Source organism: Mustela lutreola, chromosome 12, assembly GCF_030435805.1.
Source record: "Mustela lutreola isolate mMusLut2 chromosome 12, mMusLut2.pri, whole genome shotgun sequence".
In the NCBI taxonomy this organism is placed as follows: Eukaryota; Metazoa; Chordata; class Mammalia; order Carnivora; family Mustelidae; genus Mustela; species Mustela lutreola.
The window spans coordinates 6,854,007-6,962,599 of record NC_081301.1 but is presented as its reverse complement, the minus strand read 5'-3'; the positions used below and the strand labels follow the sequence as shown (position 1 = coordinate 6,962,599).

Genomic DNA, 108,593 nt, shown 5'->3' with positions numbered 1-108,593 from the left:
TAGAAAAAGCTTGGAATTCAGCCCTACCCCCTGCTGTTCAGGAGGATACTAGGAGCCGGGAGCTGATTGCTATACTGTCCTGTGCTTTTTTTTTTTTTTTTTTCTCCTGAGTTTTTCTCCAAAACGAAGAGAGCCATTATCTGCTTTGTCATCTCTCCCTACACCTAGCAGAGCATTTGTTTGTTGGGCATAGAGTGAAATTGGTGGGAGGTGAGGTAGGCACACCACAGAACAAGTGAAGAAGGGTTTTCTCAGTGTCTCATTTCTAGTGCCAAGTGCAGGATGGGGTGGGTGAGTGAGTGGGGAGGTGTAGAGGGCCAGAGGTAATAGGTTTTGGCCTTGTCTCAGATCAGACAGATCAACGGGTAAGACTCAGTTTCTGTACCAATACCAAAGCTCTCATATCTGTTTTGCTTCTGGTAAAAGCGACAAAACCCCCCCATTTCACCAGGAGGCCGGCCGTAGTGATTTAAAAGAAAGATCTCCCTTTTGACAGCCCCTGCCCAGGCCCTTGAGAGCCATTCCTTGCTGGAGCAGAAGGTCTTGGAAATTTTGGAGAGCTATGATTGTGTAAGCCATTTTGTACGCAGAGCTGAATATATGATTAAACATTTTGCTGCTCCCCGGTGCAGAAGAGGCTGTCGATGCCATCAACTGTTCGAGAAACGCACACCCCAGGGAGGAGTTACTCGGTCCTGTTTTCTCTATATAGAAGATTGCAGGAAATGCCTCTTAGCTCCTACGTTTTTCCTCCAGATTCTACAAAGCTGCTTCTGGGGTGTGGCCATTTCTTTTCTTTTCTCTGCACTGTGATGGGTTGAGGGAATAAGAGAATTTTTCCTTGGAAAGGGCAGCTTAGAAACCAGATTGCAGATCCCAGGCATAGGGAAAGAAGGCCAAACTGCAGAGAACCAGGAAGCTCAGGGCTGGGCCTGGGCCCAAGTTCTGGTGCAGTGCCCAGGGCTGCTTGGTAACCAGGAGGTTGAGGCCTTCCGAGCTGCGGAGATCCTGGTCTGCCTGACTGCACAGGAATGATTTGGGTGTTACTCCCAATGGCTGCGGCCCAGCTGTCGCAGAAGTGGGGGTGGGGAGAAAGGGCTTTGGGCTACACTACCGAGTTCAGAGCCAGACCCTTAAACTGCTAAGACTGTAAGGAACAGAAACTCCAGAAATCCTCACCCCCACCCCAGCACCCACCATTGCAGTGCCTCCCTTTCCTAGGGGAAGGCAGCACAACATGACTGTTTAAGAGAAGGTTCTGATTGCTTAGATCTAAATCCTAGCTTTTCTTCTTCTTCTTTTTTAATCCTAGCTTTTCTTCTTGCTAACTGCCTAACCTAGGGCGAGAGACCTATCTTCCATGTCAGAGTGCTCATTTCTAAAATGGGGAACTAATACCTACCTTGTAAAATGATTACCCAGATTAAAAAAGAAAGAAAGAAAAAGAAAAAGTAACACATGAAATGCTTAGCACAGCGCCTGGTACATAAGGAAAGTTCAATTAATTGTGGGCTGAAGAACTTTAATGTCTTGTTTATAAAATAAGATTAATGCATCCTATTCCACCGGCGACCTGTCAGAAAGCTTTTGCTATAAGAATTAAGAAATTATTAACTCCCCAAATCCCAAATGACAGACTTTAACTCCAAATTAGTCTTTATTTTCGGGGATCGGATTTGGCCTTTTCTTATCACCACCTCAAACCCGGAGCTCCAAATCATTCTCGGTTTCTACACCTCAGCCCCCACCAGAGTAGGCTGACTTTGGGTCCTGGCCGCAGCCATCTCCTAGGGAAAGAGGAAGGAGGAAGAAAAGTCTGGGGGTGATCTCACCCTTTGGGACTGGGCGTTTTACAGACAAGGGTGCGAAGCATCCCCGGCCAGACTGCGGCGACGGCCCCTGCCCCGCCCTTCGCTGCAGTCCTGGCAGGACTCCCAGGGGCGGAGGGGAGGGGTGGGGTGCAGAAGATTCTCTGCAGGGCGGGGTGGGGCAGGATTGGAGGATCCGAGGTGCGGGGAGGGCGGGGCGGCTGCCGCATCTCCCGCCGCCCGGGCGGAGGCAGTGACTCCACTGCACCATCGCCCCCCGCCCCTGGAGCGCGCCCTCCTTTCCCATCCTCCCGCCGCGCTCCCGGGACTCGGCTTTTCCCCCGCAGCGGCGCTTCGGCTCCTTCCGGAAGCCCTCGGCCCTTTCCGTCGTGCCATCGGGAAGCGAGCCGGCGGGAGCTCCGCCCCCTTAGCTCTGCCAGCGCTCGCCCCCGCCCCTCGCGCCGCGCCCCGGCGCTTCCCCCGCGCTCGTGCCCGCCCGCCGCCGGAACGCGCGTGGCCGCCTATAAAAGAGGCGAGACGCGCGCGTCGCCGCCACTACCCGCTGCGGAGCGAACGGCGAGGCGGGAGGTCGCGGAGGCGCGTCGGTTCCCTCAGCAACCCCCATCCCGGCGCACCCACCGCTTTCACCCCGCAGGAGCCGGTGAGACGGGGAACTGGGGGGAAGGAGCAGGGCCCGAGGGCCGCCGACCCCTGGGCGGGGAGCCGGGCAGCCCCTGGGGCGGGGCGGGCGCGCGGACAGGTGAGCCCCGCCGGCCTCGCAGCTGCCTCCGACGGGCGGGGACCTGGCAGGCGGGCCGCGACCGGCCGGGGGGAGCGTGGGCTGGCGAGGAGCCGCCCGGCCCAGCCTGGGCGCCGGCCGCTGGAATGTCATTGACTGGGCGGAGGTGGAGGGGGGAGGCGAGGCCAGCGGGTCGGTCCCCTCTCCCCCACCCCCAAGCCTGGCTGCGACCCCGCCCTGCCCCATCCGGCTGCGGCAGGTGGGGCGGGGGCCCCTGGCGGGATCCTCACCATCCCCCTTCCTGCGGAGCGCTCCCCCAGCGCCCCCCGATCGCCTGCCTCGGCGGGGAGCGACTTCTGCAGCTCCTCTTCCCCAGTCCCCACAGCAGTGCCGCCCCAACCCTTGAGGGAGGAAGAGCCGAGAGCATAGAGGAAAAGGGCTCTTTGACCTTAATTTCATCCACTGTGGCGATTCTTGGCCTTCTCTCTAGACGCAGAAAGGTCCGAGACCGGCCATCTCCTTTTCCTTCCTCGTAATAAACATTTCTTTCCTACCCAGTTGTGATTTGCTTGTAAATAACAGGTAGATGCGGCGTTTCTTTGTATTGAGACTCAAATCCAATAACTTAATAGCTTACGAGTTATTCCCCTCCCCCTCCCCCCCGCCCCACCCGAGACGGGGGTCCTTCGATTCGAGGACATTATATTATTGGTCAAAAATTCTACAGCCACGCCAGTGTTGACTGATAGAGCAGCCTTTTGTTTGTAAGCTAGTCCTGCAAATTTGACAAGATGCTTCCTAAAGAAAATTGCCTTTAAGAGTCTCTTTGATGCATTGGGACAGAATATTTTAAATAAGGGGCTTGTTAAGGTTAAGGGTTGCATATGTTTTAAATGAAAAGCCTGAATAGCCCAGAATGCTGGCTTGAGATGATTGAATCGCCCCCAACACTTTTGTCAAATCTCTTTTATATAATAGATTCTAAAATACGTAAGCCCTTTGTTCTGTCTTCATCACGGCATTTTAGAAAAACTTAACCATCGTGGCTGTTAGGGAAGAATAGAAAAGAGACCATCTGAAGTATTTTAATAATATGTGGAGAAATTGCGGAGTCATAGCAATTGGACCTAAGTAAAATAATGTATCAAAGATGGAAGGGTTGGGGGTGTCTTGCAGCCAGGAAACAGAAAATCTTAAGAAGAGCAGTAGGAATACTGAGCTGTCTGAAGCTATTGAGCCAAGGTTTCACCTCCTAAACTCCTTAACCTTTTGTTGCCGCTAATGTCTTAGATTTTCAAAGGTCGAATTGAAGTCAAACGTTTAAAAATGTGCTGTAGGGGGAAAAAAAATGTGCTGCAGTAAGGGCCTCTGCAGGAAATTAACAGAAAGCCTTTTTTAGTAACTGGGCCAATAATGACTCACTGGGACCCTCAAAGTGTGTTAGCTGTTATCTAGGGACCTCCACGGAGAGACGAGCCTTCAAAGGAGGATTTGCCCTGTGCTGGACAGGTGTGAAGCCGTTCTTAGAGTAATCCATCAATTGGTAACATCTTGGGGTATGCTTTTGGTCTTGGCCATGGGTTTTGTAGCAAACTAGCGTTTGGAGAAATAGGATATGTCTCGGGTTCTAATATGAACTTGTCAAATAATCTGATGGATGGGTTTAGGTGAGGAGAGCAGGGTTTTTTTTTTTTTTTTTTTAAGATTTTATTTATTTATTGGAGAGAGAGAAAGCATGAAAGGAGTGAGGTCAGCGGGAGAAGCAGACTCCCTGGCAAGCAGGGAGCCTATGTGGGACTCATCTGTTCCACGGGGACTCCAGGATCAGGACCTGAGCCCAAGGCAGTCGCTCAACCACCTGAGCCACCCAGGCGCCCCAAGATCAGGTTTTTAAATTCCATCTTTCTTTTGGTTCCCTGGGTCAGTATTTGCTCTATTTTCCCTTACCTGCCTTCATCCCAAAGGGAGGGGCTGACTGCAGACCCTGAGCAGCGAGTCCCATGCGGTCCACAGCCCTGTCACTGCTGAAGCTGCACGAAGGCTAGTGGGCAGGAGGCCGGCCTCGTAATCAATCCTCCATGGGCTATGCAAGGACTCCGCTAGCTATGCGGTCTGGGCTGCCGCAGCTGTGGTCAGACTAGGTAGCAGACTGCACTGCCCTCATGGCAAGTGCTGACTCCAGGAATGCCGGAATGCCGAGAAGGGAATGCGAGGAGGAGTACAGAGCTGATCGCTTTTGGGGCCGAGGCCCTGGCGGGAGAGCAGCTGTGTTATTAATTCCCTTCCACCTTTTTTTTTTTTTTTTTTTTTAAGATTTTATTTATTTACTTGACAGAGATCACAAGTAGGCAGAGAGGCAGGCAGAGAGAGAGAGAGAGAGGAGGAAGCAGGCTCCCTGCAGAGCAGAGAGCCCGAATCAGGACTCAATCCCAGGACCCTGGGATCAAGACCGGAAGGCAGAGGCTTTAACCCACCGAGCCACCCAGGCACCCCCTCTTCCACCTTTTTTGCATATTCCTCTTGTATGGGTTTTGAATAGGAAGTAGTATTTTAGTAAGGACGCGTACCTGTAAAGGAGGCCCAAGTCAGATCTCTATAGCTTGAGTTCGTTCTTGCTTCTCATGGGTCTCTCTCTGTTATTTTATGACTGAAATGGAAGGGGATTTAGAAATTGGCTAGTCCTGGGAGTCTCAGTTTATTGGGCGGTGGCTCTGGGGAGGGCGTATTTAGTGTTAGAAAGCATATTCAGTATTCTTTATCTGGAAAGTGGGGAAACTGAGGCCCAGAGGGGGTGTAACTTGGCTGAGGCAGCACATCTAGATCACCAGGAACTGCTAAGGGGCCAGACAGAGAACTTGGGTTCTCTTTCCACATTTTAAATCCCTGGTGGGGTTCAGAAGGAAAAAAAAAAAAAGAACAAGAAAGGCACAGGGAGAACACCAGGAATGTGGTTTTTTATTTGTATTTCGTATATCCTAATGGTCTGTTTTCTTCATTTTGACATTATTTTGTTCAGTTTGCCCTTAGAAGCTTGTTATCTCGCTCTTCCCCCTCCCTCTTTAGACTCCACATTCCTCCATCATGTTGTCATCGTTTCGTAAACGCAGAGTCCAGGTATTTGACCAGCATGCAGGAAGCGGGTTGCCTTTTTGGTTTTGCCTGGCTTGCCGTGAAGACACATTTGTGGCAGAGGTTGAATGATCTAAAGAGAGGGGGAGAAAGCTCTGCCTGCATGACCTTTCTGTTAAGCCAATTGGTTTGGGTTGGGGTTTTTCCTCCATTGTTTTTTTTTTTTTTTTGGTGCTACGTGAACAGAAGTCTTAGTACATTGATTGTAAAATTTCCAAAGCCTCCTGCTTTTTGCCTTCCTCTCTTTCAGGCATGAATACATTAATTTCTTCTCACCCTACTGGTGTTTGCATGTAATGTTTGCTGATTTTTTAATTGATGGTTACTTGGTTCTTAAGAACCAAGGGACTAAACAGATTATCTTAGCTATTTGGAAAAAAATAATCTGAAAATGTGTCGTAAAAGTAGTATTTTAAAATTTGACAAATATCATAAACTTGGGTTTGTTTCCTGTTCCCACCGGCTTATATTTCCTGCCACAGGCCTTGTAATGAAATGGAGCTTGCGTTTTCTTGGCTAAAAAAAGCTCCCTGTATATATTTCATTTTGTAGTTTTTGAATGTTTGCTGAATTGGACCTTTTTGAAAAAGAAAAATGCTTAAAATTAATGTCTCAATATCCCATAAGGAGAAATACAAACTTTGCGAATTTCTAGTGATTATGGGTGATAAATCCAAGGCAAGCCCTTTTATAAATCAGAGTGGTGAATTGGCTGAAATGAGGTTTATAAAAATGGGCCACATTTTAACCTTTCCCTGTTTTGATTGTCAGAAACAATATTTTGCACTTAAATACCTCTCATCTGAATTTTACAGGTTAAGAGGTAAGTCGCAGCAAGATAGTATTTGGGAAGCATTCAGAAGTAAGTTTTCTCAACGTTGCTCTGCGTTTCTGGATTTTGATGCAATGCAGTATGAACCTTTTGCTTTCTTAAAGCTAAGTCCCTGCTCACCTCTGCGGAAACGGGCCCATGAGGTGAAGTGAGTTAATCAGTCTGAAGGCTGACATGCAGATCCACAGAAGCAAAACTAGTTTTTATTCATGGTTGAAACTCTTCATTTTTGTACTATTTACCTCGCTACTTCCCATCCGCTCTGCCGCTGAAATCTGCAGCAAGGCTGGTTAGCGGCTCATTAGCTTGGTGTGGGACTCCGCTGCCCGAACATGTTAATGGGTGCTAAAGGGTTCTTCCGTGGATTGTTCTCCAGAGAAGCCCGTCCACATGGGCGGCTGTAGTTCCGCTTGGCACCTGTAAAATTCGAGAATGGGTTGGCTTTCGGAGCCAGGGGGAAAAACGTGCGTTGTCAGTCCTGCATCTTTGAGCTCTGACAAAGCAACCACGGTAAATCCGAGGGATGGTTTTTCTGACCTTTTGCTTTGGGCGATGTGTATGAATTTTCCGATAGAGCCCAGTGATCTGTTCATCCCCTTAGTCCCCCCAAATCCCTTTGCTTGCAAAGGAGTGTATCTGGTGAAATTGGAGTTCATTGTGTAGTTTTCCAGATGCCTCTTACATCCAGCACGTTCCGTGGCGGAACGGGGGCTTTGTCTCCGTGACTCCTGCCTGCTCACCACCAGTGGCTTCTCTGCTGGGGTTCCACGGGGAAGTTGTGCTGAATTCCTCCGTCCTCCCAAGATCTGCGGGACGGTGCCCTAAACTACTCACTGCAGGTGCCAGGTTCGCTGTGTGGGAGGCATCTGACCTTTGGTCTGAGAATGACTTCCCTCAGCAGTCTTTTCTGTTGCCTAACTCGGAGTCCATCTGTCTGGGTCTCACCTGCCCTCCAGAGACGGACGGATGCCCATGCATAGCAGGGCGGATAGCTTCTGTAGGTGAGGCCCAAGCATTTAAAAATTCCGTCAGTGCCAGGAACTAGCTCAGACTGCTGTCTCTTGGCATTGACAAGAAGACAATTTTTATTTAGTGGCTAGGCTTTTCTGTAGGAATCCATTTTCAGATGATAATATGTGTGAATTTGCGTCAGATATGAGGAATCATTCTCGGGTGTGTTACATCTTTGGATTAAGCTAGAACTTTCTACCCAAGGTCCATATCTTTAGACCCCTCTCTTTCTTCCCACAGATCTGGCAGTATCGTAAGAATGCTGACAAGGTCTTTTTATTTATTACAATAGAGGACATAGTTGTAATTCCTGTTTTATCCCCTGAGATCAATTCATACTCCTTGCTGAATGATGCGGCTAACATTTTGACTGCTGCATTGCAGCATTTATAAATAGCCTGCATCTTCGGTCTTTGCGAAAAATATTAGCAAAAATACGACTTTTTTCTTCAGGATCTTCCATGGGAAGCTGCCCTTGAACATACAGAGAATATATTCAGTGCTTCATTTGCCCTCTGTTTTCCGTGGACAGGGACCTGATTGGCAAAATCAGAGTTGAGGGACTCCTTCGAGATAAGCAGTCGTCTGCCATCCTAGGAAGTTGGTCCCTCTGTGGGTTTTTAGGCAGTTAGTAAAATAGATAGGCTAGTGTGGTTGGAGATTTTTTTTTTTTTTTAAGATTTTATTTATTTCTTAGATCACAAGTAGACAGAGAGGCAGGCAGAGAGCCCGATTCGGGGCTTAATCCCAGGACCCTGGGATCATGACCCAAGCCGAAGGCAGAGGCTTTAACCCACAGAGCCACCCAGGTGCCCCTGGAGATTGTTTTTTAATGGCACATTTCCCAAAGTCTTCCTTTCTAGCTCTCAAAAGGTGTTAATCCCATTAAGGTTGGGAACCGGCCTGGAACATTCTCAGTGGAGCCCGCCTTATCAGTCAGCTGCATATTTCAGGCCAGGGGTGGAGTTCTTGCAGCCTACAGCCTGGGTCCTGGGGGGGACGTGTTGCTCACACAAGCCGAGGCCAGGAGATTCCACTGACTCCCTCACAGAGTTTTGGGTGAAAGGCTAACACGTCTTCCGGTGGCAGCATTTCTTGGTGATAGGAATATTTTTCCTATTTTTAATATAATCAATGGAAATGACCCATTTCGGAGCAAGGAAACTAGAGTGTCTAAAGATGAACTTGGAGACAGCTCCCTCTCAGGTTAAGGGGTGGGGAACTCTTATTAATGCATCATTTCAGGCTCCTGTAACCATGCAAATGAGGATCCTGCAGGCCCACAGCAGTGGGAGAGCTTTGATGACTTTCAGATGCCCAGCTCCCCAGGGACAGCCAGTGGTGGCTTGGCAGAGCTCCCACCTACTGACGTCAGCTGATCTGCAGGAAAGAAAAGTCCATTATTGCCTGACCAAAGCACTTGGTATAGAATTGACTCGTTCTACTTCACTGGGGTGACAAAGAGGGCCTTTTAGGTTGGTTAATTTCAGCAGGGCCTCGCTGGACTGTCTCCCTGGATTGGTAGAGTCAAATCCACAGGCAGGACCCATGCAGGGGGACTTGCTAAGGTGGTGCCCTTGCCACATTATGTTAGAGATTCTTGGCTTCATCACAAAGGGCCTGCTCCCCAATGTGATTTCTTTGAAATTTCCGTGGCAGCTAAAGGATTTTAGAAATGCAGTGAATCTTGTGTGTGAAGAAGCAGGACAGATGCCCTAAGCATTAATCTAAGGACTCAAACTTTTTTTTTTTTTAATATTTTATTTATTTATTTGACAGACAGAGGTCACAAGTAGGCAGAGAGAGAGTTAGGGAAGCAGGCTCCCAGAGCCCTGGGATCATGACCTGAGCCAAAGGCAGAGGCTTTAACTCACTGAGCCACCCAAGCGTCCCAGGACTCAGACATCTTGCAGGAGCTTATGTGCACTGTGCAGGTTTCGTACATACCTGCACCTTCCATGGCACATTTTGTTGCCAGAAAATTCTGTGAGGGAGCAAATTAGGCACAATTTTCTGCTGTTTCTTCATCTGAAACCGTTTCCCAAGAGATTAGAACGAAGGAAGTATGTAACTTCTTAATCCTGATTGTTTGCTACCTTAAGACTCATTCTTACAAAAGCAAAATCAATTTTTATTTCTTGATTTAAAAAAAAATTTTTTTTAAGTTTTTATTCACGTCCTCTCTATACCCAGTGTGGGACTCAAACTCACATGCGAGTCACATGCGGCACCGGCTGAGCCAGCCGGGTGCCCAATTTTTATTTTTTGAATAATTAATATATCTGCATTCTTCCTTCTCCATCCAAAGTGGTGATGGGAAAAATAACAGTGAAAGGAAGGAATAAGCAAACAGCCACCAATAAAGGGTATGCTGGGGGGACGCCTGGGTGGCTCAGTTGGTTGGACGACTGCCTTCGGCTCAGGTCATGATCCTGGATTCCTGGGATCGAGTCCCGCATCAGGCTCCCAGCTCCATGGGGAGTCTGCTTCTCTCTCTGACCTTCTCCTCGCTCATGCTCTCTCTCACTGTCTCTCTCTCAAATAAATAAATAAAATATTAAAAAAAAAAAAAAAAAATAAAGGGTATGCTGGGGCACCTGGGCGTCTGCCTTCGGCTCGGGTCATGACCCTGGGGTCTGGGTTTGAGTCCTACATCGGGCTCCCTGCTCTGGGGTGAAAAGCCTGCTTCTCCCTCTCCCACTCCCCCTGCTTGTGTTCCCTTTCTTGCTGTCTCTATCAAATAAATAAATACGATCTCTAAAAAATAAAAATAGAGTATGGCAGCTGCAGTCATGGGCAGAATCAATGGTTCTGGGAACCAGAGGGTCCCGGCTCACCCCAGGTAGGCTCTGTGACTTGGTTATTGGATGACCTTGTGTCCCCTGCCTACTTAATAATGAAGTGGCAGCAATTTCTCTGTTTCCAAGTTCCGAATGTAACTGACTAATGTGTGCCGAGTGCTGTGGTCAGAGAGGAAGAGGAAGATAAGGTCTTTTTTATATAGTCCCTTAGGAACTCTAAATTTACTAAAGAACCACAAAGACGGCAGGGAGAAAACCTGGCAGAATGTGACGGTCCTCTGAAGAGCATGGGGACAGTGAAGACTGCTGACTGAGGACCGCAGAGAGGACAGGGACAAGGTAGTTGCTCTAGACTTGCAGGGCTTTGTGTGGTGTTCGCTGCTGGAGCTGTGAGTGGGAGAGAACAGTCCTGCCTAAGGGGGACTTCCTGAGCTGGGAAATGGGCCCTGCCAGGGCCTGTAACTTGGAGTTGGCGTGGGAGTTTGATAAGAGATCCGGCTGGAGCAGACCGTGTAGGCGAGTCCGTGAAGTCACGTTTACATTCTAGACCGTGTGGCTGGTGGTGCTCGTGATCCTTGTCAAGAGCCTGGCCGGCAGTCAGCCTGCAGGCACGCTCAGATTCTGCCCCGTTGTGACGAAGTATTGTTAACAGAAATTCCGCTCCGCCGCAAACAGATGTTTACTTTTTTTTTTTTAAGATTTTATTTATTTGACAGGCAGAGATTACAAGTAGGCGGAGAGGCAGGCAGAGAGAGGGAGAGGAGGAAGCAGGCTCCTTGCCGAGCGGAGAGCCCGATGTGGGGCTCGATCCCAGGACCCCGAGATCATGACCTGAGCTGAAGGCAGAGGCTTTAACCCACTGAGCCACCCAGGTGCCCCAGATGTTTACTGAAAAAATAATAATAATATATTTATCAATTAATTAATTTATTTACCTGAGGGAGGGAGCAGGGGGAGGGGCAGAGGGTGCGTGGAGAGAAAATCTCAAGCAGATTCCGTGCCAAGGATGAAGCCAGACTCGGGGACTCAGTCCCAGGACCCTGAGATCACTGACCGACCAGGAGTTGGACGCTTAACCGACGGAGCCACCCAGGCGCCCCAGACATTTAATTCAGATTTTGGTTTCAAGGATAGAAGATATTTTTTCCAGACATAGCGGTCTGTTGATAACGGAACGGCCTTCTTGAGCTCTGTTTCATCAAGTCCCCCCCACCCCACCCCCGCCTCCCTCGCCAAGTAAAGAGGCCACCTCATTTCTCAAAACTGCCATGTGCTCAGGCCCAGATTAGTAATTCCTTCTGCTCAGCAGGCTGACACCTGGTTGCAGACACTCGTTCTCCATTTGCTGTTCTTGTCACAAATCTGGCTTTTCCCCAGGTGGAATCCCAGTTTGACAGTATGGAGAGGGTGACTCGGGCGGACGATGGGGCTCTGGCCTCACCTTTTACAAGTGAATTCCCGTGTCCTGCATAGCAGCACCAGCACTCAGCATATCCTTGGTTGTTTGTCAACACTTTTCTTAATGGCCGTATATGCCAGAAATCGCAGATACAAAGATTAGGGTGCTCCGTCTAATTATACCATGGGAAGTATATACAAGTGCTTCATAAATCTGCACAAAAGTATGATTAAATCTGAGGAGGAGGGAAGGAGGGAGCATGGAGCCCAGCGTGGGGAGGAGGCAAGAACGTAAAGCTTACTCCTCTCGGCTGGGCGTTGAGGTATAAATAGGAGTTATCCAGGCAGAGGAGAGGCCGAGGAGGCCTAGGCAAATAGCAAATAGCTGGGAGTCTGCCTCTTTTTTTTTTTTTTTTTTTTTTAAGATTTTATTTACTTGTCAAAGGGGAGAAAGAGCAAGCTCATACACAAGCCAGGGGAGCGGCAGGCAGGGGGAGAAGCAGGCTTCGGCTGAGCAAGGAGCCTGAAATGGGACTTGATCCCAGGACCCCAGGATTGTGACCTGAGCTGAAGGCAAATGCTTCACTGACAAAGCCACACAGCGTCTCTAGCTTAAGGTCTTTTTTCTTCTTCTTCTTCTTCTTTTTTTTCTCTTTTTTTCGGGTTTTATTTATTTATTTGAGAGAGAACCTGAGCTTAGGGTGTGGGAGAGGGGGAAGCAGACTCCCTGAGCAGGGAGCCCAATTCAGGGCTCAGTCCCGGGACAGTGGGATCATGGCCTGAGCCAAAGGGAGACGCTTAATGACTGAGCCACTCAGGCGCCCCGCTAGCGTGGAGTCTTTCAAGGGAATCCTGTATTTGGAGAAGAAAGTATATTTCAGCATGCCTAGAGGGTAGGGAATGTGGAAGAGAGCTGATACCAGCCTCATTTGCTGGGCCAGATCACCATGCCCTGCTAAAGAGCTGGATCCTTTCCTCCCTCAGAACAGAGCCGTGAAAGATCTTAAAGCATGGGAGCGATGTGGCCAAGAACATGTTTCTTTTTTCTTTTTAAAATTTTTATTTTTTTTAGATTTTATTTATTTGGCAGAGATCACAAGTAGGCAGAGAGGCAGGCAGAGGGAAAGGGGGGGAAGCAGGCTCCCTGCCGAGCAGAGAGCCCGATGCGGGGCTTGACCCCAGGACCCTGAGATCATGACCTGAGCCAAAGGCAGAAGCTTAACCCACTGAGCCACCCAGGCACCCCAATCAACCAGACTTTGTGGAGAAACAATAATACAACCAAAAGAAGGGGTCAGTATGTGGAGAATAGTTTGGAAACGATGGTGGTTGGCCAGAATCCCCTTATGTCCTCTTGGTAAGGAATCTGGTAGCTTTCTAGGAAGGTAGTCCGAGAGTGGATCAGGTCTGAAGGATGCTTTGTTGCCACCTCTTGAAGCTGATTTAATCCCTAAAGAGTTAAAAACAGTGACCTCACCGGATCCCACCCATGCTGGTTCTGTCCCAGCTGGATGCTGGGATCCGTCTTCCCTGTGGTCCCGGTCCCTCGCCTGCTTCCTGTCTCCTGTTAGCCCAGCCCGGTGAACCAGAAGAGCTCTCAAATGTCTCCTGGCCAGCACGGTTTTTATACCGTATATAAATTACGGGCAGCAGCCGGAAGGGCTAGAAAGTTTATCTGCTCTGCTTTCCCACCAAATCTCTGAATCTTCTGTAGAATGGAATTTGACCTCCGACAGGTTCTGAGATGCCCCATTTTCACCTGCCATTTTTAGTCATCGTAGGGAACCGAGGCACAGGAAAGTGCCTCGCACAAGGTCATGTGGTACTGACACATTTAGAAGCTCTTTTTTCTTTCTTTCTTTTTTCTTTTTTTAAAGATTTTATTTATTTATTTGACAGAGACATCACAGTAGGCGGGGGCGGGGGGGCAGGCTTCCTAAGGAGCAGTGAAGCCGGATGCGGGGCTCCATCCCTGGCCCTTGGATCATGACCTGAGCCGAAGGCGGTCGCTTAACCGAATGAGCCACACAGGTGCCCGATTTAGAAGCTCTTCGTCAACAGTCTGTACCTCTGTCCTGCTGTGATCTGTAGGTTAGAGGAATCACGCTTAATCCTGAAGAGCGTGGGGTGCCTCTTCTGGGTTTTGCCCACCTATAGGTCAGGTTTTCTTTTTGACGTGAGAATTTGGTGAAAGTGTCCAGAAATCTGGGGTTTTAAGTTAGGGCCAACTGAGCACTGTGGGGAGTGCTGCTTCCTCCATCAGCCTGCCCTTGTAGCGAACTTGAAACTGATGCTGAACGCCAGTGTGCCGTCCATGGGAGCAGGCGGGCGGAGGGCAGGGTAAACCTGGCACCACCCCTTCTTCTTGTGTTTAGATTTCTGGTTTTGAGTATCACATCAGATCCAGATTTAGAGGCACAACCTCCTGTTTATTAGTAATCACCATAACTCTTTTTTATGTAAAGCATCCATTGCTTTAAAAATTTATGTAATGCAAGTATTTGTGACATAAACCTGAATTTTTTTTTTTTTTAACTCAAGTGTAGTTGACCTACCATTTTTACTAGGTTTGGGTGTGCAACTCACCACACTTTCTTTTTTTAAGTTGCACTGTGACTTTCCGTTTGTGCACATTCACGGGACACAGGCTGTTCCTGGCACAGACGCTCTGGTGGCCTGAGGAAGACTTGTGGGATTATGGTTCCCGAGAACTAGGACCTCAGGGGCCCTGACTAGGTGAAGTCTCGTTGACGTTAAGGACCAGGTTACTTTGTAATCCTCCCCTTTTCTTCATTGGATAATAGGCTGAGTTCTGGAGAGATAGAAAACCCGATTTAAGTAAGAGTAAATTCTTCCTAAGCTCCACACAGTGGAATGCAGAGACCAGGTTTCAGGACCTTCGAATGGATTTCTCAGTAATTCTTTGAGAACCACTTTGGCATTTCCTTTGAATCCTTCAAGCCTGTGTAGAATTGCTGGGAAACTCTAGTTCTCTCAGTTTCTCTGGGTTTGGCTGTGGTGTTGGTGAGGCGTCCTCTGAGGGACCGTCGTAGCGAGTGGATGGCTGTTTTTCACAAAGGACTAGAATTAATGCTCGTTGTTCTGTCCTGAGAAGGGACTCCCTTCTCCATTCGTTCACCTGCCAGGGCTCTCTGGTAATTCTTTTCCTTCAGAGAGGCTGACTCCGTAAAAGCCACTTTGGTCGTGTGGTGCTTACTTAGTTCAGGGCATTCTGTCTTTTCAGAAAATGGACCCAAGTGGGGTCAAAGTGCTGGAAACAGCAGAGGACATCCAAGAGAGGCGGCAGCAGGTCCTAGACAGATACCACCGCTTCAAGGAGCTCTCAACCCTCCGGCGCCAGAAGCTCGAAGACTCCTATCGATTCCAGTTTTTCCAGAGAGATGCTGAGGAGCTGGAGAAATGGATTCAGGAGAAACTACAAATCGCATCCGATGAGAATTACAAAGACCCAACCAACTTGCAGGTGCGCCTCATCTCCCTGGAGTTTCCTGCCAGGACTCAGGAGCGCAAATGTTTTTGCCCCAAAGTCACACAAAAGTCATTTAATTATGACCTTGAGCAAGAAGAATGTAGATCAGACATAAGGGAGGACTAACTCACTATTCTGAAAAGCCCTTGGTGTGTATGTTATACTGTACACACAAAGATGTATGTGGAATCTTGGGGGCATTCTTTTCTGGATGCTTCTAGCTGATGGTTCTCAAAGCACTGGCTTGCAACTGTTGGTGGTTTCACGGGGAGGGTCTGGGTTGAGCTCTTGGAATTTTAATTTAATTTTATTTTTAGATTTTATTTATATATTTGAGAGACTGTGAGAGAGAGAGCATGAGAGAGGTGAAGGTCAGAGGGAGAAGCAGACTCCCCGTGGAGCCGGGAGCCTGAAGCAGGACTCAATCCCAGGACTCTGGGATCATGACCCAAGTCCAGCCGAAGGCAGTCGCTTAACCAGCTGAGCCACCCAGGTGGCCCGGGTTGAGCTCTTAGAATGAGTTTTCGAGAAAGACACACTAATAGTGTTGCTGATGGAGATTTTATAGTTAGGTATCTCTTTAAGCAACTCACTGGTAAGTCTTATCAGAAGCAAGCCTTTAAAAATCACTAAATTGTAACTGAAGTTAATTTTGTGATATAAATTGTGCCTCAGTAAAGCTGTTTTTTAAGAAAAGGACAGAGCCTTTCTCCTCATTGATTTTGGTGAAGGACTTTTTTTTTTAGCAAGTGGAACACATGGTTCTCTTACTACCCCCAGAGTCCTCCCAGAAGAGAAGAAAGTGTCATATACTGAGTGAATGTGGATGGATTATTATCCAGGAGTAAATCGTACATGCTAATTGTTGGTGTGGCCCTGTATTTCTAGAGGGATTGGATGTCCACATAAAGGCTAATTTCCTGGTAGTAAAGATAGTGCAAAGTTGGTGGCCCTCAGTGCCAAGCTTCCAAAAGCCGTATAGATGAGGTCAGAGTATTTAAGTAATTGTGGGGAAGTGGGGGCGATGCTGAGTATCCCTAATTAGAGGGAACGAGATTCACGAGGAGAGAACTAAGGGGACCTGAGGCGGGGCGGGGCAGAAAGGTGGCTGGCATGTGGTTGCAGCTGTGTCTTACCTCACGGTCCCCCAACAGGGCAAGCTTCAGAAGCACCAGGCCTTTGAAGCTGAAGTCCAGGCCAACTCAGGAGCCATTGTTAAACTGGATGAAACTGGTAACCTGATGATCTCAGAAGGGCACTTTGCATCTGAAACCATAAGGGTGAGTAGGAGTTGTGCCTGCTACTGGAGGCCATCTGGTCTGGTTGGGGGAGGAATGTGGATTAAGTGCCAATTTGGGTTTCTAAAAAAGCCTTTTCTAGCTTTTTTGGTGATTTTTATTTTTAGAGCAAGAGAGGGAGGCAGGGGCAGAGGGAGAGAGAGACCCTCAAGCAGATTCCCCACCGAGTGTGGAGCCCGACACAGGGCTCAATCCCATGAACTATGAGATTGTGATCTGAGCCAAAGTCACTAGCTTTTTCTAGCCTTTTAAGAGAATTTGTGAAGTTTTGCCTTTGTTATGTGATGATTCAGTATGAATATAAACAAGTATGTATCTGCTCAGTGGGGAGTTAATATTCTTTTTGCAAAACATTAGAATGTGATTATACTTTAAAGAAGATTACATAAATGAAACCTAAATGTATAGATGGTAGAGGGGAGAGCATGTTAGTGAAATTGGTGAATTTGGGTATTAGGACACAAAGATCAGTAGGATTAATCACAGACACCATAAAGTTCTCTGTTGAAAACTCGAGGCCTGGATCTTGATGACTTGCCCTAGGAGGTGGTTTGCTGAGGTCTCGTCCCCAAGCCAGTTAAGGGCCCAGCTGTTAGCAGTGACTTGTGGCACCTGTTGGTCGGTGACCTAGTGACTGAAGCAGCCAGCTGTGAAGCAAATGTCCTTACAGTGTGTGATTGGGCCCGTTTGGTTCCAGTTCACAGATAATTGATCTGTCTGGGCCCTAACATTTCCAGTACCAAGGTACTAAGGGAAAGCAGACCTCTTTAGGATGAAGTTTGCACACTTGGTTTCTCATAACAGGATACTCTTTCCTGTTTCTGATTTATCTCCTTCCTGTCTGTGTGTCTTGTTCTTTGTCATCCAAAGGCCCCTTCTCTTGAGGGACTGGCCTTTGCAGTCCCTTAGCAGTCAAGGCAACTGTGGAGAGTTCGATGAAAGCTACATACATAAGCCCCAGTAGAGACGCCCCACCCCCTCCTCCCCAGCACCCTTGTGGAGCTTTCATTTCCGTAGGATCCGGTCTAGTGGTTTTCAACAATAAATACCTATTGTCTCTCTTTTGCACTAATGCACTCCACAGTCTCATATTGAAGACTTGAAGTCAGCCCTGGGCTTATTATTAATAATTAACTATTACTAGTTATGACGTGAGTAGAAGAGTAAATTCTGAATGCCACGTGACCAACTATTTAATTACATTCAACCCATTTGGGTAATTAACATGTATCCCCGCAATTAAATATGTACCATGTGTCTCTGCGATTAAATATAAGTATCTTTCTGCTCGTTTTCCCACTGTTTTGTCCACCGTCTTGAAGTAAATGAAAGCAGCATGCTGTATTATTTGCTCGATAGAAGTTGTTTTCCAGAGTACGCGGTGATGTAGTGTATTACCAGGTGGCAGAAGGGAAACGAGAGAGACAGGTCAGGTGCTTGACTTTAGTGATTAATCTGGAGAGGAGGAGACTCACTCACTCCATTCAGCTGTTAGTGACGACCCTTCTCCTGGAGATCTTACTAAAGCAGTATTTAAAAGTACTATTAGGCACTGTTTGTTGAGTAGCTATTTATGTGCAAACACTTGGCCATTTTGACACAAGTCGTCTTTGATCTCCAGTAGAAGCTCGCTAGGTACCCCCATCCCCACAGTATGGAAGGGAAGACACGGAAGCTCCGAGAAGTTTGAGTAACTTCTCCAAATCCCACAGCTAGTAGATGGCCGTTGCAATTCCAGTCCACGCCTTTGTCTACTGACAATTATTTCCTGTATTTTTCCAAGCTGTATGTCATTTCTGTCCCCTTTCCTTATTTTCTTGGCCAGCTGCTTCTCTGCAAGCTCCTCCTGTTTGCTCATGCCCCAGAACCGGGCCGCCCTGGCCTCTTTCCATGCAATCCCCTAGTGCACCTGCCTGCCCGCCCCCTCCTGCTCCCGGGCAGCAGTGCGCTGGGGAAGCTGGACTCTCTGACCTGCAGTGTTTCCGAGATCAGAGGCACCAGGAGCAGGAGGTGGTTCCAGTACTGGAGCAGGCTTTGCCCTAGTTCCTTACCTGAGGGTGTGAAAGGGAACTTTGTGGGAGACTGACCATGGACTTGAGGGTTAGGTTTTGGGGGGAGCCTTCAGTGGTCTCGTTTTTATTTTTATATGTTTATTTTTTTTTTTCAAAAGATTTTATTTATTTGACAGACAGAGATCAAAAGTAGGCAGAGAGGCAGACAGAGAGAGAGGAGGAAGCAGGTTCCCTGCTGAGCAGAGATCCTGATGCGCGGGGCTCGATCCCAGGACCCTGGGACCATGACCTGAGCCGAAAGCAGAGGCTTTAACCCACTGAGCCACCCAGGTGTCCCAGTGGTCTCGTTTTTAATTGGAGCAAAGGGCTTTCATTCACAGTTCCCCTGGTGATCCTGGCTTGGAGCTTCACCTGGCCCTCTAACTCAGAGCGGTTGGCAGGCTGGTTCACGGGGGTGGGGAGTGGAGGGTGAAGATTGCTTCTGCGTCCTGGATAACCTGTCTGTCGCCGGTTTAGACTTTCACACCGTACCGGACCGCGTGGCGCCCCATAGTCACCGCCACCCACATCGGGTCCCATATCCGAGTAGGTGGAACATTGAGTGGCTGCTGCTTGCCTGTGTCCCCCCCCCCACAACCTTGGAGTGCCTTTCACTTTCTTCCCATTGGCAGGCGGCTTTGCATCCTGCCAGTGGTGGAAGTGAATTGTGTGAGCGTTTATTTCCCACTGCTGTTTCTCCTTTCACGAGAAACCGCACACTCTTGTCTCTAAGAGGATCCACCCATGTTGGCTGTCCCTTGGCTTTCAAGTTTTTAGGCAGCTGGGAGGGGCGTCTCAACCATGGGTGAATCCCAGACTTCTCTTCTGTGAGTGTTTCAGCCTTGCCGTGTGTTTGCCCTTTGGCCTACCAGTGTTAGGTGGAAAATCCCAGTATCTTGGGTAGGCAGAGGCAACACACTGAGATTGGATTAGATACCGGAAAGCATCCCAGAAACTGGAATTGGTGATCACGTGCCCCCAGTTGTGGACGGGTCCTTACTAGGACTTTGCCAATGGGAACCCAAAGATGCTGGGAAGTGAGTATGTTTGGGCCTCGGGCTGCCACTCAGGCGAAGTTGAAAATAAACCCAACCCAAGACATATTGGACCATAAACTATCTTTTTTTTTTTTTTTTAAAGATTTAATTAATTTATTTATTTGACAGACAGAGATTACAGGTAGGCAGAGAGGCAGTCAGAGAGAGGAGGAAGCATGGTCCCTGCTGAGCAGAGAGCCCGATGTGGGGCTCGATCCCAGGACCCTGGGATCATGACCTGAGCCAAGGGCAGAGGCTTTAACCCACTCAGCCACCCAGGCACTCCCATAAACTATTTTCTCACAGAAGTTCCAAAACCTTTTCTGCCAAAAATCCGTCTCAGTCGCTGAGTACGTTTCAGGACACCATCCCGTCTACTTTTATTTTATTTTATTTTTTTAAATTTAAAGATCTTATTTATTTATTTATGAGAGAGAGAGAGAGAGGCAGAGGGAGAAGCAGGCTCTCCGCTGGGCCCCATGTGGGACTCGATCCCAGGACCCTGAGACCATGACCTGAGCTGAGGGCAGACCCTTAATCACCTGAGCCACCCAGGTGCCCTCTTCTCCTTTTATATGAAGGTGTTCCTATTGACTTGGGCTTGTCATTATTTCTTTGCATTCACGGTGCCCATAGGATCTCGTTTCATTCTTTCCCTCCACAAATTCCGAGCACACCCTTCAGGGATTTCTGCTCAGTTTCCACGTCATTTCCTCCTCTCTCCTTCCACAGTAGCCTTCTGACCCAGGAATCCCACTTAATGCCTCATTATTAAGAACATTAATTATAAACAATAGAATATCGATAATAGTTGAATATAATCCCCTGAAGTAAACCACAATCAAAATCCACCTGCGAAGGTCAGTTCTTTTGTTCTTTAAGACCTCCGGAGCCACTGTATGCTGTCTACTGTTTCCTGTTCTCAAGAGTTCTGGTTTCCTCTCCTTTCGAGGAGTATCTTTTTTTTGGGGGGGGGCATTATCTTTAGAAAGACTTGTTCTGAGCTCTGACTTGTGGGGTTTCTGACCTGTGGGTAGTCTGTGGAGGAGCCAGATCCCATAGAAACGATTGTGATCTCTGAGGCTGATTTCTAACCCGCAGACTCGTTTGATGGAGCTGCACCGCCAGTGGGAGCTGCTTTTGGAGAAGATGCGGGAGAAGGGAGTCAAACTGCTGCAGGCCCAGAAGCTCGTGCAGTATTTGCGCGAGTGTGAGGACGTGATGGATTGGATCAATGACAAGGTACATGGGACGCCTGGGTGGCTCAGTTGGTTGGACGACTGCCTTCGGCTCAGGTCATGATCCCGGAGTCCCGGGATCGAGTCCCGCATCAGGCTCCCAACTCCACGGGGAGTCTGCTTCTCCCTCTGACCTTCTCCTCGCTCATGCTCTCTCTCACTGTCTCTCTCTCAAATAAATAAATAAAATACTTAAAAAAAAAAAAAAAAAAAAAAAAAATGACAAGGTACGCGTCCCGGGCGCGGGTTTGCAGAGTGCGAGCTGCGTTTCTGGGCGCTGTTGTTTCCAAGTGTCGGTCGGTGACTCTGGCTCTCTCATGGTCCCCGAATAGGAAGCGATTGTGACCTCTGAGGAGCTGGGCCAGGACCTGGAGCACGTGGAGGTTTTACAGAAGAAATTTGAAGAGTTTCAAACAGATATGGCTGCCCATGAAGAAAGAGTTAATGAAGTGAACCAGTTTGCCGCCAAGCTCATTCAGGTAGGCAGCCGTGCTCTGTACACCTTCCCTGTCCTGATAGAACTCTCCGATGCTTTCAGAAGAAAATTTTATGTTTGTTTTTTTTAAGATTTCATTTATTTATTTGGGGGGGAGGAAGCACAATCAGGGGCCGTGGGAGAGGGAGAAGCAGACTCAGTGCTGAGCAAGGAGGCCGATGTGGGGCTCGATCCCGGGATCATGACCTGAGCTTCACCCACTGAGCCCCCCCCAAGGGGCCCCAGAAGAAAACTTCGATGAGCACTTCCCTGGTTTCTGAGTGAGCGAGGTTTGGTAAGCCTGTGTGAGAGTTTTGCTCAGATCTAAGTAAGGCAGCAGTGCTGATTACTCCTAAGGTAGAAACTGCTTTCTAGCTTGTGGCCACGGGCAGGAAGGGCAGAGTTCATCTGCTGCCTCCACCCACTTTCGGGTAGGGCTTGGTGATGCTTTTATTGGGTTGCTGCAGCTGGTGTCAAGGATTCCCAGAGGAGGGCGTGGCGGTGAGTGCCTCGGGCTTGGCCCGCATCCACGGACGCTGGCCTGCTCTCCTGGGAGCCTGGGGAACCCGGTAATGAATGGGCTCTCCCCTGGCGGCTCAGCCATTAAGAGGGGATAATGGAACCTTTCCCCGTTGCCTGTGTGCCGGCTCCTTAAGCTGCCGCTTTCTCCTCTGTGTCTGCAGCGGGGGTCAGAGCGCTCCACAGATGTCCAGCAGCAGGAACTAGTTTTTGCTTTCAGGGAAACTTGATTTGGGGGCTCTAAATCTTAAATGTATGCATCTGCTTCAGGGCTGGTACTTGTTCCCTCTCTGGCCAGTGATGAAGAGCCAGCATTCCTCAGAAATACCTCACCTTCCAAAGTGAGCCCCCACCCCCTGCCCCAGAACCTCGGGGCACCCTCAGATTGTGCTGAGAAGAGTGGTCAGGCCAAGCCTGAGATCTCACAGATGGATCCCAGAACCCTGAAATGCTTCATTTGTTACTTTACGTGTTAGTTTTATTAAAACAAAAACATTTTTATTAAATTTATTAAATAAATTTATTTATTGAGTTAATTATTTATTAAACAACATTTATTTAAAAAATGTGGTTGGTGGGGAAGGATGCTTTTAAAGAGAGCTCCAGTCTGAAGGGAGGAGCAGACCCTGAAGATCACATCTGTGGGCAGGAACGCGTGATGGGCTCGTGAACATTTGAAATAACAGATTTCCCAGCACTTGGGCAGGCATGGGTACATTGGTGAGGCCACCCCACAGCGGCCGAAGTGTTGTTACAACGTAAAGGTTTTTGGTACTGATGACCTCTGCTGCTTTATGGCCTCACCATCTACTCCAAGGGATAGATAATGACTCTCCCCTTTTTAGGTAAGACGAAATGGAAGCCAGTTGTGTTTACTTATTTATTTATTTACTTGCAAGAGAGAGTGAGAGCCAGCGGGGGAGGGTGGGGGAGAGGAAGAGAGAGACTCTTAAACAGGCTGTGTGGAGCCTGACGTGGGGGCTCGAACTCAAGACCCCCAGGTCATGACCTGAGCCGAAATCAAGAGTCAGACACTTAAGCTACTGAGATGTCCCGGTGCCCCAGGAAGCTAGTTTTATACAAGCTTGGCTTCATTTCACACAAAAACCCAGTATTTCTTCGGAAAGATGAAGGTTTGCCGAAGCAGAGACTGGGAGGAGCTGGGGGCTCAGGACCCAGGCCGGCCTCTGCTCTCCCTCATGTAGGAGCAGCATCCCGAGGAGGAAACCATCAAGACCAAGCAGGACGAAGTGAACGCGGCCTGGCAGCGGCTGAAGGGACTGGCCCTGCAGAGACAGGGGAAGCTCTTCGGGGCGGCTGAGGTTCAGCGATTTAACAGGTACTGAGCCGGGGCGGGCTGCGGGGCATGGGCACGCACCTGGGGGACCAGGTCCCGGATTCGGCACATGCCAAGAAGATGCTGGAGCTGCCTGGGGTCTGGCATCCCCAGCTCTAGACGGTCCCCGTAAATGGCTGCCCTGGTGTCTCCCACAGGGATGTGGATGAGACGATCAGCTGGATTAAGGAAAAGGAGCAGTTAATGGCCTCTGATGATTTTGGCCGCGACCTGGCAAGCGTTCAGGCTCTGCTGCGGAAGCACGAGGGTTTGGAGAGAGATCTTGCTGCTTTGGAGGACAAGGTGGGTTCAGAAAGCAGCCATGCCTGAGTTAGCGTGGGGGGGGCGGGCTGTGAGCACAGTCTGAAGGGGGCCGTTTCCAGGTCAAAGCCCTGTGCGCCGAGGCTGACCGTCTGCAGCAGTCGCACCCGCTGAGCGCCGCGCAGATTCAAGTGAAGCGAGAGGAGCTGATTGCCAACTGGGAGCAGATCCGGACTCTGGCCGCCGAGAGACACGCCCGCCTCAACGACTCCTACAGGTGGGAAACCTCTCCCCGGGCTCAGCGACGGGCCTTTTCCTGCCTATGACCTATGTGTTTGGAGACTGGCCGAGAGAGAGAGAGAGAGTGTGTGTGTGTGTGTGTTGTATTTATGACTTTGTGAATATCTTTCCATTTTATATTGCTGCATTATGACCAGTAGAAGTGGGCATCTCTCCTTAGCGATCAGGGCACCAGTGGAAAGAATATACCATTACAACTGAGTAAATCAAGGACTAGGAAATGAAAGGATGCTAATTCCTCACCAGAGCTGGAGCTGGGGAAGGACAAGGAACTTGGAGAGAGGGGACCAGATTGGGGAATCACAGTAGTGGACACAACCTAGATTTTTTTTTTTTAAAGATTTTATTTATTTATTTGACAGAGAGAGATCACAAGTAGGCAGAGAGGCAGACAGAGAGAGAGGAGGAAGCAGGCTCCTTGCAGAGCAGAGAGCCCGATGCGGGACTCGATCCCAGGACCCCGAGATCATGACCTGAGCCGAAGGCAGCGGCTTAACCCACTGAGCCACCCAGGCGCCCCCACAACCTAGATTTTAAAGCATTGATTTAAAGGATTGATTTCATAACTTCTCTTTCTCTCCTTTATGGTCAGACTGAAGAATCCTCTGTATCCCAGGACTAGAGTTGTCTGAGGACAGAATTCAGAGCTTTATTAGAAAGGCATTTCTCATCTGGGCTCTCCACTGGGAACATCTAACGACTTACCTGGGTTTTCTCTAGGCTTCAGCGATTCCTTGCTGACTTCCGCGACCTGACCAGCTGGGTGACTGAGATGAAAGCCCTCATCAATGCAGATGAGCTCGCCAATGATGTGGCCGGGGCGGAAGCCCTGCTGGACAGGCATCAGGAGCATAAGGTAGCATCTCCAACATCTTCTAGAAGGAAAGGCCTTAGCTTGTAAGGCATCAGGATGGGACTCTCACAGCCAGGTGGCTGAAACTTTGTCCACCGGTGGCTCTCACCAGGGGATTGTTGTTGGTTTTGCCTTTGGAGACTGGCTCTGCCTGCTTCTCACAGATGGCGAAGTGGGCTAAATGTCAGGAGAGTAAGCTGGTCTGGAAAAGTGAGGGCCTCACCCTAGCAGAATGGAGGTGTAACCGTTTTGTGCATCAGTCACGTACCATCTTAAACAGTGTCTTCGTTTAAATGCTGAGTCTCATATTTGGTGTAATTAAATTTCTTACTCTGTTTTTTTCCTAAGCCGTGTTCCAAAGAAAACTGGTTTTATGGGCTCTTAATAGGTTTACCTAGAAAGGTTTTGAATGGCTGAGCAGTTTTGTAAAGCACTATGAAACAGGACTGTAAAAATTATTACTGTAAGCCTTCTGAGAGGCTTTAATGTGGTAGATACAAAAAAGTCAATATATGAATGTCAAATATACCAGCAACAGAAACATAACTTTTTAAAAATGCTACTTATAATTGTATCAGAAAGTATAATGTAGTTGGGAATATGTGTAACAAAAGTTTGGGAAGACATTTGTGGAGAAGGCAGTTAGGCTTTGTTGAAAGACTGAAGAAAGAAAGAGAAAAGGAGAACGTCTTCTCTCGTGTGGCTGGAACAATGTTTTGTAAAGGTAGAAAAACTCTCCCTAGGACCTGTCTGCCCAGTGCTGTTCCACACAGAAACCCGGCAGGTCTTTGTTTCCGGAGTGAGACAAGCTGATTCTAAACTTGATTTAGATGAAAGAAAAAAAAACTCTCAAAAACAGCTGAGGCAATTTTGAAGAACGGGGTGGGACCAGGGGAAGCAGCTCCCTACCAGGTACTATAAAATCCTAAAGCTACTCCTCAGGCAGAGGAGGACGGAGAGACCCCAGCGGAACAGAAGACAGGGCTCAGACCCCTCGAGCATATGGCAGTGTGGTAGGATTGGACAGAGGTGGCCTGAGAAGTCAGTGGCAAAAAACTTCCCAGTAAACGGTGCCCTTGTGGCTGGTAACCCAGACTGATGTTACGGAGCGTGGCCTCCTTGCTGGTCCCGCTCCTCGATGGAGATGGGATATCCTGATTTGTAACGTCTGTGTGAAAGTCAGCGTTGCTGGCATACATCGTGCCTTTTCTCGCTGCAGGGTGAGATCGACGCTCATGAGGACAGCTTTAAATCTGCAGATGAGTCCGGACAGGCCCTGCTGGCCGCTGGGCATTATGCTTCGGATGAAGTGAGAGAGAAGGTAAGCGAGGAGAGGTTCCTCAGCGGAGCGCCTCTGAGAGCTCTTAACCCATCCTGGAGTGCCCAGGCCACGTGGCCATGGTGTGCGGGAAGCTTCCCCAGAGCTTGCGCTGGGAAGTGCAGGGGCAGCTCCTTGAGGGACTGAGAAAGAAGACCTGTGTGATTGGAGGCGGAAAGTCCCAAAGTCCCATCCGTCTGGGGCGATTGTGACCCATCCCCTACTGAAAGAGGACTTTGCAGGAAGTGGAGTCCCATGTTAGCAGTGGAGCCAAAGGAGTTGCCTTCTTTAGTTGACGCCACGGGATTGGAGTATACAGATAGCTGAGGAACACGGAGAGTGATGTTTTAAGATTGTGCACACTAGGAAGAGACATTCCAAAGACACTTGTTGTCAACTCTGGGGCCTAAAAATGCCGTCTGGGGCATTTGCTCGCTGCCCATGTTTTACGGGACACCCACCCAGTCGACGTTTGTCCGCAGAGACCCCTGACTCCGTTCCTGCTGCCCGCCCTTAGAAAGATGCCCTTCCTCTGCCACCTGAAGTTTCCTTAGCATTTTGACCTAATGTCCTTTGATAACGTGGCAGTAAAATAATTCTAGACGAGCTGGAGTTCCCTCTTCTGCTTCGCGTGAGCACGCACGCCGCTCAGGGTCTGCGTGTTTCCCCGTGACGTGGCAGACACAAGGGCCTGTGACTCGCCCCCTTTTGCCAGCTCGAAAACAGGCCTGAAGATGAGCGTGAGGGTTAGACAACTCCACGTGGGGGTGGGCGGCCGCCCTGCCCTGTCCTCACCTCACGGCCCTCCTGTCCCCCCCCACCCAAGCTGAGCATCCTGGCCGAGGAGCGGGCCGCGCTGCTGGAGCTGTGGGAGCTGCGGCGGCAGCAGTACGAGCAGTGCATGGACCTGCAGCTCTTCTACCGCGACACCGAGCAGGTGGACAACTGGATGAGCAAGCAGGAGGTACGGCCCACGTGCCGCGCTGGCCTCCCCTGGCGTCTGCTGCTGGGGCAGCTGGCCTGGTTAGGGCAGGAACTCACCAGCGCTGAGGCTATGAATCGGGAGAGGAGGGCTCGCCGAGGGACCCCCAGCGCCACTGCCTCCCGCCGCCGGGCTCGGGGGTCACCCTCTCATTAGATTAGTGTTGAGGGAGTCAAAAGGGCGTTAGGCTTTCTGGAAGAGATCTTGCAAGTTTAAAAGCTGTAGAATCTCCTGTTTGCGTGTTCTGGCCACCCTCTTCTTTGCGGGCCAAAAGCCTTAAGGGAGAAAGGACAGGGGTATCTCTCTGAGCGCTTCGGTCTCTCTCTCCAGGCCTTCCTGCTGAACGAAGACTTGGGAGACTCCTTGGACAGCGTGGAGGCGCTCCTTAAGAAACACGAGGACTTCGAGAAGTCCCTCAGCGCCCAGGAGGAAAAGATCACAGTAAGACCCTTCTCTTTGTCGCAGCTTTGGGTGATCCTCAGGTTCCGCCCAGAGTCCATTGTCTTCTCGAGGGTTTCTGGGGACACACGTCAGAGGACCCGCGAGACCGGGTTCAGCTGCAGCCCTCACCGTGGTGGCAGAGCTCGGCCTCGCAGGAGGCCTGCCGTCGCTCACAGGACGAGATCTTCTCGTGATGTCAACCTCCACACCGACGTTTCACTTCCACTGCGAGTAGTTAGAGTTCACAGCGCCTGGCTGGCTCAGTCAGTGGACTGTGCAATCTTGGGGTCATGAGTTCGAGTCCCATGTTGAGTGTAGAGATTACTTAAAATCTTCAAAAAATAAAATTAAAGAGTAGAAGTAGTTGGAGCTCATGCGAGAGGTTTTCCTCTGGAAAACAGTTCTTAGATGCAGGAACTGGAAGGCCGTTGACCTGTTGTGCCCCTTGTCTGATCCTGTCAGACGTGTCCTGACATCAGGTATAGCAAACGTCTCCCGTCTGGAAGGGAGCTGGCGGGATAGTGCTGGCTCTGACTGACACCGTCAAGCAGACGCTCAGAAGTGAAGGAGAAACGTTGACCTGTTTTGTGACCGGTCAGTCATTACGAGGCCACGCTGTGCCACTGTGTGGTTACCAGCGAGGGACCCTGATTCTTCCCTCATAGGCGCTGGATGAGTTTGCAACCAAGCTGATTCAGAACAACCACTACGCCATGGACGACGTGGCCACCCGCCGAGATGCGGTGCGTTCCGGGGCTCCCCACGTGCCTTCCCTTCGGTCCCCCGCTCTCCCTTCTGGGACGTGTGTTGCCATGTAGGCTCTTGAGCCAGAAATCCCTGGGGAGTAGGAAGCAGAGGTTCACGTGGCTCCTTGTCTTTCAGCTGCTGAGCCGCCGCAACGCCCTTCACGAGAGAGCCATGTGTCGCCGGGCCCAGCTGGCCGACTCTTTCCACCTGCAGCAGTTTTTCCGCGACTCGGATGAGCTCAAGAGCTGGGTCAACGAGAAGATGAAAACTGCCACAGATGAAGCTTATAAAGTAACGTCTTGCAGCATTGCGGTGTAGCGTCAGGCTAGGAGGTTAAAGGCAGCTCTCAGATAAATTATAGCTAAAGAAAGAAATAGGGAATCCCCAAAACTGCACTATTTAACGTAGATGGTTTTCTACCTCTACCCCCTGCCAATAAGAGAAGTATGAAGGTAACACAGGGTAGCTTGACCATGCTCAGGTTCAAGGTAGAACCCCCTTTTTCCTTTTATTGGCAGGACCCATCCAACCTACAAGGAAAAGTACAGAAGCATCAGGCTTTTGAGGCTGAGCTCTCGGCCAACCAGAGCCGCATTGACGCCCTGGAGAAAGCAGGGCAAAAGCTGATTGATGTCAACCACTACGCCAAGGATGAGGTAGCCGCTCGGATGAATGAGGTCATCAGTTTGTGGAAGAAGTTGCTGGAAGCCACTGAACTGAAGGGTGAGAGGAGGTGTCTCCCTGGGTCGTAACAGGAAGGCTGGGGGTTTCCACGTCCCTTCCCGGTTAAGTGCAGGGACTTACAGCACCGAGGGAAGGGGGGGCCGGAGATGTACGCAGGCTCATGTCCCGGCGGGAGTTACTTGCTATGCGTTTTCGATGCTTTGTGATGGGGCACGTGCGGTAGACGTTGCTGGTGAGTGGGGGAGCCTGAGTCAGAAGGGGGAGATCTGGTCACCCGGCCGTGACTGGACTGGGTCCTCTCACTGAAAATCGAGGCTCAGCTGAGAGCCGAGGACACTCAGTAATTCTCAGACATTCTTCTCCCCCGGAACTTCCAAGTCCGTATCTCACTGCCTGTCCTTTGTGAAGGACACGAAGCGTTAGCTGCGGTCCTGACCCCGAGTCGCTCAGTAAGGTGCCGTCATGGTGGGTGCTGTTGGCAGAACAGCTGTTGCGTGAACAGCTAGGTAATCAGATGTGCTCCTTTGACCAGGGATAAAGCTCCGCGAGGCGAACCAGCAGCAGCAGTTCAACCGCAACGTCGAGGATATCGAGCTGTGGCTGTATGAGGTGGAGGGTCACCTGGCTTCAGACGATTACGGCAAAGATCTTACCAACGTCCAGAACCTCCAGAAGAAGCACGCCCTGCTGGAGGCTGACGTGGCTGCTCACCAGGTAGAGGGTTACTTGGGGGCTCTCGTCAGGCCAGTAGTGTGGAAATGGGAACGAAGACCGGCAGGCGACGTGAGACCACACTTGTTTTTGGAAGGATGAAAGGTGTGGGTTTGCTTCGGTGGCCTTACGTGTTCCGTCTTCTCCGGTTAAACTCCTCCCACAGAGCCTTCTGGGAGCCCCAAATGAGGGGGAGGAGATGGCAGAAAAAATGCTCCCCGGGCTGGGAAGAGTATTTTTGTATGTGATCAAACGACCCTTGAAGTCGGATCGGATCTGTCCAGAACCTAGTTGCCACGCTTTCAAGCCTCTGTCCTCTTCTGTCCCCAGGATCGAATTGATGGCATCACCATTCAGGCCCGCCAGTTTCAGGATGCTGGCCATTTTGACGCCGAAAACATCAAGAAAAAGCAGGAAGCCCTTGTGGCTCGCTATGAGGCGCTCAAAGAACCCATGATCGCCCGAAAGCAGAAGCTGGCTGACTCCCTGCGTTTGCAGCAGCTCTTCCGTGATGTGGAGGACGAGGAGACGTGGATTCGGGAGAAAGAGCCCATTGCCGCGTCCACCAATAGAGGTCAGTCTGCTTCCGCCAGAGGAGAATCAAGTCTGAGAAGGGGCTCTACTCTCCTAGCCTAAGGAGGTGCATGTCAGAACAAGGAAGGTCAAGTTTAAGTTAAACTGGAACCTTGGTGGAACCTGAAGAACGACCGGGCTGACTTTGCCCTTGATGGCTTGGGTGACCAGGGAGCGGTTTCTGCTTTCAGGCAAAGATCTGATTGGCGTCCAGAATCTGCTGAAGAAGCACCAGGCCCTCCAAGCAGAAATTGCTGGCCACGAGCCCCGCATCAAAGCCGTCACGCAGAAGGGGGACGCCATGGTGGAGGAAGGTGAGAGGGTGCCACCCGGGGAGCGCTGTGCCCTTGTCCTTACGTCCTTACGTTAAGTGTGTGGACTCGAGTCAGGTTGAACTGCGGGGTCGAGGATCTTCTCCGTCCTCTCGCTTGTGCCTTTGACTAGACCCTGTCCTCCCGCTCTGAACGTCTTACCTGTGAGATGCGGGTAATAGGGCCTCCTCCTGACCTCGCTGTGAGGGTCGGTTGAGGTCAAGTAGGGGACAGAGTGGAACAGCCTGGTGCGTGTCTCAGTGAGGACCCGGGGGTGGCGCTGTTAAGCTTTCCTTATGTGTCTGCGCTCCAGGCCCCGGTGTCAGTTGGGGTATCTGCTTCGTAGGGTCTGGCTGGAGATCATGGCTCGAGGAGGCAAAAATAGAGCAGATCGCTTAGAAGTTTGGGACCCGAACCTCCTAAAACGGGACTAAGGGGCCTGGCTCGCCACGGCGGCATCAGCGAGGGGCCATGGACGCCTGGAAGGCCTGGCTGTCTGTCTGTCTGTCTGTCTGGCGCCCTGGCAGCCTCCTTTGCACTGTCCTCCCTTCCAGGCCACTTTGCTGCCGAGGACGTGAAAGCCAAGCTCAGTGAACTGAACCAGAAGTGGGAGTCCCTCAAGTCCAAGGCCTCCCAGCGGCGGCAGGACCTGGAAGACTCCCTGCAGGCCCAGCAGTACTTCGCCGACGCCAACGAGGCCGAGTCTTGGATGCGGGAGAAGGAGCCCATCGTGGGCAGCACCGACTACGGGAAGGACGAGGACTCCGCGGAGGTGAGCGAGTGCCAGGAGCCTGCCGGGGCTCGCGGCCGGGCCCTGCTGGAAGTGCCCGTGTGCGGCGGGTGTGGCCTCTGTGTTGTCGGTGTTCAGGGCAGTTTAGAACCTGTTTACTTTCCACCGTGGAAACTCAGCCTGGCCATGAGAGAGCGGAGACTACCTCCTACCTCGAGCGTCTTTCTCTTCTTGTCCCTCTGTTCTCTCCTCATGCACGCGCACACATGTCCATGAGCCCGTGTTTTGCATTTTTGAGTCAAACTCTGACATCTTGCTCACGAAGGGCTGGTGGCGCTCTAATGACCTCTTAGCTTGCGAGTCTGCGTGAGCAGAGTAGCTGAATGTTGATGCAGCAAACCGGATTCTGCCCAGAGACGGGGCGGGGGGACTGAAGAGCCTGGGCAGCGGTGGTGGAAGGCGATGGTGAAGCCCCACGTGGCGAGGGAGAGTAGCAGCCACGGGGAGGGCACGTACCCGGCGCGCTTCGGTTTGCGGATGCTGTTGAGTTCTCATGACGGGTAGTGGGCTCCCCATGTGTACGACACTGTGCCTTGTGTCTCCTTGTCTGTTCCCAGCCCTGCAGAGGCACGAACAGGCAGGGAGAAAAGAGAGTATTGTGAATCACATAGAGTACGCCCTCCACGTTTGACGTTCATTAGAAATGGGGGGAGAGCGTGGAGCAGGAGGTGATGAAATCAGCGTGTAACCAAGTGCGTCTCGGGACGCTGGCGGGTCACTGGGGCAGCGTGGCCAGAGCGTCCCAGCTCCTTGCGCTGGGCTCATCTGTGACTTTGGTTTCAGGCTCTACTGAAGAAACACGAAGCTCTGATGTCAGATCTCAGCGCCTATGGCAGCAGCATCCAGGCTCTGCGGGACCAGGCTCAGTCATGCCGGGTGAGCTGGGGCCCTTCTGGGGCACAGGAAGCTGCAGGGCCCTGGCCCTTCCAGCACGTGTGACAGTCGTAGGCTACGTTCTGGTGGCCTCATTGCGACGTCCTGGGACACAAAGACGTATATACGGGTTAAAATGAGATTCTTGTTGTTGTTTTGTGTTGTTTAAGATTCAGAATAGCTAAAGTTCTGGAATCAGATTTTACTGGTAGCTTAGAGGAGAACTCTCATGAACTTATGTTTGGGACATTTGGTCCAGTTGGAGTTGAAATCGGAGTCTGTCTTGTGCTCTGTGACATACCATGAGCATCCTTTAATCGGGTTTGCCCTTCCTTGGGATTTTTAGCAACAAGTGGCCCCCATGGATGACGAGACTGGGAAGGAGCTGGTCTTGGCTCTCTACGACTATCAGGAGAAGAGCCCTCGAGAGGTCACCATGAAGAAAGGGGATATTCTCACCTTGCTCAACAGCACCAACAAGGCAAGGCGTCAGAAGTGGTCCTGTGTCTGTTTCTATTAGCACCGCCAGTTTTGCTCGATGGGGTTTCTGTGGGTCTTTGTGTCTGGACCAAGCCTGGGTTAGAATTTGAGGAGAGACCAGAGTCACCCCATCAGTCTCCCCCTTGATACAGGTCCATCTCGTGGGAGATCAAGAAGGTAATCTGTGTGTCTGCCCAACACCTGGGGGCAGTGCACTGGCTCCCACTCTAGATGGCGGCTGCTTTTCCTGATTACACACATCTAGGAGGAATTCCTACTCCTTAGACCAGAGTTTGCTTTTCTGGAACTCGTAGCTGCAGGTTCTTAACCTAGACCGTGTGGCTCCAGCAGAGCTGACGGCAGCCGTGATGTCACCCCATAAGCCCTCGACGTTAAATGCTTCCCGGGTCCTCAGCCTCCCTTCCTTGACCTGTGCTGGTTTGATAGTGACTGGGAGTGAGGTGCGTGGCACGCCATAAGTTTTGTCCGATGAATCACAAAAGCTGCCAGTCGAGGCCGGAGAGATGGCTGCTGTCGCCATCAACGACCCTTACTCGTACAGCCCTCCTTTACCCTGACCGTGAGCGTTTGAGGAAATCTGTGATTTGTGTTTCTTTTGATTCTCAGCCTGTCTTGTCCCAAGAAACTTACCGTGATGGTGGACATTGCTGTGTGTGCTGGCTCTGCCGTGGCTGTGCCCGCAAGTGTTGATTAAGCACTAGAAATGTGGTTAATGGAGCTCTTAAATTTAGTTTTATTCTAATTTATTTAAATTTACGCAGCCACGTGTGGCTAGTGGCCACACGATTAGTGCAGTTCCGGAGAGTGACAGGACTGCCTTTCATGCTGGGTGTTGTCGCAGCTTTCTTGTGACGCTGTGCTTGGCAGGTGATAGTCTTTGAGGAACGTGACTTTGACACTGTCATGGGATCCTCCTGACCTGGTCAAGGCTGTGCCTGTGTGTGTGTGTGTGTGTGTGTGTGTGTACGCGCGCGCACGCACACACGCACGCACACACGCACGTGCGTATGCACAGGCCTCCTCGGTCTCGGGAATTCATGCTTCCGGTTGTCCGTCTGTCTCCTTAGGACTGGTGGAAGGTGGAAGTGAATGACCGGCAGGGCTTCGTGCCGGCGGCGTACGTGAAGAAGCTGGACCCCGCGCAGTCGGCCTCCCGCGAGAACCTCCTAGAGGAGCAGGGCAGCATAGCTGTGCGGCAAGAACAGATTGACCACCAGTAAGGGCCCCACGGGCGACTAGCACGGCCCCGCTGTCCCTCGGGGCTTCCTTCACGTCCCACGTAGGCCACGGTTGAGGCAGTGTCCAGAAGTTTCGGAGCGACTGTTCCTGTGCCTGTGTGCACTCAGGACATCCGCTTCCCACTTGCCGCCAAGTCCCTTTTAACCCACAGCGTTCTGTTTGGACCTAAAACCCTTGACCCCTTTATTTTCCATGTTTTATTTCTTCCCCTTAAGTGAGTTTCTCTTCCTCCACAGCATTTTCTAAACCTCAGCCTCTGAATCTTTGTCCTTCAGTTGGGGAGAGCGCTCTGGGACTGAGATCTAGAGGTTCTCTTTTGCAAAGGCTGTTGGGAGAGTGGGTGTCTCCTGCTTTCTGCTCTGGGGCAGAGGTGGTTTTTTACGAAGTAGTTCTGTCCTCTGTCCTCTAGCTAAGCTCCTGTAGTGACCTGAGTCCCTCCCGTAGGGTGTCTCGCTCTGCTAATGAGCTCGGAAGTTTTTGGACACTAGAAAATATCCAGAAGTTACGTTCTCACTAGATTCTATTACAGTAGAACTTCTGTGAGTCTGATGATCCCTGAGAAGATCAGTTACGTGTCCGCTTCCAGACCTTTTCCGTTCCTGCTGAGACAGGAGCGCGCTTGGGGCCGGGGTCGAACCGTGGGAGTAAAGCCGCCGGCCTGACACGTGACTGGAGGGCTGTGTTCACTCTATCCAGTCCCTTCCCTGGAGCAGCCCTTCCCGCCGCTGGCCTTGCTTTGTCAAGTGCCCAGAGCGGCCAGTATAAGGAACATTGTCCGCCTTAAACGTGGCAGACTGTTGTGGAAAAGGAAAGTGAACTAACCCTCTAATTTACTTTGCTGGCTGTTTCTTTCCTGATTTCCTTCGTGGCCTGGTTTCCTTCCTAAGAGCTTTTGAATGGCTCCTCAGTTGCCCCCACTCGAAGCATCCGGCCTCCTGGCGCCCGTCGGAGCGGCCACTGTCCTTTCCCGTGGATTAATCGCACTAATCTGTGCATGCTTTTGCTGTGCCCCCCGTGCAGGACGCGCGTAACTAAGGAGGCCGGCAGCGTGTCTCTGCGTATGAAACAGGTGGAGGAACTGTGAGTAGGCGGCGGCCCTGCCGGTGCCCGTGTCCGTTCTCCCTCTGCCGCTTCTCTCCAAGGCTCTTGTTCATCCGGAAGGACGAGGTGGGGGGGTACTGCGCCGCCCTGCGGCAGCTTCGCTCACCAGGGATGAGGTTTCGGTGGCGCCGTGTCAGTCGATGGCCGCTTGTCTTCTGGGTCGCTTCCGTGTGCAGCTGTGCGCTCGGTGTCGTTGGTCCCCCGCGTCCCCCGCTGGCTTTGGTGGTGGGCCAGCCGCGCTCGGCAGCGAACCTGAAGGCCGGGCCCATAGTGTTTCTTAGTAGGAAGCAGACTCCACTCCTCTAAAGTGCTCTGAGTCTGGGTATCGCGTTGCTTTTTTTTTTTTTTTAAATCTCACTCGGAGAAGCTTAGATTTGATGGTGACGGTGGATTTTCTTTAGCCTCTAACTTCGTTTTTACTACGTTTGTCACGTTCATATCTCCAAAGCTAGTAAGTAGCTCATCCTTTTGTATTTTGGCTCCTAAGAGCTCAAATACTCTTGGATTCCTCTGAAATCTTCCAACACCAAAATGGTGTGGATACTCTGTACTTGACCTGATTTTCCGTCTAGTTGCTAAACCACTGAGAAATCAGCGTATCACTCGCCCACCCTTCAGAGAGGCTAACATCCTGTACGAGGCTGTTGTAAAGCCGGGCATGCCTTCCCCCCGCCACCCCAGCCCCCGGCCCGGGGCGGCTCAGGGAGTTAGGAGAGCAGAGCGGCACCTCGGTCTGCATCGTGCCCGCACACTCCTCTCATCTCCGCGGTGCTCGCATGCCCCCTGTGTTCCTGTGCTCGACGCTTGGTTCCAGTCATTTGTGGTTGTGATGTTCTCGGGGCCACGTGGGCCCAGGGATGAGTGTGCCGGCTGTCCCAGCCACCCAGTGGCGACCAGCACCGTGGGCACTCATCCCCGAGGCTGTGGCGCGGGCCCGTAGGAGCCGCCTCCTCATCTGTGTTCTGACACCTTGTCACCCGGGCACCATCGCAACACACTCATGGCCTTGGACCCGCATCTCAGAGACACTGGTGGTTTGGCCGTAGGCGAGCGTCCGTGGGAAGCTAACGGCCTGCCCGCCCCCTCTGTCACCCTCCCCGCCTCCCGCAGGTACCACTCGCTGCTGGAGCTGGGCGAGAAGCGCAAGGCCATGCTGGAGAAGAGCTGCAAGCGCTTCATGCTGTTCCGGGAGGCGAACGAGCTGCAGCAGTGGATCAACGAGAAGGAGGCGGCCCTGACCAGCGAGGAGGTGGGCGCCGACCTGGAGCAGGTCGAGGTGCTGCAGAAGAAGTTCGATGACTTCCAGAAGGTACGGGCGGTCTGGCCTCTGATGAGCAGCCCGAGGGCGTGCCGGCCTCGTGACTGAAATTCACGGGAACCCACAGGGCCCCGGTGGCGCTGGCCCGCCGGGGAGCCGCGTCACGGGGACATGAGCCGGAATTTTTCTTTGGCTGAATTAGCCTCACGGAAGTCGAGGCGCTTTTCTCTAATTCTCTTAAGAGCTTTTGAACTTAAAAGACAAAAACATGTTAAAGTACTTTTTGTAATTGGGGTAAAGTGGACCCAACACACGGTTACGCGTTTTTCAAGTAGGCGGTTTGAAAGTGCCGCGCGGCGCAGCCACTGACCTCTCTGGTCCCGGGCCATTTCCCGTGTCACGGGGGAGCTGCGCCCTCAGCACAGCATCCTTCCCGGGATCCCTGGCCCTTTGTCCCCAAATTGACATATTCTGGACATTCCGTACATGTGGACTCCTGTATGACGTGACTTTTCACTGCCGGCGGCTGTCACGGAGCAGCGTGTTTTCCTGGTTCATTCTTGCCTCCCTGGTGTCGGGACTCCACAACTTTTTATGGCTGAATGGGTCTCCACTGTGTGCCTAAACCACATCTTATTTCTCGTTCCCACTTCAAGAGTTTCATAACCAGTTCATGTGGGTGAGGGGCTGTCGTTCCCGCCCCCAGGAGCTGTCATTAGAATTTCAGCACATTTTAAAAACATGTTCCTCCGAAGAAAGCGGAACACAAATTCCCATCCTGACAGAATCATGGCGTATGAACCACCGTTGATGAGGCAGATTGCAGACGAGGCATTGTCAGTCAGTGCCCTATTGTTGCCTTGCTTCCTCAATCGCCACAGTCAGGACTTCCTGGTTTAGGTGACTCCCGTGGAATAGAGAAACTGGTTCACAGGATACCTAGTGAACAGAAACCCTGTAGGTTCAAACTGTAGTTTGAACCTCTTTTGCTCGCCTCCTCCTCTGTATTACTCTTAGCGACTTAGCTGTTACGGGTTTTGCTTTACAGGATCTAAAGGCCAATGAGTCGCGGCTAAAGGACATCAACAAGGTGGCTGAAGACCTGGAGTCCGAAGGTCTGATGGCCGAGGAGGTGCAGGCCGTCCAGCAGCAGGCGAGTACCCCGGGCTCGCATGGAGCCGTGTGCCGGCGGGAAGGAACGTGGCTCCTTCCTGTGCCCTTCTGGGCCCAGCACGTGGCGTCCCGTAGCGCACTGTGCTGGCCCACGTGTGGTCAGGTCCTCTCTGGCTCCATTTCGTTTACCTCCTGTCTTCTCCATGTGCCCGTTTCATGTCGTGAAAGTTGTTTACTCTTTATTTTTTATTATTTGTTTTTTTTAAAGATTTTACTTCTTTATCTGACAGAGATCACAAGTAGGCAGAGAGACAGGCAGAGAGAGAGGAGGAAGGAGGCTCCCTGCCGAGCACAGAGCCTGATGCGGGGCTTAAACCCAGGACCCTGGGATCATGACCTGAGCCGAAGACAGAGGCTTTAACCCACTGAGCCACCCAGGCGTCCTTATTTATTATTATTTTTTAAAGATTTTATTATTTGAGAGAGACACCGGCAGAGAGGGAACACAAGCAAGGGAAGTGGGAGAGGGAGAAGCAGGCTTCCTGCTGAGCAGGGAGCCGGATGTGGGGCTCGATCCCAGGACTCCGGGATCATGACCCAAGCTGAAGGCAGACGCTTAACCAGCTGAGCCACCCAGGCGTCCCTTGTTTGCTGTTACATGGCCCTTAGTAGTAACCTTACCCATTTCTTGAAGTCCAATGCGCTATCCATTGCGCCACAGAGCCACCTACCCTACCCATTTCTTAAATGAATAAAAGGTCTTGCATATAAACAGTCTGTCAGACTCTTAAGAAGCTCTTTGGGGCAATTTGTCTGTCTTGTGATTCTGTCCCCGTGTCCGGGTTTGACAGTAACAAGTGTCACAGAAAGTTGCGTGTTTTCTCGAATAATGAAACTCGTTTCCTTCTTTCCTTGTAGGAGGTGTGTGGCATGATGCCCAGGGTAAGTCTGTGTGGAATCTGGAACATGAGGAAGGGTAGGTTTGGGGGAAGAATAGACAGTCATGAACCTCTTACGGATTTCCATCCCCAAACCTCAGAGAGGCCTTTTGTTGGTAAAAATCTGTGGAAGAGAAAGAAGAGCAGAAACAGGTTTTAATTTGCCATTCTCCTGAAGACCATTAAAAAAAAGTTCTCTTCAGTTTTCTAAAGCTTTTTCCACAGCAATTATTTTATGTTTATTTATTATCCTTTTTCCAAGAATCCAGTGAGTAGGACAGAGACAAGAGTTGGTGGTTTTCTTACTAAATTTCTTCATTCTCTTCATTTTTGTCCACTTCATAAAAGACTAGAAATTTTCCTCTCCTGTTTATTGGCTTCCCTTCCCTCAAGCTGCCTTGTGGTGTGCTCTGAGCAGCAGTCAGTTTCTGATCTCAGGGAAATGCTACCCTGGCTGATGGCTCTAGAGACCCCCAACCATGGATGGGAGGTGGGGAGGCTGAGTTGTTCTGCTCTGCATGGCTTCCTAATGTCTGCCTCTCCCCTAAGCAGGATGACACGGATTCCAAGACTGCATCCCCGTGGAAGGTAGGAACTCCCTTGCCAGTTATGTTTTCAGGAATAGACATATTTTATGTTTTTTTCTGGTGTGTCTATTTCTGAGGATTTGGGCATGTTGGGAGTCTCTGGTCATTTCTGGAGTTGTTGGCTGGTTTCCTTTTGACCCTGGCATTCTATCCTTTGATTCTGTCATGTCTTAAAATGTAGCCCTTAGTAAAAAGAAGCAGGTGTTCCGTGCAGGTGCTCAGGACGAGTTCGGTTAGATGGCCTTGTATACTGTCACTGCCAGAGTAAAGCCTGCACGGTGGCCCTGCGTGGTTAGGCGTGGTTGCACCCATGGGATTGCAGTCCCGAAGGACAGAACAGGGACAAGAAACTGACCTCTGCCTAGCCACTTTCCTCAGGGGCCTAAGAAATGCTTCTTAGAAGATACCAGATCCTGCAGAGAGATGTAGAAGGAGGAGTAGAAAGAGATGTATCTTCCATGACAGACACGATTCCAGACAGACACAGGGTGCTTGGCTAGGGCACCCCTCCTGGCCCGGATGTTTCTGTCATTAAAGAGGTTTCACACTGGGGGGGAGCATGACTTTTCTCTTCGATTCAGCTTTTTCTCCTTGTTTTCAATCGTAATTATTTTTAGGTTGCGGGGTATGATCATTGGTGATGTGAGTGGGCAACATCCTCACCCGTCTCCCCTCCTGGTTTTTCTGGTAACGGGCGTGTTTTCGGAAGTGTGCTTCAGGTGGCTTTGTGAACACCAACGCCACCAAACAAATACATACGAGTTTTCTTTTTAATTTTTATTTCTAAAACGGATTGGAGACAAAGGTGTGTACTTTTTGAACCTGTACACACCCACACCGGTTGAAAATGTCACCTGGGCGTGTCACGGCAGCACCGATGAGCCCGACTCCCCCACATCCCAGCTTTTGGCCCCTGATTTTCTTAATATATTTGAAGATTACCGGTATTGTAATGTGGGATTTTTTTTAAAACATAAAACTGGTGGGTTCTGTGATCCCAAGGAATGTCTGATTTGTACCTTGGTGAGAAGAAAGCTAATTCACTGGTCTTTGTGTTTTGTTTTGGGGTTTTTTGCCCCTATCTGGTAAGGCTGTTGCCCTTAGTTCAAGGGGGACACTGTTAAAAAGACGAGCAGCCCGATAGCCAAGAAGAGATATGAGGTTCTTGGCATTTTTAGGCATAAACAGTCTCAACTCCCAGCATTTGTTAAACTGGGTGTTTTCTGGCCTATTCTGCAATATGAACAACACTAATACTTAGACATTGAGCTCTGTTTCCTGTCAGCCAGCTGGGGGGTTTTATGTGTGTGTATTTAAGATTTTATTTTTAAGCAATCTCTACACCCAGTGTGGGGCTTGAACTCAGAACCCTGAAATCAAGAGTTGTGTGCTCCCCGGCCGGAGCCTGCCAGACGCCCCCGCCCCAGCCAGCTGTTTTAATTGTGGTTGTCACCACTCTCTCTTGACTCTTCATCCAGTGAACTTAGTTAAATTGTGCACTTGGGTGCTTTGTGCCTTTCCACTGGTTAATCCTTTATTTGTGGCTCTGCTCAGCATTTTGACCGTGTCCCCTTAAGACAATTTTGGTTGATGACTGAGACCTAATGAATGGCACTTGCTCCTTGGAATTGTGCCGTAATTGGCAGACACGGGATTAGCGTTGCTCTTTTGCTTTCCTCCCTCCATAGTCTGCTCGTCTGATGGTTCACACCGTGGCCACCTTTAATTCCATCAAGGTAAGAAACTGGCCAGCCCCCTCGTCTCCCAGTCTCCCTCCCTGTTCTTCTTCTCCGGACTATGGCAGAGCTCTTGTCCTAAGTCATCACACGAGCTGTTGCACTTGTCGCTGTCCCGGCTGCGAGGTTTTCCTGGGGAAATGCCTGCTCTCCGCCCACAGCAGGGTGGCTGGGTGGCCTTCCCTGGCTCAAGAACTCACCTGCTCTTAGTGGTAAAATTAGCCTTCCCTTCCCTTCTAGTAGGGCCAGGAGCTGCAAGAAGTGTAGGTCCCCCCAGTGTTTGTCTCTTCAAGCACCGGGCCCCACGTGGCCTGCCGTGGCATGGGGTGTGGCTGGGCTCGGGGCTTGGGACTCATCCACACGCTAGTTCCTTTGTTTGTTTGTTTGTTTGTTTGTAAGGATTTTTGTCCATTTATTTGAGAAAGAGCTCATGTATGGGAGGGCGAGAGGGTGAGGCGGCAGCAGATTCCCCACTGAGCAGGGAGCCAGACTCAGGCCAGGCCCAGAACCCTGAGATCAGGACAGGGGTGGAGTGAGACGCCCCCCGCAGGGTAGTTGCTGATGAAGCAACTGCTCCAGGCGGCAGCTTGGAGCTGAGAGGGAGGCTGAGTCGGCTGCATGTCCCTGCGGCCTTCGAGATGATTCCAGGTCAGATGCTCACGGAGCATTCAGGCCATCAGACGTGGCTAACTTTGCTGCAGTCCTCAGCTTCTGGATTTGTGCTGTCGCGTCTGTACTATATCGTGCTGGGAAGGGTGGAGACAGGAAATCGTCCATGCTCTGGCCGTTCCTTGCAAGCCGAGCGCCAGTCCTCTGGTTCTGGGCCGCGTGTTGGAGGCTGGCCTGGGTGCAACCGCGCTGACCGCTGTCCTCCTGCAGGAGCTGAACGAGCGCTGGCGGTCCCTGCAGCAGCTGGCCGAGGAGCGGAGCCAGCTCTTGGGCAGCGCCCACGAGGTGCAGAGGTTCCACAGGTGAGGGGCAGCTCCGGGCTGCAGTGGGTTGCCCTTGGCGGTCCCTGCACGGGCTGCCTCCGCTCACTCCGTGCTCTGGCGTCTGGGACCACACCTGTCCCGGGGTGCACTGCTCAGTAAAGACGGAGGGAGGGAGCGAATGTGGGTTTTTTGCTTCGTGGAGCTTTTGGTGGTAGCTGCTGTGCCCAGCAGTCCGTCACCGTCTGCGCGCCTCCCCACAGAGATGCGGATGAGACCAAAGAGTGGATTGAGGAGAAGAATCAGGCTCTGAACACTGACAACTACGGCCACGACCTGGCCAGTGTCCAAGCCCTGCAGCGCAAGCACGAGGGCTTTGAGCGTGACCTCGCAGCTCTCGGCGACAAGGTGAGAGGTGGCAGGGTGGGGGACGTTTGGGCCCCGGGCAGCGCGACTCTTCCACTCGGCAGAGCGCAGCTCCCTCACGTGCCGCCACCTTGCTCCCGCAGGTCAACTCGCTGGGGGAGACGGCCGAGCGCCTGATCCAGTCCCACCCCGAGTCAGCCGAGGACCTGCAGGAAAAGTGCACGGAGCTGGACCAGGCGTGGAGCAGCCTGGGGAAGCGCGCGGACCAGCGCAAGGCCAAGCTGGGCGACTCCCACGACCTGCAGCGCTTCCTCAGTGACTTCCGGTAGGAGGCGTGAAGCCGGTGGGCGGTCATTCGCTTTGGGCAGGTCCCTCTGGGCGAGGCGGCATCGTCTGGCTCCCCCGTGCCAGAGGAAGTCTCCGCGTCCCTGTCCACATGCGCACCGTTTCCCGCCGGATGGCATTCGGTTTCTGCCTTCGACGTCTCTCTCACTTACTACAGATGTACCGTAGTCTCTTTCGCAAACCTGTTTTAGTGAGAGAAACTTCATAGTCTTCGAAAAATAGAAAGGATGAAACAGGAACCCGGCTGACACCCTTCGCAGGTAGCCCCCAGTTGGCTTTGCCGCCGGACACACGCTTCTGTGTTGCTGACCCGGCTGCCGGTGCTTTGCAGATAACGCGGCCCTTTTCCTCTAAATACCTGGGCCTCTGCCTCCTGCGTGCCCCGCGTTTCCACCCCCCACCCTCACGTCCAAGGCCAGCACAGCAACGGCTTACCTAGTCCCGGTTCGGGTTCTCCCGGTCGTCTCAAATGTGTGTTCACGAGTCCAGGTTTGTGTTTGGGTCCAGGGTCCAGCGGAGAGTTCCCATCGCAGTGGCAGTGGTCGCCTGACCCCTCCGCCCTCTGCATGTTGTCTTTCATGACACTGACGGTTTTGAAGGGTCGAGGCTGGGTGTCTAGCGGGATGTCCCATGACCAGGGCCTCAAGCTTTTTTAAGGCTACGTAGTGCCCCACCGGCGGGTGAGGTAGAATTTGGTCCCTGGCACCCATTCGGGACAGGTGTTTCTCTGTGGCACGCTTCTGTGCTTACAAGGGTTTCACAACGGGTGTGTGCACACGGGGGTATACACGTAGGTGTGTTTTATCCACACGTAGGTGTGCGGGGCTGGGCTGGGCAGGTGATGCGCTTCCCCTTCCCAGGCCTCTGGTAGGAGGTCCTCAGTTGGGTTTTTGGTTTCCGGTTTCTTTTTTTTTTCAAGGTAAAAATCAAATAACAGAACAGTTATGTGTCTTAAAGGATGTCATTCACTGGTAATCTTACTGTGTTATACGAGTACTACCTCTCTGAAGTTATGACACTTTCCACCGCCTCAGAAGAGCACCCCGAGCACCATGAGGAGTCACCCCCCTTTCTCCTCTCCTCATCAAGTCTGTTTTCCGTCTCTGGATTTGCCGATCCTGGGTGTATCTGATCAAAGGAATTCTAGGATAGGACCTGTGACCTCACACGTTGATTTCTGTGCCCTCACGTGCAGACATCGGTCAGAAGCTGGGTTCAGCGCCTGCGTGGGCCCAGGACTGCTGCAAGCTCAGAGAAAAGTGTTTCCTCCGAAGTTGTGGAAAACCCCACCATAGTTGTTGCTTGTGTCAAACCTACTTTACAGCTGGAAGATCTTAGTCACAAGTTTAGTGTGTTGATTTCTGAGGAATGCTCAGTCTTTTGTTGTCGTTTTTAATTTTTTTAACATCTCAATAGGATGAACAAGAGGCTTTGAAATATTTTGCCCAGAGATGCGGATTATAACTAGTTAACCATTCAGTAGATTAGCCGGTTAGTAGATTAACTAGTTGACCCTGAATAATCATTTAGTAGATTAACTACTTGACCCCAAATAATCTTCTGAGACAGGAATTGTGTGGTTCTCTTTTCCTGGGCAGAAAGCCTGCTTGCCAGGTAATGTAATCGCTGTTCCTCTGTGTCTGCTTGCCAGGGACCTCATGTCTTGGATCAATGGAATACGAGGGTTGGTGTCCTCAGACGAGCTCGCCAGGGATGTCACCGGAGCTGAAGCTTTGCTGGAACGACACCAGGTAGGGGGCTCTGCCCACCAAGTGGTGGTGGGGGTGTTGTGCTGCTGGGCTAGGAAGACTGTGCGCCCTCCCCGCCCCCCTGCCGCCAGCAGCACCCTAGCCACGCATCAGTGGTTGACAGGGCGGTGGGCATCTCGTGCCGGTTACCTAACCCCTTCCCTCCTCTTGGCAGGAGCACCGGACAGAAATCGATGCCAGGGCTGGCACTTTCCAGGCCTTTGAGCAGTTTGGGCAGCAGCTGCTGGCTCATGGGCACTACGCCAGCCCAGAGGTCAAGGAGAAACTAGATATTCTAGATCGGGAGCGCGCGGGGCTGGAGAAGGCCTGGGCTCAGCGCAGGATGATGTTGGATCAGTGCCTCGAGCTGCAGGTGCGTACAGGACGTCGCTTCCTGTTTGCCATGGGCTTTCGAACCGGGAGCTTCGTGGCCGACGGCCCCATCTGCCCACCTGCCTCCTTTTCTTTAGCTCTTTCATCGGGACTGCGAGCAAGCTGAGAACTGGATGGCTGCCCGCGAGGCCTTCTTGAATACCGAGGACAAAGGAGACTCGCTGGACAGCGTGGAGGCTCTGATCAAAAAACACGAGGACTTCGACAAAGCCATCAACGTCCAGGTGAGGCCTTTCTCTCCTCGGTGTAGGTTTGTCCAGATGGACGGCTCTCTTCGGGGGCTGCTGCCGCTTTCCGTCTCAACGACTAGAATAAAAACTCGTCCCTGACGTGCCCAACTCAGCCTTGGTGGCTCCCTGAAGCGAAGAGACTTGCTGTTGGCCACACGAAGGAAGAGCGGCCCCCCTTGTGGGAAAGCGCATATGGACCTGGATGCTTTTTAGAACTTCTAAGTTCTGATACTTGTGAGGTTTTAGTAACTGGGATGCCTCGCAGAAAAAACGTATTGTCAAAGCAGAATCACAAATGTGCTGGTGAGGAGAGAGAACGCCTGAGCGCTAACAGCTCGGGAAGATGGGCACCTCTTTGATTTATAGCTCGTTTTGTTGAAAATCTGGCACCCATATGACAAGCAGCTTGATTTTGTGTGTGACAACTCCTGGTGTCCTAGCCCCTGTCCCCAGGGTGACCTGGAGTCATCTTGAGTTAAACTCTGCTAGTGGTCGAAATCAAGCTTCTCCTGGCCTCTGCTCTCTAGCTTCTAAAGTGTCAGCGTAGTCCGATCCCGGCGCCGGCTCGGGCACGGCCACCCAGAACAGCCACTCTCTGTGCAAGACCTGCGGCCCGTGCAAGGCTGGGCCCGCCCGCCCGCCCGTCTTGGCCTCATGCCTCTGTTTGCCCACAGGAGGAGAAGATCGCCGCCCTGCAGTCCTTTGCTGAGCAGCTCGTCGCCGCCGGCCACTATGCCAAGGGCGACATCTGCAGCCGGCGCAACGAGGTTTTGGACAGGTGCGTGTCGGTGGGGGTGGTGCTGCGCGCGCTCACGGGCCCCGGGGGACCCCCCAGCCCGTCTTGCTCTCCGCGAGCTTCACGCTTGGGTTCCATTTCACCATCCCAGGTGGCGCCGCCTAAAAGCCCAGATGATTGAGAAGAGGTCGAAGCTAGGAGAATCGCAGACGCTCCAGCAGTTCAGCCGGGACGTGGATGAGATCGAGGCGTGGATCAGTGAGAAACTACAGACCGCAAGCGATGAGTCCTACAAGGACCCAACTAACATCCAGGTGAGCAGAGCCAAGTGGCCGCTCGTCCCCAAGGCAGCCTTGGTGTCGGGACAGGTTCTGGTAAAGAAGGCAGCTTCAGCTGTGGGGGCTCCACCTAGAGAACCATTTCCTGTGTCCTTGTGGAAGCCAGCCAAGGTTATTCCAAGAAGCTCAGCCCGCGGAGAGGTGTCACTAAATGACCCGATGTGAGACAGTGCCTTCCTCACTTGTCCCCGTGGAGGCTGTGTCCGCTAGAGAAGTGTGCGGCATCCCCTCTAGCAGCTCTGCCCCACGCCGAGCTTCCCAGGGGAAGGACAACAGAGTGAGCCTCTGTTTAGTAGCGGATATGTACTTTTCACCTCCGTGTACTGAACTCTTGTTATTTTAATCTGTTTTTGTAGCTTTCCAAGCTGCTGGTAAGTTTCTAATCTTCTTCAAGAGTTTTTTAGTTAAATGCGCTCCAGTGTTTGTGTCCCTCTGCGTAGATCCTTGTCGTGGCCTCGCGTGGTCGGCTGGCGTCTCCTCACGCGTGCTTCTCATTTCTAATGACCCATCACACTCCATCCAAGTGTCCCTGTGGGATGTGGCTTTCTCTGTCGTAATTAGCCTGCACCCCTGCACCCCCTCCCTTGTCCCCATGTGTCACTTAGGCAAGTTCTGTACGATGTTTTATTTGGGGGCAGTAGTTAACTACTGGCTTTTCAGAGGTGCTTCTTTAAAAAAAAAAAAAAAAAAAAAAAAGGATTAATCAGTTTTTTCTGTATGGAGTTGTGCTCCCGGTTCTCGGTGGCCGAGGACAAGGCGTCTGGCGTGGTACGAGTCTGATGACGCAGCCAGGCTGCCATCAGAGGTGCTGGTCCCTGGAGACAGACAGTTAAGTTGCCTCAGGGAAGCAGATGATCTGCTTCCAAAGCTGACCGGAGCCAGGGGTGAGAGATTAAGGAAAAAGAGGGACGTTGTTGCGCGGGGGGCAGCGTAGGGGACTTTTCGGTGAAAATGTAGTCCAGGTGGTGCTTTAAACGGATCGAAGAAATGAAGAAATGGGATAGGTGGGGTTGGAACCAAAGAGTGATCAGAGCAAGAAAGAGAAGCAGGAACTGGACTCGCATCAGGGTTTGTGGGTATTTGAGACCCTGCTCGGACTCGGGCAGCGGAACGCGGAAGGCGGCCGCCCGATGTGGGCACCGCGCTCCGCCCACCGGGCGGCTCCGTCCTTCGACAGTTGCTGCCCCTGAAATGAAACATTTGATGCAGAATCCTTCCCTGACCGTACTTTTTTTTTTCTTTTAGTTCTTTTCCCCCAAATAACATCCCCCGAGACCCTGCCTTTCTCACCCAGAATTGTGTCACAGCTGTGTCCTTGCATTGTCTTGTAGTGTTTCCCGTGCCTTCTCTTGCTTTGCAGACTCTTGAAAATCCCCTTGAGACCTAGCATCAGGAGCCTTCTCCCAGCCCTCTCTTTCCTTAGCAAAAGTCATTTCCTACCTCCAGTCAAGCTTGGATTTTAACAGTGCTCAGGAGTTTTGGTTAATGACAGCTACAAAAGGCCGCAAAGTCCAGGTCTGGGGCAGCTGTAGATGCTCGCCTGTCGGCAGAGAGTCCGCCTGCCAGCCAGAGTGATCACGGCCTCATGTGTATGACAGGCGAGCCAGGTGTGTGTCACCTGTTAAGATCGTCTGTCCGTGGAGGAGAAGGTTGTGGATGGAAACTGATGTCCAAGTAGTTTAAACACTGCCCTTGGCTGCTGGCGTTTTCTGCAGAATGGTAGAAAGTACTCAATTCTCGGATTTCCCTCCCCGCTGATTGAAGAATTGACTCCATTCCCCTGCTCCTGAGCTGGTCCATCTCCTTTCTCCCAGCCAGGTCCTTCTGCCCTGCTCCCAGCAGGCTGAACCCCACACTGTTTGACAAATGCCATGACTGCCTTCTAGAAGAAATGTTGACACTTGCCCCCAGTTGTCTTAAGTTTCTGAGACTCCCTCTTCCCTAAACGGAGGTAACCTCACAGGACCTGGTTCTGAAAGGTCATCTTTCTGGAATTTTAGAGCAAGCACCAGAAGCACCAGGCCTTCGAAGCAGAACTACACGCCAACGCCGACCGCATCCGCGGGGTCATCGACACGGGCAACTCCCTCATCGAGCGCGGGGCCTGTGCGGGCAGTGAGGATGCTGTCAAGGTACGGGCCGCGTGGTGACGACTTTGAAATATGGCTTTAAGAACTAAGCAGATGGGGGTGCCTGGGTGGCTCAGTCGTTAAGCGTCTGCCTTTGGCTCAGGTCATGATCCCGGGGTCCTGGGATTGAGCCCCACGTTGGGCTCCCTGCTGAGTAAGGAGCCTGCTTCTCCCTCTCTCTCTGCCCTTCCTCCTGCTTGTGCACTCGCTCGCTCTTTCTGTTAAATAATTAAATAAAATCCTAAAAAAAAAAACAAAAAACAAAAGAACAAAAGCAGATAAAGATTTTTGCCTACATGACCGATGGGGAGTTGGTAAGAAGGGCTCCCATGAGGCTGTCTGTTCTCTCCCCACGAATTGTTCAGCTTTCAGAGAAGGGGCTCTTCCTGGACTTCCCCATCTCTAATGGCCCCTTCTCTTCGCCAGGCTCGACTGGCTGCCTTAGCTGACCAGTGGCAGTTCCTGGTGCAGAAGTCAGCGGAGAAGAGCCAGAAGCTGAAAGAAGCCAACAAACAGCAGAACTTCAACACCGGCATCAAGGACTTCGACTTCTGGCTTTCCGAGGTAATGGCAGGTTTCCCCTCTCACCAGCGGAGGGGTTCTGGTCGTTTGGGATAACCGGACAGTCAGTCAGCTCCAAACCATGAAAAAAGGCACCCCTTTCCACAGAATCTTCCTTATCAGAGTCTTGTGCTCTAAGGGGTCAGAGGGAATGAAAGTTTCCAGAAGAAAGCGCTGATAGGAATTAGGCAGCGGCTCGCTTGTCTCCGTGGGAATGCGAACAGGGAGCGACAGTAGGGTCTGTGTGGCGGTAGCTCTAGAGACTCTGCCTGGGTGGAAACCAACGTAGCAGCTAAGTCAGGAAGCCAGAGTCAGGAGAAAATTCGGGAAAAGAAATTTTTGGAGCCTACCGTTAATATTTCTCTCCAGTCTACGCATATTTCCATCAACAGTAGCGTAGTTCTGTTTGTATATGGAGTTGATCTCAGAATATAATTTTTCGTGAGTGTGTTTTGGGAGTGTTATCCTGAATCATTAAGGATTCTTCCTAAAGGGGCGCCTGGGTGGCTCAGTGGGTTAAGGCCTCTGCCTTCAGCTCAGGTCATGATCCCAGAGTCCTGGGATCGAGCCCTGCATCGGGCTCTCTGCTCAGCATGGAGCCTGCTTCCTTCTCTCTCTCTGCCTGCCTCTCTGCCAACTTGCGATCTCTGCCTGTCATATATACAAATAAAATCTTTTAAAAAAAGAATTCTTGCTAAGCATTTGAGGAGTTGTGTTGGGTCCGTCCTAGTCCTGTCATAATTGAACCATTCCTGTTTGGTGGACGTTGACGTGTTCCCTGCATTCTGGTGGGACGTCTACACCAGACCTCCTCGTGCTTTAATCTCAGCCGCTGCTGCTGATTCTGTTCTTCGGCGGGGCTCCCTAAGTGAGATCGCCCCGCAGTTCACCCTTGAACCTCTGCGAGGGCACCGGGACCCTGCCTTGAGCTGTGATATCGCAAGTTCTAGGCTCTCAAGTCTGAATTCGATTAACAGGAAGGGAGAAGCACTCAGGCCACAGGGGCTGATACGGGCTGAGTCACTGTGACAACATAACTTGGGGTTGACAGGCTTGCAGCTGGCCAAAGACCTGGCCAGACAACAGGGCACCGTGGATTTTCCAGAACACCCACTGTGCCTCATACCCACGGGGCACCACACGGTCACATCTCCCCTTCCCTGTTTCCCTTCCAGGTGGAGGCCCTGCTGGCGTCTGAGGATTACGGCAAAGACCTGGCTTCCGTGAACAACTTGCTGAAGAAACACCAGCTGCTGGAGGCGGATATATCTGCCCATGAGGTGATCAGAGGGGGCCGGGCCCGTCTGGGACGCAGTGGTGCCTGACTCCTGGGGAGACCCAGTGCATGTGGGGGAGGAACGTAACGGCCAGCACCTCGAGCCACGTTCCCAGTGTGGCCTTGAGGCTGTTTTATACCCTGTGCTGTTAGCGAAGGCCCCAGCCAGAGTTTGTTTATGTGGGTTTGTCTGTCGATAGTTGCTGTTTATATTAAAAAATTAATTTTAAGAGTTAAATTTTAAAAAGACAGTCTTAGGGGATTTTTTTATCATTCTGAGAATGACAGAATGAGAGATGGAAAGCAGAGCAGTGGTCCCCGGGAGTTAGACGCAGGTGGGTGCAGCAAGGAAGCGACACGGGTTTCCCTTGTGCTCACAGAACAACGGAGCTTGGTTTGGGTTATGGGACTCTGCGCTTGGGGAAGTCATGTGGCACTATGGGCGCACACCCTCACGCACACGGGTGGATGCACGTACAGTTGGTGAAATCTGTGGTTTTGCACCATGGATTGCACCGGGGTCCGTGGCCTGGTCTTGCTGGGGCACCACGGAAGCTGCTGCTGTGGGCAGGGCCTGGGGGAAGGGCACACAGGCGCGGTCCTGGTCTTTGGTTTTTGAAGCTGTCCTGGTTTTGCAGCTTCTTGTGAGTCCATAATTATTTCAAGATGAAAAATCAAGAGTAAGTCTGAGAAAAAGAGTAGCATTTTTTATGAACGATAGCCATGTCCAAAACCAAAACAAGATACATAAGAAGACTGGCATTGGCTGTTTCGCAAATCTCTTCAGTCTGGTTTAGTAGAACACAGCCAGATTCTCGTAGCTACTTCCAAATTCAGTGTGTGGGGTCGGTCAGAGCCGATGGAAACCCAGCCTCGCACAGGGAGTTCGAGAAGGGAGTAGTGTTTCCATTCACATGATTGTGGGTCCTCTCACACCAGAGTCAGTATATGGACGGTGCTTAATGGTTAGTTGCAAAGTGGACTCTGAAACCCGATCCGTCAGTGTTTCATACCATTTAATATTAAAAAGCCACTGGTCCATCATGGACATGGAATGTTTTTCTCATTGCACGTCTAAGTGCATGATGTCACAGAATCATTTGGAAAACCTTCTGACTGAAGCAGAATTACCTCTTGTTCCACGAGCTCCCATGTCACAGTCACGGACTTCACAGCCATTCGACAGGACAACCTTCACTGGTTGAGTGGCTGGTCCCCCTCATGGAGGCCAGTGCACTTCCTCCAGAATTCCCACTTTCACCTGAAAGTTCAGGTTTTATCAGAAGCAGCAGACTCTGCCTTCCTGAGAGTGACAGTTTCACTTCAGTCTTTCCGAAGAAGGTTCTGTCAGACGCTAAAGTCTGGATGGCCGTAGTCTGGTCATCGTTCTTTCCGTGAGGACAAGAACAAGCAGCCAGCTTGGCTCAGGACATGGGCTTCTCCTCAGGACCGTCCTTGAACTTGAGCGTGCTGCTGAGGTGCTTGTGTGCACTTCCCATAGTGTCACACAGATCGCTGACACCGACACGTTCTCTGAGATGGAGATTTAATAAAATCCACATGCGAGCGTCCACTCAGTGAGGAAGGCAGATGGGGTCTTTGTGTCATTAAGAAAATAATTTTGATGTCTTAGAACCCCAGGTATCCACTTAGGCCACGTTGAGAGAACATCCAGCACGCCACAAAGCCAGGCTGTCAGTGAAGAGTTCGAGACTTCTGCTTTTCAGGCAGACAGTCATGGGAGAGCCAGGTTCCTCACCCTTCCCGTTGTGTCCCCCGCCCCAGGATCGCCTGAAGGACCTGAACAGCCAAGCAGACAGCCTGATGACCAGCAGTGCCTTCGACACCTCCCAAGTAAAGGACAAGCGGGACACCATCAACGGTCGTTTCCAGAAGATCAAGAGCATGGCAGCCTCCCGGCGAGCCAAGCTGAATGAATCACATCGCCTGCACCAGTTCTTCCGGGACATGGATGACGAGGAGTCCTGGATCAAGTACGTGTCCTCGGGCCTTCGCAGTCGGGTCCTCTGGGATGTCCGTTGAGCCTCTGCTGGCAGGTGCTCGGAGCCACCCTCCCAGGGGGGTCTGGAGCTCTGGGCCGCCTGGCCGTGAGGTCTGGTTCTCTCCCAGAGTGTAGCAGCACCTGGCCCCCGGGGACACCTTGGCGGCTTCTGTTGCCCAGCTGTGCAGTGACAGGGCCATCGATGGCCTCGGGTGGGAACAGTAGGTGATGATGAAGCCAGACTTTGTGTAGACCCTGCCCGGGGTCCTCAGGGAGATGAGCGAGTCTTTTCCTTTCTGGAAAAGGCAGCCCGATATCCTGGGCGGGGTCAGTCCCCGAAGAGGGGAGAATTGTTTGTTTTTAATTCCTCTCCCATTGCAATCAGAGGGGATTAGCATTTTGTAAACACCATATTTGAAGGACAAAAACCCTGTCTCTTCTTCCTTGCTTCCTTAGAGAATGTTGTTCAGGTTTTTTCTATATTTCTACATGTGGTGTCTGCACGTTTGGAAAAGCGGGGCTCGTGAGGCGACCCCGCTGGCGCCTCCTTGTTCTCCTGCGCACCCTGACCCTGGTGGGGCTCCTACATGCCCATGCCAGTGCCCTTCGTTTGGGAAATAGAGGCTTTTATTTTCCAGAAGACTGGTAAGGGTTTCTGTGGCAAGATCGGCAGGTGTAGGTGAAGGACGTGGGGTCCGGAGACGTCACAGCTCCTGACCAAACTGTCCAGTTGAAAACTTGGGGTGCAGAGCGCCTGCCTGTGCTGTACAGGGAGAAGAAGCTGCTGGTGAGCTCTGAAGACTACGGCCGAGACCTAACGGGCGTGCAGAACCTGAGGAAGAAGCACAAGCGGCTGGAGGCGGAACTGGCGGCCCACGAGCCCGCCATTCAGGTGAGGGGCGGGTGACGGGCAGGGAGACCCTTTGCCCTGGCGCATCCTGCTGTCTGCGGGGTCTCAGAGCCCCCGTTCCGCACCCGGAAGAGAGGACTCCTGGGTTTGATGCTGAGGCCTTTTTCTGGACGCACCTAAGGGCAGGTGATAGCCGTTGTCATTTCTCACCTGTCAGGGTGTCCTGGACACCGGGAAGAAGCTATCTGACGACAACACCATTGGCAAGGAGGAGATCCAGCAGCGTCTGACCCAGTTCGTGGAGCACTGGAAGGAGCTGAAGCAGCTGGCGGCTGCTCGGTGAGCGGCCAGGGAAGGGGTGCCGGCGCTGTGCGTGGGAGGCCAGGCTTGGGGCTGCCGGGCCCTCTGCCGCCTCCCGGACCCTTGTCCTGGGCGTGGGCACCACAGCCGGCTTGTTTCAGAGCCGCCCGGACTGGCCCATGCCGAGTGGGTTCCCTTGCGTGGATCTGAACCCGCATACGGCTCGGGAGCTTCACATGTGAACAGCCCTGTGTCTGTTTCACGTTACACAGAACGGTTGATGGAACCAGTCCTATCCCGTGTTTGGAAAAAAAAAACAACTTTTTTTTTGTAGAGGTTTTTTTGACCTTTTTAAATTTATTTGACAGACATAGCGAGAGAGGGAACACAAGCAGAGGGAGTGGGAGAGGGGGAAGCAGGCTTCCCGCCGAGCAGGGAGTCCCATGTGCGGCTCGATCCCAGGCCGCTGGGATCCTGACCTGAGCCGAAGGCAGACGCTTAACTGAGCCACCAGGAGCCCCAGGAATGTTTTTAAACATGCATTAGCTGTGAGCATTGAAGTCGGATGACATCAGTGGCTGCTGTGGTGTGTCCTGTAATCAGGGGCCAGCGGCTGGAGGAGTCCTTGGAGTATCAGCAGTTTGTGGCCAATGTGGAAGAGGAAGAAGCGTGGATCCACGAGAAGATGACGCTTGTAGCCAGCGAGGACTACGGAGACACGCTTGCCGCTGTCCAGGTCAGAGAAGCTGGCGCGCCGCCCCTCGCTTGGTCCAGTGGCTGCGTTGGTGCCGGGAGAGCCCCCGGCCGGCAGCCTGGGCCTTCCCGCTTGGTCACAGTTCTCCGACCTCATGCTAGAGATGCTGCTCCTCTGTCCAAATGCACCACGGCCGATGGCCCCGAGCCCACAGGCTCCTGATGTCCATGGGGGTCCAGCAGCTGCCACCCCAGCGCGCCCTTGGCCGGGGGTGTCGTACAGCAGGCGTTGCTGTCCTGTAGGCTGGAGGTCTGAGACCAAGGCGTAGACAGGGCCTCGCTCCCCACAACTTCTAGGGGAAGCCCATTCCGGTCTTCTAGCTTCTCGCTGGCACTCTTTGTGTTGTGGCCACATAACCGCAGTCTCTGCCCTTCACGGCTCTCCCCTCCGCGTCTGTCTGCCCTCGGCTCTCTCTCTGGGCCGCTGCGTCCAGAGTTCCCGCTCAGAAGGACGCAGGTCATCCTGGACTGGGCCCCGCCCAGTGGCCTCTGAGTGTCTTCAGTTGGTTTTGTCTGCGTCTTCCACATTCCTAAGTGCCAGGGGTCAGTGCCTCAGCCTCTGCCCTCAGTACACTCTGTGACAGCCCAACAGGCCACAGTAGCTTGTTCCCCAAGGGGGGTCCCTCACCAGCACCAAGGTGCGGCAGCAGGCCGAGAGAGCCGCCAGTATGTCACCAATGGCTGGCACGACTCTGTGTCCCCTGACCCCCACACCTCCCTTCCTTTAGCGGCCCTGCCCCGTGTCCATAGGTAGCCCTCAGAATGGCAGAGAGAGAAGCTTCCAGTTTTAGCTTCACATGTTACATGACATTGGCCATGCTGCGTTCCGTTGGTCCGACTGGTCGCAAACAGCCCAGAGCCATGGGCTAGTTGAACAGCCTCCTCTCTTGCTGGGGGGACCCCCACCCCATAAAGCCCCATGTTCCTACATGTGGGCCATCGGCCGTGGAGACAGAGGTTGCCTTCCCCAGAGTCTGGGTGGTCCCTGAGCCACATTCTCAGAGTGGCTGCCCTGGTCGGCTGGTCCGGATGCTTCCGGTGGCTTAGGGGAGGTCTCTTCCTGTCCCCAGGAAGCCCGCCTAGAGCCGTGGTCTCCAGTCTTTCAGGTCTACTGAGGACGGGGACACTTGGAAGGTCTCTTAGGAGCTGTATTCAGGGAAGCCGTCTGTTGGGTTCTGTCTTAAGCTCCACGGGGTTGTTTCCTATGTGGCCTTCCAGAGAGGACAGAGGGACACTGTAGTGGTTGCTCAGCAAGAGCTTAACCCTTCCGAAGGGCCTTCCCGGACGTCCCTGCTCCAGCTGAGCTCACTGCCAGTTACCCTTGCTGCCTCCAGGTTTTACCACCCTCGTGATTACCCCCCGACGTCAGTCCCCAGCTAGACTGGGCTGCCCCTGAGGGCAGGCGCTGTCCAGCTCTGGTTCCCTCCGACCCGCAGCTGGGCCTGCCCACCAGCCCATGCCAGGCTTTCAGCCACCGGCCTTTCTTCTTCCACTGCAGGGCTTGTTGAAGAAACACGAAGCTTTTGAGACAGACTTCACGGTGCACAAGGACCGTGTGAATGACGTCTGCAGCAACGGACAGGACCTCATCAAGAAGGTGAGCTGGGGAGACGCTCACTTCCCACACCCGACACTCCCGTGCTGGGGCCGGGGCCCGGCAAAACCCATCTGCCCGGAATATCCACCCTGGAAAGGTTTGCATGGAGACCGGGAGCTACAGGCTCTCGACAGAACTGGTTGGAGATGCAGGAAGCGTCATGAGAACAGCCCCTACCCAGGACAGAGCCCATTCCTCGATGTTCGTTGCTCTACAAAGCCTGGCTGCTGTCCAGGCTGGCTTAGAAATGAGTGTGTTTAAGTCACAAGACTTGGGTGTCAAAGAGCCCCCGAGCGAGAGAGCATTTGGGAGGGGCCAGGGGCTTTCTCCCCAGCACTGAAGTCAGGTCTGTGGCACATTGGAATTCCAGGTCCCCATTTAGTCACCACCAATCACTTAGGTGCTGTGACAGGTGTTTGGTACCAGAAGACAAGAACTTTTCACAACTCTAATCTCCTGTTGCAAATGTAACTAGTAGAGAAGATTTCTCATCCCGGGATTTGCTGTAGTCAGCATGGCCTTGAGACTGAAGATTTGGTTCATAGGTAACAGCATGTTCAAATCCGTGTTTGGATTGGAGCTTTTGTTTCCTTTACCCTTATGGGCAAATGAGCTACCATGAAGCTCATGTCCAGTCCAGACCGCGTATGGAGAGGGAGGAGGTCTGTGTCTGACCGTCACCCACACACAGCCCTGCGTCTCGGTCTCTGCGCTTTCTGCGCGCGCGGGGACCAGCCTGTGACTGTCTGCGGCCAGCAAAGGAGCCCAGTGCTTTACCGTCAGCAGCAGTCTGTTTCTTCCACGAGTTTCTCTCTAAATTCTATGCTGGCTTGTGTGTGTTCTCAGACTCAGTTATTCCAAAACCAAATCCGAGTGTTTGGGGTGTAAGAATTTTCAGTGTCTGCTTTCTCTGAGCCATCGTGTTTGTTGCTTGTGTTAGGAGCCGCTGTTTGGATATCTCACATTTTATGTCTTAAGTATTTGCTCTTTTACTAATTTTTGTTACCAGACATACTAACGAGTGCGTCGCCGCGATGTTTCGGCGCATTCCTCGTTTTTTCAGGACTCGTTCTTATCGGTGAAATTGCCAGCAGTCATCCTCTCAAGGCTTTTACTCGTGTTGCCTTTAGAAAAGCTTTAACCTGTTCTCCCCTGGCGGCTGGTGCTGGGCCGGAGGCGCAGGGCCCACCTTGCAGCCCTGGAGGACCTGCCGTGGCAGGGAGGCCGTGGATCATCCGGCCACGGCAGGGCGTGAGGCCGACCCGAGTGTGCCTTCTCTTTGTGGCCTAGAACAATCACCACGAGGAGAACATCTCTTCAAAGATGAAGGGCTTGAACGGGAAGGTGTCAGACTTGGAGAAAGCTGCCGCCCAGAGGAAGACCAAGCTTGAGGAGAACTCGGCCTTCCTTCAGTTCAACTGGAAGGCGGACGTGGTGGAGTCCTGGATCGGTGAGCGCTGTCCCGCCCGGCCGGCTCCCAGTCTCTTCTCTGCGCCCGGCTGGGAAGATTATTCCAGAGCCGTAGCTCATGTATTATCTAAGCAGCTGGTCTTCTGCAGAGAAGAAATGATCTAACTCGGCCATTTCAGTCATGTCCTGTGGCCAAGAGTGGGGGACCCCGTGGTGCCTGGCACTGGGTCAGCACCAGGGTTAACAAAACAAGAATCTTTAAACCCTGGGAGAAGCAGTAAGTGTCACTGCTAAGCAAGATGGCGCACCAGTGGGCCCCCAGCTGCTCTGTCCCCTCGCTGCCTGGGCACAGTTCGGCTCCCGAGCACAGGGCAGCTAGGCTCGGATTTCAGGACCCCTGTGACCCTAGGGATTGTTGTCACATAAGTGGCAGTGGAAACACATCCAGGACGAGCTGGAAGGATCTCTCCCTACAGCTGGCCAGTGGGGCCTGGGCTGTGGGGAGGAAGGGGCAGCCGGCGTGGGGTTAGGAATCCTGGAATTTAACCATCAACAGGGTGATAGGTGCACCTTGGTTTTCTTTTTTCCTTCGTAATTCACTGTACCAAGAAGGCTGACCTGTTTCCCATGCTTGATTTCCTAGGTGAAAAGGAGAACAGCCTGAAGACAGATGATTATGGCCGAGACCTGTCTTCCGTTCAGACTCTGCTCACCAAACAGGTCAGTCGTGGTCCCTGTCGACCAGACTGGGACGTATGCGGTTAGCGCTTCCCGGTGCATGAGTGGCGGTCGGCATATTCCATTGAGAAAGGCCCTAAGGACCCGGCAGGTAGCAAGATCATTCTGGTCCTCGGGGAACTTCCGGACGAAGCTTCTGTGCTAGAGCCGCACGGCGCTCCCGGGGTGCAGAGCGATGGGAAGTGCTGGGGACTTAACCCCCAGAGCTGTCTGGCTCACTTTGCCGCGAGCCGGGGTTGATGGGGAAGGTCTTGCCCAAGGAGAGGCGTCTCGGCTCGCTCTCGAAGGGCAGACCGCAGCTGGTCGTGGGGAGGCAGCCGTTCATTCTGGGGAGAGATGGTGGGGAGAGCGTGGCACATCTAGGGGACCCCGAACCTCAGTCTGCCCAGGGGGCAGGAGGATGTCAGGACAAGGTGGGGACTCGGGGATGACCGGGTGGCCTGGGCGGCTGGCTGAGCAGACTGGTGCCATCGAGCTGAGCCGCTGTGGAAGGGTGGCTTCTAGCATCCCGGGCGACCATGCACATCGGGCCCACCGCTCTTTGTTCCAGGAAACGTTTGACGCTGGCCTGCAGGCCTTCCAGCAGGAGGGCATCGCCAACATCACCGCGCTCAAAGACCAGCTGCTGGCTGCCAAACACATTCAGTCAAAGGCCATCGAGGCCCGGCACGCCGCCCTCATGAAGCGATGGAGCCAGCTTCTGGCCAACTCGGCCACCCGGAAGAAGAAGTTGCTGGAGGCACAGAGTCACTTCCGCAAGGTAGGAGTGGGCCCCTGCAGAGCTCCCCCAGTCGGGCTGCGGGGACCTCTGCCCCCGGCGGAGTCTGCTGGAACCCAGCAGAGGGCCCTTTGCCTCCGAAGCACCCAAGACAGACTGAGGGGAAAGGGTAGCGAGGGAAAAAAGTCAGAGGCCTTTTGAGACATGGAAGTGGGGCACCCTGGCTTGCCCTGGCTGTCCCCAGAACGACCGCCCCCTTTCCTATCCTGCCTCCTGCCCAAGCGTGGTGCATGCGGCCCCGGGGGCCCTGACGCAGGCTGCTCCGCTTCCAGGTGGAAGACCTCTTCCTGACGTTCGCCAAAAAGGCCTCTGCCTTTAACAGCTGGTTTGAAAATGCCGAAGAAGATCTGACCGATCCCGTGCGTTGCAACTCCCTGGAAGAGATCAGAGCTTTGCGCGAGGCCCACGACGCCTTCCGCTCGTCCCTCAGCTCTGCTCAGGCTGACTTCAGCCAGCTGGCCGAGCTGGACCGCCAGATCAAGAGCTTCCGTGTGGCCTCCAACCCCTACACCTGGTTCACCATGGAGGCCCTGGAGGAGACATGGAGGAACCTGCAGAAGATCATCAAGGTGCCCACCGCCCCCACCCAGGGCCACCAGCCAGCAGCCCCCCTGCCAGGCTGTCAATCAGCCACTTCCCCTTATCTTTTGCCAGAGTTCTTAGGGGGCCAGTTGTGAGCGGCGGGGAATGGAGGACTCTGAGCTCCCCAAGTGTCTCCCAGGCTGCTCCTTCGGGTTGATGTCCGCATCTGGTTCTCCCTGCCCCACAAAACCGTGATTTCTGGTCACGTTCAGTGTCCAGAAACTGAAATTAGGCCGCTCGTCCACCCCGAGAGCAGACCAGCAGGAAGGACAGGCTCTGGTGACACGGCCTCTCCTTCCTCTGGGCCCTAGGAACGGGAGCTGGAGCTGCAGAAGGAGCAGCGCCGGCAGGAGGAGAATGACAAGCTGCGCCAGGAGTTCGCCCAGCACGCCAATGCGTTCCACCAGTGGATCCAGGAGACCAGGTGCCCCCCACCCCCCGGTGCACAGGCCCCCAGCGCTCCACTCCTGGGCCCCCCGGCTCTAGCGGGAGGGGAGCTCTGCGGGAAACCAGAAGGCATGCTCACAGTAAGGAAGGAGAGTTCAGGGCGCACCCTGGTGTGGCTCGAACCAGAGGGGTGGACAGAGTCTCGAAGGTCCTTTTTCTGAAGGTCAGGTTGCTAGGTGTCCTGGATTGGGTGGAACCCTGCGTGGCCGGTGGTCAGTCCTAGGCAGCACCACGGTGATACACAGAACAGAGTTGAATGCAATGTGGGTACTGATGTTCTCGGTTTTGTTTTTCTTTTCTTTCCTGTGTCTGTCTGTCCCCCACCTCCCGACCGCTGCTGTCCGGACGCCACTTTGTCTCGCGGCTGCTTGGATCCCATCTGCACAGAACGTATCTCCTCGATGGGTTAATATTGTCTTCTTGTTTCTCTGGGCTCGTGGTGTGGTGGTGTCTCGTGTGCTTGTCCCCCTGCCCTCTGTCCCCCCATGGCCTGGCTTGCGGAGGATCCCAGGATGGGCCTTTCTGCCCCAGGAGGGCTGCACTTCCCCCGCCCACCCTTGCCCCACCCCCGTCCCCACCCCCTACAAGGAGTCTGTGCCTTGCCCCACACTGTCCTGACAGCCTGCGGTCTGGGGAGGGGAGCCACTCGCACCTTCCTGTGCAGATTCCAGGGGTTCTCAGGGAATGTGACCAAGCCAGAGGGCCAGAGCTGGAGTCCAAAGCCTCTGAGAAACCCTGTGCTTGTTTAGCTATTGGGATTTCCCTGGCCTTCTCTTCTGCTTCTCCCCGTGTGTCCAGTGGGACCATACTTAGCTTCCTAGGAGGTCATGGTCATGCATGGAGGAGGAGATCCAGCGGGTGCAGGGAGTGCCCAGCTGTGTACGGACCCTCCCCCAGGACCCCACCCCCCGGTGTTCCCAGAGGAAGGGAAAGAGCATCGTTGCCCCTAATAGGCAGAAGTGCCTGGGCTTTCATGCGATGGAGAGATGAGGCTAGGGAGGAGCCCCCGGGAGGAGCAGGGCGGCCCTGCCCAGTCCAGTCCTGGGAGTGGCCTCTCCTCTAGACTTTGGCCTCTGCCAGGCCCACGTAAAGCCAGGGTAGCGCGGGGGCCAGGGGTGGGGGGGCGGACCTCAGTAGCTGAGGCCAGCGCGGCTGGGGTTCTGCAGATGGTAGTTGGGGCAGCTCAGCCTGGCACCAGGAGAAAGAGGCGCACGTTGACGCGACCACCTGTGCTGAAGGGGGGGTGGGATTTAGGGGTCACAGCTTCTAGCTTGAGTTCATTAGCCCCCTGGCCTCCACTCCCCTCCCCAGCCCTGTGGCTGTGTCTGCCAAGCTGGTCTTGTCTCCGTGGGTGCCATGCTCCCCTTCCCATGTGGCTCCTCCCTAGCCCTGTCCTGTCTTGCTTGGTCCCAGTGTGAGCTGCCCCAAGGCCGCCTGTCCTCCCTGCGGCCGGTGGCCCAGCCCCACCAGGTCCCTGCCTGGGCGCCAGGTTGCCCCGCCTGTGCACTGCCAGCTTGGGCCTTGTGGCGCGTGTCTGTCTCGGTCTGCTCTTGCCTTCGGTGTATTCATTTGGTTTCTTTTCTTTGACTAGCATAGCGTATCGTCGGGTCATTCGTGTCTATCAGTATGAAGTTGGGGATGATCTGTCTGGAAGGTTTTTCTCCTCTTATTTCTCTTCTTCCCTCACTGTGGTTTTCCCAATGCACTCTTGACTTCCCCAGGCGGCTCCGCTTTCCGACTAACCCGCCGCCCTCGGCCGCTTGGGAAGGCGGGATCTGTCCTCCTCCTGCCCCGGCCCCCAGCCTCCTGCCCCCCGGGGCCGAGGGGTGTTGCTTTTCCCTGGGGGACATGGCGTGACTGGGAGTCTGAACTGCTGGGGTAGCAGGAAGCCTGGTGCCTTGCCTTGCTCGAGCACTTTGAACTTGGGGAAATTTCAGAGCTAACCCGGGCTCGCTGGGTGTTGAAAGGGGAGGTTGGGGCACGCGTGGGCGCAGGGGAGGCCGGGCTAAAACCCCACCACGGACCCGCGCACAGTGCCACTCGTCCCTGCACGTGACCCCAGCTCCTTTGTTGTCTTCGTTCACTGGTGGCCTTCTGTGACCTCACACTGTATAGCGTCGGGAAGATGGAAGCTCCCTGGGGCACCCTGTTCTTCGAAACTTGGCCCTGGGAGCCTCTGGCCCGGACAGTCTCGTGGACCCTGAATCTGGGGCTTAATCAGCCACCTCCCTCCTTTGGTCAGAATTAGAATCGTTTTCAAAACCCCAATCTGGTCACGATCTCTTAGCATCCCAGCTTCGTGTCTGAGGGGGCATCTGACTGCATCTCTTCCATGGCTGTCACACCCTAGAATGTGGCTCCCCTCCTCAGGAACCTGCAGGAGACTTCCAGGGATTTCTGGGGGGTAGCGCTCTATTTGTCAGCCGCTCCCTGCTAAGGTCTCCCCAGGGGGCAGATGCCAGGGGTGTACAGAGCAGCCTTCTCCCCAGTGGCTGCGGAGGGGACATGCTGTCAGGCCCGTGGGCCCTCTGACGTCCCATAGAGCAACTTCAGCTCGGTTCCTCAGGTACCCCTTGAGGACTGAGGGCCTAGTTTGAGTGAGGGACCAGGTCCTAGCCTGGCTGGGCCGGAGGAGCCACATGAGAAAGGGTCCTAGCCTGGGAGCAGGCTGGGTGGGGCTCGCCCCTGGCCCCCCCAATTGGCCCGGGGCAGGTGGTGCCCCACCTGGGGTGGCAGCGTCCTGTCTCTGAAGCAGGAGAAAGACTGCCTCCCCTCCCCGGCTCCCAGGGCCACTTAGGAAAAGGTGGCCAATAGCAGATAGGTTTCATTTCCCTGAAAAAAGAGATTTAAAAAAAAAGGTTCCAAGACCGCAGGCACTGTAACCTGGGGATAGTTAGGTTTGAGCTCACAAGCCGGCCCTCCCGCCTCACTGTGCTTCTGTGTTCAGGTCCTGCATGGTGGAAGAATCTGGGACTCTGGAATCCCAGCTCGAAGCTACCAAGGTAAGGTCCCCTTGTTTAAAGTCCGGCAGGAAGGAGGCTGGGTGGGTGCGCTTTCTCCCTTTACATGAAGCAGCGCAGAACCCCATCATTTTAGAGAGCGCCTTTTGCTTCTGACAGTTGCCACGTGGTGTCTTACCCAAAAAGAATGAGGACACTTTGGTTCTCAGTGGTACGGTTTCCTCCGCGGTCTGCCCCTGCTGGTCCCTCCGTGGACCAAGGCTGCCGAATTTCCCCTCGTGCCGCCCCACACCGCCCCATAGACCTTGGGCCGGGAGGGCTCTTGAACAGGCTCTTGAGCCTGGTGACTGAGGCGAGAGCCCCTGCCCCTACACCCTCCCTCCCCTGCCCGTAGCGCAAGCACCAGGAGATTCGAGCCATGAGGAGTCAGCTCAAGAAGATTGAGGACCTCGGGGCAGCCATGGAGGAGGCCCTGATCCTGGACAACAAGTACACGGAGCACAGCACCGTGGGCCTGGCGCAGCAGTGGGACCAGCTCGACCAGCTGGGCATGCGCATGCAGCACAACCTGGAGCAGCAGATCCAGGCCAGGTGCGCGCCCCCAGGTCCCCCCAGCGTCCGGCACTCGCTCTGCTGGGATCCCGCAGACTTTGCCACCTGCTCACTCCGTCCTGTTCTTCTAGGAACACAACCGGAGTGACCGAGGAGGCCCTCAAAGAATTCAGCATGATGTTTAAGTGAGTACGGCCTCCCTGGGGGTGGGGTGGCAGGCCCGGCCCTGGGGCCCGTGCTGAGCAGCGCTCTGTCCGGCAGACACTTCGACAAGGACAAGTCGGGCAGGCTAAACCACCAGGAGTTCAAGTCCTGCCTGCGCTCCCTGGGTTATGACCTGCCCATGGTGGAGGAAGGGGAGCCTGACCCCGAGTTCGAGGCGATCCTCGACACCGTGGATCCAAACAGGTGAGCTGGAGGGAAGGTAGCAGAGGTGGCTGTGCCTGTGGCTCTTCCTGGCTCACTGCGTTTGCCCCTCTCCAGGGACGGCCACGTCTCCCTGCAAGAGTACATGGCCTTCATGATCAGCCGTGAAACTGAGAATGTCAAATCCAGCGAGGAGATCGAGAGCGCCTTCCGGGCCCTGAGCTCCGAGGGAAAGCCCTACGTGACCAAGGAGGAGCTGTACCAGGTCTGGGGCTCTGCTTCCCTGCCCTGGAGGTGGAGGTTTCCTCTGAGAGTAAAGCCCAAGGTTGCCCCGGGGCCAGAACCGTCTGAATTCACAGACCTCCCTGTGGAGGGCTCTGTTGGGCGCAGGCGTTTCATCCCTCTTTCCTGCTGACCCCGCCCCCCGCCCCGCCCCCCGCGTCCACGAACACGCTGTGGCCTCTGAGCACGGCTCTCCCTGACGCCGGGGCCCGGGGTTCCTGCTGTCCCCCACGCCCCGACCAACCCTCTGGGGGGCAGCCGGGCTGCGCTGACGGGCGGCCTCCTCCCTCCAGAACCTGACTCGGGAACAAGCCGACTACTGCGTCTCCCACATGAAGCCCTACGTGGACGGCAAGGGCCGCGAACTCCCCACCACCTTCGACTACGTGGAGTTCACCCGCTCGCTCTTCGTGAACTGACCCGCCCCGCCCCCGCCCCGCCTGGCCCGCGCTGCTTGCCCTGCCGTTGCCTCGCTGCATGTCACCTCCTCTCTGTGCTGCTCAAGTACGTCCAGTGTCACTCCACTGTAAGCTCACGTCCACTTAGCTTGGGGATAAGACTTAGAACGGGTGCTTCACTAAGCCGCTTCGGGTCAGAGGCACTCGCCCTTTGCCGTGGGGACCCAGACTCCCGTCAGGAAGCCAGCTGCCCCATTCCGACTCGAGCAGTCTACGCAGCCGGCTCGCTCCCTTCTTGTTCTCCCCCTTCACGTGGTTTCCATGTAAAAGACAAATAAATGATTCTCCCCAGAGATTGGAGATGTCTTCATTCAGCTTCCATGAGAGCTCCCCACAGCGCGGCACAGGTGTGGCCTCGCCAGACCTGCCCCCCCACCTGCAGGGCCCTGCTGTCCTTGCGCTGTCCTCAGGTGGCCACCTCGGCTGCCAGCTGCTCCAAGTCCTCGGTCTCCCGGGGCCCTTGTTCTGTGAACTCAGTGCTCAGCTGCCACACCTTTACCGTGCCCTTGGCATCGCCTGCGGCCAGGAGCTGAGTCTGCTGGCGATTAAATTCCAGACAGTAGACCGGGCTTTCATCCTGAGTTTGCTTGATCGAAACTGTGGGTCTCTGGGAGCTTTTCTGGAGGTCAAATAGCTGCACGTCACCTGCGCAGAGAGAGATGCGTGGGGGCAAGCGTCTGCCCCTCCTCCCAAGTCCCCTGCGTACCCAGGGAAGAGAAACTTCGACAGGCCGCAGCACGAAGTAAAGCTACCGGCTGGTCTGGCAATCCCCGCACGTGCGCTCTCTCCCCAGCTCAATTCCAGATCTGTGCGGGGCTGCTAGGGCGTTAGTGGATCGGAGTCTGGTATCCTTCCTACCTTCCCCAGAAGCAGCTGCAAACACCAGGGGGCGCACTGGCGACCAGCGCACGGCAAACAGATACTTGTGGGACAGCTGCAGGGAGGCCAGGGGCTGGGTCTGCAACATGGAGTACAGGTGGATATGGCCGTCGGTCCCCGCGCTCAGGAAGAGATTCCTAGACAGGAAGCAGGGGAGGAGTGCTGAATGTCCTGGTCCGCTGGGCCTCCCTGGACCTCCCCAAACCAGGGATCCCCTTAGGGAGCAAGGGGCTGATGCCCTGGAGCCAACCACCAGCGCTCTGGGCACGAGAGCGCCGGCCATGGGAAAGACCTGGGCCGGAAACAGACTACAGGCCCTTCCCATGGTTCTGCGGGACCGCCTCGCCCCGCCCCTCGCCTATGCCAGGGACACTGGGGCCTTCCCTACCTGTGGAAGGGGGAGCAGCTCACGGAGTAGATGGGACCGCCGTGGGGAGAGAAGGTCAGCTGTGCCGGGGCCCGCAGGGGCACAGAGCTAGGCATCCGGGTGAGGGCCGCCTCTTCCGCTGCCAGTGAACACTGGAGTGGGAAGCCGCCTTCCGTGCCCAGGACAAAAAGGCTAGGGTCAAAGCTGGAGAAGGCCACCGCCGTGGCACCGATCTCAGTCTCTCCCCGGGGAGGCTGTGGAGAAATGAACGCCAGGGCAGAGTCGAGAGAATCCCACAGTGTCCCAAAAGAGCCCAGTCCCTCGAGTGGGCACCGGAGCCCAAGGAGATCAACCGGCAGGTCCTCCACTGGCAGTGTGGGAGCCTGCGTCCCCTGCCCCGGCCCACCCAGGGCTCCTCACGGAGGCCTTGCAGGGTCCAGGGGCAACTGGGCCCCAAGTACCTTCTTTAGTTTGGTGTTCTTCGGGAGCTGCTGCACAACCAGGGCGAAGCCCTCCGTAAGCTGCAGCCGGCCCGCCCCGACCCCCTGCCAGAGCAGCACCTTCCCGTCCGTGGCCACGCTCAGCACCTGGAAGCGGTGGCTGTGCCGGGGCTCAGGCAGCCAAACCACCTGGGGCCGCGGGATGCAGAACTGAGGTCAGGAAAGCGCTGCTTGCTCCCCAGCCTGCTCCTACCTCCCAGCAAGACCAACAGTCATCCCCCATTCCCACCCACCCCTTCTAGGAAAATAAGGAGAATTCTAGGGGAGGCCAGGAGCCACCTCACACACCAGGGGGCAGTCCCGAGGGTTCTGAGCTGTCCCTGAGCCCAGGCAGGCCAGGACAACTTGGAACCTCTAGTGGCAGCTTGGGGCGGGGGGGTGCAGCTGGGAATGGCCCAGGGCCCTGCGGGTGGCTCCTGCCGGGGGCGGGATGTGACTCATGCCCTGGGAGCTCTGAGAATGCTGAAGGCGGCTGTCCAACTGCCAACTCCCCAGTGACCTTCTGCCATGCCTGTGCAGAGCGGGCACCCTCTGTCCTGCCTGGCCTCCAGGAGCAGGCCTGTGACAGCCCAGCCCAGCCCAGCCCAGCCCAGCCTCGCAAGAAGGGGATAGTGTCTCCTGGACCCACACAGCAGCCCACTGCTCTGACCTGGTACACGGGGTCTATGTGTGTGTCATCTGTCAGGCCCGTTCTCCAGAGCAGCGGGTCCTCGGGGTGGCTCATGTCCCATACCAGCACCTCACCACTGTACAGCCCACCTGTGGGACCAAGCAAGCCCGGGCAGGAACTGACCCACATCCAGCCCCCTCCCGCTTCCTGGCCAAGTGCCAGCCCTTCAGAGCCACAGAGCCAGGACGTGGAGCCACTTCCCCAAAACTACCTTGAGGAGGGAAAGTCCTGGTCCTCCGCACACCCCCCACACACCCAGGATGCTTCTCCCGTAGCAGGCTCATCTCCCCACCCCAGCATCCTGCTGTTCCCTCCAGCACAACCCCCTTTCCCAACACATGGGGCTCCTATCATCGCTGGCAGTTCCCCAAGGGTGCTCACGTCGCCCCGCCTCTGGTCCTGACCTGGCCGTGCCCTTCCATGGCCCACACCCCATGGCCCACAGCCCATGCATGGCCCGCCAGACACGGCGATGACCTGCCTCCTCCGCCTCCCAGCTCCACACCAGCCATCCTCGGCATCGTCACCTGAGCTCAGGGATCAGAGCCCCCCCCCCCCCCCCCGTCTCCCCTCCCCTCTCAGCAGACCTGCCTTGGCTGTGCCCAGGGGCTGACGGCCCAGTGGAGAGCTCACCTCCGGCCCTCCTCCCCGGGTTAGAAGCGAAGCAGGCTGAAGGCTTACCGGCGATGTAGGATGGCTGTGCTGGGTGGAAGGCCAGGCACATGACAGCGCTGGGCACCTCCACCACCGCCGACGGCTGCTGGGGGTTTAGGCCTCGCCTGTCCAGGTTCCAGGCACACACGAAGGACTTGAGCGTGCTCCAGTCCCCGTCGTCCAACCTGCACAGGGACAAGCCTGAGCTGGCTCTGCCTTGAGGCCGGGGCCTCCTCCCCACCTTGTTCCTATCACCTGACCCGCCGTCCTCCCCAAGCAACCCCGAACAGATGAGCCACAGTTTCCCCATCACACCCAGACTGTACTGGGTACTGAAGTGGCACAGGCATCTCCATGGCACCCCAGGGGCACAACCTCTAGAAAAGGGTTCCCGGAAACCAAGGATGGGTGCACCCGGTGGCAGGGTGGGGGAACCACGGCCCATCAGGAGGCAGCTCACGGAGCAGCGGCGGCAGGCCCAGGCTCACTGCCCTGTGCGGACAGACAGGTGGGCACCAGGACTCCTCACCTGAAACCCTTCCCTCCTCTGCTCCTACCAGCCAACCTGGTGCCCAGGCAGCCTTGAGAATAAAAATACTCCCAGAATGGCCAGGCTCTGGCCAACCCTTCACCACACAGACAGGAAAAAAGAGGTGTTAGACCTCTTAGACCAGGGTCTGAGGGCCTCCCAGTGCCCGATGCAGCCACCACGGCAGCCACTCACCGGCCATAGGCACAGGCCACCACAGACCCAGTGGTATTCCAGGAGACACTGGTCACGTGCAGACCCTCCCCTTGGGCTGGGGGGTAGCCCAGGGTGTGTAAACAGGTCACCTGCAAGAGATAGACCATCCCCAACCCTGAGCCCAGAGCCACCCAACGGGCGGTCTCATAGTCACCTTAAAAAAAAAAAAAAAGATACACAGCCTTGGAACACCCAAGCCACCCAGGTCCACTGCCCAGTGCTGGAGGGAAATCTGGAGGCTTCACCCAAACATACTCCTCAAAGGATACTTCCAAAAACCCAGAAGAAAGGATCTTCCAAACCGAGACAAACACCAGGTTGTGGATCAGAGTCAGACCCTGTTCTACACACCACTTCAAAAGCTTTGGCTTCTGGGGTGCCTGAGTGGTGCAGTTGGTTAAATGTCCTACTGGTGGTTTCGGCTCAGGCTGTGAGCCTGAGCCCCGTGTCAGACTCAGTGCTGAGTGGAGCCTGTTTAAGATTCTCCCTCCCCCGGGGCGCCTGGGTGGCTCAGTGGGTTAAAGCCTCTGCCTTCAGCTCAGGTCATGATCCCAGGATCCTGGGATCGAGCCCCACATCAGGCTCTCTGCTAGGCGGGGAGACTGCTTCCTCCTCTCTCTCTGCCTGCCTCTCTGCGTACTTGTGATCTCTATCTGTCAAACAAATAAATAAAATCTTAAAAAAAAAAAAAAAAAAAGATTCTCCCCCGCCCTCTGCCCCTCCACCCCCTCAAAAAAAAAAAAAAAGAAAGAAAGAAAAAGCTTTGACTTCTGGAACTGGATGGTAGTGATAGCTGTACAATGTGACTATACTCAGTGCCACAGGGCTTTACATGTAAAGGCCTGGCATCTTCTTTCTCAGCCCAGGGCCGGCCGGCACAGCACATGAGAAGGCTGGCCATGCGGGCCGCCGTGAGCCCTCAGCCAAGGTTTCTGGGCTGGGATCTGCAGCACAGACCAGAACTTCTGTGAAAAGCTGCATACTCCCGACCTCGTGACTCCACAGAAGGAAACTATCCAACGGAAAAAACTTAATACGTGTAAAAAGCTGTACGGTGGGAACCCTCACGCGCCGCTGGCAAGAACACAAAATGGCGCGGCCGCCATGGGGAAACAGTCTGGTGGATCTTCAAAAGGTCAAACAGAGAGGCACCCTATGACCCAGCAATTCTGCTCCGAGGTCCACACCCAGAGAACTGAAAACCACGTTTATCTAAAAACTTGTACACGGATGTCACAGCCAAGATGCCCACCAGCCGATCGATGGGGCACACCCCCCACGCAGGAAGGACTACCGAGCCACAGGGAGGAAAGAGCTGCGGGCACACGCCACAGCCAGTCACCGAGACGGCTTCGTGCAGGATCCCACTCACGGGAAATGTCTACAACGGATACCGTACAGATAGAAAGATGAGTAGCTGCTAGGGATTTGAGGGGAAAAGGGGAGTGACTGCTAGTGGGTATGGACTTTCTTCTTGAGGGCAATGCAAGTGTTCTAAAAATTGTACCAGTGGGGCGCCTGGGGGGCTCCTTTGGCTCGGGTCATAATCCCGGACTCCTGGGATCGAGCCCCGCATTGGGCTCCCTGCTCAGCGGGAAGCCTGCTTCTCCCCCTGCCTGCTGCTCTCCCTGCTTGTGCTCTCTCTCACGATCTCTCTCTCTCCCTCTATCTCAAATAAATAAAATCTTTAAAAAATAAAAATAAAGTTGTGCCAGTGTTGTACAACTCTAGGAACAAAAAATCTTACTGCACTGTACACTACTTTTTTTAAGATTTTATCTATTTATATGACAGAGTGAGAGAGTACGAGCAGGGGGAGCAGCAGAGGCAGAGAGCGAAGCTGGCTCCCCGCTAAGCAGGGAGTCTGATGCAGGACTCGATCCCAGGACCTTGGGATCATGACCTGAGCTAAAAGGCAGACAGACGCTTAACTGACTGAGCCACCCAGGTGCACCTACACTTCACTTTTTTTTTTTTTTTTTTTTTTGTCAAAGAGAGGGAGAGAGAGCAAGCACAGGCAGACAGAATGGCAGGCAGAGGCAGAGGGAGAAGCAGGCTCCCTGCGGAGCAAGGAGCCCGATGTGGGACTCGATCCCAGGACGTTGGGATCATGACCTGAGCCGAAGGCAGCTGCTTAACCAACTGAGCCACCCAGGCGTCCCTACACTTCACTTTTTAAAAAAAGATTTTTGTATTTATATTTGAGAGAGAAAGAGCATGCACACGAGAGAGGGGTAGGTAGAGAGGGAGAGGGAGGGGAGACTCCCCACTGACCAGGGAGCCCAATGCGGGGCTCAGTCCCAGGACCTGGAGATCATGACCTGAGCTGAAGGCAGAGGTTTAACCATCTGAGCCACCCAGGTGCCCTTGAACTGTACACTTTAAATGGGTGAATTATATGGGATGTGAATGATATTTCAATAAATCTGTTATTTACAACCAAGTCATATAAGGGTGCCTGGCTGGCTCAGACAGCAGAGTATGCAACTCTTGGTTTCACGTTTATGAGTTTGAGCCCCACATCTGGGGTAGAGATTACTTAAAAATAAATTAATTTAAAAAAAAAGAAAGAAAGAAAGGAAAAAGAAAAGCTGTGCAGTGGGGAGGAGGTGCAGGGAACTCAAGAAAACCTCCAGGGAGGGTCACGCTGCATTCAGTTTCCTGATCTGGGTTCTGGTTCCACAAGGGTTTTCACTTTAAAAAGCCACAGGCCTGAAGTGGCAAGATGTGTGCCTTTTTCTGTCATGTTCCACCAAAGTTTACATTAGAAATAAACCGCATATACTATTCGTCATGACACTACTTATAACTGCAACAACCAGTACAACCGGGATGTGAAGATGAGACAACAAAGTGGGAGAAGCTGGAGACGATGGGGACGCCGCACTGTCACCGCGACGGACGCAGAACAGCACAAGAGGTAAACAGACGTGTGTGGAGAATACACCTTAGGAAACCTGGCACAGGGGCGCCTGGGTGGCTCAGTGGGTTAAAGCATCTGCCTTCGGCTCTGGTTATGATCCCGGGGTCCTGAGACCGAGCCCCACATCAGGCTCTCTGCTCAGCAGGGAGCCTGCTTCCCTCTCCCTCTCTGCCTCTCTGCCTACTTGTGATCTCTGTCAAATAAATAAAATCTTAAAAAAAAAAAAAAAAAGAAAGAAAGAAACCTGGCACAAAAAAATACAGTGTGCAGATAAAACATTCAGAGATTTTAAAAGGACAAGCATGAAGTCTCTGTAGCCACCTGACAACAGGCTTTGCTCCCGAACAGAAAAGACCCCGAGATCGGTCACAGTGACACACAGCTGTCCACACACAAGTGCAAAGCCAGAGGAAGGAAGCAACAGAGCCAGAAGATCAGAAGTCCCGTGGGAGCCCCTGTCTCTCATCTCTGATTTCTAAGCATTCCCCAAGGTTGTCAGATTGTTTTTGGAAATCTGAAATCAGGGTTTCTCTCTGAGCACGGCGTCCCAGCCTCTCCGGAGCGGCTACAACAGTGCGAAGGAGAGCGATGAAATGTCAAGGCCAACACCTTGACAAGCAGGAGAAGAGAGAAAAACCCCATATCAGCCAAAACCATAATTTTACTATGAGGAAATCAACAAAAAGCTGATGCAAAAGAATAAGTGAGAGAGAGATTCGCTGACATTGTTAATCTAACAGCAAACTTGGAACCGCTAAGATATGAGGCCAACAGGGTAACGCGCCCCACTGCCACTCAGAGGGGCCCGGTTTCCCGCCTGTCCGCACATTTCCGGAAGAGACTGAGTCCCACAAGAGCATCAGATAAAGGATGGCACGCCTATGCAGTGGGATGCAGCCTGGGGCACCTTTATAGGAACTGACGTGGAGAGCCCTGGCAAGTGAGAAAAGTCATAAAGAAAATGTACAGTGCTTTTTTTTGTTTGAAATGTCCTGGGGATGGGCACCTGGGTGGCTCAGTGGTTAAGCGTCTGCCTTCAGCTCAGGTCATGATCCCAAGGTCCTGGGATGGAGCCACGAGTCCAGCTCCCTGCTCAGCGGGGAGCCTGCTTCTCCCTCTCCCTCTGCCATTCCCCCTGCTTGCGCTCTGTCAAATAAATAATAAATAAAATCCTTTAAAAAAAAGTTCTTAATGACACTAGTAACATGGTGTGTGTTAGTGTAGCACAGGGAGGAGTTAAAGGCCCAGGAACAGGAGTTCCCTCCCGCTGTCTACATGGTACACGCTTGGTGTTTCTGTACTGCCCGGATTTATTACAATGAACACATATTGTTTCTGCAGTCAGAAAACAGATATTTTGTAAAGGGGAGAGAGAAATATACACTCAGACCAAAGTAATCCATAGAAATGAGTAAAAGCACCTCTAATAATAAAAAGAAGTTTAACCTCTCTAAATGCAACTGTAAAGTTGGAGAGGTGGGTGCGTGCATGGGCCTCGGCAGGGGAAGAGCGGGCTGGGCTCTCACTGATCACGGAGCCCTTCCCTCTCGAAGCTTTCCGGAGCCTCAGGGACCGCCCACTTGGGTGTGGCATCCACGCCCGCTCTTCAGAGGGATTTTGAGGATTTCCCTGGAACAAACCGACTCTCCCTTGCCTTTCACTGACTTGGGGGTAAGTGGGCAGAGGAGGAGGAGCGGCTAGAGCAGGGCTTATGACCTCTGAATACATAGTTACTCACCTCTGTTTCCCAAGGAAGAAAGCATCGTATAAAAAGCTTGGCCCGGAACTCCAAGGCTCTGCAGCCGGTCCGTCAAGGGCACGCAGCACGGAGCAAGCGCCCTGTCCGCAGGGGAGGCTGAGGCCCAGCGCGGAGCCAAAGCCAAGAGCCCCTCCCATTCATTCAGAGGCTTCCTCATCTCAAAGGCTGGGCTGTCTGTGCAGCTGGTCACCTGAGTTTACAGGGTGACAGCTCTGAACTGAGCCCTAGAGACACGGAAGTCACTAGAGCACGGTAGTGAAACCAGACCAGGGCTCATGTCCCAGCTTAGCCCGTGAAGCTGTGTGACCACAGATAAGTCACTTAGCCTCTCTGGGCCTCCTGTATAAAATGGCGATCATCCTAGTACTGCCTCCTGCAGTCATGCTGAATGAGATGGCACAGAGAGCCCTCAGTGTGTGCTGCCTGGGGAGACACAGCCAAGCAGTGGGGAGAATTCAGTCCAGAGTCAGATTCCCCCGGTTCAAACCCTCCCTCTACTGCTAACTAGCTCCGTGTGACCCTGGAAAAGTCACTTCAGCTGGAAGTCTCCCACCTGTACCTCTCAGTACCTCCCAGCTGTAAATGGAGATAACCACGCCTACTTCTTGACAGCAAGGAAGTCCTTTTTTTTTTTTTTTTTTTTTTTAAGATTTTAATTATCTGTCAGAGAAAGAAAGCACGCGCAGCAGGGGGAATGGCAGGCAGAAGGAGAAGCAAGCTCCTCACTGAGAAAGGAGCCTGACGTGGGACTCGATCCCAGGATTCTGGGATCATGACTGTAGCTGAAGCAGATGCTTAACCGACTAAACAACCCACAGGTCCCTCTCTTTTTTTTTTAATACTTTGTTTATTGAGAGAGTGTAAGAGAGAGAGAGAGAGAGAGCACCCACAAGTAGGGGGTAGGGGCAGAGGGAGAGGGAGAAGCAGGCTCCCCACTGAGCCGGGAGCCCAATGCAGGGCTTGATCCCAGGACCCCGAGATGATGACCTGAGCCAAAGGCAGACAGTTAACCAACTGAGCCACCCAGGGGCCCCTGAGGACTTACTCTTATAAAATTATCCACCTGGCAGAATGTTAGAGCCCAGTGAACTCTGTTAGTATTACTACTATTATCAGTATCTGGGTGGCCTAAAAGAAGGACTGAAAACAGGGCCAAGGCGCGAGCTGGAGCAGAGGAGGGGCACGTCCCAGGCCGCACCGGCCCATTCCCTACCGTTGGCTGCTGCTCAGTCCAGTTCACCTCGAAGCCATCAAAAGCATGGCTCTGCCAGTTCTTGTTCAGCTCCCGAATAACCATGGCCTCCACCCTCCGAAGAAAGGCTGCGAGCCGGGGGTCATTGTGCAGGGACACGGACGGCGCGCTGACTGGCACGGGGGCCTCCGTCTGCACCTCAGCATCCACGTGCTTCCGGGTCTGGGCCGCCTTCTCGGCAGTGGCAATGCTCGCTGTCTGGCAACTTTTCTGCAGAAGATCACAGCCCAGCAGTCAACACGCAGCCTCACCTGCCCACACACTCCCCTCCCGTGCTGCTGCTGACCCTCTGGTCACCCTGTCCACCCCAGCATGTCCCTTTCCTCTTGGCCCATCTTCCAAAGGACGAGCCCAATCCATGTGCCAAGGGTGGAGATGAGCCTTCAACCTTCCTATGTGCCCTGGGTCACACTGAGAGGTCCAGGGGCAGCCAACATGACCCAGTAAGAGCCTGACTCAGGACCTCTGGTGACATAATGACACTATTTGGAGCAGATGCAGGAATATCTTTTTTTTTTTTTTTTTTTAAGGAGTGCCCTTTTGAAGAACCTGATAATAATCGTGTCGTATTAGAGCCAGCAGTGGTCACCTAAGCCAGCACACAGAAGCATGTCAAACCTGGCCACCAGCAGAATGGCCCACAGCTTCTCCCTCCCTTAGCAGGCGCTGTCCAAGATGCCCCCGTCATCAAAGGAAGTGAGGGCGTCTGTGATGAGCTAGTTGGTGGAAGGCAGGCTTCTCCCCAGCTGCCCCTTTTCCCCACCCCGCCATCTGCCGCCAATCCTTCGTCCCCTGCTTAGCTGGGCACAGGGACAGACAACAGATCAGCCTCTTTCTTACACGGACATGACCCATCATTTACCAAGTGAGGGGCCATCTAGCGTACGTCGTGGTCTCACAAGAGGCTCTGTTCCCGCGGCCCCTCACCAAGCACCTGAACACAAAGGGCAATGATGAGGCCCAGCCCCCTGTGCCCCGTACTCAGGCCTGGGGGACAGCAATGGGCAGCAGGCCAGCACTAGCAAGCCCAAAGGAAGGGAGCTGGCCCTACTGAGGGGCGGCCCTTGCGAGAACATGAAATGCCCATCCCCACGTTCCCCTTCCATTCCACAAAATTCTCTTTATCTACCACCAGTTAAACTGTAAGTTCCTCCAGCTTCAGAACCCTTCTGATGCCTCTTTATAGCCCCGGCTCTTTGCATGGGATTTGGCACATGACATAAGCCCATTTATGCTATACACTACATGTACACACACACGCACACACACACACCCAGAACACTGTATTATATATACATATATACCATATGTAACATATATTACATGCGATTTATATGTATCTCCATTTTGCTACACACACACACACACACACACACACACACTATTTACTGAGCATCCACTTGCCAGACACTGTCCAGGTACTACTGATACAGCAGCAAACAAAATGTGCACAATTCCTGTGCCTAAGGACGTTCTACGGGGGTCGGGGCTCCACAAACAAGAAAATCCGTCAACTACCAATGACGCTAAGTGCAGCAGAGGTGTGGGAGAGAAGGGAGCAGCTGGGGAGGCCTCTGGGCACACAGCACTTGCGCTGAGGTGCGAAGGACAAGCGGAGAGCGGCAGGAGAGGGGCCTGCAGCAGGGATGGGGACCAGCGGGGAGGCGAGACCAAAACCCGCCGGTAGAGGAGGCCCCACATTCAGAGGCTGGAGAGCTGGCGGCGCGCCCGGCCACAGTGGGTGAGGAGGGCGGCACGCGAGCAAGGGCAAGGCCCGGAGGGGTCTGAGAGCCAGGACAGTGGGGCTTTCCCTCTGGGTGTGAGCAGCAGGGTGGCCGCAAGCAGGGCCACGCCTCTCCGGCTGCTCAAGGAGAGGTGAGGAGCAGAGAGCAGGTGTGACCACCAGGGAATGTGATGGCAGGTTCTGGGAGAAGAGAGCGCAGAAGCGGTTCTGGCGGCCTCCTCTAGACGGAGATGCCTCCCTGCCGACTGCATGGGAGCGGCCACAAGGCTCGAGGCTCAGAGAGCATCCAGCAGAGACACGACCTGAAACCATAGCACTGGAGGGCTGCCCCAGTGCCAGCGGAGTGTGCACACTGAGGAATTCATGGATGGGCTCGGGGACCAGAATGAATACAGGCTGAGCCAAATTCTAAGATGGTGGGAGAAAAGCAAAGTTCCAGAAGCCACAATGATGGTAAGAGCGTCGGTCACTAAGCACTCACTCACGCAGTCTCCCCAGAGCTCTAGCCCCATCTTATCCACGCTCACAACCACCCTATAGAGAAAATCCTATTTCTGCATTACTGCTGTTGGCGCCGAGGCACAGAGAAGTAACTCACCCAAGGTCACACAGCACAGAGGTGAGTGCAAGTTCAAGTGCAAGTGCAAGTTCAAGTTCAAGTGGAACTTGAATCCAGGTAGTCTGACCTGTGACACCAACCTGTCTCAGCCATGGTTTCTCTCCCAAACAGTCCAGCGTCCTGGCCACTGATCGCATCAGATGAATGCAGAAAAATGCTTCTAAAAGAATGTTACCCCAGTGTCCTAACATAAGACAAAAATGGCCACAAGAGACACATAGCTGTCACCTTTCCCGCTATCTCTATTAATATTTCCTTGCTGCTTGCTTATTCAGGCAAACGACAAATGTCAAAAAACACTAGGGAAAATTTAGGGAGAAAAAAACTTAAAAAACCAAGGATAATGCACCCAGTTTTTTTTTTTTTTTTTTCTGTGAACTGGCAGGAAACCACCATGACTCTCTTTTCCCTCGGGGACTCCAACGTAGGTTCCCATGGTTCATGATCCAAGTATCTGGTCTGATCCTGACCAGACCCAGATCGTCTGGGGTTGGAGCCCCAAAGCCCCAGAAAGGAAGGGCTCGCTCAAGGCTACCCCGTATATATTGGTGCCTTCCGTGCCAGGCAGTGTGTGGCTGAGCTGAGACTCCTGTCTGAGATGTCAGGGAAGGGGTCAGGGCCCAGTGGGCTCCTTGCTTCTTAGGCCTCAGCAAGGCCCGGAAGGAGAGTGTCGGGGATGCTGGGCTGCAGCCTGCCTCCCACACCCGCCTCCCACACCCCGGAGGCACAGGTGTTGCAGGGGAAATGCGGAGGTAGGGGGAGGAGCTGGGGCCAAACTTTAATCGCACTAGGAGTTGTGGACCAGGGAAACACCAACTCCCAAATCAAGACTCCCAGGCTCCGTGCTCTGGAGTCTGAAGCCCCTGCAACCTCCAGCGGATAGGAAGGCAGTGAGACTCAGGAAGCAGAGCCTAGGATGAGTGCCTAACTCTCCTGCCAAGCCACAAAATGTGCCCCCAACACCAGGACTACAGCTTCTGACTAGATGGGAAGTGAACACTACTCTGCTGGGCCAACTGAGCTCTCAGGGAAACTCATGACAGAGACAAAGATTTCACAAGTCAGACAGCACAGGCCCAGAACTGAAACCTGGAAACTCTGGGCCCTGACACTCAGCCAGTGCCACCATGTGACCAGAAGACAAGTAGAGACAGGCCTCAGGGAATGCATGGCAACAGCAGAGCCCCCAAAGCCTCCTGGATTCCTCAGGACCAGCCACACCTCCATGAGGGACTCAGGAGACCCCTGCATCCTGAAGAGAAGTTCCTGGTCTGGGCCAGTTTCTGTCACTTGCTATCACACTAACCCCTAGGAAGGCTCCTTAACCCCCAGACCACCACCCCTCAAGGCCTCATTTCTGAAATAATGGGTCTCTGGCTGGCATTTAGGATGGATCGATCAATTTCAGGAACACTCATCATGACAGAGGAAATGGCCCCACTGGGTCTGGTGACCGGCCCCCACCCCAGGCTCCGAGAGGTGTTGACAGAATACTGGGCTTTGCCCTGCCTTCAGGGTCAAAGACTGACCAGTGCCAGTATAACTGCGCCGATGTGTGACTCAGTCATTCAGAAACTGGCCAACTAGAGAAATCCATCCAGGGGATATCAATATGGGGCAGGCCAACTTCAAAGTCCTAAGTAGAACAGTCATTTTCTTATTTAAAATATACATTTTAGAGCGCCTGGGTGGCTCAGTGGGTTAAGCCGCTGCCTTCGGCTCAGGTCATGATCCCAGGGTCCTGGGATCGAGTCCCGCATCGGGCTCTCTGCTCAGCAGGGAGCCTGCTTCCCTCTCTCTCTCTGCCTGCCTCTCCGACTACTTGTGATTTCTCTCTGTCAAATAAATAAATAAAATCTTTAAAAAAAAAAAAAAAGGGGCGCCTGGGTGGCTCAGTGGGTTAAAGCCTCTGCCTTCGGCTCGGGTCATGGTCCCAGGGTCCTGGGATCGAGCCCCACATTGGGCTCTCTGCTTGGCAGGGAGCCTGCTTCCTCCTCTCTCTCTGCCTGCCTCTCTGCTTACTTGTGATCTCTCTCTGTTAAATAAAATCTTTAAAAAAAATTAAAAATAAAAAAAAAATAAAAAAAAAAAAAGATTTTATTTATTTATTTGACACCGAGATCACAAGTAGGCAGAGAGATAGGCAGCAGAGAGAGGAGGAAGCAGGCTCCCTGACGAGCAGAGAGCCCGATGCGGGGCTCGATCCCAGGACCTTGAGATTATGACCTGAGCCGAAAGCAGAGGCTTTAACCCACTGAGCCACCCAGGCGCCCCTATATATACCTCCTTGACTTTAGGATGTATTGATTATAAAACATTCCAATTATTTAATAGTTCTTCGGGGGAAACTATATTAAATACACAAGTCATTTGTGAGACACACCAAATTTTAAGATCTGTTACAAAGGCTGGGGGTGGGCGTGTGTCCTCTGAGGAAATACATCACCATAGAAAGAATGTGTCTCTGAAGGTCTGGGGAAATGCCCTGAGAGACGAGCCCCCATTACTCCCCTGGGTAGTAGCCACCACCAGCTAATACCAGAAACATACCACTTCTGGCTTCATCCTCCCAGTCAGCCTGAGCCAGCACACCTGACTCCAGAGTTGAAAGGAACCTCAAAGACCATTCTAGACCTGCATTCTCAATGGACAGGCCCCAAAGTCACCTGGAAGCTTACGAAAACACAAGCTGCCACCTCCTGGAGCGGGGCTGAGTGTGCTGTGATAACAAGCCCCCAGGTGATGTGGATGCTGGGGGGGGGGGCCGTTACTGAGACCCCACATTGGGCCTCACCCCTTTGGATGCTTCCCAGGGCCACCGCCCAAGGCCCATCACCTCCCACTACCCCCATCCACACCGTGCTCACGTTCCCCACCTTTCTGACTATCTCCACTACTCCGGGTCCTGGGCTTCACCTAGGGTCATGGCTCATCCCCAGAGGCAGAGGAATGCTCTCAAGCCCACCTGAGGGGCGCTGCTGGGCACCTGCAGGGTGAGTGGCTTGTCACTATCACCTCGCCACTCCCAGCAGGCTCACTTCCACTTGTCCTCCCCAGAGCTACCTTTTCCTCAGGCTGCCGTCACCCCAAAGGCCTCCTTTCTTCCTCCTCATTGGGGCCCACACACCTGAGGAGAAGGCAGGTGTGATGGCAGCGGAGAGGACCCCGGCCTAGGTCAGCAGCTCCCCGTGCACATGCTGCAACGCCCACGCGCTAGCCCCACCTCGATCTGCCCCCGGTGTCAGGCACAATCCGCCGCTAATGAGCAGACAAGCTGGGGCGGGAATGTCTTCGGTGTGATGCTGAGTGGGTTTCATGATGCGGCTTGGACAACCGTCCCAGGCGGCCTCTACAAGGGCGGAGTAACTGAGCCAGGAACCCGTGTCAAGGCACAACCTCCTGTTCAGGTGAACTTGCCTCTTGAGTCTATCAGGGCAACAAACAGCTTTTCAAACGACAACGTGGAGCCGCGGCTCGGCCACGTGCAGAGGACAGCAGCAGACATTTCCACAGAAGCTGGGAGCCGCCGAGGGGCTAGACCCCTTTGAGCTGCAGTTACTGCAGACCATTTTGGTGTCATTTTAGCCTCTTAATCTCTTCTCGTGCTCTTTAAAAAAAAAAAAAAAGAATAAATCTAATGTCAACACTGTCTAGCAAACTCAAAAGCAGAGAACCACAGACTGAATTCTCCTTGAAAATCAGTAAGAGGCCAGACCCCAGTTAAAAACAAACACCTTCCAGCAGGGGGTGACAAACGCTACAGAAGCCACCAAGGCCACGAAGTAGCAGCCTGTCAGGGAAGAAGAGCCCGTGGGAAGGCAGCGAATTTAATTCAAAGCAGGAGAGGAGAGATGTCCCCTGTGTGGGATGACAGCACACGGGAAAATTATTCAATCCAGTATTTCCTGGTTGCCTTCAGGAGGTGCAAAAGTACACAAGACTAACTTCCCTGTCCTCTGGGAGCCCACAGTCCAAGGAAGACAGATCTGAATGTCCAAAATGCATCCCACAGATGAGAAAGTTCTGAAACTAGATAGTGGTGAGTGGTGGCACCATGTGAGTGAACTTGACGCTGCTCAACTGTACACTTAAAAACAGTAAAATTTCTATTACGTGTCTCTTGCCACAATTTTATTTATTAAGTAATCTCTATGCCCAACATGGAGCTCAAACTAAAGACCCTGAGATCAAGAGTCACAGGCTCTACGCTGACCCGGCCAGGCGCCCCACCACAATTTTTTAAAAAAGGAAAAAAAAACACCCCACATTTTCCTAGGATCAGAATTGGGCTTCAGAGAGGTAATGCTGCTGGAAAGTAGGATGCATTCAATGGATGGTCTCAAATTTTGCTACCTATTAGAATGACCTGGGAAGCTTTAATAAAAGCAGATTCCCACATCACAACACTTACAATTAAGCCAGAATTGCTGACGGTAGGACCCAGACATCCATATTTTTCAAGGGTCCCAGGACATTCCAGTGTCGGTCAAGTTCGAGAAACAGCGGATGAGAAAGGAGGGCTAATAACGCACCCTCCCTCATCTCAGGCAGCTGCCCAGGTGCCTGACACCTCCAGACCATCTACCTGAGCAGCCCCAGGCTTTCAAACTGCTTTCTCACTCACAGTCTCATTTAACCCCTCAGGAAGTGTTCTCATAAGGACCCACTTTGAAGAAGAAGAGATCGTGTGACTGGCCCAAAGCCCTAAAGAGTGTGTGCACTCCGGTCTCGAACCAAAGCTCGGGACACTATCCCATATTGGAATATGACAGGAAAACTCAAGGAAGGCCAAAGACCATTAGTATTAAAACAGAAAAGGGGCACCTGGCTCATGAGCTCGAGCCCCATGCTAGTGTAGAGATTACTTAAAGAGTAAAATCTTTAAAAATATATATTAAAAAGGGGAGTTTGGGTGGCTTAGTTGGTTCGGTGTCTGACTCTTGGTTTCCAATCAGGTCATGATCTCATGATCGGGTTGTGGGATCAGGCCCCCCACTCAGTCGGGAGTCTGCTGGGGATTCTCTCTCCCTCTACCCCTCCCTCCACAACGCACTCTCTCTAGAATAAACAATCTTTTTTCTTTTTTTTTAAGATTTTATTTATTTATTTGACAGAGAGAAATCACAAGTAGATGGAGAAGCAGGCAGAGAAAGAGAGAGGGAAGCAGGCTCCCTGCTGAGCAGAGAGCCCGATGCGGGACTCGATCCCAGGACCCCGAGATCATGACCTGAGCCGAAGGCAGCCACCCAGGCCCCCCTAGAATAAACAATCTTTAAAAAAAATTTTTTTTAGAGGTGCCTGGGTGGCTCCGTGGGTTAAGCCTCTGCCTTAGGCTCAGGTCATGATCCCGGGGTCTTGGGATCGAGCCCCACATCGATCTCTCTGCTCAGTAGGGAGCCTGCTTCCTCCTCTCTCTCTCTCTGCCTGCCTCTCTGCCTACTTGTGATCTATCAAATAAATAAATAAATTTTTTTAAATTATATATTAAAAAAAGAAAAAGCAATTTACCTCCTTCTTCCAACCCCTGCAACATTCTTATAACTTAATCAAACATCTCCTTCAATAAGACAGGAGATGCTAGTCCAGGGAAACCACCCTCACAGATGAAAGCTTTTTACTTGAAATTTGTTCTTAGAATCCTACAGGTAAAAACTATAGTCACAAGAAAATGAACCTGCCTCCATTTCATTCTCTGTAAGAAGAAAAAAAGTTAGACTCAATCAGTGGTTTCCGATCTGAAGTCTTCTAGAATCTGGGTCTTTGGCAAACAAGAGCTATTTCAAGTGCTCTTCAAAGCCAGGAACTGTGAAGTATACTTTTACCTGTGATAAGAATGGACAGATCTAACTAAAACATCCACTTGGCTTTGCACCAGAACCATTTCTAGGCAGCATGTAAGTGGGGAGAGCTTTGAAGCTACATCAAATCCTGGCTTGAGACCCGCAAGCAGACTGTTGGCCTGAGGCAAGGAACCTATCTTCCAGAGTAAGACTTCATGGAAAGCTTGAGTCGGTGCTGGTGAGGAGCTAAGCTCTGCAGGTCTGGCCACTCTGGTGGCAAACTAAGTTTTCTCTTCTGGTAAAGGCATAGCACCTTACAGTGCCCCCCATTTCCACCGAGGAAAAGCCAATGTCCTTACAATGATCTGCAAGACCCTACCTGACCTGCCTCTGCTTACCCACTCTGACTTCAATTGGGACCTTTCCCCTTCTCTCATTCCACGCCAGCCTGGCTGCCTCCTCAAACACGCAAGATCTGCTCCAACCACTGGGCCTTTGCACTCGCAGTTTGCCCCGCGGGGCTGCTCTACCTACCACTCCTCTGATGTCACCTTCTCAATGAGGCCCCCCACCCCCTCACTCTCCAACCCAGACCCTCCAGGCCCTCACCCTTCTTTTGCCTTCGTCCGGGGCACTCCTCACCTCCTAAGAACAACACAGATTTTACTTATTGCCTAAATTGCCTATGGCCCGTGCCCTGCAAACGACCCCACGTCGGCTCCAGGAGGGAAGAGCTCTGAGCACACAGCAGGCCCTCAGAGTCTGCACAAAGTCCCCAGAGGAGAAAACCCGACGCCCAGGAGCCCTGCCCCTCACTTCTCACAAAACCTCGCTGTGTGCGCTTTTGTTGACGCTCCTAGAAAAACTGGCGTATCTCGACCTTGAAATGCAATCTGGTCTTGTTTTTTTTTTTTTTTTTTTAAGAAAAGTTAGTTTGAAATGCCCCGAAACGGCGGTTCGCACAAAATCCTGCAAAACACGGGGTCTTCAGGAGTCTTAAGGAAAAACCCCTTCTGTGGTTGCACAGAGAGTCTGAGGAAACGCACGAGAATCCCGCCAGGGTTAGCGTCTGCGGGTGAAAATACAAAACAAACCGGCGGCACGTCAGAACTCGGCCCGGACACCGCGCGCGGACCCTCGCCCTCCGGCCCCCGTCGCCCGCAGCCGGGCCGGCGCTCTCACCGTCTCCCGGCGGCTGCCCTGGACGCCCCTCCACTGCGAGGGCACAGACGCCACGCCCAGGGTCTCGTCCTGCAGGGGCGCCGGCCGCCCGGGCCCCTCGGCGCTCAGAGCCCCTCCCGTCGCCAGCGCCTCAGCTCCCGCACTTCCCGCCCGGCCGAGCTGCCCGAGCTGCGCGCGGGTTGCCATGGAAATAGCCCCGCCCTGTCGCGCCTGCGCACTCCGACGTGACCTCGCCCATGCGCGCCTAAAGCGGAAGACAGGGAGGGTGAGGGTATCCCCACCATTTTTTAATTGGTCAGACGGCATCCTCCAAGACCTGGGAGTACGCGATAAATTATTATTTGGGGCCAGCATGAGACAAGCCTGGCCAGCTATGGATACTTCATCCCAGTAGGGGCACACTTGGGCATGACTGGCTACCCCTGGGTTGGGGAGGAAAGTGCGGAAGTACGGCTCCGTGCCAGGCTCAAAGATGGCGCTGAATGGCCAGCTGCAGAAGCGAGGACGGGAGGCTGTGAGGACGCAAGGCTGCAACAGCGGCGGGCTGACGAGTTGTGGGGCTTATGGGGCTTGGGGGTTGCAGGGCCCACTGAGAAGTTGGATGCTCCCCAGGGGAGCGGGCTCCGGTTGGTGGCCACCTCGAGTCCAAGTGCATGCCCTCTGATCCTCAAGTCTCTACCGCGATAAAATGATTATTTAAAATATGCATCTGCGGAGGTAGAGTTTGATTGGATAACTGAAAGGCCAAATAAGGTCGAATATAGAAAAATGCTTGTTAAATCGAAATGAAAGGCTCAAATAACTACCACTTATTGTCTATCTTGTGTCAGGCAGAGATCAGAGATGTTATGCATGTAGAACTTACTAAATCCTCAAAACAACTCTAGGAAGAAGCAATTGCTCAATGTCACATGAGGGTACCTGGTCTGAGAAGTAACTGCTCAGGTCACCCAGAAAAGCCCATAAAAAATTTGCCCAAAGCCCTGCAGATTGCTGCTAAGCCCCAAAGGTCGGTTCCCGGCTTCTTGGCAGGTATCCTCCCCGCAGGTCCTCTGGGCTGCTTTCATTCTATCCCTGAACTCTCAGGGATGGAAACCTGCCCAGTTAGGGGCCCCTCTGCACCACAGCACAAATGAGTCCTCATTAGAACCCTGGTGCAGCCAAGGCCTTGAAGACTGATTAGATTAACAGCACTGGGAGGGGAGAAAATGAAATCCAAAAGAAATTTCTTACGAAACGAAGAATCAGATAAAATTGTTCTAGTGAGGCCCTCTTTAACAATGTGCAAACATCACCAGGGATTCCAAAAATCAAGCTCAAAAAGAAGCTCAAGACCATGGGAGTCAAGAGGTCTAGATTTGAACCCTGCACAATGCTATGTCCTCCTTGATAAAAGGGGGACCTCTTCAGGCCTTGGTTTCCTAGGTGTCAAATGAAGCTAGTAAGACTGGATCTGCTTTACCTGACCAAAGATGGTAAATATTTCAGGAAGAGAAGAGTGGCCAGAGGTATTAAATGGCCCAAACAGGTCAATGAAGATAAGGACCAAAAATAGATGAATCACTGAAACTGACACTGGATGACATCTGATGACCTCAGTGAGAATAATTTCAGTGGAGTAGGAGGAACAAAACTCAGCCTGCAAAGAGTTTAAGAATGAAAGAAGGAAGTAGAGAAAGTATTGGACATTATCAAAGCAGTTAAAGACAGGAAGTGGGTGTGAGTGTAAATTGGTAAAACCTAATTGGAGGGTAATTTGACCTTAAAGTCTCCTCTTGAATATAGAAATCCAATTTCTGGGAATTTTTCCTGTGTCAGCAAATACACGACATGCCCAGATGTTGAGCCCCAAGGAAATTCACTAACGCCTCATTTATAATAACATTACTATGATAGTAGGATCTTGCAGTCAACCTAAATTTCCAAGCAAAGTCGTGCCACACAACAGGTGCTCACTGAATATTTGAGAAAAAAGGGTGCCTGGGTAGCTCAGTGGGTTAAGCGTCTGCCGTCAGCTCAGGTCATGATCCTGGGGTCCTGGGATCGAGCCTCACATTTTCTCTCATTTTCTCTCTCACTCACTCTCTCTCAAATAAATAAATAAAATCTCAAATATAAATAAATAGGGGCACCTGGGTGGCTCAGTGGGTTAAGCCTCTGCCTTCAGCTCAGGTCATGATCTCAGGGTCCTGGGATCAAGCCCCGCATCTGGCTCTCTGCTTCCGCCTCCCTCTCTCTGCCTGCTGCACTGCCTACTTGTGATCTCTGTCAAATAAATAAATAAAATCTTTAAAAATAAATAAATATTTGAGAAAGAATGTATAGTAGGCTTTTAATTGAGTATTTCTGATACATGGTATAAAATCTCAGGTGGCCATTAACAGTGTTGTTATAGAGATATTTACTGTGGCAAATGTGCAGCACATTAAAGTTTTCATGACTCAATTTATGCACAGTGTATCCTGTTTTATGATATTATATTTCATTATAATATATATCATTATAATACATATTTCTGACAAAACCTAGGAGGATAGATCCACATACTGATAGCAGTTGCCTCTTTGTGGCATTCAAGTTTTACATGGCTTATTTGTTAAAAAAAAAAAAAAAGCCATGAATGAATGAATGATCAGAATATGCTTAGTTGGGGCGCGTGGGTGGCTCAGTGGGTTAAGCCGCTGCCTTCGGCTCAGGTCATGATCTCAGGTTCGTGGGATCGAGCCCCGCGTGGGGCTCTCTGCTCTGCAGGGAGCCTGCTTCCCTCTCTCTCTCTCTGCCTGCCTCTCCATCTACTTGTGATTTCTCTCTGTCAAATAAATAAATAAAATCTTTTAAAAAATAAAAAAAGAATATGCTTAGTTATGCTGGAGAGAGTATTATACCTTGAGCAAGCAGCACTGCTGGGGTAATGTATCCAGGGTGGGACAGTGTTGAGCAGGGACATGTGCCAGGAGGGAGGAATCTGGAAGGGAGAGCACCGGAAGAGGAGTGGAGGGGACAAAGACAAGAGCAGTTGGGCAGCCAGTGGCCTGTGGTGCTTCTCTAGTCCTCATCTTGAAGCAGCGGGCACTCTGGGACACCCTCTGTTCCCCTGACGGCAATTCAAACTCCTCTGCTCAGCCTTTGGAATGCTCCTCCCTGCTCTCCTAACCTTCAGGCCCCCCACGAAGTGTTACTTGCTAAAGGGAACAGGTCCCAAACCCCTGTTTTTGTCTATTAGGGGACTGAATTTCTCTCCTCTGGAGCACCCCTCCAACTTGTAATTAGGTAACAAGGTACTAATGCCTGTCTTTGCCCCAGTGGGTTATTTTCACCAACACAGGAACCACAGGTATCCCCAGAGCCAGCCCTGTGCCTGGAATACAGCAAAGACTAATTGAATACCTCACTATTGGTAAGTACAGTTTCAGACTTATAGGAGTTTCAGACTTATAGGAGGATGTTTCAGATTTATAGGAGGATGTATACGTTTCAGACTTATAGGAGGACGGAGCTCCTCTTAAATCTCAGATGGGCAGAGGGAGAGGGAGCTCAGTGAGTTAAACATCTGACTCTTGATTTCAGTTCTGGTCATAATCTCAGGGTCATGAGATCGAGACCCATATCAGACTCTGTTTGGTGGAGAGTCTGCTTGAAATTCTCTCTCTCCCTGTCCTTCACCCCTGCCTAGTGCTCTGTCTCTCTCTCTCTCTCTCTCTCTCTAAAATAAATAAATAGGGGCACCTAGGTGGCACAGTCAGTTAAGCATCCGACTCTTGGTTTCATCTCAGGTTGTCTTCTCACTGTTCTCACTTCTCACTGTTGTAAGCTCAAGCTCCATATCAGACTCCATGCTCAGCTTGGAGTCTGCTTGAGATTCTCTCTCCCTCTCCCTCTGCCCCTCCCATTTGTGCTCTCTTTCTCTCTCCAATAAATAAATCTTCAAAAACATATAAATCTTGGGGCACCTGGGTGGCTCAGTGGGTTAAAGCCTCTGCCTTTGGCTCAGGTCATGATCCCAGGGTCCTGGGATCGAGCCCCACATTGGGCTCTCTGCTTGGCAGGGAGCCTGCTTCCCCCTCTCTCTCTGCCTGCCTCTCTGCCTACTTGTGACCTTTCTGTCAAATAAATAAATAAAATCTTAAAAAAAATAAATCTTTTCTAAAAATGCAATTGTTGTCTTTTTTAAGTTTGTTTGCTTGTTTGTTTGTTTTCAAGATTTTATTTACACAAGCCATGGGAGAGAAAGCAGGGAAAAGCAGGCTTCCTGCTGAGCAAGGGTCCAGAGGCAGGTCTCAATCCCAGGACCCTGGGGTCATGACCTGAGCCAAAGGCAGATGCTTAACAACTGAGCCACACAGGCACCCCAGTAAATCTTTATAAATAAATAAATTACTCTGTGTCTCAACTACCTTGTCCCTAAAACTGAGGCACTAGGTTCTGTCTCATTGGAGTTGAAATAAGATTGAATGAGTTAACACTTGGAGAGCTAGCACACAAAGCAGTGCCTAGGATGTTATCATTTCTTAATACTTCTAGATTATTTTTTAAAAGATTTTATTTATTTATTTGAGAGAGAGAGAGAGAGAGCATGAGAGGGGAGGTCAGAGGGAAAAGCAGACTTGCCATAGAGCTGGGAGCCCGAGGTGGGACTTGATCGATCTCAGGACTCTGGGATCATGACCTGAGCTTAAGGCAGTCGCTTAACCAACTGAGCCACCCAGGTGCCCCAATACCTCTTGATTATTTTTATTTTTATTTTTTTTAAAGATTTTATTTATTTATTTGATGTAGAGAGATCACAAGCAGACGGAGAAGCAGGCAGAGAGAGAGATAGAGGGAAGCAGGCTCCCTGCTGAGCAGAGAGCCCGATGCGGGACTCGATCCCAGGACCCCGAGATCATGACCTGAGCCGAAGGCAGCGGCCTAATCCACTGAGCCACCCAGGTGCCCCACCTCTTGATTATTTTTAAAGTGTATTTATTTAAGTGATCTCTACACCAAATAGGAGGCTCCAACTCACGATCCCAAAGTCAAGAGCCACATGCTCCTCTGACTGAGCCAGCCAGGCACGGCACTACTTCTTAACTATTAGCATTATTATTTTTGTAAAGACTTTTATTTACTCATTTGAGAGAGAGAGAGAATGAGCTGAGAGGGGCAGAGGGAAAGGGAGAAGCAGGCTCCCCCCTGAGCAGGGAGACTGATGTGGGGCTCGATCCCAGGACCCTGGGATCATGAACCGAGCCAAAGGCAGACGCTTAACTGACTAAGCCACCCAGGGGCCCCTTAACATTATCTTTTTTAAGATTTCATGTATTTATTTGAGAGAGAGAGAGAGAGCGTGCAGGAGAAGGGGGGAGAGTAAAGGGAAGAGAGAGAGAGAATCCCCAGCAGATTCTATGCTGAGCATGAAGCCCCACAAGGAGCTCCATCTCATGACCCCCAAGATCATGACCTGAGCCAAAACCAAGAGTCTGACACTCAACAGACTGAGCCACCCAGGAGCCCCTTAATGATTAAATTATTATTACCACCAAGCCATATGAGATCAAGGAGGCCACACAAAGGGAGGCTGTGTCTTAAAAGATGGGCAAGATTAGTCCTGAGTAACACTGGGCACCGGATAGGTTCTCAGCATATGGGTACACACACACTTTTAGGTTTGGCCTTCCAACTTCCCCAAGTTGCCGCCAGTTATGTGCCAGGCACTGCCCTAGGTTCTGGGGATCATGTTTCTGCCTTCAACAAGTTTACAGTTGTACAAGACAGACAGTGTCGATACTCTGTGAGTCAACTGATGGCCAGGAATGTGTAACCAGCAAAGGAGCCTCATGGAATGGGGGATCAGGAAGGGCTTCTGCAAGGAGAGGGCTTCTAGGCTGAGCTCTAAAGAAAAAGAAGTCATCCAGGGAAGAACAACTTGAAGGTGAAAATAGGAGTGGGAACAGGGAGAGAGTTTTCCAGGTAGAAGGAATCATTTTTCAAAGAACTTGGGGCCTTGATGTGGCAGGTGGACCCAGCTGGATCACGCAGATATTACAGGTACAAGGAGTTTGAACACCAGAAAACCACTGATGGGTTTCAGGAAGAGCGTGACTTAATTGGATTTACATATTTTAAGAAGAAGTTTCGCTGCGGCATGCAGAACAGATTGTGAACACCTACATTCCATTAGCCCAGGATGGCCCCACTAATTCATTATCTTTAGGGTGATAAGGTGGGTTCTGGGATTTCCCTTGGTCATTCTCCAAGTGCTCTGAAGTTTAAGACCTAATTATTCAAGAGGAATTCCAGAACCATTCAGAGTAAAGATGGAATCAGTGAGGTAGGGGCTGCTCAGAAGAGGAAAAAGCCTATGGAGTTCTGAGCAGTGGGCATTACTGCAAAGTCCTGCTAGCAGGCTTCCCAGCTCAGGCCTTCCCAGGCATTCATCCCTTTATTCGTCCTCTCACTTAGCAAATGATTGTCCAGCACCTACTGTGCATTGAACACTGTGCTTGGAAGCAAGAAACATCACCAGAGTCCTGTTTTCTTGGAATTTATACTTTGTGCATTGACAACGTACACATGAGGGTAAAAAGTGCTTGGAAGAGGCACCGGGTCATTATGGGAAGGAGGTGGTGGCCACTGGTGAGATGGAGAGTAGTGGGGGGAAGAATGTGGTAAGAAAAAGCCACACCCCATTCCTCTCACATGGAAGAACACACATAACTGTTTCTGTTTTAGATTTTATTTATTTTTGAGGGAGAGAGCACAAGAGGGGGAGGGTCAGAGGGAGAAGCAGACACCCTGCTGAGCAGGGAGCCTGATGCGGGACTCGATCTCAGAACTTCAGGATCATAACCTGAGCTGAACGCAGTTGCTTAACCAACTGAGCCACCCAGGTGCCCACAAATAACAGTTTTATTCAACAAAAGTTAATTGGATGCCTGCAATGAGCCAAGTGCCGGGCGTGGACTAAAGCAGGGGAAGGGACTTAAAGAAGGACAGGGGTACATCTGGGAATGAACACTTTATCTAGAGCAAACAAGGATGGCCTCCTGGAGGAGGTGCCATTTGAGATGGAAGGTCACCTGGACCTTAGCCTCAGGTCAAGATAGAGTGACGGTAAAGCAAGTGGGTATTCACAGTTCTAAGATGTATGTGGTACAGTCCCCATTATACAGATTACAAACAAGCCAACAGCTGATGTTCAGAAAGAAGGAGTGACTGGCCACACAGCTGAGGATAAGGATTTGTTTTGTTTTTTTAGGAAGCAAACCAGAACTCAGACCCAAAGTGACCTTCCATGGGTTACCTTGTAAAATTTATGATATATTTATTCTGGGCCACAGTTTAACTCCATACGATAATTTTGGGAAAGATCTTTTTAGTGTCATAGCCCATAAAAATTAAACTATACTGGGGGTTCCTTGGTCGTTCAGTGGGTTAAGCATCCAACTCTTAATTTCAGCTCATGATCCTGGAGTCCTGGGATTGAGCGCCGTGACAGGTACCATGTCGGGCTCCATATCAGACTCTGTGCTCAGCAGAGTTTGCTTGAGGATTCTCTCTACCTCTCGCTCTGCCCTTCCTCTGGCTCATACTTTCTCTCTGTCAAATCAACCAAACAATCTATCAATCTTTTAAAAAAAAAATCAAACTAACCTCTATCCTTTGAAGATAGATTTAATTTTTCTCTAAGATTTTATTTTTTAAGCAATCTCTACACCCAATGTGGGGCTCAAACTCACAACCCCAAGATCAAGAGTCACAGGCTCTACCAACGGAACCAGCCAGGGGCCCCAAAGATGGACCTGATTTTTAGAGTCAGGATTTAGCCAGAGACAAAATGAATGATTATATGGGACCCAGCAAAGTGATCTCTTTTGATCTATAAAATGGTTTGTGAACATGATTTCTGTTCCAATTCATTGGGAAGAATAAACCCATAAGAATGTCCAATAAATTTGCTAAAATTATAGAATAATGAAAGAAGCCAGGCCCTACTACATAGTAAGAAGTAGACAAAAATAAAGCCAGATGTAAAAGACAACATATTGTAAGATTTAATTTATGTGAAATATCCAAGAGAGGCAAATTTATAGAGACAGAAAGTAGTTTTAGTGGTTGCCTGGGGCTGGGGGTGGGGATGGGCATGAGGTTTCTTTTAGGGGTAATGGAAATATTCTAAAATCAGATTGTGGTCATGGTTCTACAGTTTTGTAAACTTACTAACAATCACTGAATTGTATGGTTAAAATGAATGAAACATGTGGCATGTAAATTATACTTAAATAAGGCTATTAAGTCAGAGAGAGAAATAGTCCAAGAAAAATAATATAAAGAACATGGAATTGAATTGGAATCACAGATATCTGTTCAATGGAATAGCAAGCCCAGAACCAGCTATGCGTAAGAATACATTTAAGAATACATTTAACCGGGGCGCCTGGGTGGCTCAGTGGGTTAAGCCACTGCCTTCGGCTCAGGTCATGATCCCAGGGTCCTGGGATCGAGTCCCGCATCGGGCTCTCTGCTCAGCGGGGAGCCTGCTTCCTCCTCTCTCTCTCTGACTGCCTCTCTGCCTACTTGTGGTCTCTCTCTGTCAAATAAATAAATAAACTCTAAAAAAAAAAAAAAAAAAAGAATACATTTAACCTATGTCAGAGGCAATACTTACATTGTTCAGTAAATGATGTTACCTTCCTAACACTGCAAGCTCACACCCTCCACTCATCTATGAGATGTGAATGATGGGCTACATTGTTTTAATCTTTGCAAACCTAAGGTCTAGCTCAGTACTAGAAACATATAACATCCATTCTAAGGATCCCTGGGTGGCTTAGTCAGTGAAGAGTCTGCCTTCAGCTCAGGTCATGATCCCAGGGTCCTGGGAAGGAGCCCCAAGTTAGATCTCCTTGCTCAGTCAGGATCCTGCTTCTCCCTCTGCCTACCTCTCCCCCTGCTTGTGCTCTGCCACACTCTATCCCTCTTTGACAAATAAATAAATAAATAAAATCTTTTAAAAATATAACATTCATTCTGTAAAAGGCTAAGTTGTCAGTTCCTTGCAATTTTCAAAGGCTCAGAACAAGAATTCTCATTTTTTAAAAAAATTATTTGAAAGAAATTTTCAATAATTTATTTATTCAAATAAATTTTATTTGTTTTATTTATTTTATTCAAATAAATCAAAATTTATTTGAAAGAACGAGAGAGAGAGCATGAGCTGGGGGAGGGGCAGAGGGAGAAAGAAAAGCAGATATCCCCCCAACTACCCACCCCAGCTGAACAGGGAGCACAAAATGGAGCTTGATCCCAGGACCCTGAGATCATTACCTGAGCTGAAGGCAGTTGTTTAACCAACTGAGCCACCCAGTCACCCCTTGAACTCATGTTTTAAAAAACTCTAACAACTTTGGTACACCTGGGTGGCTCAGTCAGTTAAGCTTCCCACTCTTGATTTCAGCTCAGGTCATGATCTCAGGGGGAAAGGATCAAGCCCTGTGTTGGGCTCTGCATTTAGCACCAAGCCAACTTGAGATTCTCCCTGCTCAGTGGGGAGCCTGCTTCTCCCTCTGCTTCTGCCTGCCACTGTGCCTGCTTGTGCTCCATCTCTCTCCATCAAATAAATAAAATCTTAAAAAAAAAAAAAAAGATTGGGGTGCCTGGGTGGCTCAGTGAGTTAAAGCCTTTGCCTTCAGCTCAGGTCATGATCCCAGGGTCCTGGGATCGAGCCCTGCATTGGGCTCTCTGCTCAGCAGGGAGCCTGCTTCCTCCTCTCTCTCTGACTGCTTCTTTGCCTACTTGTGATCTCTGTCCATCAAATAAATAAATAAAAACTTTAAAAAATATATTGTATTTATTTATTTGAGAGAGAAGGAGATGGACAAGCAGACTCCTCGCTGAATAGGGAGCTCAATGTGGGGCTCAGTCCCAGGACCCTGAGACCATGACTTGAGCCAAAGTCAGATGCTTAACTGACTGAGCCACCCAGGCGCCCCAAGAAGGTCTTACCTTATTGTTTGTATTTTGTTCATAGAACTTGTAGTCATTGCTACCTGTCATGTATTAGACAACAAATATTGACCGAGTGCATGGATAGGTGTGATTCCATATAAGCAAATTTTTTTCTAATATGATAATTCCAGCATTTCTTTTGTCAACATTATTACTTGTAGCACAAATTCTTTTTTTTTTTTTTAAGATCTTATTCATTCACTTGACACAGAGAGAGAGATCACAAGTAGGCAGAGAGGCAGGCAGAGAGAGGGGGAAGCAGGCTCCCCAATGAGCAGAGAGCCGATGCGGGGCTCAATTCCAGGACTCTGAGATCATGACCCGGGCTGAAGGCAGAGGCTTAACCCACTGAGCCACCCAGGTGTCCCTGTAGCACAAATTCTATTGAAAGAAATGTGTCATGTAAAGAGTTACTTGGGTAAAGTTAAACTCTATGAACCTCAAAGTTATTTGGGGAAGGATGGTATGTGTTATATCCATCTTGATGTTTACCATCACTTTTTAAAAATTAAAAAAAAAAATTAAGAATGCTGTATGCCCAACCGGGGCTTAAATTTATAATCCCAAGATCAAGAGTTGTGTGCTCTATGGACTGAGCCAGCCAGGGGCCCCTGCCATTGCTTTTAACTGGAGATTTCTCATAAAAAATAGATACTTGATATGTATTGAATAGAAAGAAAAATGTGTTGGACCAACTGATCAATTTGATCAATTTGGGGAGAAAAACCTAATTATATCTTTGCTTTACATGATATTTCAGAATGAATTCAGATAGGTTATAACTTATAGCATTAAAAAGGAAGATAAACCAATACAAGAAGAAAACACAGGGGATTATTTGCAATAGCCTGGGATGGAGGAGTCTCTCTCAGCATCTCCAAAGGCAGAAACCACTGAAACAAGAAGAAAAAGAAGATGAAGAAGAAGAAGGGCAGTGGGGAAGAGAAGGAGGAGGAGGAGGAAGAGGAGGAGGAGGAAGGGGAGGAAGGAGAAGGAGGGGTAAGGGGATGGGGAGGTGGAGGGGAGGAGGGAGAAGCAGAGGGGAAGGAGGAAGAGGAGGAGGAGGAGGAGGAAGAGAGAAGGACAAGAAGGAAAGAAAAAATTAAGAACCTTGATTACATAAACACACAATACTTTACTGAGTCTTCCCCAGAATTAAAAGGTCACTAAAAATACAGTGAGTAGCAAATAACCTAGGGGAAAATATTTTGCTATATATAAGAGAGAAGGTTTATATGCCTAACACATAAAATACACTTATAAATTAACAAAGAAACATCCCAATAGGAAATTGGGAAAATTGATATGAATGGACTATTTACAAAAGAAGAAATATCGAGGCATCTGGGTGGCTCAGTGGGTTAAGCCTCTGCCTTTGGCTCAGGTCATGATCTCACGGTCCTGGGTTCCAGCCCCACATCAGGCTCTCTGCTTAGCAGGGAGCCTGCTTCCCCCTCTGCCTGCCTCTCTGCCTACTTGTGATCTCTCTGTCAAATAAATAAATAAAATCTTTAAAAAAGAAGAAGAAGGGGTGCCTGGGTGCCGAGTGGGTTAAAGCCTCTGCCTTCGGCTCAGGTTATGATCCCAGGGTCCTGGGATCGAGCCCCATGTCGGGCTTTCTGCAGAGCGGGGAGCCTGCTTCCTCCTCTCTCTCCCTATCGGCCTCTCTGCCTACTTGTGATCTCTGTCTGTCAAATAAATAAATAAATAAAGTCTTAAAAAGAAGAAGAAGCAGAAGAAAAAGAAGAAATATCATCAAAAAAGCATCAGAGGGGCGCCTGGGTGGCTCAGTGGGTTAAAGCCTCTGCCTTCAGCTTGGGTCATGATCCTAGGGTCTTGGGATCGAGCCCCACATCGGGCTCTCTGCTCTGCAGGGAGCCTGCTTCCCCTCCTTCTCTCTCTGTCTGCCTCTCTGCCTACTTGTGATCTCTGTCTGTCAAGTAAATAAATAAAATCTTTTTAAAAATACTCTTACAGGGGCACCTGGGTGGCTCGGTGGGTTAAGCCTCTGCCTTCAGCCCAGGTCATGGTCTCAGGGTCCTGGGATCGAGCCCCACGTCGGGCTCCCTGCTCAGCGGGGAGCCTGCTTCTCCCTTTCTCTCTGCCTGCCTCTCTGCCTACTTGTGATCTCTCTCTGTCTATCAAATAATAAAATAAATAAATAAAAAATCTTTAAAAAAAAAATACTCTTACAATAACTTTTTAATGAGTACTAAGGAGCCAAAGCACAGCATGGGGGACAATGAAAGAGGAACCAAGTGACTTTCAGGCCCTGGCACCCAGTTAAGAAAAAAAGATTGTCTTAATACAAGTGCCCCCTCTGTGCTGAGAAGTATGAAGGAAAATCTACCAGGAGGTGGCCAGAGATGATCTCCTGAGGCTCTAGGAGTCTCAGAGACAAGTTTTGGTGTGTTCTGGGCTTACCCAGCAATGAGGCTCTGGGTAGCCATTTGTTTGCATCACACTAATGCCAAAAGTCATACACCAAGTCAGAAAGACAGAGGTTTGAATCCTGACTCTTCTATCCCTTTCATTCTGGGACCTGATTCTTTGATTATTGACTCTTCATTTTGGTTTGATCCTCCCATCTGCAAAATAAGGACATGATACTGTCCTGGCAAGGATGATGGAGGGTTCAAAGGATAATGCTTACTGAATACCTCTCATACCGCTAATGCTCAATAAACGGTAGCTATTTATAGCTACCCTCTGGTGCACACAGATAACTAAACAATAGGGAGTTCTGGATATTTTGGAAACTCCTGGTTCCCAGAAGGAGCCTGGCCTCAGGGTTACAGAACATCATGAGCCTGTCAACCTTTGGTTGGGTTGGAGGGAGGCCATTTGCCTGTCCCCCACCTTGCCTGCAGCTGTCCTGGAACGAAGCAGAGTTGCACAGTTGCCTAGTAACACCTCTGGAAATCCAGGAAATTAAAATTTCGGAAGCCACAGAGGAAAGGAAAGGTGGGGTCGGGCATGTTTGAATGTAAGCTGACACGTACCAAGTGGGTGCTGTATTTAGGTGATCTGAATGACTCTAAGTATTGGAGCTCAGGTAATCTTTGGTTACTGTTATTGTAACTTAAAACAATTTATTTTTAAACTAATCTCTACATTGAACGTGGGGCTCGAACTCAAGACCCCAAGATCAAGAGTCACCTGCTCCACCGAACTAGCTAGTCAGGCATCCCTGTTTTGTTTTGTTTTGTTTTGTTTTAGTTTTATTTATTTGAGAGAGAGAGAGGATGCACACAAATGGCGGCGGGGGAGGGCGGGGAGGAACAGAGTGGGAGAGAGACAAGCAGACTCCTGCTGAGTTTGGAGCTTAACTCAGGACTTGATCCCAGGACCCTGAGATCATGACCCAAGCTGAAGTCAAATGCTTAATGGACTGCGTGACCCAGGCACCCCTCCCCCTTTTATAAACACATAACATACTCAGAAGGTACAAAATTCAAAATGTACCGCAAAATAAAGAGTGAAGCATTTCCCTTTTATCTCTGTATTCTCTTTTGTCACCACCCAGACCCCTCCTCAAGGCTGGTAGGTGATGGCCTTCATGGGAGTCCTTCAAGAGCTGTATTATAGGCATACAGCAAATAAGTGAATATGTATATTTTTAATTTTTTAAAAAAGATTTTATTTATTTATTTGACAAACGGAGATCACAAGTAGGCAGAGAGGCAGGCAGAGAGAGGGGGGGAAGCAGGCTCCCTATTGAACAGAGAGCCTGATGTGGGGCTTGATGCCAGGACCCTGAGATCATGACCTGAGGTGAAGGCAGAGGCTTTAACTCACTGAGCCACCCAGGTGCTCCGTGAATATGTATTTTTTTTTAAAGATTTTATTTATTTAATTGACAGACAGAGCTCACAAGTAGGCAGAGAGAGAAGGATGGGAAGCAGGCTCCCCGCTGAGCAGAGAGCCCGATGTGGGGCTCTATCCCAGGACCCTTGGATCATGACCTGAGCCAAAGGCAGAGGCTTTAACCCACTGAGCCACCCAGGCGCCCCTGTATTTTTTTCTTAACACAAATGGTAACATACTAATCACTTGGTATAGGATTTTGCTTATTTCTTAATACAAGATAACTTTTTCTTAACACAAAAGGTAACATACTAACCACTTGGTATAGGATTTTGCTTATTTCACTTAGCCATGGCTCTGGTTCCCTATTTGGTTTGATGTTTGTAAGGCATTCCATAGTTTGGATATACCCTTTGGTCCCCAGGAGCCTAAAGAAGCTGTTAGGTTGTTTCCAATATTCTGCTTTTACAATGTTGCAAATGAGGGGCGTCTGGGTGGCTCTGGAGCCCTTCCTGAAGCAAGAGACTCATGATTTAGGGTCAGGCCAGGATCTCAGGGTCTTGAGATCCATTCAGAATCTGTGCTTCAGCATCTTTCTCTCTCCCTCTGTGTCCCCCTCGGATGCCCCCTGCTAGCAAAGGTGAGTGAGGCTCTTGTACCTCCCCAACTCTCTCTCTAAAAATAAATAAGTAAACAATGTTGCAAATGAATTGTTTCATACGGGTGGCATCTCCCTGCAATACAATGAATCTGTAGGACAAAGAAAGGAGAAATTCTGGGTCAAGGGTAGGTACTTTTACACTATCATAGATATTCTGATGGCTAAATTGCCCTCCAAAGGAGTTATATCTCTTTAAGCTGCTGCTAATAAGGAGAGCGCTTCTTCACACCCTCTCCCAGGTGTTTGCAACTTCTGGATCTCAGGTTGGTAAGCTTAAAAAAAAAAAAAAAAAAAAAAAAAAAACTCAAGGAAATTCCAGTTTGTCTTATAAGACACCTCTGGGCTACTCTTCATTTAGCCCCTCCTTTGTTCTAGGGACCCATCCAGTGCTCCACCCTGTTGTGGCTGCTATAAGCAAGGAATTTTGAGTTTGCCCTCAGCTTCCAGAGGTGTCCTTTGCTGATACTCCCAGAAACATGTAGCCAAGGCGCCTTGTCCTTTCTTCCTGCACACAACTTGTTTCTTTTCCACTGCTTTGGCCAACCGATCACCCAGTCTGTGGTTTGGGGTTTAGCAGATTCCCAGTTCCATCAAAAGAGAGTTTTCATGTTTTTTTCCCATACAGTTTTTGGACAGTTTCAGAGGTAAAAGCAGTGAAAAGATGACTCTTTGTCAGAAATTGAAAATCCTAAAATCAGGAGCATCTGGGTGGTTCAGTCGTTAAGTGTCTGCGTTTGGCTCAGGTCATGATCCCAAGGTCCTGGGATCAAGTGGGAAGGCTGCTTCTCCTTCTCCCACTCCCTTTGCTTGGGGTCCCTCTCTCGCTTGTACCTCTTTCTGACAAATAAATAAAATATTAAAAAAAAAAAATCCAGGGCTCCTGGGTGGCTCGGTGGGTTAAGCCTCTGCCTTCAGCCCAGGTCATGGTCTCAGGGTTCTGGGATCAAGCCCTGCATAGGGTTCTCTGCTCAGCAGGGAGCCTGCTTCCCCCTCTCTCTCTGCCTGCCTCTCTCCCTACTTGTGATTTCTCTCTCTGTGTCAAATAAATAAATAAATCGTTAAAAAAGTAAAAAAAAGGGCGCCTGGGTGGCTCAGTGAGTTAAGCCGCTGCCTTCGGCTCAGGTCATGATCCTGGGATCGAGTCCCGCATCGGGCTCTCTGCTCGGCAGGGAGCCTGCTTCCCTCTCTCTCTCTCTGCCTGCCTCTTCATCTACTTGTGATTTCTCTCTGTCAAATAAATAAATAAAATCTTTTTAAAAAATAAAAATAAATAAAATAAAGTAAAAAAAAAATTTCTAAAGGTCCAAAATCAAGAGGCCAGCATTAATATCATCCAATTTACAGGTGTAAACAGCAAGATTGAGGTTAGTTAAAAGGTGCATGCATCCCTATGATCAAGTGACCCAAGACCCTGGTTCTAGCTATAACTTAGTTATTCTCCTTAAGACCTTAGGCAAGTCACATCTTTCAGGTCTTAGCTTGCTTATCTGTAAATCAACATACTTGTGGTTTTCAAAATGTTTTAGAAGGAGCCCAAAGTCCCTCAGAAACTGACAAAGTATGGGGAGATGGAGGGGAATGAGGGGTGGTAGTGGGGAGGAAAGTCTTCTTCCAAAAAGAGCTAAGCTTTTTATCTATATTAACATCATAGACTTGTGCCTAAGATTTATTTTGTTAAGAGATTAGTTGATAGGGGAAAAACAACCTTTTTTTTTTTTTTTTGAAAAATGGAAAATCATTGCACCATCTCCCAGTTTACAAACTCATGGCTTATAGAATGAAAGTAGCCTGGCCAACGTGTTTGGTGTGGCCCACAAAGTATGTTTTAAAATATTTAAGTTGTGGGGTGCCTGGGTGGCTCAATGGGTTAAAGCCGCTGCCTTCGGCTCAGGTCATGATCTCAGGGTCCTGGGATCAAGCTGCATATCTGGGCTCTCTCCTCAGCAGGGAGCTTGCTTTCTCCTCTCTCTCTGCCTGCCTCTCTGCCTACTTGTGATCTCTCTCTGTCAAATAAATAAATAAAATCTTTTAAAATTAATAATAATAATAATAAAAATAAATAAATAAGCTAATTAAGTTGTGGCTCAGCTGGTTAAGCAGCTTCTTTGGGGTCAGGTCATGATCACAGGGTCCTGGGATCAAGACCCGCATCCGGCTCTCTGCTCAGCAAGGAGCCTGATTCCCTTCCCCTCTCTCTGGCTGCCTCTCTGCCTACCTGTGATCTCTGTCTGTCAAATAAATAAAATCTTAAAAAAAAAAAAAAAAAAAGAAAAGAAAGACCAGAAACCTGGCCACAGAGATTTCACGAATCAGACACAGTGACGAAGCAAGTCCGAAATCCAGAAACAGGCACCCAGAGGACTCCAGAGGCCCCTGGTGCCCTCTTTTCGATGACATCTCTCCTCAAGGCTAGTTTAGCTACTCTCCAGACTTCTCCTAAGCATTGATCAGTTTTGCCTGTTTCTGTACTTTATATAAATGAAATCACACAGCCTATCCTATTTTGTGGCTTGTGTCTTTTGTTCAAAACTACACATTGTAGGCTACAGCCACATCATGGCATGTAGTTGTGGTTTGGTTATTTTCATTGCTTTATCATATTCCATTGTGTGAATATTTCACAATGCATGCATTCAAGTATTGATTGTTCCATTTTCAGATTTTTACTACTGGGGCCCCTGAATGGCTCAGTCATTAAGCATCTGCCTTACAGCTCAGGTCATGATCCCAGGGTTCCAGGATGGAGCCCCACATTGGGCTGCCTGCTTCTCCTTCTCCCACTCCTCCTGCTTGTGTTCTTTCTCTCGCTGTGTCTGTCCAATCAATAAATAAAATCTTTAAAAAATTTTTTTTTACTATTGTGACTCTTGGTATGAACATTCTTGTACATGTCTACCACACATATTAGAATACACCGGTAAGCATTTCTGTTGGGAATATAACCAGGACCAGAAATGCTGAACACGAGTTCAGTTTTGGTGGAGTTAGCCGTTTTCCAGAGTGGTTGTACCACTCCGCCTTCCACTGGCTCTGGTGAAACCTAGTTGCTTGCTTATTCATAGTTATTATCTGACAGGCTATGGGCTCTGAAGTTTGTGACCTCCCCCGACCCCCACCCCAACACCAACTCCCCAGACAAGATGCCTTCTAAAGATTCTTCAAACTCAACCTTCTTTTTCCAAAATGAGTGTAGAATGAGATGCTCCAAGTCTTCCCAAGAACACCTTCTTTTCTCTCTTCCTTTGTAATTCTTGACTGAGAATCCTGTATTTCAGTGTTCATTTCTTTCTTTCTTTTTTTCTTTCTTTCTTTCTTTTTTAAGATTTTATTTGTTTATTTGACAGAGATCGCAAGTAGGGAGAGAGGCAGGTGGCGGCGGTGGCCGGGGGAGCAGGCTCCCTGCTGAGCACAGAGCCCTATGGGGGCCTCGATCCCAGGACCCTGAGATCATGACCCGAGCTGAAGGCAGAGGCTTTAACCCACTGAGCCACCCAGGCACCCTCAGTGTTCATTTCTGTCTCCAAGCTGAGACCTGGAGTTTGGGTGGGAGTTAGCCAGACACGGATGAGAGTGAAGGTTATGGCTCTGTGGAATGTTCCAGGCTGAGGTGAAGCAAGGGTATGTTTAAATCTAGAAGCCAAAAGAAAAAAATAAAGAAGAGGACACGTTCTCAATGGGGGCAGGTCTGCCTATCTAGAAGGTTTAGGAAAGGCTCACTAAGGAGAGGGTCTTAGACGGCACCGAACTTCTCCTACAGGAAATACCTCCTCCCGCCCACCGAGGGCCGAGAATGCCCCGTAGGGAATTGCAGAGAGCAACTAAAAGAAGTTGATCTTGATTGGAGGGTGGGAGAGAAGGGATGAGACCGGGGGAGGGGATGGGGTGGGTGTCCCACTGTCATGTAAATATCCCTTCCTGCTGGCGGCGGCTCCGGTAGATTTAAACCTCGCCACCTGGGGCAGCTCCAGCAATCAGAGCTTCCAGACGTGCCTCTCTCCAGGTTTCCTAGAGTTTCCTTGCAGCATGGCCCCCAAACGCCAGTCTTCGCTCCCGCCTCAAATGAAGAAACCGAGACAGCCCCCTGCCCCCAAGCCAGGGCAGACGTCAACATCCCAGCACTTGCATAGAGGAGGTAAGTTTCTACACTACACTTTATGGGAGACTTACAGGACTTTTTTTTTTCTTCCCAATACCTGTTGAGATATGACCCCAAACACCTTGAAGGCTTTCAGCACAGGCTGGGTGAATGGATTAGGGTGATGTGAAGAAAAACTAGAAGGCAAAACTGAGAGACCAGGAGCACGTAGGAGCTCATCCCTGCCCCCAACCTAACACCTAAGCTGGCCTGTCTTCCAGCCCCCAAACTCACTCCTCTTGGGTTCCCGGTCTTGGTAAGGGGCACCCCCAGCCAGCCTGAGGCTGGGTGATGCATGACCCTTTCCTCTCATTCACCGCCCCCCCACCCCCCACATCCAGACAACTCCCCCAGTCCTGGTGGTTCTACCTCCTGAATACCTCTCAGATGCGTCCACTTCCTTCCTGCGGCTGCTGCCTGGCCACAGCTCTGGCCGGATTACTGCCACTCCTCTGGCTTCCAGCTTCCTCCTCCTCCCGCCCCCCACCCACCCACCCATCCAGCCTGAGCAAAGCCAATCACGTGACTCCCCGGTTAAAAACCCTTGCCTCCCCATCACCCTCAAGGAGCCGACTTAGAGACTTCCCTTGTCCATCTGGCCCCTGCCCACTTCTCCAGGTTCCTCCTCCTTCTGGCACGTTTCGCTGCTCTTCTCTCTCTCTCTCTCTCACTTTTCCTCTGCCTGGATCACTCTTGTCTCCTTACCTGTGCTCCTCTCCTTCTGCCCTTTCTGCTGATAAGTCACTTCTTGCAGGTGTTCTTTGAGCCACAGCTGCTGGGTGTTAGGAGCCCCCTTCTGCCCTTGTAGCGAAGAGCCCAGAGTCCCCCCAGCCTCCCCCTTATCTCATTACATTGTAATTGTCTGTTTCACGTCTGCCCCTGCCCCCACATTAACTGTTAACTTGGAGGTAAGGTCTGTGTTTTCCAGACACACTGCTTGGAGCCAGTCACAACGTGGTCTGTTTGTGAGATTAGGTCTCTCCTAATAGAGTGGGGATATGTGGGGCCTTCGAGGGTCCCGATACGTGGAAGACAGGAAAGCGTTGCCCTAGGAAAATGTGACAGCAGGCTGCCTAAGTGCAGAGGGGAGCAGCTTGGAGCCCATAAATATTCCTAATTTGCTGACATGGCTGAGATCCAGTCGTGCTTGTGGAAGGAGCACTGGATGAAGAGTCCACATCTTGGTGCTCCCGTGGGTCTGCTGGGTGACCTGGCAAGTTTGACTTGAATGGGTCCCAGTCCATCCCCTTCCAAATGAGATGTGAAAGACCTGCCCAGCTGATGCCCCCCTGTGATAAAGCTGGGCAGCCAGGGTTCTAAATCTGGCTTTGGCTGACTGTGTGATCTCACAGGGCAAGTGACATAATTTGTGCTTCCTTCTTCTGTAAGATGGGCTCCTGTAAGATGGGCTCAAGAGAATCCCTCTGTTAGGCTTGCTGTATGGCTTAAATAGATGTGAAACACTCAAGACATCAAATGGCTCAAAATCAGAGCTCTTGATGGCTCGTAAATTTCTTCCCACTTGTGAGCAGTAAAATATGGATGAGACCTCCTGGTCACCTTCTGTTTAACTCCTTGGGAGAATCGACAGGACTGGGATGGATTAGAAGATAGAACCATGGCTCCTCTAGGGTGGTTCATCTAAATCCAGATGACAGCTCATGTCCCTCCCTGGGCACCCATCAGGCAGGCACATCAGCTCTCAAAACAGAAGTTGTGAATAATGCCATTTGACAGATCAGGAAAAGGAGGCTCAGAGAGGTAGACGGGATAGGTTTTGAAGGCCATCCTTGCTAACATTTCCTGGTCATCTTGGGACACTGTGGTGTTGTAGAGAATTCCCACATCTTTCTTCCAATCTTTAAGTTGCGGGGCTCTCCTCCCTCAAAGAAAGCTTGGGGGGAGAGGAGAGAGGTCAAGGAGAGAAAGCAGAGCTCATGGTGTTGGATTCGGGGAGACCACGGTGACTAATTCAGCAGGGGTGAATTATCTCTTGGTGTGTCCATGCCACTCCCTTGTTTACTGAAAATCTTGCCCTTTTGCTTTCTCTTTCTCTTCCACTTCCTAGTGTGGGCTCCCTGCATTCATCTTGAGAAATGTTGTGGGAAAGGTCAGGAAGAGGAGCAGATTGCTTCTAAGGGCTGGGATGGTTGGAGAAGAGACTTGGAGCCCTGGCGGATGTGTGGGATATTCAGGTAGATCAGACGCTTAGGAAATGCTCTGGGTCACTGGTACTCACAACCTGTGAGTAGGCTTTGTCTGAAAACAGCAGCCCTCAGCACAGTGTTTTTCAGACCATTTCATCTCATTAATGGGTCACAAAATCAATTTAGTGGAGTGCAACCTGCATTTAAAGAAAATAAAATAGAGTAGAAAATTAAGAGGCACATCACACTTAGTAAGGGTAAGTATTATTTTGTGTCTAGGTGTCTACTGAGTCCTGATGTCAAATGTCATGTCAAAAAGTGGAAAAGCGATCTTTGAGCAGGGGCCTTATTATCTGCTGGTCTGCCACTCACATCAGAAAAAGTTGGATTTAGCTGCGAGATGAGGATATTAATACTTGCTTTGTATTTTATGTGGATTAAATGAGAAAACACCTATAGTTTATCACAGCCTGTGGCCCAGGGTGCATTCTTCAGCAGTGCACTAGAGCCTTGTGTTTTAACTCAGAATTGTTCAGTGACATCACAGTGGTGGCAGGAAATTGGCCAGGAGAGTACTGATACACCATGGAAATCAGCAAATGCTACAAATCAGGGGTTTTGGTGTGTGTATGTGTTTTTTCCCTCCTGGGAAACGGTTGTCAAACATTGACCAACTTATCACTGGTACTAATAATTCTTCCTTTAAGAAGCCTGTCCAACTGAGACAGGTGCGGGATTGAGGTGGGCTTGGTCCCAGGGAGCGAATTCAGGCTTTTTGTGGTCCACCTTTTGGGGCTATGGAAGAGGGAGTAGAACAGTGGTGCATTTGCATTATCTGAAAAATATTATATATTAGAGAGAGAGAAAGCAAGAGAGGGGAAAAGGTTAGAGGGAGAAGCAGATTGATGGGAGGAGCTGGGAGCCAGGTGCAGGACTCCATCCCAGGACTTCGAAATCATAACCTGAGCCAAAGGCAGACGCTTAACCGACTGAGCCACTCAGGCGCCCTGAAAAAGATTATTTAAACAGACATGTCTTGTCGGCTGAAGCAGGTCTTGTAGGTCCCTTCTCTGACGTGGTGAAATGAATTTAACACCATCTATGCCGTCGGACAGTTGTGCGCCTCAATGAGATCCACTCCTATTGCTGTCTCCTAGCCTTCGGTACTGTTTCTCCTAAGCGTTAGGCATGGAGTTGGGCAGAAAAGGCGCGGATAAATGTGGTATCTCCCTGCCTTCAGAGGACTTACAGTTTGGCATCAATCACACAACGTTCCCCCTTGTCAGCCTTTTTTTTTTTTTTTTAATTACATAATTTCACAACAGAAATAGGCACAGAGAGGGAAGGTGACCTGCCCAAGTGCACACAGCCGTCGGGGCAGAGCTTGGACGAGAAGTCAGGAAAAGGCCTTGTAAGTGGACTGGACACCTTCGGGGTTTGCAGGGAAGCTTGAGTGAATCCCAAGGGCAGCTTCCCCACCTGGAAAATAGGATGGAGATGCCGTCTTCCTTCACCCACCGAGAGTGATGCCCCAGCAGGGTCCCAGGGCGCCGAGCCCGGGGTGCGTGTATTTCTGGGCCCCGGTGTGAAGCTAGGCTACAACAAGGCCTGCACTTCTGGGGGGCTGTAACACCCCACTCCCCCGCGCCCCGCGCCACCCGGCGGAGAAGGGAAGCCGCTCCGCCACCACGTGATACGCCCGCCGGGGGGCCTGCGCGCAGCCCGGCGAGGCCCCGCCTCTCGGGCCGCCGCGCGCCCGTAGCGCGCAAAAGTCCCGGGTCGGGCTGGAGAAGGGGAAAGCGGGGGAGGGGAGCGCGGCGCGGGGGGCCGGCCCCGTACGTCGCGGCGTTCCTTCCTCCCGCCTCTCGGCCGGGCCCTGTGTCTCCTCGCCGCGGCTCCGCCCCCTCGTCCCGGAGCTCCAGCCAATGGCGGGGCGGCGCGAGCCTCTCCGGCCGGGGGCGGGGCGTGCGCGCGGGGCCTGGCGCGCCTGCGCCCTGCCGCCCGCCCCTCGCCGTGAGGAGGAGGTGGTGGAGGAGGCGGCTCGGGGAGAGCGAGCAGCGAGCTGGACCGCGGAGCGTGAGTGAGGGAGCCGAGCCGCCTGCCTGCCCGCCCGCCGCCGCCTCCCCTCCGTAAGCAGGAGCCCGGGCCGGGGCCCGGCACGCCGCCCCAGCCCCTCCCTCGCCGTCAGGCCGCGAGGGCAGCGCGCGCGAGCCAGGGGGAGGGAGAGCGAGCGAGGGAGCGAGCGCCGGGAGGAGGCGGCCGGACCGAGCGAGCGCCCGCGCGTGTGGCGTGAGGGGAAGCCGCTGCCCGCCCCCTTCGCCTTCCCTTCTCTCCCCCTCCCCGCTCCCCCCCCGACCGCGGAGCAGCACCATGTCGGCGCCGGCGGCCAAAGTCAGTAAAAAGGAGCTCAACTCCAACCACGACGGGGCCGACGAGACCTCAGGTGAGGAGCAGGCGAGGCGGGGGCCGGCCCGCGCCGCCATCTTCGCCGCCCGCCCGGCCCGGAGGCCGCCGGCGGGGCCCGGGGCGCGCGGGGGGCGCTGGGCGGACGGGCCGGCGCGCGCCTCGGCGCCCTTTTTTGTGCGCGCGGGGCCGGGGCCAGGGTGGCGCCGCGGCGGCGGACGGCGCTGCGAGGCGGGGGCGCTGCGGCCTGCTCGGCGCGGGCGGAGGAGACCCCCCCTTCCTCTCCCCCCTCCCTCGCTCTCCTCCCCCTCCCTCCCTCCCGAGAAGCCTCTCTTTATTGTGCTCCGCCATGATGCCTCGCTCCCATCAGCCGCCGCCGCCGCCACATGGTGCGGCCGGACGCGGCCCCGCGGCCGGGCCTCCGCACGGCTCCCGCTTCTCGTCCGGCCTGCGGGCGGCGCCCCCGCACCCGCACCCGGAGGCCGGCCCCGGCGCGGCCCTCCGCCTGGAGCTGGGGCGGGGTGGGGGCGCGGGGGAGCACGCGGCCGGCCGCGCACCGGGCCTGGGCCGCCCGGGAGGATGCTCTCGCCGGCCCCGGGCACACTTCCCACGTGGGGTGGCCACCCCGTCGCGGCAGAGCGCTGTGAAACCTGGCCCGGCGGCCAGCGTGTCGGAGGGGCTTTACAATGGCTCTCAGCAAACCTCCCAGCCTTGGCCGTAAAGGCTTTCTCGGCAGGGGGGCTGCAAAACCCGGGATGGTTACCGGAAATGAACCGCGCGATCGGGCCCCTTCACGCCCACTTAGCTTTGTAGGTTCTGCAGTCTTCGCCGGACAAAAGGGCACCTCTTCCATAGCACACCCCTTTTCCTCCCCTGCCTTCTGTGGCTCACAGTTCTCAGCCTTCATGCTGGCTCCCTCTGAGTGTGCTCCAGAATCGTGTGGGGCCGCATCTGAGATAAGCCCGCCTGAAACTGGGTTGGGGAGGGGAGAGAAAGGTCAGGGTGGAATCCCAAGGTTCCTATTCTAAGAAGGTAAAGTCCAGTGTTTACGATGGTCGGGTAGATTCAAGGGCCTTACCTGTCAGGCGTGTCTGATGTCTTAATTGTAATCGATGCGGAGCGGTATTTTCAACTTTGTGTAAGAAGTGATTCTACCAGTAAGATAGGTGGAGTCCCCATTTTCCTTATGGTCTTGGGTTAGTTTCCGTATTGGCGGTAACAGCTGGCATCATTTCTGTTAGCAGGTATATAATGTGATAAGAAACAGTAAGAATTTTTGAATAAGGCTTATTCCTTATGTTTCATAATAGAAACTTTGGTAACTGGTCTTGTTCTTGGAAGGGAAGTCTTGAAAAAGTGCTGCAGATATTTTGAGTAGCCTAGCAGATTGCATTTGTGAATAGTCTTTTAATTAAAAAGCAATTTGTCAGCTACAGGCATGAACACGTGGAGAGCATGCCGTGTAGTAGTAGGCAGTTTGTTTTTGCAAAACTGCTTTATTGATATGTCACATCACAGACTCTGTTGACCTCAGGAAAACTAATTTTATATTTTAAGTGGTATTGAGTCCTGTATACATACATACATATATATATATATATATATATTTTTTTTTTTTTTTTTTTTCAGAAAAAGAACAGCAAGAAGCAATTGAACATATTGATGAAGTACAAAATGAAATAGACAGGTAAAGTTTTTTGTAGTTTACTTTGCAGAAGTTTTCTGAGATGCCACTTACAGTCTGGTAATCATTGAAACTATGGTCAAATAAATCTGTATCCACTGCCTAAGTGGAAAAGGTTATAATTTGGTTGGAAATATTTTGAAAGTTCGGAGTTAGTTTCCTGTGAAATACTTTTATGTGGACCGAAAAGTTTTTGAAGAAAGTACATTGACCTCCTAAAGCCTGGGTTTGCTTTCAAAGGCTACAAGTTGTCTGAATTGCAGTGCCTGGACTTCTGATAGTTCAGTATTATGGCATCAGTGTTGCTCCCACTTGGGTTATAACTTTGTTACTTTACTGGCAACTTTTTTTTTTTTTTTTTTTTTTTTTGGTAAACAGTCTGCTTGAGATTGAAACAGTTGAAGTTAGACTGGAGATAGAGTTGGTGATGTAAATATACAATGTTACCAAAGTGCTCAGTTTGGGCACTTTGAGAACTGTTAATTATTGAGAATGTGTGTTGGTGAAGCCCCTCAAATTGCCATCTTTGTTTTGACTTGTGTCTCTAACTACAAAAATATAGGTGTAGGTGTTTCGGGTATTATACATAAGTACTTTGTATTCTTCTAAAGCTAATAAGTAAATATTTTGGAGTTTCAGCAGTTTTTGTGTTTGTCAGTAACCATCATCGTCAACATGGTTTTTTCATTTGCTTCAGACTTAATGAACAAGCCAGTGAGGAGATTTTGAAAGTAGAACAGAAATATAACAAACTCCGCCAACCATTTTTTCAGAAGAGGTCGGAATTGATCGCCAAAATCCCCAATTTTTGGGTAACAACATTTGTCAACCATCCACAAGGTATGTTGTATCAGAACATTTATTCTAGGGTATGGGATGTCTGCTTGTTAGAGTGGAGGGACTTGGCTGGAGAGCTTAGTTGAACATGTTGGTTTTACAAAGATTAAAACACTTGAGAGGGGAGGCTTCCTTTTAATGCTTTCTCTATTTTAGAAGAGACCATTGTGATTTGAGATTCTCTTTAATTACTTGGTAAAAGATAGTGACGGCTCTGACACTGATCTGTCTGGTTTGCATTTAATGGATTTAT

General features: G+C 51.7%; 3 protein-coding genes across 19 annotated transcripts in view; 2 read left to right on the top strand and 1 right to left on the bottom strand.

Annotated features, from left to right (window-relative positions):
- Positions 1–2,311: 2,311 nt before the first annotated feature.
- SPTAN1 (spectrin alpha, non-erythrocytic 1) lies at positions 2,312–63,898 on the top strand. 16 transcript variants are annotated; one of them, XM_059142896.1, is made up of 59 exons: positions 2,342–2,469; positions 5,611–5,661; positions 14,963–15,202; positions 16,363–16,488; positions 20,696–20,836; positions 21,165–21,311; positions 23,032–23,165; positions 23,321–23,465; positions 23,546–23,700; positions 24,444–24,579; positions 25,796–25,897; positions 26,721–26,858; positions 27,207–27,317; positions 27,983–28,060; positions 28,200–28,355; positions 28,583–28,787; positions 29,281–29,462; positions 29,790–30,033; positions 30,224–30,346; positions 30,898–31,115; positions 31,917–32,009; positions 32,353–32,487; positions 33,575–33,723; positions 34,767–34,826; positions 35,958–36,156; positions 37,154–37,258; positions 38,137–38,160; positions 38,709–38,744; positions 40,432–40,479; positions 41,359–41,450; positions 41,672–41,816; positions 41,918–42,099; positions 43,771–43,870; positions 44,043–44,240; positions 44,338–44,484; positions 45,165–45,268; positions 45,378–45,540; positions 45,921–45,935; positions 47,565–47,696; positions 48,120–48,257; positions 49,430–49,534; positions 51,316–51,524; positions 52,304–52,424; positions 52,600–52,721; positions 53,286–53,418; positions 54,934–55,032; positions 56,323–56,482; positions 57,086–57,162; positions 57,731–57,940; positions 58,231–58,527; positions 58,852–58,964; positions 59,375–59,392; positions 60,579–60,641; positions 61,935–61,989; positions 62,342–62,538; positions 62,631–62,684; positions 62,761–62,907; positions 62,983–63,130; positions 63,441–63,898. In XM_059142896.1, the coding sequence occupies exons 2-59, from the start codon at positions 5,629–5,631 to the stop codon at positions 63,564–63,566; spliced, it is 7,533 nt and encodes a 2,510-aa protein (XP_058998879.1). In that variant the 5' UTR covers positions 2,342–2,469; positions 5,611–5,628; the 3' UTR covers positions 63,567–63,898. The 16 variants fall into 16 exon arrangements, with proteins under 16 accessions (XP_058998882.1, XP_058998879.1, XP_058998877.1 ...); XM_059142894.1 differs by having other exon boundaries at positions 38,706–38,744; XM_059142899.1 differs by lacking the exon at positions 5,611–5,661 and having other exon boundaries at positions 2,312–2,469; positions 38,706–38,744.
- On the bottom strand, positions 63,897–82,880 carry DYNC2I2 (dynein 2 intermediate chain 2). Its single transcript, XM_059142912.1, has 9 exons — positions 82,680–82,880; positions 73,316–73,564; positions 67,400–67,509; positions 66,703–66,860; positions 66,001–66,110; positions 65,313–65,480; positions 64,873–65,105; positions 64,464–64,621; positions 63,897–64,250 (listed from the first exon to the last, which is right to left on the bottom strand). Exons 1-9 carry the CDS (start codon positions 82,863–82,865, stop codon positions 64,012–64,014), a joined length of 1,611 nt encoding a protein of 536 aa, XP_058998895.1. The 5' UTR covers positions 82,866–82,880; the 3' UTR covers positions 63,897–64,011.
- A 22,521-nt stretch (positions 82,881–105,401) lies between these two features.
- The window catches only part of SET (SET nuclear proto-oncogene), a 7,445-nt gene continuing 4,253 nt past the window's right edge, over positions 105,402–108,593 (top strand). Inside the window, exons 1-3 of one of the 2 annotated variants that reach the window (XM_059141671.1) lie at positions 105,402–105,859; positions 107,449–107,506; positions 108,201–108,343. In XM_059141671.1, the coding sequence (XP_058997654.1) occupies positions 105,787–105,859; positions 107,449–107,506; positions 108,201–108,343 (274 nt within the window). In that variant the 5' untranslated portion in view covers positions 105,402–105,786. The remainder of the gene's footprint in view (positions 105,860–107,448; positions 107,507–108,200; positions 108,344–108,593) is intronic. The other variant, XM_059141670.1, reaches the window with a different exon arrangement.

Coding starts and splice junctions, on each gene's coding strand:
- SPTAN1 (XM_059142894.1), top strand. CDS start 5,629: ATGTTGTCATCGTTTCGTAAACGCAGAGTCCAG. Junction 23,166..23,320: donor GAGGTTCAGCGATTTAACAG/GTACTGAGCCGG, acceptor TGTCTCCCACAG/GGATGTGGATGAGACGATCA. Junction 38,161..38,705: donor TGTGTGGCATGATGCCCAGG/GTAAGTCTGTGT, acceptor CTCTCCCCTAAG/CAGGATGACACGGATTCCAA.
- DYNC2I2 (XM_059142912.1), bottom strand. CDS start 82,865: ATGGCAACCCGCGCGCAGCTCGGGCAGCTCGGCCGGGCGGGAAGTGCG. Junction 67,510..73,315: donor GGACTGAGCAGCAGCCAACG/GTAGGGAATGGG, acceptor TATCTCTTGCAG/GTGACCTGTTTACACACCCT. Junction 66,111..66,702: donor ACAGCCATCCTACATCGCCG/GTAAGCCTTCAG, acceptor TTGGTCCCACAG/GTGGGCTGTACAGTGGTGAG.